Here is a 138478-nt window from a genome sequence, read left to right on the forward strand (position 1 = left end):
AACCTTTCATTTAAACATGCACCGGCAATGAGAGCCATGCTAGCCCCACCCAAGACCATGACTATTCGTAAATTGTATGGTATCTACTATCACAGTGCTGTGCATCATGCTTCTGTCATCTTCATGCTGGTGTGTCTTTCATCCATCAATGCTAAGTTATTGGAAAGGTTTTTTGACAGAATTGTAGCATAACAAGAAAGACATGGAGCAAAAATGCTGAAGATTTGGTGCCAAATGCATTTCTTCACATACTGGGAGAAGATATCACTGTAGAGGAAAATACAGTCAGCATTCAAGAATGGGAAATTACAAAGTTGGCAAAGAGGTTACCTGACAGAGCCATCACAACAGTAAGTAAAGACCTTTTTAACGAAGAAGGCAAGATTATGGCAGGCTCAGCTGGAGGTAATAGGTGATTTCCTGCTTCCAGGACCAGGGGTTTGGTGGCACTGGAAAGATGATGGTTCCGTAGAGTTCCATGATGGTCCTAGTGAAGCCACACATCACCCAGAGGGTCCTCACATCTTTCATTTCAGATCTAGTTTGGTCAAAGCCATTCAAACCAGTTTGGAGACTCCTTGGAAACAATATTCTGAGAAACCCGAAGAACTGCCTCTACACCAGCTGAGAAGTAAGAGTGGGGAACTAGTTTACAACAAGTTACATCTCAATGATGACAGACCCTCAGCTGCTGAAGAATGTCAGATAGAAGAAACTGATCTCCGTACCAAACCACAATGTATTTTGCATTCAAGTTATTATAGTAGTCAGTGATAAAATGTCAGTGAAATGAAACATGTAAAAATGTACATGTACAGAAAATGTGAGGGAAAATTGTATTTTTTTTAGAGAAGAATCACAACTTGAAAACTTACATAACCACATACAGAGTGACATAAAACAAGGAAAGGAACAACAACCTCAAGAAAATAGCAAAGAGCCTCTAGAGCAAAACCAACTTCCACAGCTTTCAGAGCATGAGATTTGTACTAGGTCAGATGAAAGTAACCAGCCCCTCACTTCAAAAACAACAAAAGCAACAGAGGTTGTACTAGGTAAAACATCCTAAGTGATACAGCTTGAAAATTGTGCAACAACCTCAACCACAACTCCAACTCCAGATATTGTGCCAACAGGTATGAAAACCACCTGGCAAAAATACAAATTCTTGTCCTGAAGGCTACTAAGCAACTACAGTCTGATATAAAATTATGGGATGCAACCTTTTTGATGTAGAATAACCGGCTTCCCAATGCCAATGACAATGAGTTATCAGATGAGGTAACAAGTACTCTTCATGACAAAAAAAGTTGCTCTGAAACTGCTACAATCCTGGAGGATTACAGTACATTTATAAAGTATTTTGATCACGCATTCTTACCTAATTTTATTCCCTTAAATGATTTAGTCTGGCCATTTAAAAAAAGGTAATAAGTTGCTTGAAAGTGATTGATGTCCATCATTTTTACCACTGAAAGCTTCGGATTAAGAGCAAATTTGTTACTGGTAATTAACACTTAGTTACTAATCGCTCACCTTCATCATAAGCAAGTTAAAGATTATGTTTGACTGCAACATAGCTGTGCTGTTGAGCTATCTTGTCCCTATGGATTGAAAAAAATACACTGTGAACATAAAATTAGAAAAGAAGTCTCATGCAACAGTTTTTACTTAATTTACATTACTTGACTTAAAATACTAGCATAACTTAGATGGCTTTAATTTCTCAGGTTGTACAACATGCCCTGACGAATGTGGAAGTTGTATAAGGATGTCAATAAAAATCATCGTTAAGAAAAGGTAATGTTCAGATTCCTATTTACCATGTTCATGTATGATTGAGAATGTTTGTGTTATTCGTCACAGGCGGGCAAATCGAAGTCATTGTTAACTAAGGTTAAAGACGACATCCTAATTTAGTTTGTCACCTCTCTTGAGATCGATTCAATCTAAAACATATAAATATGTACTTTTAATTTCGCTGCACACGTATAAGAACACATCTGTTGACGTGTAGTTTTTTGCTCTATCTCATTAATTCGAAATTTACATGCCTTGTAGACTGAGTAATAAATTCTCTTTGTTGAAGCTCATTTAGATACATTTACCCACAATAGAGTTGTACTGTAAATCGCCGTTAAATTTCGGACTCGGGATTGAGCCAAGGCATTTAAATTTGATAAACAAACGAAATTTACGCTACGAGTAAGTTTTCACTCCGCAGTTTATCAATTTCCACCTCATCCTACGCTGACGAGAATGGAAAATTTCCGAAACATACCAAAACTTATTTTAATCCATAATTTAGTAAACGAAAAAATGCACTTTCTTTGAATGAAACGTTCGTTATTTGAATTTACGCCTCAGAGCATTATGGTAGCTACGGCAAATTAGAGCTAATTTGTCGAATTAAACACAAAACTACCACTCACCTCAGCTTTAGACCCCACATCTGCACGAAAAAAACGTATTCTAAAAAAAATTTTCGGTAGATATCCATCTTCGCCTCCTCAAAAGCGTAAACGCTCTCTGATCTTAACTTCGAATACACCATGCGATACAAGCGACTAAATACAGGAATGGTTCCGATCTGTAATTGGATGATAAAAATAGTAAAAGTTAATAAGTTACATCTTAACTCTTTGCTCGTGAGTATTGTTAACCGCGTGTCTCGAAACGGAACAATGAAATATCAATGCGAGTGAAAACACCGATGTGTCAAACAAGAAATGGTTACTTACGTAGCGAAGGGCCGGAAGGCAGCCTTTCTTGTTCAGCGAGGTCGTTCAGCGATATCCCGGCGACGAAAAAGTCATCTGCTGACTAGCTCTGCTGACTAAACTCGTTTAGTCAGTTCAGGCGGACGACCAGAGACTAAAGTAATTCCTGTATTTCACGCATAGTTCCGAATCAAACCTTTATTAATTATTTTTTTCAATAATTTTTTTAACAAATTTTTTTAACAATTTTTTTAAAAAATTTTAAAAAATTAAAACTAAACTAGTGAGCAGCGCTGTGCGAACAGTAGTTGTAAAACTTCTCTATTCTCTGACACGTTTCTTCTAACTGTCGTAAACTTCTTCAGGTAGTTTTACAAGTTAACACTAAACGCCTACATTTATAAGCCATTGTTAGTGGATACTGCGGGGGCCAATGACCATAAGGGCTTGGCTGGACCTACGAGCAGGAATAGGCAAAGTTTTGAAAAATTTGAAAATTTCTTTTGAAAATTTTTTAGGCAAGGTGAGAAATATTTTTGGGAGCCACGGTCTTAGCTAAAAGTTTTGAAATTTGAAAAATTGAAGCGGTTTTTTTACAGATGATGCCTGGAAAGCAGTTGGCAAATTAGGTTAGGATGGCTCGTGTAATTTACAGAAAATATGGTTTATGTTCTACTAATTCTATCTTAAATTTAAGTAGTATAAATACCTTGCCTAAAACAGTAGTGTGATACAATAGCAAACGAGATATACTCGCTCCAATACAGCGTCATGTGATGAACAGCCTTCATTAATTTCAGAAGAGTTCTATAAAATCATTTTACTCTTTCTCGTTATAGCCGAAAACTGTTCGAAGATCGGTTGTACCATCACTGCAAACAGTCAAGGTACTTCGACATGATTCAGTGCCAGAGCTACTACCACTGGTTTGACTGGTAAGACGTTTTTTTGGTTTCTTTTTTTTTTTTTTTTTCCTTTTTTAGGTCTAATGGAGTTGTTAGAAATTACCACGCAAAATTAATCCGCGACTTTCTTCCTTTAGGTGTTATGCAAAAACAGATGAAGAGCGCGTTAGTGGATTTGTCCTTCACGTGAACAATAACCTAGAAAATCAGTTTTCCGCGAAAAAAAAATCCCTCGATTGCGGCCAAGCCATATTTCTTCAGCAGAGCATACAGTAAATTAAAAACGTCGGTAGCAGCGTCACGCAACATTGCGTGATTTTCCAAACGTGACATGCAGTTGCTCAACTTAGAGACTCTATGGCCCTGTAGTAATAAAAGAGGGCTTCATTTGCAAGCACTCTAGACTTCAACATAAGCAGAACCTAATAAATCGCTCTTTCAGCTTTTATCTCAGCGTATATATTATTTAGCCGGAACTAAAAAAAATTAATATACACGTGAGTTGGAGCCATTTCTGTCTGCGGTGAAATACACGAATGGCTCCAGTCTCTGGTCGTCCGCCTAAACTCACTAAATGAGTTTTGTCAGCGGAGCTTGTCAGCAGGTGACTTTCTCATCGCCGGAATATCGCTGAACGACCTCACTGAACAAGATCGACTCTTCCCTCTCTTCGTTATGTAAGTAGCCATTTCTTGTTTGACTCATCGGTGTTGTCACATTGATATTTCATTGTTCCGCTTCGAAACACGCGGTTAACAATACTCACGAGCAAGGAGTTAAGATATAACTTATTAAATTTTATTATTTTTATCATCCAATCACAGGTGGGAGCCATTCCTGTATTTAGTCGCTAGTCCATGCGATAACGGCCGCCATTTTTTTAAATCTTGAAACTCTGCTGGGAGTCTCGCGTTACTCTTCGCTAGATATTTTCCTTTTTACTTACATCTTTCTTGTTCTCTTTCGCGTTCTTTTCACCGTATTAAACCATATTGGTGTCCTCTTCCAACTTTCTTGCGCGTTTCTCTCGACTCACTTACTTCTTGTTTTTTTTTGGTCGCTCAGTCTCTCTCTTTTCATCCTATTTTCACTCAAAACCCTCTCTCCACGAACTTGAATCATAACAATTTCCTCCTGTGACAAAGCCTTGATTCTGCCTGTATTGTTGCTCTGCGAGTTGATTAGAATTTACGGAATACTAAGAATTACTATTCAACTACAACCTCACCAAGTTGATTTCGCGCTCAAAACGCGGGTTGCAGATTATTTGCTTACGCGGCTTCACATCCACTAACCCACGTAAAGCCCTCGTGCAATGCCTAGCCGTGTGCCCGCGGTACGCTGAATTATCTCTCTGAAGGTGTAAAAGATGTTATGAACACTCGATGCTAAAATTCGCATCCACGCACGGTTATCCAATACCTCATATATGCATGAGCATTAGTAAACAATTGTGAGCTTAAGAAGGCTGTACATCGGCCAATTTCCCTCACTGCATTTTAAAGACCAAGACGAAGGCTTCGTTAGCAAAGGATCAAAGGATATATTACATGATAACAAAATATTTTCCTGCACCATGGAATGACCAAATGAATCTGTTAGTCTCGTTGTGATTTTTGCTTTGTTTTGTTTTCATTTGGGACGAATCTGTGACCTCTGTTTTAGCCAAAATTGTTAGAAAAGCTTTTATTCACATGACAAAAAAAACTGTTTAGATACGAAATTATACAGGCTACAAGCATTTCTTTTTTTTTTTAATTTTGTGGGGAATCAAAGTGGGAATCGAAAGAAAATACATTTTTCACTCTTGGGTAGCCGATCAGAACACAGGTTTCCGGCTCGCTCGCGGGTCCTACCTTAACGTATAAATAGCCAAATTGGGTAAGTGTGTCAACAAAAATGAAAATTTCAACCCCAGAACCACGATGCATACGGTTTATCGATCATGTATGAAAACGAAACCTCGCCAACCACATCATTAATTATTCTGGTTTTTTGAAGAATTTGGAACGTCCTTCAACCTCCTCGCGAAACTTGACACGGTAGTCGTCGACGGTGAATAAATTTTTGTCTTCAAATGTTCGAACTACGTATCTACAAGGTGGTTAGTAGTATCATTTCTAACGGGTTATCTGTCAGAGTTCAGTTTTAGTAGATATACCTTTTCGCGCGATGACGGACAAAATGGGCACGATGTTTGAGTGTTTACATCGTGCGTCGGAAGATAAAAATGTGGGCTCAGTAAAGACTGATATTGGAGCAGAATTCTGTTGTGTAGGGCTTGAACCCTCGACCTCCCGCACAACAGCCCGGCGCCCCACAACCTAAGCAGCAAGCACTGGTTTAACGACTATCACATCAACAAAAAAAATTTAAAAAGTAGGATGTTTATGTCATCGTGCTATACTCCAAATTAAAGAAAATGAAAATCTAAAAGATCTTGTATGAGGCCCAGTCTCAACTTGGCGTATAAATAGTGAAACAGCATAGCTACAAAATAGAATCATGGATCACGAAATAAACAGTGATACACGATTTTTTGTTTCGAGTTTGATGAGCTCATATTCAGCTTCTTCAATACTGCTGGTGTTACCAAGTGCACCGTTTTGTTACACATTTGTGGGGCAAATATAACATTTTCACAGGAGTTAAGGTGAGGACAGAATAAGTTAATAGCGATGGGTATTGACTTAAGATACAAATAGAAATAATTTGAAACATGAGACAAAAGAATGAAAGAAATATCGATCTTATTTACTTGTCACGAACGCAGGATCGAATCTTAGACCATCGGATATTACGATCAGAAGTTCTCACTTCTCGTTAATGAGCCATGACATACAGTGGATACATAAAGGATCATCCTGTATACTGCTTAGATCATCAATGTCGAAAGTTTCATGTCTTCAAATACATAATGATAGAAAAGAAATTTCAAACTTTTCCGTGACAAAGGAAAAAATCATTTTTAACCGACGACCGAAAAAAAAAAACCCTATCCGCCAGATAAGGTTAAACGACAAATATCAATGCTGACATGTAGATAAACATACTAGACCTTGAGGTAGCTTATTTATCTTCCCACGAGGGATCTACGAGATACGGGATACGGGATCTATGATACGATCTATCACTTGTCTGTACGAACTGTTATACAATTATTTATGGTATCGCTTACTGCATCCAAACTCAGCAAAGAATTCCGGAGCTCAAAGAGACAGAGAGCTAGGGCCTAAGATTTCTCCTCCGACTTAAAGACAACTGGTTCAGTAAAAATTTATTCATAAAATTCCTGTAGGATACACTGACGGTTTCTGTACACAAAGATGCATGGAGTACACAGATTTAACAAATTTTGAATATCTTCCTTGGATATTTCTTTAAGAACAGTATTTATGGTATTCGCTTTAATTCCTTCCAAGACGTGAAACGATTTAAATGTGCTTTTCTTTAGATACAACGAGAAGTCAAGTATTTTTCTTGGAAAAGAACTTTATTGGAGCTAAATTTATTGCAAGTAATCTTCAGGTGAGGAAAGATAATGTAGAAATATGTAGCATATTGTAATCGAAAGACGAGAAAAGTGGCAAAAAAAATCTACATAAAGAATACATATTATTTATGTGATTTCTTTAGCTTTGTACCTCCCTCTGGTGATTACACCGGACACCTACGCTTTTGACTGCAAAAAATATTTAGTGCAGAATTGGCGGGAGTTATTTACAAGAAAAAAGCTTACCGTTATTATTTTTAGAAACTTTATGAAGTCGTCTCGGTGAGAGTAGAAAACGAAAATTTGAGAGAATTGTAACGCTAATGGGAAGATGACCAAAAACAAATGTGTATCATATTGAACGAGGGATATATCAAGTTGATCACTTGAAGAGAAATTGCATTGGTACAATATAACTCACGTTGTGAATTCACCCTTATCGATTCAGTTACGGCAGAGTGTAACATGTCCTGCTCTGAGAAGAAAAGGGGTTTTGCGGATTGCGAGTGTTTTGCACTAAAAGGGAAAAAGCTGAATTTAAATTACAGAATTAATTAATCGCCATCAAGAAACATGTAAACAAGTAATAATCATAAAAAGAATAAAAAAACAAACAAACAAAAAAACAAGCGCAATAACTTTCTTAAAGAAGAACAGTAATTTTGATCACGAAACTGGGCATTAGACGAGGTTAGATCTTTCAAACTCGTCAATATGTCACCATTGTTTCATCGAAATTGTTGTAAAGCAAAACGTTATTCTCAATATTTTGAGGCATGTGGATTTAACAAATGACATCGTTTGGAGAATAGAGGGATTCAGAGGATCAATTTTCATTCTGCAACTGATTAGAGCTGTAGAGCTAATGTTGTCTTTCATGAAAGATCGCAATCTTATTTTTCTTGCGGCTGAAAACAATCTACTTTAATTCAGTCGAATTTACTCAGTTTATTGTTGTCAGATGCTGAGATGTTTCATTGGTTTCTCTCATTTGACTCGTGGTTCAATAGTTTGCACGCGATGCAATTTCCTAAATCCTTAAATTCCTGGAAGTGATATAACTTGTAGAGATTTAAATGTACGTGATCGTTATGTGGCAGAAGCGCGTGATGAGTATGTGACAGAGCTAGATAACGTGCTGTATATGATTATAGCTCTTGTCAAAGTCAAAACCAGCAAATATCTCTCCAAAACAAACGAAGTTTGAAACAAAGCTCGAGGTTGAAAAGAAAAATACACAATTCCTACGTTTCTTTTGATATCGTAACATTCGCGATATATGGTAAGACTAACGGTAATATGGTTGTCGGTAAATACCAGAATTTTTTCAGTTTCCAAGACGTGACATATGCACATCCACCGCACGCTGTAAATGTACCAATTTTTCTTCACATATTAAAGTATCAAGGTCGTCATTAGAACCGAATTTATCAACATGACAGTTTTACTTTCCATGTAGGCTTTTTTTTATGTTTTTTTTTTTACCTGAAGCTGAATTCAATTCTTTTTTAAGGAAATATTTCTTGTAATAAGAAATTTTTGTATTACAATGTTCGAAATTGAATTGGTTTTCCGACGAGCTGAGCGTCGATGCAGCGGATCTCTATTTTCGATGCTGCTATTAAAAAAATTGTATTTGATGCAAATTTTCAATCAATATCTTTTAAATAAAAAAGGATTATACATGTCCACTTTTGGATACGAATATATTTGCTTGAATTGAATTATTTCTTTAAAGGTGTAAGAGATGTCATGAAAACTCGATGGTAAAATTCGTATCCACGCGCGATTATCTGATACCTCCTATATGCGTTTGCATTCCTGAACGAGTGTGAGCCTAAGAAGGCTGTACAGCGGCCAATTTCTCTCACTGCATTTTAAGCACCGAGACGAAGACTTCCTCAGCAAAGGATTAAAGGATATGTTACATGATAAAAAAATATTTTCATGCATCATGGAATTACCAAATGAATCTGCTAGTCTCGTTGGGATTTTGTTTTGTTTTGTTGTTATTTGGGACGAATCTGTGACCTCATATTTTCACCAAAAATACCGGAAAAGCTTTTATTCATACGACAAAAATAGACTGTTTAATTACGACATTACACGAGGTATTCAACAGACTACAAGCATTTTTTCTTATTTTATTTAACTTTTTGGGAATCAACGAGGGAATCAAAAGAAAACACATTTTGCGCTCTTTGGTAGCCGATCAAAGCACAGGTTTCCTTGCTCGCTCGCGGGTCCCACCACAACGTATAAATAACAGAGAAATTGGGAAAACGTGTCACCAGTAGTGAAAAATTCAACACCAGAATCACGATGACTACGATTTCTTGATCACGTTTAAAAGGGAACCTCCTCAACGACACGGTTAGTTATCCTGGTTTTTTTAAACGCTTTGGAACATCAATCAACCTCCTTGTGAAACTTGACACGGTAATCGTCGACGGTGGATAAATTTTAGCCTTCAAATATTCGAACTACGTATCTACAAGGTGGTTAGTAATATCATTTCTAACTGGTTATCTATCAGAGTTCAGTTTTAGTAGATATACTTTTTCGCGCGATAACAGAAAACTTGGGCACGGTGTTTGAGTGTTTACATCGTGCGCTGGAAGATAAAAATGTTGGCTCAGGTAGTGCTGATATTGGAGCAGAATTCTGTTCTGTAGGGCTTGAACCCTCGACCTTCCGCACGGTAGTCCAGCGCCCTAAAACCTAAGCAGGTGGTGGTTTAACAACTATCACATCAGCAAAATAAATTTAAAAGTAGGATGTTTTTGTCATTGTACTATACTCAGGATTAATGAAAATGAAAACCTAAAGATCTTGTATCAGGTCCAGTCTCAACTTGGCGTATAAATAGAACAACAGCATAGCTTCAAAATAGAATCATGGATCACGAAATAAACAATGATACATCACTTTCTGTTTCGAGTTCGATGAGCTCATATTCAGCTTCTTCAATACTGCTAGTGATACTAAGTGCACCGTTTTGTTACACATTTGTGGGGCAAATCACATTTTCACTGGAGTTAAGGTGAGGACAGAATAAGTTAATAGCGACCTAATGCAGTGAATGAGATAAACAGGTATTGACTAAAGATACAAATAGAAATAATTTGAAACAGGAGACAAAAGAATGAAAAAAATGTCAATCTTGTTTACTTGTCATGAACGCAGGATCGAATCTTAGACCATCAGATTTTACAATCAGAAGTTCTCACATATAGCTATAGATTTCTCGTTAATGAGGCATGACATACAATGGATACATAAAGGATCATCCTGCATACTGCTTAGATCATCAATGTCGAAAGTTTCATGTCTTCAAATACATAATGATAGAAAGGAAATTTCAAGCTCTTTCGTGACAAAGGAAAAAATCGTTTTTAACCGACGACCGTAAAAAAAACATATCCATCAGATCAGTTTAAACAACAGGTTAAATATCAATGCTGACATGTAGATAAATATACCAGACCTTGAAGTAAATTATTTATCTTACCATGAGGGGTCTATGACGTTGTAGCATTTCTGTTTCCAGTATCATGTGCGTCACTTGTCTGTCACTTGTCACGAACTCTTCTAAAATTATTTATGGTCTCGCTTTCTGCATCCAAACTCAGCAAAGCATATTATAATCGGAAGACGAGAAAATTGGAAAAAAAAGTATACGTAAAGAATACATATTATTGATGTGATTTCTTTAGCTTTGTATCTCCCTCTGGTGATTTCACTGGACAGCTACGCTTTTGACTGCAAAAATATTAAGTGCAGAATTGGCGGGAGTTATTTACAAGAAAAAAGCTTACCGTTATTATTTTTAGAAACTTTATGAAGTTGTCACGGTGAGGGCGGAAAATGAAAATTTGAGAGAACTGTAACGCTAATGGGAAGATGACCAAAAACAAACGTGTATCATATTGAACGAGGGATATATTGAGTTGATCACTTGAAGAGAAATTGCATTGGTACAATATAACTCATGGTGTGAATTCACCCTTATCGATTTAATTCGGGAAGAGTGTAACATGTCCTGCTCTGAGAAGAAAAGGGGTTTTGCGGATTGCAAGTGTTTTGCACAAAAGAAATTGAGCTAAATTTAGATTACAGAATTAATTAATCGCCATGGAGAAAAAAGTAAACAAGTAATAATCATCAAAAGAATAAAAAACAAAGAAACAAGCACAATAACTTTTTTCAAGAAGAACAGCAATTTTGATCACGAAACTGGGCATTAGATGAGGCCAGATCTTTCAAACTCGTGAATATGTTACCTTCATTTTTTCATCGAAATTGTTGTAAAGCAAAACGCTATTCTTAATATTTTGAGGCATGTAGAATTAACAAATGACATCGTTTGGAGAATAGAAGGATTCAGACTTTAACAGTTTAAAGGTACAAATTAATTTTTATTCTGCAACTGATTAGAGCTGTAGAGCTCATGTTATTTATAAAGAAAGATCGCAATCTTAATTTTCTTGCAGCTGACGACTTTTAACTTTCATTTACTCAAAATTTCTCGGTTTACTGTCGCCAGATGCGGAAATGTTTCATTGATTTCTCTCATTTGACTCGTGGTTCAGCAAACAGGCAATGAGAATACTCAAAGCTTTATCAGGTAGAATTCGTTATCTTTGAACTAAAACTAAATTTCCGTATCTACTTTGAAAGGAAACATGTAGCAGCTAGAGGGGAGAATGAACAATTAGATCACGGGAGTTAAAGGTTTAACTGTACGTGATGATTATGCGGCAGAAGCGCGTGATGAGCATGTGACAAAGCTAGATGACGTGCTGTATATAATTATAGCTCTTGTCAAAGTCAAAACCAGCAGATATCTATAATAATAATAATAAGAATAAGGACTTTATTTATAGAGGGGGACACGTAACAGCTGAAAAGCTGACAAACCTGTGGCCCTCTAGCTAGATTATACAGCATTACAAAATAATACTAATAAATAGATAAATATACAAATAATTACAAAATTCTATGATAGAAATAGCAGGATATATTAAAAATATTCAGAAAGATAAAATTAATTTATAAAAAATTAAAATTAGATAATGTGCTATTGCTTAATATTGTTTCAAAGTTGTCCAGGTTTCTATATGAGCTTATAAAATACTTTTTCACAGCTGTTTTGAATAGTTTTATACTAGGCTTATTTTTGATATTATGGGGAAGGCTGTTCCATAACTTAACTGCGTCAACACTGAATGCCTTGCCACCATCGTTATTTCTTAGGTATTTGGGACACACTAAATTTAAATTGCCATGTCTAGTAGACCTATTGTGTACAGAACTGTTCGTCTTGAGCAAGTCTCTGATGTAAATCGGAACATCGCCTTTAAGGCTCTTAAAAATCATTGTACACTTATTTAGTTTGATTTCATCAAAAAAAGGCAACCAGCCTAGTTTACTAAAGTTTATAACACTTCTAGAATAAGAGTCAACTCCAAGAATTACTCGGGCAGCCCTTTTCTGTAACCTTAGGAGACAGTGGAGTTCTTTAGCGTCGCAGATATTCCAAACCATGCTCCCATACATAAGGACGGGTTTAATCAAGGCGTTATAGTATAAGAGTCTTTCTTTTATTGGAAGGTATCTCTTTATCTTCTTCAATAAACCAATACGCTGAGAAAGCTTGGCCTTTAGACTAGAAATGTGGTCGCTAAATGTAAGATCTTGATCGAGTGTTACACCAAGCAATTTATAAGAAGTTACTTGTTCTATTTCGGCCCCATCAAGGGTTATTGACAGGTGATTGCCATCCGCTAATGATGAATGTAGCCTCTTTCCGGTAATTTTTTCAGTTTCCAAGAAGTGGCATATGCATATCCACCGCACGCTGAAAATGTACCATTTATATCTTCACATATAAAAGTATCAAGGTCGTCATTAGAACCGAATTTATCAACATGACAGTTTTACTTTCCATGTAGGCTTTTTTTAAGGGTTTTTTTTTTACCTGAAGCTGAATTAAATTCTTTTTTAAGGAAATATTTCTTGTAACAAGAAATTTTTGTATTACAATGTTCAAAGTTGAATTGGTATTCCGACGAGCTGAGCGTCCGTGCAGCGGATCGCTATTTTCGATGCTGCTATTAAAAAAATTGTATTTGATGCAAATTTTTAATCAATATCTTTAGATAAAAAGGATGATACATGTCCACTTTTGGATGCAAATATATCCGCATGAATTGACCTATCTCTTTGAAGGTGGAAAAGATGTCATGAACACTCGATGGTAAATTTCGTATCCACGCACGATTATCTAATACTCCCTATATCCGTTTCCATTCCTAAACAAACGTGAGCCTAAGAAGGCTGTACATTGGCCAATTTCTCTCAATACATTTTTAGAACCGAGACGAAGACTTCCTCTGCAAAGGATCAAAGGATACATTACATGATAACAAAATATTTTCATGCACCATGGAATTACCAAATGAATCTGTTAGTCTCGTTGTGATTTTTGTTTTGTTTTATTTTTTTTTCATTTGGGACGAATCTGTGACCTCATGCTTTCACTAAAAATACCGGAAAAGCTTTTATTCATATGACAAAAATAAACTGTCTAGTTACGACAGTATACGAGGTATTCAACGGGCTACAAGCATTCCTTTTTTTTTCCTTTTTTGGAAATCAACGAGGGAATCAAAAGAAAACACATTTTGCACTCTTTGGTAGCCTATCAGAGCGCAGGTTTTCTTGCTCGCTCGCGGGTCCCACCACAACGCATAAATAACAGAGAAATTGGGAGAACGTGTCAACAAAAGTGAAAAATTCAACACCAGAATCAAGATGACTACGATTTCTTGATCACGTATCAAAACGAAACCTCGTCAACGACACGATTAATTATTCTAGTTTTTTTAAACGCTTTGGAACATCAATCCACCTCCTTGCGAAACTTGACACGGTAATCGTCGACGGTGAATAAATTTTAGCTTTCAAATGTTCGAACTACGTATCTACAAGGTGGTTAGTAATATCATTTCTCACTGCTTATCTATCATAGTTCAGTTTTAGTAGATATACTTTTTCGCGCGCTGACAGAAAACATGGGCACGATGTTTGAGTGTTTACATCGTGCGCTGGAAGATAAAAACGTGGGCCCAGTAAGTGCTGATATTGGAGCAGAATTCTGTTCTGTAGGGCTTGAACCCTCGACCTCCCGCACGGCAGTCCAGCGCCCTACAACTTAAGCCGGCGGTGGTTTAGCAAAAAAAATTAAAAGGTAGGATGTTTACGTCATTGCGCTATACTCCTGATTAATGAAAATGAAAACCTAAAAGATCTTGTATGAGGCCCAGTCTTTACTTGGCGTATAAATAATGAAACAGCATAGCTACAAAATAGAATCATGAATCACGAAATAAATAATGATACACGATCTTCTGTTTCGAGCTCGATGAGCTCATATTCCGCTTCTTCAATACTGCTGTTGTTACCAAGTGCACCGTTTAGTTACACACTTGTGGGGCAAATCACATTTTCACAGGAGTTGAGGTGAGGACAGAATAAGTTAAGAGCGACCTAATGCAGTGAATGAGATAAACGAGTATTGACTAAAGATACAAATAGAAATAATTTGAAACATGAGACAAAGAATGAAAGAAATATCAATCTTATTCACTCGTCACGAACGCGTGAAAAACGTGAGGAAAACCCTTCACTTTCCTCTCAAGGACCATCGGATTTTACAATCTGAAGTTTACCCACAAAGCTATAGATTTCTTTTTAATGAGCCATGACATACAATGGATACATAAAGGATCATCCTGCATACTGCTAAGATCATCAATGTCGAAAGTTTCATGTCTTAAAATACATAATGAAAGATAGGACATTTCAAGCTTCTTCGTGACAAAGGGAAAAATCACGGGAGTTAAAGGTTTAACTGTATGTGATGAATATGCGGCAGAAGCACGTTATGAGCATGTGACAAAGCTAGATAACGTGCTGTATATAATTACAGCCCTCGTCAATATCAGAACCAGCTATTATCTCTCGGAAACAAACGAAGATTGAAACAAAACTCGAGGTTGAAAAATCGCTTTTGAAATCGGCCTTCATACTAAAAATGTGCATTTTTTCATCATTTTCAAAGGCTCAGGAATAGTCTTTATACTTTCTCAAACTTCCCCTTTTTAAGTTTAAATTAAAGAATAACCCTTCCTCTTCAAAATCCCGCTCTTGGGTTTCCCACTTATGGCTTCTGGCAATTGAAAAACCGAATTCTATGAACGCTACTAAGCTAGTTTCCGCCCTTTCTTCTCTTATTATGGGCTTTTCAAGGCGCGAGTGCATTCAGTCTCCAGCTTCAGTACTGATGAATAATTAATGATCTCCAGGCATTCCGCGCGATGCGATGATATAAATGGTACATTCACAGCGTGCGGTGGAAATGTTACGTTTTGGAAACTGAACCATCTTACCGTGATTATTACTAGATATCGCGAGTGATGCGGTATCAAAAGAAACTTAGGGATTGTGGTTTTTTTTTTTTTTGCATCTTTTTATTTTAACCTCGGGTTTTGTTTCAATCTTCGTTCGTTTCCGAGAGATATTTGCTGGTTTTGATACTGACGAGAGCTATAATTATATACAGCACGTTATCTGGCTTTGTCACATGCTCATCACACGCTTCTGCAGCATAATCATCACGTACAGCTAAACCTTTAACTCCTGTGATCTAATTGTTAATTCTCCCCTCTAGCTGCTACATGTTTCCTTTCAAAGTAGATACGGAAATTTGGTGTTAGTTCAAAGAGAACGAATTCTACCAAATAAAACTTTGAGTATTCTCATTGCCTGTTTGCTGGATAATATATTGATATTACAGGGATAAGTAACAAGTTATATCACCTCCAGGAGTTTAAGGCTTAAGAATTTGCATCGCTGTATGTTTATCTACATGTATGTTTACATACATTTCAGAATTGATATCAAATCTGTCGTTTCACCTGATCTGAAGGGGAGGTTTTTTTTCGGTTGTCGGTTAAAAATGGTTTTTTCCCTTTGTCATGAAGAAGCTTGAAATGTCCTATCTTTCATTATGTATTCTAAGACATGAAAGTTTCGACATTGATGATCTTAGAAGTATGCAGGATGATCCTTTATGTATCCATTGTATTTCATGGCTCATTAACAAGAAAGCTATAGCTATGTGGGTGAACTTCAGATCGTGAAATCCGATGGTGTAAGATTCGAGTCCTTGAGAGGAAGTTTAAGATTTTCCTTCCCTCCACTCCCATCCCGCATTCGTGGCGAGTGAATAAGATCGATATTTCTTTCATTATTTTGTCTCATGTCTCAAATTACTTCTATTCGTATCTTTAGTCAACACTCGTTTATCTCATTCACTGCATTAGGTCGCTATTAACTTATTCTGTCCTCACCTTAACTCCTGTGAAAATGTGATTTGCCCCACAAGTGTGTAACAAAACGGTGCACTTGGTAACACCAGCAGTATTGAAGAAGCTGAATATGAGCTCATCGAACTCGAAACAGAAAATGGTGTATCATTGTTTATTTCGTGATCCATGATTCTATTTTGGAGCTTTGCTGTTTCACTATTTATACGCCAAGTTGAGACTGGGCCTCATACAAGATCTTTTAGGTTTTCATTTTCTTTAATCCCGAGTATAGCACAATGACATAAACATCCTACTTTTTATTTTTTTCGCTGATTTGATCGTCGTTAAACCACTGCCTCTTTAGGTAATAAGGCGCCGGACTGTCATGCGGGAGGTTGAGGGTTCAGGCCTATAGAATAGAATTCTGCTCCAATATCAGTATTTACTGAGCCCACATTTTTATCTTTCAACGCACGATGTAAGCATTCAAACATCGTGCCCATTATGTCCGTCATCGCACGAATAGGTATATCTACTAAAACTGAACTCTGACAGATAACCAGTTAGAAATGATACTACCAAGTACCTTGTAGATACGTAGTTCGAACATTTGAAGACAAAAATTTATCCACCGTCGACGATTACCCTGTCAAGTTTTGCGAGGAGGTGGAAGGACGTTCCAAAGCGTTTAAAAAAGCAGAATAATTAGTCGTGTCGTTGACGAGGTTTCGTTTTCATAAGTGATCAAGAAATCGTAGTCATCGTGGGTCTGGGGTTAAAATGTTCACTTTTGTTGACACGTTTACCTAATTTCTCTGCTATTTATACTTTAAGGTGAGACCCGTGAGCGAGCAAGAAAACCTGTGTTCTGATTGGCTACCCAAGAGAGCAAAATTTGTTTTCTTTCAATTCCCTCGTTGACTGTCCAAAAAAAGGAAAAAAGGCTACAAATAGAATCATGGATCGCGAAATAAACAATGATACACCATTTTATGTTTCGATTTCGATGAACTCATGTTCGGCTTCTTCAACACTGCTGGTGTTGCCAAGTGCACCGTTTTGTTACACACTTGTGGGGCAAAGCACATTTTCAAAGGAGTTTAGGTGAGGACAGAATAAGTTAATAGCGACTTAATTCAGTGAATGAGATAAAAGGGTATTGACTAAAGATACAAATAGAAATAATTTGAGACATGCGACAAAAGAATGAAAGAAATACCGAGCTTATTTACTCGTCACGAACGCAGGATCGAATCTTACACCAGCGGATTTTACGATCTGAAGTTCTCAGATCTAGCTATAGATTTCTCGTTAATGAGCCATGACATACAGTGTATACATAAAGGATCATCCTGCATACTGCTAAGATCATCAATGTCGAAAGTTTCATGTCCTCAAATACATAATTTGACACTCTCGACCATCAAATCTTGTTTGCCAAATTGGAGCACTATGGTATCCGTGACGTGGCTCTGCAGTGGTTTAAAAGCCACTTTTCTTGTCGCCAGCATTTTGTCCAATTCAATCAAGCTTACTCTCCAATGCAAACCATCAAGTGTGGTGTCCCTCAAGGTTCGATTTTAGGCCCTCTATTGTTCATTCTACACATAAATGACCTCTCTAATGCCTCTGAATTAACAGACCCTCTGCTTTCGCTGAGGACACCAATATCTTTTATTCTCCCTCAAACCAAAATTGCTTAGAATCCGTACTTAATGATGAACTCCAAAACATTGATGTTTGGCTAAAATGCAATAAGCTCTCAGTTAATAAAAAGAAAACTAGCTACGTAATTTTTAAACCCAGGCAAAAGAAATTTACCTCCGGCATTTCTCTCTCCTTTGGAGGTAAACCCCTAGTTTAACATAACTAAATTCCTTAGGGTTGATATTTATAATCATCTCGCCTGGAAACACCATATCACCTATGTATGTAAACAAATCGCTAAATCAATAGGTATTATATTCAGGTCTTACTTTTTCCTATCCTCTACAACCAAACTCACTTCGTACTACACCTTAATTTATCCTTATATCGTCTATTGTAGCTGCGCCTGGTCGTCCACATACATATCTAACTTTTAAGTTAGATATGTATGTGGACGTTAAATAGAATTTATTACTTACAAAAGCGAGCTGTGCGGGCCATCACCGACTCAGACTATCGAGCCCATTCCGCTCCTTTATTCTCCAAACTAGGAATTTTAGATATTTTCCAAGTCAATACGTTTGAAATCGCCAAATTCATGTTTTATTATAGAAATAACTTATTGCCTCCATTGCTTCTCAATCTTTTTGTAACGAATAGCCAAATTCACAACTATGGTACCAGAACACCCAGTAATTATCGAACGCATTTGTGCCGTACAAATCTCAAGCAATTTACAATTCTCTACCAAGGTCCAAAAATTTGGAACTCTCTTCACTTTTCAGGCACTCGTTCGTCAAACCTTTTTAGTTTTAAGACGAAAATGCAAGATTTTTTATTTAAATAATCACTGAATTGGCCTAGCCGCACATTCACAGCACTTTTTCTTTACGTTATTTATTAAGCTAAGTGACGTGGCTCTCCCATAAGCCCAGTGGCTTCCAAGGTCTCCTCGCCTTCTAGCTATAACCGTTGTAAATAAATTTTTTCTATTGTGTAAATAAGGCAAATAAAAGATGATGATGATGATAATGATAGAAAGGAAATTTTAGGCTCTTTCGTGACAAAGGAAAAAATCATTTTTAACAGACGACCGAAAAAAAAAACCCCTATCCGTCAGTTCAGGTTAAACGACAGATTAAATATCAATCCTGACATGTAGATAAACATACCAGACCTTGAGGTGGCTTATTTATCTTCCCATGAGGAGTCTTTGAAGCTGCGGCATATCTGATTCCAGTATCAAGTGCGTCACTTGTCTGTATGAACTATGATACAATTATTTATGGTCTCGCTTACTCATCCAAACTCAGCAGACAATTCTGGAGCTCAAAGAGACAGAGCAAGGGCTTCAGATTTCTCTTCCAACTTTAAGACAACTGGTTCAGTAACAATTTATTCATAAAACTCCTGTAAGATACACTGAGGGTTTCTGTACACAAATTTTGAATACCTTCCTCGGATATTTCTTTAAGAACAGTTCTTATGGTATTCGCTTTAATTCTTTTCAAGACGTGAAACGATTTAAATATGCTTTTCTCTAGATACAAGGAGAAGTCAAGTGTTTTTCTTGAAAAAGAACGTGATTGGAGTTAAATTTATTGCAAGTAATCTTCAGGTGAGGAAAGATAAGGAAGAAATATGTAGCATATTATAATCGAAAGACGAGAAAATTGGAAAAAAAATTTACATAAAGAATACGTATTATTGATGTGATTTCTTTAGCTTTGTATCTCCCTCTGGTGATTTCACCGGACACCTACGCTTTTGACTGCAAAATATTTAGTGCAGAATTGGCGGGAGTTATTTACAAGAAAAAAGCTTACCGTTTTTATTTTTAGAAACTTTATGAAATTGTCACGGTGAGAGCGGAAAATGAAAATTTGAGAGAATTGTAACGCTACTGGGAAGATGACCAAAAACACATGTGTATCATATTGAACGAGGGATATATCGTGTTGATCACTTGAAGAGAAATTGCATTGGTACAATATAACTCACGGTGTGAATTCATCCTTATCAATTCAGTTATGGCAGGGTGTAACATGTACTGCTCAGAGAAGAAAAGGGTTTTGCGGATGCGAGTGTTTTGCTCTGAAAGAGAAAGAGCTGAATTTAAATCACAGAAATAATTAATTGCCATGGAGAAACATGTAAACAAGTAATAATCATAAAAAGAAAAAAACAAACAGACAGACAAAAATACAAGCACAATACTGGGCATTAGACGAGGTTACATCTTTCAAACTCGTGAATATGTTACCTTCATTTTTTCATCGAATTGTTGTAAAGCAAAATATTATTTTTGATATTTTCAGGCATGTAGAATTAACAAATGACATCGTCTGGAGAATAGAAGGATTCAGAGGATAACAGTTTAACAGGTACAATTCAATTTTCATTCTGCAGCTGATTAGAGCTGTAGAGCTCATGTTATTTATAATGGAAGATCGCAATCTTATTTTTCTTGCGGCTGACAAAAATCAAGTTTAATTTCAGTCGAATTTCCCGGTTTATTGTTATCAGATGTGAAGATATTTCAATGGTTTCTCTCATTTGACCGGTTTAATAGTCTGCACGCGATGCAATTTCCTGAAGCCTTAAACTCCTGGAAGTGATATAACTTGTAACTTATTCTTGTAATATCAATACATTATCCAGCAAACAGGCAATGAGAATACTCAGAGTTTTATCAGGTAGAATTCGTTATCTTTGAACTAACACCAAATTTCTTTATCTACTTTGAAATGAAACATGTAGCAGCTAGAGGGGAGAATTAGAATTAGAGAATTAGATCACGGGAGTTAAAGGTTTAACTGTGCGTGATGATTATGCGGCAAAAGCGCGTGATGAGCATGTGACAAAGCTAGATAACGTGACGTAAACAATTAGAGCTCTCGTCAATATCAAAATCAGCAAATATCTCTTTGTAAGTTTGTAACAAAGCTCGAGGTTGAAAAAAAATTACGCAATCCCTACGTTTCTTTTGATATGGTAACATTCGCGATATATAGTAATAATAACGGTAATATGGTTGTCGGTGAAATACCAGAATTTTTTCAGTTTCCAAAACGTGACATCTCCACCGCACGCTGTAAATGTACCATTTATATCTTCACATATCTAGGTACCAATGTCGTCATTACAATCGGATTTATCAACATGAAAGTTTTACCTTCCATGTGGGCTGTTTTTTTTTCCAATTGTATTTTTTTACCTGAAGCTGAATTCAATTCTTTCTTAAAGGAAATAGTTCTTGTAAGGAGAAATTGTTGTATTACAATATCCGGAATTGAATTGATTTTTCGGCGAGCTGAGTTTCGGTGCAGCGGATCTCTGTAATCGATGCTCCTATTTAAAAAATTGTATGTGATTCAAATTTTCAACCAATATCTTTTGAATAAAATGGATGATACATGTCGGCCTATCGATACGAATTTATCTGCTTAAATTGAATTATCTGTTTGAAGGAGTTAATAGATTTCATGAACACTCGATGGTAAAATTGGTATCCACGCGCGGTTATCTAATACCTCATACATGCGTTTGTAAAATAATTCAAACAGTACGCGGGCTTTGATTGGCAATAAAACCATTTTACATGAGCGTATGTAAACATGGTTTTCGTTCCTCTTTCATTAGTTATTTTATAAAAGAAATGTAAAATGGTTTCCGTGTTTACATAGCCTGCCGCGTCGCGTCGTGGTTTCCTACGCTTATCTCGTGTTGTCCCAACCTCCCGCGTGTTTACATCAGGCTATGTAAACACAGAAACCATTTTATATTTCTTCATTGTATTACTAGATAAGTGTGAGCTTAAAAAAGGCTGTACATCGGCCAATTTCCATCACTACATTTTTAGCCGGGACCGAGACCAAGGCTTCGTCAGCAACGTATCAAAGGATGTATCACACGATAACTAAATATATTCATGCACCATGGAATTGCCAAATGAATCTGGGAGTTTCGTTGTGATTTTTATTTTGTTAAGGTCGAGTCTGTGACCTCTGTTTTAGACAAAAATGCTGCAAAAGCTTTTATTCATAGGACAAAAATATACTGTGTAGTTACGAAATTATACGAGGTATTCAACAGACTACAAGCATTTCTTTATTTCCTTCTGTGGGGAATCAAAGTGGGAATCGAAAGAAAACACATTTCACATTCTTGAGTAGCCGATCAGAGCACAGCTTTCCTGCTCGCTCACGGGTCCCACCTTAACGTATAAATAACAGAGGAATTGGGAAGACGTGTCAATAAAAGTGAAAATTTTAACCTCAGAACCACGATGACTAAGATTTCTTGATCACGTATGAAAACTAAACCCCCTCAACGACACGATTAATTATTCTGGTCTTTTAAACGCTTTGGAACATCAATCCACCTCCTCGCAAAACTTGACACGGTAATCGTCGACGATGAATAAATTTTTGTCTTCAAATGTTCGAACTACGTATCTACAAGGGAGTTAGTAGTATCATTTCTGAGTGGTTATCTGTCAGAGTTCGGTTTTAGTAGATATACCTTTGCGCGCGATGACGGACTAAATGGACACATTGTTTGCTTGTTTACATAGTGCGCTGGAAGATAAAACTGTGAGCTCAGTAAATGCTGATAGTGGAGCAGAAGCTTGTTCTGTATGGCAAGACCACCTCAGCAGCTTTAGGGAAATGTTCCAGATTTCACAGCCGCTATAATATCGCAAAAGATTCTCTTTTGATCAACAATTCGTTCACAAATAATTTTTCAGTCTCATTTCGTTTTCAGTCTACTTCCTCCGCCAAATGCTCATGGCCTGGCAGTGAATTCACTCGATGGCCTACAAGATTAAACTATGCAGGAGTCTTTGTGTTGAGCTTGGCTTTCAATTTGTTGTGGATGAAGTTTCTTGATAACAAGAGTTTTGTTGAAAAGGACACTTTCCAGTGCCATCTTCTCCAGTCCCTCAAAATAACCTCGTATTCAGCACCTTTTCTGAATTCGAAATGAAAAAATCGAGTACTTCCCCAACATAATTTGGAGAGGGACCAGCTCTTCCAGTTATTCTAAATTTCCTGGTTCCTTCAAAAAATTATTAATGAAGGAGTTTATTGACCAGAACTTATAATTCTGTTAATAAAAAAAAAAAGGCTTTGTCTAGCAAATTTTTCCATAGCTTTGAGGGACATTTTACACATGCACTTTGTAGAAGAACAGGGTCGATAAACGTGTTTCTTCACGCAATGGGCTCGCGGGCTGTTGGTAGAATTCGTGACGGTAACGCAAACCCTCATAGTTGTTTCGGTTTCGTTTGTTGCATAATTTTTGATCCATGCTTATCCATGCCTACCGGGTACAACTAGATTGTTTATTGCAACTCACGCTTTTTGATAAGGGACAGCCTTGAACGACGTTTCAACAAATGAGACTACGAAAACAAACTAACAAACAGACAATTGAAAAAACAAACATGACACAACCCGCAGAACTTGACTGTCACGCAATCACAATAGCGTGACGGAGGAAACTTTGAGATTCTCATTCATCCTCTATGATTAAGTATAAAATATTTTCTCTAGGTTACTTTCATCTGAGTCTCCTCTTTTGATTTTAAACAATGTAGCGCAGTACAATCGATTCAATTTTATTTCTAGCTATGGCAGAAAGCAACCTCCCAACAACTGGAGAAGAACTGGAGGTGAAAAATAAGTTTCCAGCCACAGGTGAGAAAAAGCAACAGGGAAAGACTTCGTTGTGGTGATTTTGTACTGTTTGTTAATTAAGTATATCTTAATTCTGGTGCACAATTTTTTGGATCAATTCGACTCGAAGGTTTTAAGGAATCCACTAAATACGCCAGTATTAGAACGCTAGTTGTAATTGCACATAGTTGTGATCACTAGCAAAGTTGAAATATCTTCTCGGTAATTTCAGCAACAGAAGAAAGTCAAGTTACGTCAAGTGACGCTGAACTGGATGTATATAATGACCCTTTAAGAGGTGAGAAAACCATGTGAAATAAGATTGTTTAAAAGACGCCCCAGTAAATTTTTTGTCACATTTACATCAAAATTTGCGTATGTTCTGTGAATAAGTTTTTGAAACAGCAAAGGATTGTTTCTTCAAATTCTAACTCTTTTACCAGTAAAATGAAAAACCAAAGGAAAAAAAACAATTTACTGCTCGATCCGATCAGGTAAAATGGATAGACATCATTAATTATTCTAAGCAATAAAGCGACAAATTTGAAGGCGACTTAGCTTTGAAGAGCCCTAAGTTAAAGAATGGGCCAAAATTGGCCTACTAGGCTTCGTAAAACTCAGAATTCTGAGTTTTAGAAGTGCTTATTTGTAAATCAACGCACAATGTTTTGGAGATTAACTATTTATCTAAAATTTACACCTAAAATGAACGATGTTTGCGCGGAAAAAGTATTATCCTTTTTGCACTTGAAATTATTCTAAATTTTGTCTTTTTTTGTATAAAAGTCATTTTCGGTAAGAGGGAGCTGTTGGTACCCGTAGACCTGTCAAAGTCGAGTTTTGAAAAATTTGCTAACGGGTAACTTTTTGAGGCCGCCGAAAGGAAAGTATTTGCGCTAACACATTCCTGTCCTTTACTGTTCAATACATGTTTGGCAGAAATTTTACGCAATTTGAGAATTCTACAGAGAAGAGGAGGCATTTTGTCTCGGCCGTATGGCCTGTTTTGGTCTTCTAAATATTTCACGCCTCTTTAAACAGTTATGTCAATACCAAGCCCACGCTGTAAACCACCAGCCAACAAAATGTAGAACCGCTGACTTTTATAACAGGCAAAATGGCACTTCGTGGGAAGTGATACTTTCCCAATCAAAAAAACAGCAAAAACAAAAGACATGTTTTCCGGCGCTCTTTTCTGAAGGATGGGCAAACCACGAACTCTTGTCACTCTCAGCACAATGTTTCTTTTGTTATCAGAACATTAAAAAATTTCAACCTTTTCCGATCCTGGCTTTGCTTTGCTTTATGCATTTTTTCTCAGTAACTCATGGGATTTTATATTCTAACTTGATATTTTGGAACGTGTAACGCAGATGTAAAAGGAACTTTGGAAACCCTCTCGACTTAAGTGTAAACCGAACAGACTTGATCCGGTTATAACCGAAGCTCTCCTGAAGGACGATTGTAAAAGAAATTGAGTTGAAATAGGATCTCCTGGTGAAACTTGTGATAGTTTGGAAAACGTAAGCCAGGTGCAAAAGGGGTTTGTGAAAGCCTTTCGACCTAAATGTAAACCGATAAACTTGAAATGGTAAAAGCCAAGCTTCAGCCCAGACTCTCGACAGCTTGCACACAAACAAAATTTACAGATATTAAACTATTCTGATCTTTCGTTTTTCGTAGCTCTACGCTCCTTTAACCTAAAAGTTCGTTTGGAAGTATAAAGTTGTAGTATGAAGTCGTATCACTCATTACTATATCATTAACACCAAAACTGTGTGCTCTCAGGGATAGCGAAAGTATGTCTCGAGGAAGGTAACAAAGAATACAGACAAGGAGAAGCTAATAACGCGATAAACTCCTATACGGAAGGACTTCAAGTGAACTGCAAAGATATACGGCTGAACGCCAAGCTTTATAGCAACAGGGCAACAGCTCATTTCCGTTTGGGTAAGAATTTCACATGAAAACATATAAATCTGTCGTGCAGCGTTACAAGATAACGGAATACACAATCTGCATCAAGAAAAGAAAAAAATTGAGCAACTGCAGAAAAGTAGCGTATAACACAAATCGCCCTGTAGCGGATGAAAATTAAGCAAAGAAATGATCCTCGTTGCATTTTAATCAATTGTAATTTTTAAGGCTTCTTTGTTGCAATTGCGTGTGATTACCACTTTTTTAAACCTTCTTTTCGGAATCTCATAGCAAACTATGTGGAATGTCTCGATGATGCAACAGTTGCCGTTCAATTGGAACCCACTTTAATCAAGGCTATTAAGAAAGGTGGGTTTTTCAGACATAAGCCATCAACATTGTTTGATTTCGTCAAAAGAGGACTGTGTGGTTTGTGGCAGGTAGCTGCACTCCAAGTGTCATTTGTATCTGGTGTGTCAACGTCTGTGATGTGGGTAAAAAGCATAAGAAAACGTCAATAAACTCTCAAATGCCGCTGCCTGGTTAGTTCACGTTGTAGAGCGCCAAGGGTCGAGGGTTCAAGCCCTAGACTGGACCATCACCCTGAGTCTTAAAACATCTGAGGACAATGTGCTGCTGCCTAAGCTGTGACATCTGCAAATGGTTTAATATTCTTGTCCCGGATATGGGTGGAAACCCGTAAGCCCCGTTTCCTGCATCTTCTCAGTCACTCTTAGCAGGGGACGAGCCCGGGCAGGAGGCACCTGAAAAATTCACTTTCAAAAGTTAACTGCTCAATGCAGTCTGCCCGAAAACTCCCGAAAAGTGCTGAAAAGCGCTAAAGTGCATATTGAAGTGAAGAATGCGCGAGATAAATTCATCGTTATCATCATCAATTGAAGCTTAATTGGTAGCCGCTTTACATCAGCTTCTTATTGTTCATTTTCAGTTCTTCTAAAAGTTCAAATTTCCTTCATTATCACAATTTTTGTTCCCAGCTAACTGGGCAATTAAATCCATTTTATCAATACGTTTATACCTTAACAGTGATAAATTAACTTGCACCACCAATTATTCTCACCTTTTCAGGAGCCAGAGCTTGTGTCGAACTTTGCTGGTATAAAGAAGCAAGGAGCTGGTCGCATATGGGATTGGCAGTATCCTTTAACGAATGTTTCAAACGTGATACGAGATGCAATGCGAATAATATTTCAAGAAAAATCAATACGTTCCAGGCAGATTCTTCTACACATAATGCAACCGATGTTCTCTTATACTGCACTGAGCAGTTTAAAGAAGCTGAAATATTATTAACGAGTTCTTTCGATTATTCCACGAAACTTTACTTAAAAGAAGAGGCCATATTAACTAATCCAGAGTTTCTGTGAAATGCCCCTCATTTTTGTCTTGAGACGAGCATCACCATGACGACCGAACTTAAAGTAATAAATGCGCTTCAGAGCTAATTAAAAGTCTCGAATAACTTGAAATCAAATCTCTTCAAGAAATCCACGCTCGAAGTTTCATTCCAATTTAACAGTTTATCCAATACCCTCATTATTATTAAAACACACATTTCCATTGCATTTTCGCAAATCCACCCATGATTTAGCTACCCTTGACACGTTTTAAGATTGAAAACAGTCACGAACTTCTGCTTCAATTAATAAGGAAATCGAATGCTGAACTAAAAGTCAAAGCAAACACTTATGCCAGTCTCGGATGTACTTACCATAATGTTGGGCAGTTCAACACAGCAATAGAGTACCATCAACAATGTTTAGAAATTGCTCAAGAAATAGGAGACAAGGCCGGAGAGGGAAGAAGTGATGCCAATCTCGGCAACGCTTATCAAGGTCTAGGAGAGTTCAAAACAGCCATCAAGTACCATCAACAATGTCTAGATATTGCTCAAGAGGTGGGAGACAAGGCAAGAGAGGGAGCAAGTTATGGCAATCTCGGCAACGCTTATGACAGTCTAGGAGAGTTCAAAACAGCCATCAAGTACCATCAACTTCATCTAGAAATTGCTAGAGAAGTGGGAGACAAGGCCGGAGAGGGAGCAAGTTATGGCAATCTCGGCAACGCTTATGACAGTCTAGGAGAGTTCAAAACAGCCATCAAGTACCATCAACTTCATCTAGAAATTACTAAAGAAGTGGGAGACAAGGCTGGAGAGGAAAGAAGTAATGGCAGACTCGGCAACGCTCATCGATGTCTAGGAGAGTTCACAACAGCCATCAAGTACCATCAACGTCATCTAGAGATTGCTAAAGAAGTGGGAGACAAGGCCGGAGAGGGAGCAAGTTATGCCAATCTCGGCAACGCTTATGACAGTCTAGGAGAGTTCAAAACAGCCATCAAGTACCATCAACGTCATCTAGAAATTGCTAAAGAAGTGGGAGACAAGGCCAAAGAGGGAGCAAGTTATGGCAATCTCGGCAACGCTTATGACAGTCTAGGAGAGTTCAAAACAGCCATCAAGTACCATCAACGTCATCTAGAGATTGCTAAAGAAGTGGGAGACAAGGCTGGAGAGGGAGCAAGTCATGGCAATCTCGGCAACGCTTATCACAGTCTACAAGAGTTCAAAACAGCCATCAAGTACCATCAACGTCATCTAGAGATTGCTAAAGAAGTGGGAGACAAGGCCGGAGAGGGAGCAAGTTATGGCAGTCTCGGCAACGCTTATCACAGTCTACAAGAGTTCAAAACAGCCATCAAGTACCACCAACAATGTCTAGAAATTGCTAAAGAAGTGGGAGACAAGGCCGGAGAGGGAACAAGTTATGGCAGTCTCGGCAACGCTTATCGACGTCTAGGAGAGTTCAAAACAGCCATCAAGTACCACGAACAATGTCTAGAAATTGCTAAAGAAGTGGGAGACAAGGCTAGAGAGGGAGCAAGTTATGGCAATCTCGGCAACGCTTATCACAGTCTAGGAGAGTTCAAAACAGCCATCAAGTACCATCAACGTCATCTAGAGATTGCTAAAGAAGTGGGAGACAAGGCCGGAGAGGGAACAAGTCATGGCAATCTCGGCAACGCTTATCACAGTCTACGAGAGTTCAAAACAGCCATCAAGTACCATCAACGTCATCTAGAGATTGCTAAAGAAGTGGGAGACAAGGCCGGAGAGGGAAGAAGTTATGGCAATCTCGGCAACGCTTATCGACGTCTAGGAGAGTTCAAAACAGCCATCAAGTACCACCAACAATGTCTAGAAATTGCTAAGGAAGTGGGAGACAAGGCCGGAGAGGGAAGAAGTTATGGCAATCTCGGCAACGCTTATGACAGTATAGGAGAGTTCAAAACAGCCATCAAGTACCATCAACGTCATCTAGAAATTGCTAAAGAAGTGGGAGACAAGGCCGGAGAGGGAGCAACTTATGCCAATCTCGGCAACGCTTATCACAGTCTTGGAGAGTTCAAAACAGCCATCAAGTACCATCAACGTGATCTAGAGATTGCTAAAGAAGTGGGAGACAAGGCCGGAGAGGGAGCAAGTTATGGCAATCTCGGCAACGCTTATCGCAGTCTAGGAGAGTTCAAAACAGCCATCAAGTACCATCAACGTAATCAAGAAATTGCTAAAGAAGTGGGAGACAAGGCCGGAGAGGGAAGAAGTTATGGCAATCTCGGCAACGCTTATCACAATCTAGGGGAGTTCAAAACAGCCATCAAGTACCATCAACGTCATCTAGAGATTGCTAAGGAAGTGGGAGACAAGGCCGGAGAGGGAAGAAGTTATGGCAATCTGGGCAACGCTTTTCACAATCTAGGGGAGTTCAAAACAGCCATCAAGTACCATCAACGTCATATAGAGATTGCTAAGGAAGTGGGAGACAAGGCCGGAGAGGGAAGAAGTTATGGCAATCTCGGCAACGCTTATCGACGTCTAGGAGAGTTCAAAACAGCCATCAAGTACCACCAACGTGATTTAGAAATTGCTAAAGAAGTGGGAGACAAGGCCGGAGAGGGAAGAAGTTATGGCAATCTCGGCAACGCTTATAACAATCTAGGGGAGTTCAAAACAGCCATCAAGTACCATCAACGTCATCTAGAAATTGCTAAAGAAGTGGGAGACAAGGCCGGAGAGGGAAGAAGTTATGGCAATCTCGGCAACGCTTATCGACGTCTAGGAGAGTTCAAAAAAGCTATCAAGTACCATCAACAATGTCTAGAAATTGCTAAAGAAGTGGGAGACAAGGCCGGAGAGGGAATCAGTTATAGCAATCTCGGCAACGCTTATCACAGTCTAGGAGAGTTCAAAACAGCCATGAAGTACCATCAACGTCATCTAGAAATTGCTAAAGAAGTGGGAGACAGGGCCGGAGAGGGAGCAGGTTATGGCAATCTTGGCAACACTTATGACAGCCTAGGAGAGTTCAAAACAGCCATCAAGTACCATCAACAATGTCTAGAAATTGCTAAAGAAGTGGGAGACAAGGCCGGAGAGGGAGCAAGTTATGCCAATCTCGGCCACGCTTATGACAGTCTAGGAGAGTTCAAAACAGCCATCAAGTACCATCAACGTCATCTAGAAATTGCTAAAGAAGTGGGAGACAAGGCCGGAGAGGGAAGAAGTTATGGCAATCTCGGCAACGCTTATCACAGTCTAGGAGAGTTCAAAACAGCCATCAAGTACCATCAACGTGATTTAGAAATTGCTAAAGAAGTGGGAGACAAGGCCGGAGAGGGAAGAAGTTATGGCAATCTCGGCAGCGCTTATCACAGTCTAGGAGAGTTCAAAACAGCCATCAAGTACCATCAACGTGATTTAGAAATTGCTAAAGAAGTGGGAGACAAGGCCGGAGAGGGAACAAGTTATGGCAATCTCGGCAACGCTTATCACAGTCTAGGAGAGTTCAAAACAGCCATCAAGTACCATCAACGTAATCAAGAAATTGCTAAAGAAGTGGGAAACAAGGCTGGGGAGGGAACAAGTTATGCCAATCTCGGCAACGCTTATCACAGTCTAGGAGAGTTCAAAACAGCCATCAAGTACCATCAACGTCATCTAGAAATTGCTAAAGAAGTGGGAGACAAGGCCGGAGAGGGAAAAAGTTATGGCAATCTCGGCAACGCTCATCACAGTCTAGGAGAGTTCAAAACAGCCATCAAGTACCATCAACGTCATCTAGAAATTGCTAAAGAAGTGGGAGACAAGGCCGGAGAGGGAACAAGCTATAGCAATCTCGGCAACGCTTATCGACGTCTAGGAGAGTTCAAAACAGCCATCAAGTACCACCAACAATGTCTAGAAATTGCTAAAGAAGTGGGAGACAAGGCCGGAGAGGGAAGAAGTTATGGCAATCTCGGCAACGCTTATAACAATCTAGGGGAGTTCAAAACAGCCATCAAGTACCATCAACGTCATCTAGAAATTGCTAAAGAAGTGGGAGACAAGGCCGGAGAGGGAGCAAGTTATGCCAATCTCGGCAACGCTTATCGCAGTCTAGGAGAGTTCAAAACAGCCATCAAGTACCATGAACGTCATCTAGAAATTGCTCAAGAAGTGGGAGACAAGGCCGGAGAGGGAGGAAGTTATGGCAATCTCGGCAACGCTTATCACAGTCTAGGTGAGTTCAAAACAGCCATCAAGTACCATCAACTTGATCTAGAAATTGCTAAGGAAGTGGGAGACAAGGCCGGAGAGGGAGCAAGTTATGGCAACATCGGCAACGATTATCACAGTCTAGGTGAGTTCAAAACAGCCATCGAGTACCATCAACGTCATCTAGAAATTGCTAAAGAAGTAGGAGATAGGGCTGGAGAGGGAATGAGTTATGGCAACCTCGGCAACGATTATCACAGTCTAAGAAAGTTTAAAACAGCCATCGAGTACCATCAACGTCATCTAGAAATTGCTAAAGAAGTAGGAGATAGGGCTGGAGAGGGAATGAGTTATGGCAACCTCGGCAACGCTTATCAATGTCTACGACAGTTCAAAACAGGAATGGAGTACCATCAACGTGGTCTAGAAATTGCTAAAGAAGTGGGAGACAAGGCTGGAGAGGGAAGAAGTTATGGCAATCTCGGCAACGCTTATCATAGTCGAGGAGATTTCAAAACGGCCATCAGGTATCATCAACGTACTCTAGAAATTGCTAAAGAAGTGGGAGAGAAGACTGTAGAGGCGTGGTCACTCTATTCCCTTGGGAGCAGTTTTGAGTGCCAAGGAAATCTTATGAGAGCCTTTGACTGTTATTATTCGAGTGTAGAATTGTATGATGATATCAGGGCCAGTCTTCAACTCAACGATCAGTGGAAGATTTGTTATCGTAATCAGCACCAAGTAGCATACAAAGGTTTGTGGCGTATAAATGTCAGTCGAGGTCAAGTTGTGAAGGCTCTACTTGCCACAGAGAAAGGACGTGCTCAAGCTCTGAGAGATCTGATGGTCGCAAAATATCAGCCTGGAGATTCTTCAACGCCCAGCGCATCCCGCATTTCTCTGAGGTGGGTTCCACTGAGCACAGTTTTCATAGCTATTAATGGACCATGCGTTTACTTCTGGGTTTGCCTCAGTGAAAATAATATCCAGATGAGAGAAGTACACGTAAACAAATACATGTATGAGAATGAGTTGAAATTTTTCATCCAGCTACTGAACGGAACTGCTCTTAAGGAGATCGGCGCAAGAGATACTGTTACCATCGAAAATCCTCCGCTAGACTCGCCGACAGAAGAGGAAATGGCCAATGATGTGATCCGAGTTGATGTGAGGCACTCCCAATCAAGTGCTTTAAATAAGCTGCATGACATCATCGTTTCTCCTATTGCTGACCTGATCAAAGGCAACGACGAGATCACATTCGTTCCTGATGGGCCATTTTGCTTTGTACCTTATGCAGCATTGCAGGAGTCGAACTCATCATATTTAAGTGATTCTTTCAGAATTCGTGTGCTTCCCTCTCTGACGACCTTGCAACTAATTCATGATTGTCCAGCTGACTTTCACATGAAGACTGGTGCATTGCTTGTCGGCGACCCATGTTTCAAACATCTCATCTATGAGGGAACACTTTTGGTGCAACTTCCAGGAGCAAGGAAGGAAGTGGAGATGATCGGACGTATCCTCAATGTCTCCCCTCTCACTGGAGAAATGGCAACAAAAGATGCAGTGTTAAAACGAATATCATCAGTGGCCTTAGTTCACATAGCAGCGCACGGCAAAATGGAAACTGGAGAAGTTATCCTGGCACCAAACGCCACAAGAGAAAACCCTCAGCCGAAAGAGAAAGACTATCTGCTGATGATGAAAGATGTGATAGAAGCTGGGTTGCGAGCACGTCTGGTTGTACTTAGCTGCTGTCACACTGCTCGTGGGGAGGTCATGGCCGAGGGTGTGGTCGGTATGGCGCGTGCACTTTTGGGTGCCGGTGCCAGATCTGTTGTGGTTACCTTGTGGGCGATTGGCGACGAGGGAACCCTGGAGTTCATGAGTTTCTTCTACGATGCACTTGCTAAAGGCAAGAAGGCCAGTGAAGCTCTCAATCAGGCCATGAAGTGTATGAGAGAAATTGAAAAGTTTAAGGAGGTCTGGCACTGGGCACCATTTGTACTTATTGGTGACGACGTCAACCTGGATTTCAAGGAGATTTAAAAGGTGGAACAAGCAATGATTCTGTTGATACATTCTATTCAATACAAAGTTACATTAAATCATAATCTTTGCTCATATACGAGCAGTGAGACTTGCGTGTTAGTTTCCTTTCAGTTGGGTTACGAATTTATTTTTCTCTCTGCAAACTGAGATGCAGTACAATCAAGTGGACACGTTTACTATGATAACATTATTTTTTGGAAACATGATATGAGTAAAATAGCAAATTTCTTTTAAACCAATCCTGTTGTGCAATGTATCGTTTCTTGTGCTGAGAAGTATTTCATGGCAACTCAACTATCCTCCCTAAACTGAGATTCTTTTATGTTTCAGTAAAGGCAGTGAGCATTGGAATCCCAGGGAGTTTTCGGATACCTACAAATGCTGATATTTGAACCAGAAACCTGTAAGCTACCGATGAGACCTTTGTCAAGAGTCTCCTTTTCACCAAAGCAGGACGAACCAAAAGACGTCCAAAGTCAAGTTTAACAAGAGAACAGATTTTCATTGATTCAAAAGTTGCCTTTTTGCTTGTCTGAACTGCTTTTATGAGCTTAATCTTTGATATCCTTCTCAAACTACTGTTTGTTTTTTTTTCATATGATGTCTTAAAATTATCATGACTAGGTATGTGATAAGTTATTTTTAATGTAAGTATTTTCTACTGAGAGGATTTGGGCGTTACATTTACGTCGAAGTTGAAACGTCTTGAAAACGTTTTCCAGAGTTTTTACAGACTTTTTCTCAATCAGTTTAGTCTCATGAGTGGTATGAAGCTATTACAGCTATGTGCATGTGTAGAGAATTTCCATAGGAATTGGAGAATAATCAGTTGTTCGTTTGCTCGATTATCTTTGTCTATGTCAGATGGAAGTTGTGATGAACTTTTCGAGGATTTATACTCAGTCATTGGTACTTAAAGTTAGTTTCTGCCGATCAGAATTTGGTTTATCTGGACTTAAAATGAAAGATTTTGGCCGTAATGGCAAGGATTTAGTCTTGGTATTAGTTAATTTTTTGAGATTTCTCCTTTAATTTTGAATGAGATAAATTGTGTTATTTTTTACAAGCAGAACGATGCATTTTAAGTATATTGTTTAATCTAATCGCTCAAAGGCAAAACGAGAACTTTTATTTTATCATTTTAGTTATGGTTTACAAAGCATTGAAGGAAGCTCAGAATGAGCTGGAAAGTTGGAACCAAATGATTTTATTTAGTTTCTCCTATTAGATTGTTTACTTATTATCTAAGTACAACAAACTAACATTTAAATGTCAAACAATGAAACAAGTCGCTTGATATTTTGTTAGAATGGAAGAGGATATCAATAACAAAGGAAGGAAAATTTCTTCATCGATTTGCATAAGCCATTTCTTGTCGTTTGAAGTAGTATTCGCTTAATAACTTTTGCCCATTTCTTTTAATAAGTTTACTGAATGAGAGATAAACTTCGATATTTTCTGACTCTATAACTGCTAATATCGATTATTGGCAACCGTTTCTTAGGATGTCACGCGACGCACTTTAGCACGTTATGTGACAGGTATGATGTTTTGTCACATCTTTTCGTTTGGAGTAGAGAGCGCAACTATGTCTTATTCGCTCAACCTCTTCCCATTTCCCTGGATAGAGTTATTAAATGAGATATAAACTTCGATATTTTCAGATTTCATATCTGCCAGTTTCATTGGCAGCCGTTCCTCAGGATGTCACGCGACGCGTTTTTTTAGCATGTAAAGCGACATGATGTTTACTCATATATCGTTGAAGAGGCAAGAAAAAAGAAATTACCTTTCACTTTGGAAAAGGTGCTTTATTCTGCTTATAGAAAGCGTCCTCATCATGGGAGGTACCCTCGGTGTGGTTCCTCGAGTGTAGAAAATATTGATGATTTTTTTTCCACGATTGAAAACTTAACTAAAACAGCCTGTTACAAAAAACCGAAACTTTCTTCAAACTGAGGAGGGCCGACCGGGAAGAACTTTTCACGGCTAACGGCTAAAGTTGTGGCCATTTTTCTGCTACGGTTAACCCAGACTAACACAAAATAACAAATTGTAGGAGGGAAATATTTTTAAGGTCAATTTTTTTTCTACAACTAAGGGTTCAAATTTTTCAATATTTACACCTAACAGCTAGTTTTTTGACCGATATACGGCTACCGGTTAACCCCATGGAGACCCTCGACTGGGTGACATGCATGATGTGAAATAAAAACGGTTTTAGAAGGTGGCAACTCGAATATAGAGTGCTGGTTTTTGAGGAGTAAGGAAAACCGGGAAAAACAAGCCATGGAAAAATCTTGGAGGTAAGGATCAACCTGGTAGAGACGGTCATAGGAAGAGCGTTGTCGCTACGCATTCCTCTTAAGTTCCAACTGAGATGCTTGATGAAGTTAACGCGAGATATTCACCGATGTGAAGGCGAGCAAGGATAAATTTCCTCCCCCCTTTAAAGACCTTGTACCGGATCCGAAAAGTCAGTAAGCCCTGATATTTTGACTTCACCCCAGATCTAAAAAACTGCGACAACTTAGATGTTTTAGTAGGAGTTCGATGCTGACGATAGCATATATTACAATCGTTTACGAAAAAGAGCCATGGGGAGGGGGGAGGGGTGGGTCAAGGTTCCCTTTATCCACCCGGGCTGGGAGTGTGAATAGCTACGTGTTTTCAAGGGTAACATCACAGGTGGGTTCTCAAGAATCTTAGAGCTATGATTTTAGAAGGTAAAGATAAGAATTTTCCTGAAGAATTGCTGGACTTAATAGGCTTCTTTCGTCTGCTTAGACTTTCTCTTCGTGCTCCAGAGCCCTACTCCATCTAACCATCTTACATCTTACATCTGAGTGCTTTTTGCTTGGGCTGTTGGTTTGGTGTTTATCGCCTGCGCGTGTATTAACCCGGGAATCAGCTTTCCAACTCTAGCTTGAAAAGAAACATTTACACACGTAGCGGTTTTTAGTATATACCACATTGGTGAATAGAGCTCTTCACGTCGGCTGGTCGGCTAATTCGGAATGAATAGTCGAACCTGTATTAAGCGGTTGACTGTTAAATTCGCGAATTTTTTTTTCCTGTTAAGCACTGTCACTTTCACCGCTTTTCAGCGGTGGTCTCTATTAAGCGGTTGTGGTCATCCTTGACTCAGTCCCATCGGCCTGTTCGGGTTGTACGGAACGGTCACTTAGGGCGGAACCACTCGAATAAAACGACGAATTGTCTCTGAAGTAAAATTTATTCCATGTTTGTCTCCTAAAATAAGTGTTAGTATTTAGAGTTCAAATGTCCTCAACGCATTGCAGATTATCTTTCTTCTTAGGACCATTGTATCTTGTATATATTATGCAAGAAAATTACGCAAATCATTTGCTGGGTAATTGCCAAGAGGTCTAACTGTTAGAATTCTAAGCTATTGTTCTGTTTTTACGCTGCATCATCATTTTGTTGAAGTTATTCGATACATTTTTGAGCGATTTTTTAAAATAAACTTAACATTAAAATGATAAATTATGGTTTAAAAAGTTGTTTTCTTGTCTTTTGTTGTTAACCTGTATTAAATGGTGATAACACTCAGTTACGGGTTAAAAACGGTTGCTCGATTGTACCGTCTTCGTAAATTTGCGAAAGAATGAAATGGTTAGTAAAAGACAAATCGATATCTTCATGAAAGCGCTTCATTAGAGAATTAAAAAGTTAATGCATGATAATACAGACAAAGGCAGGAACAAGCTGTCTGGCACAGACACCCCAACTTTCAACCCACATTCCCCTCACTTTCAGTCATAAATTCAAGTGTGAAGTGAAAAAGACAACTGTACTTTATTTCCAGAAAATAAAAAAATTAACAATTAAAAGAATTCCTCGTACAATTTCAGAAGAAATAACTAAGCCAGGCCTACTCTTATTTAAGACACGGAATAGAACGAAAAGGAAGATCTGTAATTTTAGAAAGAGAGATTTTCAATTTGCAAAACAAGAATCCGTTAGAGGGTCTATTAGAAACCTCAGAAAAAAATCATCCACCACCGCAAAACCGCAAAACAAACAAACAAACAAACAAAACAGCAACAATAAAAACAAAATTGCGTTAAAAACCGAAAACCGCATGCAAAACCATCAAAACATATAAATGTTCACATCCCAGTTCTCAAAACCTTAATCGATCCGATACAGTGTTGACAGGTGAAGCACACAGAGGTTTCGCGGCTATTCGAGATCAGTGCAGGCGCATAATGACCGCTTGGATCGAAGAGAAACCGGAATGCAAGTAGGAAAATCCGAAAACCACATCAGAGATCAAATCCGAAGCCCATTGGATAAGTATTTTTGACGAAAACCGAAAACCAAATGCCAAAGAACAGAAAATCCGTTAACCACAATGAACACACAATCCGAACTGAACGAAATTCTTTGGCAAAAAAACCGATCTTGAAAAAATATCGAAAATTGTAATGCCCCCCTTAAGGATGAAACAGTCAGTTCAGTCCACAAATCACACAAATGATGACACAACAACCATTATTATCGCTGAAACCTCCACGAAAACTTTTTTATTATTACTAGTTTTGAATCAGAAACATGCTGCAAAACAACTTTAATCACGCGATATTTTTTCAGGGAAGGTGTCATGTCACGCAATCGAATTATTCATCGACTACGAACATCGATGCTTGACACCTTGTAAATTGCACAGCTGCAGCCTCACGGAATTTTATGTTGAATTATAGATTTGCATGTTATGGCTAAATGGCACAGTCCTTCCTTTAAACACAGAAGAGGATTGGTATCTTTGCGAACGTAGTGAAGATTCAGCAAAGAATACTACAGAGATGTTCATATTTTTTCTATAGAGTAATTTTATATTACACAGCAGAGTACGTACCCCTGAGAAGTAATCTTCGCGGATCTATTTGCCATTTTCAAAGCAATCTAGCGGGGCAACTACAAGCGGTTCAACCTCCCTCGTCTGACAGCTCTTTTCATTTGGTTCCGTGAATTTGAATTAAATTGTGGTTATCTTATGACCTATTGTCTTTTTCGGAAAATTAGCGGAAGAGAAATAGCAGGAGTCTGGAAGCTAAGTTGGTGAACGCTGACTGAAGTACAGGACATTTTCAAAGATGGCGCGAAATGTCGCAGAGTGATGTGAACACGTCGCCATACTGAAATGGTTTGTTAGTCGTTTTAGTTCTCAGCGGCAGTGTTTAACCGGTGTTTCAGTTATAATTACATATTTTTGTACAGGATATTCGATCGTTCTTCAGCCCTACTGGAAAGCAAGGCGCTTCGAAATTAGAAAATAAGCGCGGGAAAGATTCTACAGTGAAGTCTTTATCGAAACAAGATGTAGGAAAGAGTCGAACGAAGGTAAGTAATGGTTTATGTAGCATTTGAGAGAGAAAGATATTTGTGTTATCAGGGAATTCGACTTCAGAGGTGACGGAGTAAAGATCTGCCCATATCACAGCCCCTGTCTGACTGAATCGATCATCACGTGTATCTATATACACGGGAGCAATTCACATTCCCATCTATCTTCTCCGGGGGAGGGGGGGGGGACACCATATTTCGCCAAAATTGGTATTTATTGCCATACATGATAAAATTTCCTTTGTCATGAATCTTTTATTTAGCACATGGTAAGTAATTTTACAACATGTTTTTTAACTAGGAGTTTCATTCCACTACATATATATCTAACCCAACGTATCTTTCTGGACTGGAATATGAGAAATGGTGTGGTAAATTGTGTGTTAACTAACTTTGTAGATGTAATTTTCAATAGTCTGTCGGAGTATGTCAGGGTAGCTGAGTGAGGCTGATGTTTTGCCTTTTTCTTTTTTATCCTAAACAGGGTTGTAAAATGATGCAATTTTGTATTCATCCTTTAACTCCTAAGATCTGTTTGCTAATTCTCTCCTCTAGTTGCTACACATTTCCTGGTACATTTGTTATAGGAATTTGTTCTTAGATCAAGATAAAAACTTTTTTCATAACCCTTTTGTTGGACATGGTATGGATAGTCTAGGGAGAAGTTACATGTTAATCACATCTGGGAGTTTAAGGGTTAAACAGCATGATGTGATACACTGCCACCTAAATTTCACTCAAGTTAGAAATATCTTGGACATTAGCATTCCCTACAAATTTGTTTAAACTGCAGCTTCCTAAGTCTGCAGAGCAGTTGCAGTATGCAATACTTATGAGTATTTAATGATTTTGACAAGTACTACATGTAGTTAAGACAGACTGAAGGGAAAATAAAATTGTTGATTAACTTGAAAGGTGATTGATAAAGAAACCTGGAGACTTCACCTAACCCAGACTATTAAATTTTTTTCACAAGCCTGGTGTCTTCTCTTAATTTTTTGAGCCGGTAGAAAAAAGATGTCTTGTAAGAAAGTTGTGCTCCAAGGAACAACACCCCCTCCCCCCCCCCCCCCACCTTGATGTTATCCAGTTGTTATTGTTTGGTCCAAAGAAGTGAATTTATGTCTTTATGTCATGTTGTGCAAATAAAAATATATAATTGTTAATTTGCAGGGCAAAGTTTATCAAGCAGTGAAGATGATGACATTGCCCAGAAGCATAAACCAAAAGAAAATCAGAAGAGGAAGAAGAAAATAAAAAACATTATTGACTCAGGTAATGTTTTGTGAAGAACATGAAGAGATTTTGAGGCTCTACACATACTGTTACACCTCTGTATTTGTCTGAATGGTTTTAACGTAAGTTCAGCAGTTGTACATACTGTAATTATATGTATGACATCACAATTATATCCTGACCTCATTTCTGAATTAATCTTACATCTCTGTTAGATTCTGATGAAGATCCTCTTCCTCCAAAACTGAGGTATGTGAATTTTTTCTTGAGTTTGGTTCCATTTTATACAGTTGTAGTTAAACTCTTTGACCCTAATTTCAAGTGTCAAGGAATTGATCACCAACTATGGAAGCTCTTGATTATTAAACAAATTCTCCTTGTCAGCAGCTTAGAAAATGCATACAGAACAGTATAGAGAATATGGATACCGGTATATATTTTTAAGGGAACTGAGTTCTACAAAAGAGTTTAGGAGACTCTCCTTATTTATGAAGTGAGAGGGCTGGATAGGAAAATATTCAGTGTGAGGTGAGCTTGGGGTAAGATGCGGTTTTTTTTTGTTTTTGTTTTTTGTTTTTACGTCAGGTGACCTTTAACCTTGCTTATGTACATGTATTAGCTTGCCAAAGAAAACAAAGCCATTCTCTTTATCCAGGCTTGAGCACACTTACCATTAGACCAGTCTGCCCTAAATAGGATCTGAATATTACAGCACTTAAGTTATACTTTGATGTTGTTCCTACAGATGAGGAAGAAGTTGTGCCCAGGAAATTAAAAAAGTTTGCCTAACAGACAGACAATGTAGCTTCTAAAGAGGTCCAGCATGTTAAAGAGAGGTATCTTTCATCATTCTCTTTCATTATATTTGACATTTCAGCACCAAACCATGGTGTTCATTTACAACATAAGATATTGGTCTGGAGAAGCATCTGGCTTCTTCTAAAATTATCCAGCTAAATTTTATTTTTTGTCTGGGCCCGGTTGTTCAAAACTGCGATTAGCGCTAATCCACGATTAAATAGGCTAATCGCCGATTAAATTTAAGTCGCCGATTAGTTTCTGTTGTTCAAAGCCCGATTATTCCTAACCTTCGATCAAACCAAGGGTTAAATCTAACCCTGCTCGCTAGGTGGATTAAATCCTTAATCGGCAGATTAAAAAATAAAAATCACAACATGGCTGACTTGTTGTATGGTTGTGTTGGTGTTGATGGGCGAAGAAAAAGGAAGCAAAGAGAGTTAAGGAGCATCGGTTTCACGATAGATGGATATACAGACGAAGAATTAAGAGCAAGGCAGACTTTTCGGGCGCCATTTGTTTTTTTGTTTACGTGGGAGTACATGTAAAAGAAAATAAGAAAGAAACAAAAGTCTAAAGTCCGTTAATTTTCACTTTGCTTTGTGTTTGTTAGTCTGAAGTATGCATTTTATGCAAGGTATGGACATTGAGAGGTATTACAATAATGTTTCCATTTATAAACTTACCTGTTTCAAACCCCTGTAACCCAGTAAATGACGGAGTGTCACTGAATATGTTTATTATTTTTAAACTGGCTTCTGATGGGTTCGGGGGAGCAGGGCCACCACCTGTCTTCTTCTATTCACTTTTAAAGGAACTGAATTCTCTTTTTGCGTGACTCTGGAGGTTTTTCCACTTGTCTCGTACTTCCTGCGTTGATCTTGCTGTCACACCGACGGCGTTTACCGCCTCCGAGATTTCTTCCCAAATCTTGTTTTTTTTTTGCATTTGTTATACTGTTGGTAAATTTACTTTGAAGAATGTCCATATTTTCTTCAAATTTTTCCGTTAAAACGGAAATTTCAGCGGGTGAAAAGTTTGCTTTCCGCACTTTCTTCGCCGGAGAAGCCATATTGACAAAAATAAATTTCCGGCAATTTTATGACGTAAACTGGCACAAAATAAATTATAATTAATTAATATAATTCATTTTATGCTTAATCGCGGATTAGTAAATCGACCGAGTAATCTCCCTTTGAACAACCGTTTTTTAACCGACGACTAACTAACCCACGATTGAGAAATTTAATCGCCGATTAGGCCTAATCGGTGATTAGTTTAATCGCGGTTTTGAACAACCGGGCCCTGTTTGTTTGTTTTTCCTTTCTTCCATCAGGCATTGAGAATGTTAGATCTGTCATAGGACATTGCTCTTATGCTAATACATTTAACCTTTTGACTGTGAAGAGTGACCAGAATCTTATTCTCTTTACAATATTCCCCCTGAATCAAACATTAATATGCACCGCTTTTTTTGTTGAAAGTAAGTTATTTAAATGGTCTTCTTTCTCTGGAGCTTCTTTTTGGTGAAAGATGATTCATAAAAATTTACTGCACATTGTGTTTGCTTTTCCAGTTTCTCCAAAATTTTAACTTTTGGATAGGCACATGTTACACACAGGTGTCAAGGTTAAGGGCACAAGAATAAAGGAAATGATCACCAACTAAGCTCTTGTTTGTTAAATAACTTCTCCCTGTCAGTACCTTAGGAAATGTACATGTATATCAGTCAAACCTAAAGGGAAAAAAAACAACTTCTGCACCTGATTTCTTTGGTCCTACTCCAGTTGAAAGGGAATCCAGGAAAACATTTGCCAATAAGAGAAAACAGGTGAATAACTAACTACACTTTTTTCACCCACAATTTTTTTTGTAAAGAAAAATTCAGGCATCCTGCATATTTTAAACAGTACTTCATGCATCATGCATTTAACAAGGAAAACTTTAAACCTCACCATACCTTGCCTTTCTATAAAATTCATGCATCACATGTTAATTTTGGGCTTCATCATGCATTCCTTGTAAACCCTCTGCCAATCTGTTGTACAGTAGTTATATCAGAATGGACCATGGTTCACACATACCATGCCACAAAATTAATGGGTATAATGACCAATGTTTGAGTCATGCATTATGTAATCATATTCAAGATACTTTGTGGATGGGGAGAGGAGATGTTGGAGAATAGTTTTGGCAAAAACAACACCATGGGGTCCCTGAAAGGGATAAGTTCTTTTGCTCTTAAGATATCTAAATCAACTCTCTTTACTGTCTGTCACACAAGTGTTATGAAAATATCTTTGAGAATATGTTGTTCAATCAATAAATATCCTCTTGTCTGAGGATTTTCCTTCCTATATTACATTGCTGTTTGACTGTGAATTGGTATTGTTATGAGAAATTAGAAAATTGATCACTTTTGAGAGTGCAAATTTTAAGCTTGATCCAGAGCTCAAACCACTTAATAATCATCCCTTAATTCCTTGTAGAGCAAGTCAATAATTTTTTATCCTTTTTCATTTCCCACAAAGATCTGACAAGTCTGAAGAAAATGAAGACTACAGAGTGAATAGAAAAGAAGAGTATAAAATTGGGAGAGAAAAAGAAGGAAGAGAAAATGGGAATGTCAACCGTCACACAACAGAGCAACCATCAAAGAAAAGAAAGGAAGACTTCTCAGAATCAAAGTCTGTGGTTAGAAAGTCTTCCCCTGAGAAGGAAAAGGTTTGTAAGCCTTTTGATTACCATACTTTATTGTTGCAAAATTAATCATTACTATCAATGCATTAAGCTGCTACCCCGGTACTAGAATGGATTGGATCTGATATGATTGCATGTGTTTGATAAGTGTTATCAAGCACAGTAACAGAACCAGTAACATTTTATGACTAAATTTGTTTTTGTATGAGATCCAAAAGCTTACTCAAACATGTGAACTGGTGGTACATTTGCATGTTGTATATACATTAACCTGTCCTACTATGACAGTAGATGGTTTTAACTCAGATGCACATTACTAACAATAATTGCAACAAAACATTACTTACAATACTAACACTTCTCAAATACTACAATTACTGTACCTAGAATTTATACTGAAAACAGTAACTATAGTCACAAAACTTTCAGTTACATTCTTGGTGACCTTAAATTTGACATTCTGGGAAGATGCTGCCTCTTTGTCTCCACTATTATTTTAAAGCAGCAGTGTCTTTCACCATCAACATTCCTATTTGGGACAACTCTTGCCTGAACTAGACAACTCTCAGTTGTTAGAATGTTTGATATACATGCAACTTTTGTTCACTTCAAATTTTATCCATGGACATTTTAGGAAGTACCAAAGACAACTCCTGAAAGCAAACTGGCTACCAAAGCTGCCACAGTTCCAGAGACTCTAGTAAGAGACTCAAAACCAAGTCCAAAGAAAACTGTTACTCCAAAAAAGGATGAAAAAAGATGTTTGTGAGGAAACTCCAATCAAAGGAACACTAAAGCTGTCAAAATCAGAGGAAGTGGTTGAAGTTCCACCCGCATTGGAAAAGAAAAAAAATCAGGCTACCATAGTTTTATGGCGAGAGATGGTCCTAGGACACTTGGTTCAAAGGAAATCCCTCAGGTAGGTTTTGAAGTCCAAGATCTGATTGTTAATTCTCCCCTCTAGCTGCTAGATGTTTTCCTGTAAATTAATAATGAGAATTTCTTATTACATCATTATTAAAAGGTTTATTTTCAGGCTTCCTTTCTACCTATTCCCTCACATGTAAAATGTATGCTTTGGTTGAGCCTTTTACTCCCAAGATCTCTATAGTAATTCTCCTAACTGTCTGCTGTACAATTCTTGTGACATTGGTTGAGAGAATTTGGTCTTAGATCAACTAATAATCCCAAGATTGATATTTGTATTTATGCTCATTCTTGTCTGCATGATATTGTATCTATATTGTAAGGAGAAGTTCTGTCTTGGTCACTCATGGGAGTTAAAGGGTTATATGAATTATATTTTATCCTTTTACTCTCAGTTGTTTTACAAATGTTGGATCAATATCAGTATCTAAGAAACTGCACACCTATCCCTCCCTTAATCCAACATTAACTGTTATCAGTTGACTGTTGTTGGGTTAGGGGAGGGGTAGGTGAGCAGATGTTTAGATACTGACATTGATCCAAATGTTTATGTTGTATCCTCAGAGGTTTTTTACTTTTTCGCTATTTATAACTTTTCAGTTTGGACGGTATTAACAGGTTTTCAAGGGAAGAATTAATTATTTGTCTGCACCTTCTAATCATGCTTGCACTTATTTGGATGGACTGACAGTTGTTATTAAGGGAATCTTGGAAAGTATTGAGAGAGTGGAGGCTGCTGATTTGATTCAAAGATGTGGTGAAAAAGTTACCCAATCAGTGAACAAGAAAACAAGTTATGTCGTGGTGGGATGGGATCCTGGAGAGAGCAAACTATCTAAGGTACATTGTAATGCACAGCTCAAAAGAGTAAAAGAAAAAAAAAAGCACCATAAACACCAATATATAAGCTGCACCTTTTTCCCTAAATTTTTGTAACAAATCAGGGGTACAGCTTACTCTGAAGTCACTAGGGAAACTTGCCACAAATTTGTATTAATTAACACAATTCATTGATGTCAACAATGAAATTTCATAGGAGCCACAGGCTAGTGTGCAACTGATAACATAATTTGTTCATCCTCATTTCCCTTCTTCCATCTACTTTTATCTTTCTATGGGTTTGTCCATTGTTCCTTGCTGTCATCTTTCTAGCAGTCTGTCTGTCTGTCTGTCTAGCAGTCTGTCTGTCTGTCTGTCTAAAGGGGGTAAGTTTTTGAATAAACTGTGGTGCTGCATCGGTGGGGAGATTAACAACAAGATAATGTGGTTTTATCAACTGAGTTGATAATTTAGATTGGCCTTCGTAAAATACTTTCTAAAGCTAATGTTTCAAGCATTAGCCATCCACTCTGAGGAAGGGCTTAAGCTTGAAACATCAGCATTAGAAACTCTTTTTGGTGGCAAATTTACAGTATCACTCAGTTTGTCTGTCTGTCTGCTCTTTTGTGTGTGTACATTCATCCAATTACTGTCTTTCTATCTGTCACTCACTCTGCTCTTTCCCTCTGTCCATTCACCCACACCTCAGTTTTACCCTAAAGTCCACCTTGGAGTTCATCTGTTGGTTCATGTATCTGTTCCTCCACCTGTAGACTTGTTTGTGTCACTTAAACTGAGTTACAAGACAGTATAGTTTTTGTTTAATCCTTTACACCCTAACATCAGTATGCATATTCTCCATACTGTTCTTTATGCATTTCCTAATGTGCTGGTAAGGAGAATTTGTTGAACAATCAAGAGGTTCTTCAGTTGATGATCATTTGCTGTATTCTCATGACCTTAATGTTTGATTCAGGGCTGATATTGAAAGGAGAAATTAGATGCTGGTCACTGTTAGGTTAAAGGTTCATCTACATAAGATTTTGACAGTAAAGGTCATTTTGTTTTTGTGCAGGAGAACCAAGAGTGTTATGGGTAGACAAATATCGGCCTTTTGCAGTGAAGCAAATTATTGGTCAGCTGGGTGATAAGAGCAACATGAGAAAGCTGAAGAACTGGCTGAGAGACTGGGAAAAAAATAGAAAGACACCAGCTTTTAAAATGTGAGTACAAGTGTATTCGATTCTCATGATGCTTTTTCCTCACGAGTGATCTAAAAAAACTGACGACCGCGAAGCGGGAGTCCGATTTGTTAATCATGAGTTAATCTACTCTTAATCAAAACTATAACAAAATTCTCGAACGTGATTGGTTATCACCAGCCCGATTTGAGCACTAATGGGACAGTGTATGCGTCATGCTTGTAATTGGACAGTGTAATAGGACACTTAAAGGGACAGTTAACACGTCATGCCAATGTAAGTGGTCATGAGCGCGCGCTCTTGTCTCGCATTTCGCCGAGTTAACTGCTGATATTTTTATTAAAACGTATAACCGATGTCTAGTTTCTTTCTCAAATTTTGAGAAAGCTCATAGCTCATAGCTCATAGCTTCTTTCTCATAGTTTTGATTAATTGGTAACAGGACCTCGTGTCGTCAAATTGTCTGTAATCATGCTGGGGATTAACAAATCGGACTCCCGCTTCGCGCTCGTCCAATTTTGTTAATCATTCGTGTGATTATAGACCGAATTAGACTCCACTCGGTCGTATTAACTTTTATTAATCAGACAGAATTGGACTACACGAAGTCCTTTTACCAATTGTAAAACAACAATTAAATGAGAGACAACAGCGCGCGCACATGACGCGTTCTGTCCACTAACAAAGGCGTGACGTGTTAACTGTCCCTTTAACTGTCCTATTACACTGTCCAATTACAAACATGACACGTACACTGTCCTATTAGTGCTCAAATCGGGCTGGTGATAACCAATCACGTTCAAGAAATTTACTATTGTTTAGATTAGGGTTGTAATCGGATAAGGGAGAGGGAAACTTTGTCTAGAGGGGAGTAAGCAATTCTCCTAGTCACCTGATGCTACTGAAATTAACATAAGCATAGGCAAGGTTAGACCTGTGGCTCTTGTGCTGACTTTACCTCTAACCCTTTATCTCACATGAGTGACCAAGACAGGATTTCTCCTTACAATATCAATACAATATCAACCAGACAAGTTGTGAGAATATTTGTTTGGGATATTTTTTCGATTGGGCAAACCAAAAAATTCACTACTATTTGTATTCCAACAGACTGAAATTTCCCAATTTTCGAGAATTCCACGTTAATCAGTCGAACAAAGAGAAAGGAGAGGCAGGACGCGCTCAAGCTCTGAAAGATCTCATGGCCCCAAATTATCAGCTTGGAGATTCTTCAACGCACAACGTGCGTTGAAGAAAGTTGTGTTCCATTGAGCACAGTTTTCTTAGTTATTAATGAACCATGCGTTTACTTCTGGGTTTGCCTCAGTGAAGATAATATCCGTATGAGAGAGGTACACGTCGACAATTACAAGTATGAGGATGAATTGGAATTTTTCATGCAGCTACTGAACAAAATTGCTCTTCAGGAGATCGGTGCAAGAGATACTGTCACAATCGGAAATCCTCCGCTTTGTCTGCGTCTCACAAGCTTTTAGTTCGCCTTTTTCCTCAGTTGCAGAGAAAACGACTGCTACACAGGGTTGCAAAAAAATATTGTCTTGCGCTAGACATTACCTACTTCTGTTCACGGGCTTTATATGCCTTTGTATTCTTTTTCCTTTACTAGACAAAGATAAAGTGTTCTTTGTTTGCTCACGGGGGAGGCCTTAAGGCCTCCCCACAATGTCGCAGGATGCTCGCTTGGAGTGAATCCAATACTCTACGAGGCAGCCAGTAAAACAATGAATAAAGGGGGTAAGTTTCTAAAGAAACTGTGGTGCTGCGTCGGTGGGAGAGTATAGCAGGTAATTTAGTGTTAACAACTAAGTTGAAAACGGAAATTAGCCACCGTAAAGGGTAAAAAAGCTGACGTTTCGAGCGTTAGCCCTTCGTCAGAGCGATTGACACGTCAGCTTTTTCACCCTTTACGGTGGCTAATTTACGTTTTCAACTTAGTTGTTAACACTAAATTAGCCAGTAAAATACTCTCCGTTTCCAGGCTGCTTCACCGCTCATTTCAATTATGTATTCTGGGTTGCTCTCCTCAAGAAAAGGGTGGAACTACTTGTATGAGATGAAGGTAGATCGGGGGTTCTATGAGCTCTGAAACGAGCTCCAGATCACGATCGTTTTTTCGTTGATCATTCATCATCGCGTGGTTTAGTTGCATAAAGCAGCTGATGCGCTAAGATCATCTTTAAAACTCGCGGTTAATCGTCTATTTCACAAATGAGTAGTTTTCTTGAAGAGGCCATTGTTTAGTTTTGGTACCATTGTTATTGAAGCGTGGGGTAAAAACAATGTCGAACTCGAAACGCGCCATTTTCGAAAGGAATTTCGACTAAAAATTTTAAAACTGTGAGGAATGGTGGTTGTCGTTCACCAGTTTTCCAAGTTAAAACGGATTCTGTTTCAGGAGAGATCCATCTTCTATTTCCCGTTCTTGGGTTTTTGGAAGCCGGTTTGAATTTTGAAAAATCGCTTTTGAAATCGGCCTTTCGTCATTTCAAAGGCTCAGGAATAGTCTTTATACTTTCTCAAACTTCCTCTTTTTAAGCTTAAATTAAAGATTAACACTTCCTCTTCAAAAACCCGCTCTTGGGTTTCCCACTTATGGCTTCTGGCAATTGAAAGACCGACTTTTATGAACGCTGCTGCGCTAGTCTTGGCCCTTTCTTTTCCAATTATGGGCTTTTCAAGGCGCGAGTGCATTCAAATCTCCCGCTTCAGTAATAATTAATGTTGTCCAGGCATTCTGCGCGATGCGGTACTTGAAGTTAGTTTCTGCGGATCAGAATTTTTTTTTTATCTGGACTTAAAATGACAGATTTGGCCGTAATGGCTAGGATTTCGTCTTGGTATTTGTTAATATTCTGAGATTTCTTCTTTAATTCTGAATGCGATAAATTATGTTATTTTTTACATGCTGAATGATTCATTTTAAGTATATTGTTTAAACTAATCATCAGGCAAAACGAGCCGTTTGATTTTAAATTTAGTTACTGGCCTACAGAGCACTGAAAGAAGCTCAGAACGAGCTGGAAAGTTGGAGCTAAATGATTTTATTTAGTCACTCCATTTAGACTACTTACTTATTATCTAAGTACAATAAAGTAACATTTGAATGTCAAACTGCGATATTTTCTGACTCTATAACTGCTGGTACCGATCATTGGCAGCCGTTCTTCAGGATCTCACGCGACGCACTTCTTTAGCACGTTATGTGACAGATAGGATGTTTTGTCGCATCTTGTCGTTTGAAGCAGGAGCGCACCTATGTCTCATTCGCTCAACTTTTGCCCATTTCCTTGGAGAGAGTTATTAAATGAGATATAAACCTCGACATTTTCAGATTTTTTAACTGCTAGTTTAGTTGGTAGCCGTGTCTTTGGATGCCACGCGACGCGCTCCTTTTGCATGTAACGCGACAGTTATGATGTTTTAGCAAAAATCGTCGGAAGCAAGAAAAAAGAAATTATCTTTCCCTTTGGGAGATGGTGCTTTCATCTGTTTATCGAAAGCATCCTCATCATGGGAGGTACCCTAAGTCATTGTGGTTCCTCGAGTGTAGAAAATATTGATTTTTTTTTCACGATTGCACACTTAACTAAAAAGCCTGTTAAAAAATCTAAACTTTCTTAAAACTGAGGAGGGCCGACCAAGGAGAACTTTTTACGGCTTACGGTTAAAATTGGGGCCATTTCTCTGCTTCAGATAACCCAGAATAACAGAAAATAACGCAGTGTAGGAAGGAAAGATTTTCAAGGTTAATTTTTCTACAACTAAGGGTTCAGCTTTTTTTTTGGAAGTAAGGATCAACCTGGGAGAGACGGGCATGAGGAGAGCGTTGTCGCTACGCATTCATGTTCTGTTCAATTTGAGATGTTTAATGAAGCCAACGCAAAAAAGTATATCTTGCGAGATATTCACCGACGCCAAGGTGAGCAGGGATAAATTTCCTTCCCTCTTTAGTACCTTGTACCGGATCCGAAAAGTCAGTAAGCCCTGATATTTTGACTTTTCTCAAAAATAGCGATCACGTAAATGTTTCAGCAGAACATCTCTGCTAACGATAGCGTATATTACAATCATTTTAGAAAAAGATACATGGGAAGGGGGAAGGGGGGAAGGGTGCGTCGAGGTTCCGTTTATCCCCCCGGTTTGTGAGTGTAAAGAGCTACGTGGTTTCATGGGTAGCATCACAGGACGGATTCTCAAGAATCCTAAAGCTACGATTTCAAAAGGTAATTGCTGGACTTAGACTTCTTTCGTCTTCTTAGATTTTCTCTTCGTGCTTCATAACTCTACTCCATCTACCCACGGCTGAGAGGGAAAACACTGACCGCATTCCATTTACTCTTACATTTCACCCTCACAACCACGCAGTTAAATCTATCATTCTTAAAAATTTTAAATTCTTCCAAAACGATTCGGAAACTGGCGCTATCTTTTCGCACCCCCACTTATTTCATTCAAACGTGACAAAAACATAGGCAACTTTTTAGTCAGTAGTTCATTTCAAACCAATGACCAATCTGGAACTTTCAAATGCGCTCGCTCACATTGCAAAACTTGTTCTTTCATTAAGATCACTGATCACTTTACATGTACCTCCGCCAATGTGATTTACTGCGTAACTTGCACTTATTGCAATAAGTTATACATCGGCGATACAGGAAGACGACTAGGTGACCGATTTCGGGAACACCTTCGCGACGTGGAAAGAAATGTCAAGGACGCATTCAAACCAGTCGCTAGACACTTTAATCTTCCTAATCATTCTTAACAGCATATGGCAGTCTGCGGCCTTTCCTTATATCTAGGCAGTTCGGAAAGCCGTAAAACACTAGAACAAAAAATTTCTCTTCCAAATCGGCACCCTTAATCCCCACGGAATCAACGAGCGCTTCTCATTCAACTAGTTTATTCCTGTTTTCTCGTCACCATATCCCACTAATGGCGTAGCTCCACTTTCTGCATATAAACACACACACAACCCACAATTCCTCCAATCGCTGTGACGAAGGGCTAACGATCGAAACGTCCGCTTTTTTTACCCTTTACGGTGGCTAATTTACGTTTTCAACTCAGTTGTTTAAATTACCTGCTATACCCTCCCACCGACGCAGCACCACAGTTTCTTTAGAAACTTGCCCCTTTATGGATATGAATAATGTTGATTTTTCTCTCTGTCTAAGAAACGGCATTTGGCATCTCTTTGGTCTCGTCACGCAACGCCCTCTACTCCCAGTGAGTGAGAGACCAAACAACAGCTGCGAAGGAGACAACAGTAGGCGTGGCACCTATGAATTTTGTTTTTGCTTAGAGATTTTTAGACAATAGAGACGATAGACCACAAATAGTGTGAGTTCAGATAAATTAGATTTTTTTCCTTTCTCTTAAGGTTAAGTAGTGCGACATTTTCGTTACTTTAAAAGTTATGCTCCTTTTCTGTTACAAAACTGAAAGCGTTAGGAACACGAAGTGTCCCATCTCAAGTCTCCTAACCAAAGTAATAACTCTTGGATGCTACGCATGGCTATGTTTATCTTTTCTGTGAGCAGAACATCAATTAGATTCCAACACAGTAATGACTATTTTGTAAACAAGAAAATGTTTCCACGCCCTCCGGTGACATATGAGAACTGAGGTAACCCTTACTAAACTCGCTATAGAGTAGTGCTTGCTATTATGTTCACTGCATTGCATTGAAATAGGCCCCCCTACAACTTTACAATTCAAACGATCGGATATTATAATAGAATACAATAAACATAAAATTGATTCCCCTCTGCGAAGAACAATTGAGTCTGCGGGTCTTTTGTATTTGTTTTATAAAACGATTATTGACATGCATCTTAACCGACGTGAGTCACAAACTCTTCACAAAAGATAACGCACTTCACATCATCACGCGTTATTATCTAACAAAGCAATGGACTGATGATTCTTTGCAGTTGATATTCACCATCATTTTGTTCAATCGATAAATTAACTACATGAAAATAGCTGATAACTGAAAGTTTTATAACTGTTGTTATTCGTAATACTGATAGTAACGGTGTGATGTTATTTATGAAGTAGTGGCCAATACCGCTGATATATAATATTGCGTTTTCAGAAAAAACGTCGCGTTGACGTTCTTGTCAGTTGGTTGAGGTTGATCTGTTTACTTGATTAAAAACTGTTTGGTTGAGTTTCTTGTTTGTGCTCATTCGGAGTTAAGGACCAACACAAACAGAACCATCTGCACCTTTCCTGTGCTTACAAGGTTTAAAACTAGACATGTTTGTCGTGAAAACGTTCTCTGAGATTGTTTCAAACATATTTCATTCACAAATGTAAGGGTAAACTTGATCCTGGCTGTCCGAAGGTTTATATAAATTCTCTCATGAGTATCACAAACGTTCGCAAAGAATGTTTTTAGTACACCTAAGCGTTTCTGATGCCTTTTAGGTTACTCAAAATAATATTAAACTTATTCTCCCTTTGATTCCCATTTTTATAACAGCTGCAGTTTATGTTTGATCGGTGTCAATTAATACCATAGATCTTTCTTCACTACGGCGTCCGCAATCTCTGACCTGCTTTTTTGAATTAGATAACTTCATATCAGCTAAGATTATCCGTAAATTCATGTAATTTTGGTAGTTGAATTTCCGAGTAATAAATTAGTTCCTCATTGAACTGACACCTTCATATATTTACAGTCATGTAATGATGCTGATGATGGATTCGAGAAAGTATTTTTTTACATTTAATTTTAATAACAAACGATAAGCAACAAAACCCTTTACGTCACTGAAGCAAAAATTAGAATTAGGCAAGGTTTTAAAAGTGGAAATCAGGGAAATCATAATAATGGCACCGTTATCCTTTGACTTTTTTGTTTTGCTATCCAACTCATGTTTTAGATCACGAAGTCTGTGACTGGATATTAGCGAAATCAGTCAGATATTGTCTTTTTTTCCGTTCATTTTAAGGTACATGAATGTTATAATTGGAATTAAACTGCCCTACTTGTTCCTTGCAAATCCATCAACAAAGGAAGGATGAATGTAGAAGAGGAAATGAGCAAATAAATTGATTGTTATCTCAAGAACAACATTTGAAACGATGAAAAAGTTTATTAGATTTCGAGTTAGACTAGTACTAATGCTTTAATTGCTATATGCCCTGTAACATCTACCCATGATTTTTATTTCCTTCCTCAGGGAGCAGACGGAGAAATTTAAATAAAGTACAGCATCTGTGCAATTTACCAACCAGCTGAACAAAACTTGTTACACGAGGGAAACATTTTTAAGGATACAGTGGACCCTCGCGAACGTCCTTCGGACAGAATTTTTAAACGGGCCATTTTAAGTGGACCCTGATAATTAATCCGATCTTTCGTCTAAGCACGTCGAACTTTCAGCACCTATCTGAAGAGGAGACGTATCCCCCTTTTGACATCTTATCGTAGTGGTGGCATAAAACGATAGCAACTAAGCTATTGTGTTCCTGTCATCCTAAATATGGCTGCCAAAGCTGTTGTGCAGACAACCATGACGCAAATAACATGACCACCGCATGGATATCTCGCCTGTGTTATTTGATCTTTGATTACTTTGCACTATATGGAATCTAATAGGCTTTAGGAATCCAGTTTATAAGAGATCCTACTCTGATTAAGAATTAAGAGTTTAATGCAGACATCTTTAGAGTCTGTTTTGTTTTGTTTTGTTTTGTTTTAATTAACAGTGCCAAATAACCGCCGCCTCTCTGTTTCGTTTGGCTGAATTTCACAAATGGAAAGTCAAGATATAATTAAGGTGGTACTTACCTAGCGCACAACTTATTAAAAAAGGTTTCGCACACTTTGCCGGATTTAGTTGTACTCATCACACAATTCAATCATTTGGCATTATGCGGAAGGCGATTAATATCGAGAAACTAATAATAATGATAATAATGATAATACAAAGATTCCAAACTTTTGCTTTAATGATTAACAAATAGTTTAGAAAGGACATGTGTAGAGTTTGGTATCTTTTGTTATCAGAGTTCCGTAGGTTTAAAATGGAAATAAATATTTCATAAATTGGAAAGTCAGTTTCGACAGTTTCGTAGCTACAGCAGAACAAAGGGGAATAACTAGTGTCGTACTTACCCAGCACAGAACATATTAAAAGGGTTTTGAAAATTTTGCCGAATTCAGCTCCATTTATCATCTACTTCATCATGCCCAAGATAAGCAAAGGTTGCTCTTAGGATCTATCGCTGCACTTAAATTTGATTCACCCCGCTTGAGAGTTTTGAGTTTGCGACGTCCTCATAAAACGCTTTGGTGCGAGTTTGAATTTGATGCAAATCATGATCTGTGATTGCATATTCATGGCGTTAGTCTCCATTTTTATTTTTCTGTCAAAGACGGACCAATAGACAAAAAGCAACTTGCACCAGATGCGGAGCATTGTTTTCTTAATACAATCGAAAAACCTCACGGCATTAAGACACTTTTTGTAGTTGAAGTTTTGTAAAGAAGCAGCTTTCTGTTTGAGCTCTGCTAAATGAAAGTTTTCTCGAATAAACTTCTTTTTATCGACTGGTAGCTAAAGCTATTACGCCATCTGTTCGTATGCATAAAATAATGGAAATGATGATTATTTATTCATCTCGCCTATGACATGCCATACGTTTCAGTTGGTGGGTCTATTTAATTCGTACGCCTTTAACTTTGATGGACGAACTCGCTCATGTGTCAATTAACACGCATTATTATCATGCAAACCATCACTTTTGTGTCAAAATGTTCGAATTACAACATTTTAGAAGGAGCGGTGAGGTCAAAAGCTCTTTGTGCGAGACGTTCTTGGGTCATAATGATGTGCTCTGTAGGCGAGACATTCTACTCTCCCAGTATCTCTCCACGCTCATGGAATAATTGATTTTCTATTCTCGAATATTCCCGAGTTAGCTGCGATCTATTTAGTCAATCGAAGCTTGAAGCGTTTTGACCTATCGCATTTGAGCGGTGTCGAGAGAAATTTTCTTGTATAGTCCAGAAAAATTCTTATTTTTACTTCTTCCGTCTTAATCGTACGCTTCGTCATTCATGTTTGTTTATAAATGGGTTTGACGTAACCTAGACTGTTGCAAACTGTCACACACATCTACATAATCGACTCCTTCTCTTGCTTGTCGAAATTCCTCTTCAGTGTTACGTCTCCGCTGTCTCCAAGCCCATGGAAATATTCCACATTTCTGTCGCTGAGCTTTTTCCTTTAAATAGTCTACGCCGCATAAATGTTCTTTAATCGTTCTTTAATAATGTATGCCGAATAGTTTATAATCTCTTGGTTTATGCCATTTCCGCCTAACATTGCCCCAATTTAATTCCAAATTAATCGTTGTATTTTTGATTCACAACGATACTCCTTATTTTAGGAATGTGAAAAAAAATGGTTAAATGTAACTGACCCACAAAAGATCCAGCCATAGGGGTTTTTTCTGTTCTTTCTAAATTAGTTGTTTGTTTATTTATTGAAACATTTTCGTATTCATCTACATATTCATTAAGCAACAAATTTGAATGTCAGCCAGTAATACTATTAGTATTAGTTGTTACAGTACAATTTAACCGACAGAAAGAGCATTATTTATCAACAAACCTAACTACTTTATTAAACAACTTGTAATATTCCTATCAATGAGCGACTCTTAAAGGAAGTAGAGTAAATATCCTTAAATAAACTTAAAGAAGCCCACTACAAACTATATCTTAGCTCAGTATTGACACAATCTCACAGTTGTCTCCAAAGTTCACCTAAATTAACAATCTTCCACAGTAGCTCTCTTTCGGTACAGCGTTCTGAAAAATCAGTCACTCCCGACAACAATAAGTACTACTGCTACACGACTCAGTCGTTAAGTACAAAGTATTCCAGAAAATTCTAGAAGCTTACAACATAACTATATTGGTAGTGTTACATCATAACTACGAAACCTAGTAAAATGCTCTAGAAAGTTCCTTGGAATACATAGCCATTCTCGAAATTTCTAGAAACTTATATTTTCAGTTATTATCCATAGCTTATTGTTAATAGTAATAATAATGTTTGATGAAAAATTTGTTAACTCAATAAGTAAAACGCCGAATATGAAATAATCATGCAGCAAGCGCAGAGAGTTAGCGTGCAAGAATCAAAAAATAAATACACACAGCTTTTTTTTTTTTAAAGAAAAACGAGCCATGATTTCCTGGCATAAATTCCCGCCTTGTCTGTAACAGACTGTAACCTTATTCGAAGGACAGTCGTCAGCATACTGAGCCATTAGAAATTTAAATTGATAGATTGGTTTATATATGTCGTCGAATCTTGCCCGCATCTATCCGATTGCCGAGAGAATAACCTTATAATCATGAAGAAGTTAGGTTACGTTTACAACTAGTTGGGTGCTTAAACAAAGATGAACAGGATGACCTCTTTTAGCTGCAGATCGTAACTCAGACCGATCGCAACCGACTAATCGCTGTTAACTAAGTGTTTGTACCAAGAAATTGACTGTCTTTTCCGGTTGGCTATATCCACTTATTTAAGTTAAGTGCGATTTCGATTCAAATTTAGCAAAAGACTGCAATTCGACTGCTCATATATCCCCAACCTCACTTGGATTGACCCATGAGCTTTTCCTTGAACAGTTGTTCTTTATAGAAGATGGAAAAACGATATTCATTTTTCTTTTGAATCGCTCTTTGATCTGCAGATAGACAAGCAATATGAAATACGGTTCTTAGTACTAGTACTCGGATATCTATCGAAATACTAAAAGTTAATAATCAGTTTGATGTTTTTTCTTACCTGAGTGTTTCGCATACAGTATAGAGCGAAAATCAGGAAACCCTGCAGCATAAATATGATTTCAAGATCATTAATTTTTACAATATGCAAATAAATTAGTCAGATATCTATTAAGATTTCCAAGAAGGAAGGAAAATTGCATATCTTATAATGGAAAAAGAAGTCTGTCTTCTCTTGCATAGTTAACAGCTTTTTGTTTTCAAAATTCCAAAAAATATCATATGACCATTGTAACGGTGTCTCACTTGGTTAGAAAGTAACATAATAGATATTGAACGATTTTGAGAGATATCATCGAACACTGACCTGAGCAGAGTTAAGTATGGTGAAGATGTAAGCGAAAGCTTTATGTACAGGCGAGAGGAGACCAAATAGCCACGTGACACCCAGCAAGGGAATCATCACCACGCTTGCTTTGATGCCAATTCTAGGAATTAAGAAAAAATATTCCATAACTTTCGTTGACAATGGATTTTCATTGTTAGATATAGTAAGGCCTGACTGATTAATGAAAGAGGAATTTTGAGGAATATAGCCTCACAGGAGGCTATATTGTTTTAGTTTTATGTTGTAAATCCTACCTTATTTGCTGAAGATGGTTGTCTTCCCCTGTTGGCTGCAACAAATTGGTCATCTCCCTTAAGACTCGTATGAGTATCAAGATGTTGAGCTGAAGAATACAATAGAAATAAATTGATTATCTAGATATGGTTATCGAGTAGCCAAAGCAGGAGAGGATCCTTGACAGAGACGTTACTAGTTTGGTAACAAGCTTGGGATAAAAGAGTCATTGACAGGAAATAGAACTCTCAACCGGGGGACCTAGATTATGAGCTTCGATTATCTGACAATGAGCTAAAGAAATAGCGAACTAAAGTGTCTAAACTGAATGAACTATGTCAAGTGAATCCTAGCGTTAAATTATATCAATTTACTATCTTCTACTCTTCCTGTTCAATGTATTTTTTTTAGTTATTCTTGCGCGAAAAAAATCTTTATATATCAATGTGAAACAGTGAGAAACCATCAACAGGGGGGAAGGAATTTTTTTTACTATGTACTAAAAGTTGGATAATTTATGAAGCTATCCTATGCTTGTAAATACACTGTCTCAACAGGTTTTTCTCGCTGTTAAAGGCCATCAATAGGTTAAAATCGACAAGCATCCTTGCAAACAGCAGCTACGTCCAAAGTTTGTTGTGAGTAAATAGGAAAAGAAAAATGGTTAACATTGTGTGGGGTCATATCATAAATATTTAAATCGTTTTTTAAAGAGCAGAGAAAAAAATCTTTAGCAGCAAGTAGTCCTGCTAAACCAATCACAATCACCAACACGTATCATAAACTCACAATTTCAATGAAAGCTACAAAGGCGACGAATATCCAGATCAGGTTGTTAGTCGAGGAAAGCCAGCAACTAAACTCGAAGAAGTGAAACACAGGAAAGAAACACAAATTTTTAGCGAATGAAATGATGCCAATTTCAAAATATGTGCAAAAACAAAACAAACAATTAAATGCAACAAATTAAAAGGAGAAGAGTAAGAGGAAACCCTTGACTTTTTTTCTTACTATTTATCACTCGTGTAGCTTTGTAACCCTTCTTTCCCAGCAGCGATGCCAAGTGACATGGCCACCATGATCACTGGAAGACCTACCCATAGAGAAAGGAAGGAAATCGTAAAACTTCGCTGGATGACAACATCATATTTGGTGATCCGAAAGCATGGTTACAGTCACTAGTGTATGTTGTGAAATAATGGACTTACCCCATGAGATGACGTGATACATGTACATCTTGCTGTTGATGTTGTAAACTTTCACAACGAAAAGGTAGAGAAATATTCCCTCTATCAAAATCCAACAGAAAGCGGCCATCAAGAAATACTGCATCAGAGCTGCTATTGTAACACAGGCAGCCTATGGAAAGAAAGAGTTTTCGTATACTTATAACGCTCCTTTCGACAAGATATTTACGGTGCAACGGGGAAATTCGTTCCATGGATAGAAAAAAGGGTCACTAACTTTGTTTTCTGTGGCGTTTATTCCGGCGAGGAAGATGATCTGTCCAGCTCCAAGGGACATAGAAACACTCATTCGAATTTGAGAGAGAGGTTGACCAACATCTCTGATGAAATAGTAAAAAAAAAATAGTAATATTAGTAAAAATAAAAATAGTGAATTAGAGAAAAGCAACAACAACAATAACAACAACACACTAAAGACACTAAGCACAAGAAAGAAGAGAATTGAATTAATTATAATGTACAGTAAAATATGGCCAAAGAAATCAAGTAAAATTCTGACAGCAAATGAAAGAAAAAAACTCAGTAAATAGCTCCAGAAAGTACAAAAAAAGAAAGTATCACAGGGGAAATGACTAAACCCTAAGCAATTCATAAACAATGAAACTATGAGTTGTTCAAGCGTTCTTTATGGGGCATGGAATGTAATTTGAATTTTTGAGTTACCCGACATGCGTGTTTTTATTGGCATGGAGATTTGCATTGAGATCTCTTTTCTCTCTAGGATAGTTGAGGGAAGTCAAGAATCACCTTACTGATATTCAGATACATTACTTACGTGAGGCAAGAATAAAGTATTAATGTTAAAAGGATCCCGACGATGGAAAGGCTTAGTCCGACGTGGGTGATAATTTTCAGAGCTGTTTCGTCCTCTTCGGCGAGCTGTGTCAAAAAGAAAAAATTTAAATAAGAACATTGAGTTAGTTAAATGTTAGTTAAATTATTTTGGCTTTTGATTACCTTTGTGTTACCGTCGTAGTTCATTAAGACGGCAAAATGCGTCAAATGATTGCAGCTGCAAACTGTTTCTTCTGAGTTGCTTTTTAATGAAACTACATGGCATCCTTCCTCTGAAAAGCCTTCTGACCTATAAAAAAAGTAAAGTTAACAAAGCGCACAAAATTAAACACTGTTTGGGGAAGAGGTGATGTTCGGTAATTTTACGTTATAGTTGTAGTGTCTTAGTTGGGAGAACATTTTAGTCGGACTTTACGAAAAAAGACAACATCTTAGCTACCAGGAAATTGTTAACCTGAACAATGAATAAATACTATACAATAATATATTGCAGTTTTTTACCTTGTGTTAAAGTCACTCCAAAACATACAGCGCTTCTCTGCTGTCGAAACCTGAAAATAGATTTTATCATGTCAAAATAAATCAAAACAATGCATAACAACTTATTTTAATTTTACCTTCAGATTTTCGAACTTTAGGATGACATTTACTCGCAACTTGTTTGGCTTGGGGTCCATAGCTATGGCCATTATCTTGGAGTTGATATAACTATGAAGGAAATTTATTTAAAAATAAATCAGAACCAAAGAAGTAACATCGTGTACCTTTGACATATTGAAGCGAATTTTTCATGAAGGTGGAATGGTCTGAGACAGGCAGGGAAACTTCCAACCCCAGTGAAGGTTTTGGAAAGTGTCTAAGTTCAGGTTAGTTGAACGTAGATCTTATGTGTTTCCGTGTTACGTATTTCCATGGAAAGCAACATACAATAATAGAAAAAAAGCATCACCTTTTGTTGTCTGTTTCACTCCTGATAGCTTGATCTGTCAGAAGTAGGTCATGCAGATCCTTGTACACGAACGCAACTACCAATGATCCTTAACCCCCCAAAAACAACAAAAAAGGAATCAAGCAGCAAAAAGTACGCAATATTCAAATTTTCTTTAGGCTCTGAGGATGTGACATCAGAAGGAAGGCGGATGATGAAAGAAAATAGACTATGTAAACTAAGGAAGCTCATTCTTAAGGTTTTATCTCGATATATAAAATTTCACTAGAGAAATTAAGGGAACTAAAAGCTGTATAGGTAACACCTTATTTAATACGAACCATTTTCCTCAAAGTTTGAAGAGGCAATATTGATTCTCGTATGCCATTGTTGTACCTCAAAGCTGAAGTCACTCGCGTTCAAGTGATAGGCTTTTTGAATTACCAAAACTGTCGGAAAAACAATGCTTATAGACAACATACGTTTTGCGGTGTACTTTATAATCATATTGGATGGAAGTGTATTGTTTGTATTGTATTTACCCTTTCATGACTCTCCAACGAATACAACCGATTTAAAAACGCTTTTTTAAAGGAAAACTGAATAAAAATGTGAGTAGTTCTACACGGACTAAAATTGTGAAAAATCATTTCTGAAATGTCGTTCCCCGTTTCAGCAGAGAAAGTTAGCGTTCATTAGTTTTTTTTTTTGAGTTTTTACGAGTGCGCTTAAAAAGCAGGGATTTATATACATCGCAGACGATATGCCAATTTTGAGCTCAGTGCATAGTATGAAGTAAAGGGAAATATTTGCAAGATTTAATTATTCCAGTAGTAATTTCTGCTCGCAAATATACTTTATTATTAAGGAGAAATTGCAAAAAACAGAGCGAGAAGAAGGGTTTTAAAATTTTGAAGGATTCTTTTTTTTCTCTTCTTGATTGTTCAAGAATACCTCTAATTTTCCTCTCCACTGCAAAAAATTAAAGCGTCAAAGAAATTTAAAAAAACAAATGAATCGATGACATACAAAAACATTTCTAAAAGTTTAGGTTTACAGTGAGTTCTTACATCGTCTAGGAACTAACACAACTCAGTCCGTTGGTCAGCAAGTCAGTAAGTAACAGAGGAATACACTTTAAAACTAAACAGAATTGTAGGCCGTAACCTCACCTATTTTTGGGAAAACCAACCTCTCGAAAGGTCTCATTCCGCTCAGGTGTTGCTTGCTATAATTAAGGGCAAATTTCTCGAAGGCTTTTGCCACTTTAAAGATGGATATTCTTAGCGTTTTAACCTCTTCCATGCCAGCCTTGTCTTTTGTGACGTTCTTGATTTTTATGATGAAATCTTCAAACACAGTTACAGCCTCCTACAATTACATAAAATATTTCCAGATCTTAATTAGCCAGTCTCGTATAGACAATTCGTACTAAGAATGTAGATAGAGCCTAGCCTGAGGCCCCAAATGATGTTTAGGGTTTCAATTGCTAGAAAACTCTTTTAGGAACCTGAATTTTTATTATGAAAATTGTATACCTCTATGGAACTCCTTCTGGTAATGATTATTTCGCCAAATTTTAAAACATACCCATTTGCCTGGAATAAATAAATAAAAAAAGTGTCCGTCAAATTTATAAACCGTGCAGGTCCTGAAAAGAAACATGCAGAGACATATTTGGAACACATACCAGCGTCTTAAGTGCCCTTAACAACGGCCACGGCGAAGACGACAATGGCGTTGGCGACGTGGATGGCGACGGCGAATGCAATGGCAATGACGAGAGCGAGGACAAGGCTGAGGGCAATGGCGATGGCAATGTCAATGTCGATGGCGATGGCGATGGCGATGGCGATGGCGATGGCGATGGCGATGGCGACGGCGACGGCGACGGCGACGGCGACGGCGACGGCGACGGCGACGGCGACGGCGACGGCGACGGCGACGGCGACGGCGATGGCAATGGTGATGGAGCTGGCGAGGGCGAGGGCGAGGGCGAGGGCGAGGGCGAGGGCGAGGGCGAGGGCGAGGGCGAGGGCGAGGGCGAGGGCGAGGGCGAGGGCGAGGGCGAGGGCGAGGGCGAGGGCGAGGGCGAGGGCGAGGGCGAGGGCGAGGGCGAGGGCGAGGGCGAGGGCGAGGGCAGTGTGGATGGCAATGTCGGTGGCGATGGCAAAGGCGATGGCGATGGCGATGGCGAGAGCGAGGGCGATGGCGAGAACGAGAGCGATGGCGATGGTGAGGGCGATGGTGATGACAATGGTGATGGTGATGGCGATAGCGACGTGGATGGCGACAACGAATACAATTGCAATGGAGAGAGCCAGAACGAGAACGAGAACGAGGCAGAGGGCAATGGCGATGGCGGTGGCCATGGCGTTGGCGAGGGCGATGGCGAGAACGAGAGCGATGGTGATGGTGAGGGCGATGGTGATGACAATGGTGATGGCGATAGCGACGTGGATGGCGACAACAAATACAATTGCAATGGAGAGAGCCAGAACGAGAACGAGAACGAGGCAGAGGGCAATGGCGATGGTGGTGGCCATGGCGTTGGCGAGGGCGATGGCAATGGTGATGGCGAGGGCGATGGCGATGGCGATGGCGATGGCGATGGCGATGGCGATGGCGATGGCGATGGCGATGGCGATGGCGATGGCGATGGCGATGGCGATGGCGATGGCGATGGCGATGGCGATGGCGATGGCGATGGCGACGGCGACGGCGATGGCGACGGCGATGGCGACGGCGACGGCGACGGCGACGGCGACGGCGACGGCGACGGCGACGGCGACGGCGACGGCGACGGCGACGGCGACGGCGACGGCGACGGCGATGGCGATGGCAATGGTGATGGAGCTGGCGAGGGCGAGGGCGAGGGCGAGGGCGAGGGCGAGGGCGAGGGCGAGGGCGAGGGCGAGGGCGAGGGCGAGGGCGAGGGCGAGGGCGAGGGCGAGGGCGAGGGCGAGGGCGAGGGCGAGGGCGAGGGCGAGGGCGAGGGCGAGGGCGAGGGCGAGGGCGAGGGCGAGGGCGAGGGCGAGGGCGAGGGCGAGGGCGAGGGCGAGGGCGAGGGCGAGGGCGAGGGCGAGGGCGAGGGCGAGGGCGAGGGCGAGGGCGAGGGCGAGGGCAGTGTGGATGGCAATGTCGGTGGCGATGGCGAAGGCGATGGCGATGGCGATGGCGAGAGCGAGGGCGATGGCGATGGCGATGGCGATGGCGATGGCGATGGCGATGGCGATGGCGATGGCGATGGCGATGGCGATGGCGATGGCGATGGCGATGGCGATGGCGATGGCGATGGCGATGGCGATGGCGATGGCGATGGCGATGGCCATGGCGACGGCGACGGCGATGGCGACGGCGATGGCGATGGCGACGGCGACGGCGATGGCGACGGCGACGGCGATGGCGACGGCGACGGCGACGGCGACGGCGACGGCGACGGCGACGGCGATGGCAATGGTGATGGAGCTGGCGAGGGCGAGGGCGAGGGCGAGGGCGAGGGCGAGGGCGAGGGCGAGGGCGAGGGCGAGGGCAGTGTGGATGGCAATGTCGGTGGCGATGGCGAAGGCGATGAAGAAGAAGAAGAAAGACTTTATTTATTGAGGATAGCACGTGATAGTGCACAAACACTAATAAACTTGTGGTCCTCCTAATTACAATAAATATATAAATACAATAGAATCATTAATAGAATGAAATATAAATAGAAAATTAGCTAAAACAAGTAAGAATATATAAAACTACTATCAATAAAATTTACGGATTAAAATGAGCTAAGCATGATTGGTCCTTATAGTAATATTTAAATACGTTGTCTTTAAAGGCCTTAAGTGTATTAGACTTTTTTAATTCAGGCTTTAACTGATTCCATAATTTTATGGCAGAAACTAGAAAAGTTTTCCCTCCTTCTCTAGCCCTTTTAAACTTAGGTAATAAAAAGTTGTATTTACAAAATCTAGTGTTGCGTGAATGTACTGAACTTAATAATCTTAAGCTATCATTAAGATAATTAGGTACACAATAATTAATCCTTTTAAATAGTATTGAACATTTAGCCATCTTAGTAGAGCCATAAAATGGTATCCACTTTAAACGATTGAATAGCATAACTGATGAACTACGTGGTTCAGCATCTAATAAAACCCTAGCAGCTCTCTTTTGTAGCCTAAGTATTCTTAAAAGAGATTCATTAGAGCAAAGTGACTGCCATGCAACATTGGCATAATCAAATAATGGCTTAATTAAACTATTATAAAATAAAAGTCTTTGGTTAAATGGTAAACAAAGTTTGATCTTATTCAAAATTCCAATTCTTTGTGAAATTTTTTTACACAGTCTGTCAACATAAGTGTTCATTGATAAATCGTGGTCAATGTCTATACCAAGAAGTTTAGCTGAGGGTACTTGTTCCAATGATACACCATTCATAGTTTTAAGAGATAAATTATAACCATCTGGTAGTTTCTTCCCAAGGCGTTTGCCTGTGACCAGTAGTGTTTTAGTCTTTTTTTCATTGAGAGGAAGTTTATTGGTGTGCGTCCAGCATTCAATTTCCTTCAAAGAAGCAGCTAGTGAATCTTGTAGAGAATCAACCGCTGAGATATCTGCCGATAATGTCAGTGTGGTGTCATCAGCATAGAGATCCAGGTCAGCACCATTAACATGTAGAGGCAAATCATTGATATAAATGACAAAAAGTAAAGGGCCAAGGATACTACCCTGTGGAACACCATGCCTCACAAGAGTAGAGTCAGATGTCACATTATCAATAGCAATAAATTGATGTCTATCAGTCAAGTATGAACTGAACCATTTACTTGCAACTGGAGTTAAACCATAGGCATTCAGCTTTTGCAAAAGAATTTCACGGTCAACCATATCAAAAGCTTTCCTGTAATCAACTAAAAGAAGACCGCTGACTTGATCATTGTCTAGATTAAATAACAAATTGTCTATGACTCGTATAAGAGCAGTGTCTGTTCCATGGTGTTTCCGAAAACCTGACTGTAAAGGGTACAATAGATTGTTTTCACATAAGTAATTATAGAGATGATCGTGTATATGACGTTCCAGAATCTTTGACAAAACAGGTAATATCGAAATGGGTCGATAATTGTCAGGATCCTCACGGTCCCCATATTTAAACAACGGAATGACTTTCGCTATCTTCCAACAATCAGGGAATACACCAGAATTAATTGAAATATTCAAGATTTGAGTAATTGAATAAGCAATAGCTGTAGCAATAGCAATAGATGGCGATGGCGATGGCGAGAGCGAGGGCGATGGCGATGGCGAGAACGAGAGCGATGGCGATGGTGAGGGCGATGGTGATGACAATGGTGATGGTGATGGCGATAGCGACGTGGATGGCGACAACGAATACAATTGCAATGGAGAGAGCCAGAACGAGAACGAGAACGAGGCAGAGGGCAATGGCGATGGCGGTGGCCATGGCGTTGGCGAGGGCGATGGCGAGAACGAGAGCGATGGCGATGGTGAGGGCGATGGTGATGACAATGGTGATGGCGATAGCGACGTGGATGGCGACAACGAATACAATTGCAATGGAGAGAGCCAGAACGAGAACGAGAACGAGGCAGAGGGCAATGGCGATGGTGGTGGCCATGGCGTTGGCGAGGGCGATGGCAATGGTGATGGCGAGGGCGATGGCGATGGCGATGGCGATGGCGATGGCGATGGCGATGGCGATGGCGATGGCGATGGCGATGGCCATGGCGATGGCGATGGCGATGGCGATGGCGATGGCGATGGCGATGGCGATGGCGATGGCGATGGCGATGGCGATGGCGATGGCGATGGCGATGGCGATGGCGATGGCGATGGCGATGGCGATGGCGATGGCGATGGCGATGGCGATGGCGATGGCGATGGCGATGGCGATGGCGATGGCGATGGCGATGGCGATGGCGATGGCGATGGCGATGGCGATGGCGATGGCGATGGCGATGGCGATGGCGATGGCGATGGCGATGGCGATGGCGATGGCGATGGCGATGGCGATGGCGATGGCGATGGCGATGGCGATGGCGATGGCGATGGCGATGGCGATGGCGATGGCGATGGCGATGGCGATGGCGATGGCGATGGCGATGGCGATGGCGATGGCGATGGCGATGGCGATGGCGATGGCGATGGCGATGGCGATGGCGATGGCGATGGCGATGGCGATGGCGAGGGCGAGGGCGATGGCGATGGCGAGGGTGATGGCGAGGGCGATGGCGAGGGCGATGGCGAGGGCGATGGCGAGAGTGATTGCGATGGCGAGGGGGATGGCGAGTGTGATGGTGATAGCGATGGCGTTGGCGAGGGCGATGGCATGAGCGATGGTGACAGCGATTGCAATGGCGTAGGTGATGGTAACGGCAATAGCGATGGCGACAGTGATGGTGAGGGCGACGGTGACGACGATGGTAAGGGTGATGTAGATATTGATGAATCTTTAAAGAAAAATAAAGCTTAAGACCATATCATGAGACAAAATTGCCTTAATTTTACACTGTGAGAGCAAAAATGCAGGCAGAAAGCATACCATCAAAATGGCTGCTCAGAACGATGAAATCTCTCAAATGCACTCGATGTTTTGTTGGTTAAACAGAGCACTTTTCTTGTTTCCTTTGTATTATTCAAGTCGTTCGCACACGTCTTCTGTGATTGATGTTCCGATAAAGTTTGGGGATTTTTTTGGAAACTAGACGCCAAATGAGTAGAGAATGAAATATCTTCTGAAGAGTTTTCCCTAGTAGCTGAAAGACAATATTTTAACAGCTTGTTCTGTATTCTGTTGTTTGAATTGTATTCCACCGATCAAATTCCATTATGCCTCATTAGACCTTTCTCCATCACGAGTTATTTCCTCGTAAAAAACTTGCATTTTATCACTTATTCGAACCGCATTATCCAATACCAAAAAATTCACAAGGAACTGAATGCTACTGATAGTGAATTATGTACGTAATTCTCCCGCGTTATGGCTTTTCGTGAGAATAAAAGTCGCTTTTAGCTACTTTGGGCTTAATCTCATCGCATTTTAATTCAGGTGGCAAAGTCCAGATAGGCATCAACGAACCAAGGAGCCGTCTTTAAAATACTTTCCTCATCTCTTATTCAATATATCTTCACTTATTCGAGATCGCAATCTATCTTTGGTTAGGGTCTATTGGAAATACTACAGAGTTTCGTTTCGCTTTTGGTGGTAAAACGAGGATTTTTTTTGAGGTAACTAACTGTAGACGAATAATGTTGATCTTCTTGCTGTCTTAGGAACAGCAGTAAACGTTGTCTCTTTCTCGACGGTTATTTGTGTGACGAGACCAAACAACAACGATAAGCGTGGCACCGATGCATTTTATTTTTCCTTAGAGGGTTTTTAGACAATAGAGACAATAGACCACAAATAGTTTAAGTTCAGATAATTTAGGTTTTGTTTTCTATCTTTTTAGGTGAAGTAATGCGATATTTTCGCTACTTTAAAAGTTATGCTTTTTTCCGTTTTAAAACTGAAAGCGTTAGGAACACCAAGTGTCCCATCTCAACCCTCCTAACCAAAATAATAGTTCTTGCATGCTTCGCATGTCTATGTTTATCTTTTCGGTGAGCAGAATATCAATTAAACTCCAACTCAGTTTTGACTATTTTTAAAACAAAAGAATGTATCTACGCCCCGTGGTAACATAATTATGAGAACTGAGGCAACCCTTACTAACCTCGGTGCAGAATAGTGGTTGCTAGGTCGATCGAAGTGCTCGCAATATTCGAATTAGATGCAGGATGGTCAGTTTATTATGTTCACCGCACATTTTGCGCTGCATTGAAATTAGCCCCTACAACTTTACAGTTCAAACGATTGGATATTAAAATAGTATGCAATAAACGTAAAAGTGATTCCCCATTGCGAAGAACAAATAAGTCTGCAAGTCTTCTGTATTTGTTTTATAAAACGATAATCGGCATGTATCTTAACTGACATGAGTCACTAGCACACAAAAGATATCGCACTTCACATTATCACGCGTTATCAACTAGCAAAGCAATTGGACTGATGATTCTTTGCAATTGGAATTCACTATCAGTTTCGTAACTGCTGTTACTCGTAATAGTGATAGTCACAGAACCGTCTGTAACTTTCCTCCGCTCACAATGTTAAAAGTTAGACATCTATATCGTTAAAACGTTCATTGAGATTGTTTAAAACATATTTTCATTTAAGTAAAGGTAAGTGTAAACTTGATCCTGACTTTCAGAGTATATATATATATTCTGTCGTGAGTATCACAAATGTTAGGAAAGAATGTTTTTTGTTACGCCTCAGCGCCTCTAGAGCCTTTTAGTTTACTCAAAAGAACATTCAAGAAAAAAAAGAAACAACGACAAGTTAACTCACCATTGGAAATCTCACAAATATAAGCATGCTGGTTTGTCCAAATTTCCCTATTAACACTACCAAACACGCCCCGTTCGTCATTACTGAACCGCTTGTACATGAAACCAACGTCGTGTTCACTACTTGGCTCCCCTCGTATCAATTTGGAAGCATTCAGCGGTCTCCCACTCACCCAGGTCCAATTACCGTCCTCTTTCATTAAACCAATACTCCATTTATTTTTACAGCTGGAAGTATTCCGCCTTTGAATCTCGTTATTGATGAAATTCCATTCTTCTTCGGTTTCAATGGAAACTAGGTCCCCTCCTTGACTCTGGCAGATATCTCTGTTCAGGTGCCAGTACCATCCATCCACCGAAATTATGTACCGAGAGTTTTTAAAAGTTATATTTGGGCATTCTACAACATGATAAAGATGAAGACAAAGATACTAATTATCACGATGACGATAAACAAAATGATAATTATAATAATGATGATAACATAATAATATTATGATCACAATCACAATAAAGGAGAAAAATGAATGAGATAAAAAACGTGACTTATTCTTTCATTGATTCCTTTTTTCTAACATTATGTTTTTTTAGTGTAAATTAATACAATACATCTTTCTTCGCTCCGGCATCTGCAATCTCTGACCTGCTTTTCTGAATTGGTTAACTTCACATCAGCTAAGATTATCTATGAATTCATGTAATTTTGGTAGTTGAGTTTTTGTATAATAAATTAGTTCCTCGCTGAGCTGAGCGCCGTTGCTGTTGTTGTTGATGTCGTTTTAAGGCGTGGATGCGCTTTTGTCTTACGTAATCTCTAATTGACAGGTGTCAGATTGTCACAGATGCTTGTTAAAATAAAATGTTTCAAAAGTTCTATGGAAGCCTTTTAAATCATCTTGTTCCCTACACTAAAAATATTTCGGTCAAGCTCTCTTCAATTTGCATTACCTCAGTCTGTTTCAACTACCATTCACTCACTCAAAATTTGTTCAGTTCATGGAGGATCTTGCCTTAATTATAACCCTAAATCATTAGGGTTGTTTTTAAAAACATTTCGTTGAGTTTAAGAGAAAAAAAAACTGTTATTCACCAGCCTAGGTCGGTCCGTATTGGGAAAAGCTGTGCACTCTGTCCTAAGTGCCGGTTCTCAAGACCCTGGGCACGGTATTACCCAATACGGACCTCTCGGCTGTGAATAACATTTATCACTGACTCGTAAAAGAAACACACACAGACACACCCACGCACGCACACACAAAAAATAAAAATTCTTCGATATGTTATGCTCAAAACAGCATGCATACACTCACCGACCTCAGTGAACACTTCTAATTTGTGGCACGGAAAAATTCCGTTGGCTAGATTATTTCAACCGTAGCACGCTCGACAAAAGTTGAGAAATGTACAATTTCGGTCGCTCTTTTTCTTGCTGCAGGCGATGCAAAAAAGGACAGTTCTAGAGTGATCAAATTGCTTCTTGAAACATGTGTCCCGGAAATTTTTATGGGTATTATGTTCAAACACTATTAGGCGCATGAAAGTTCATTTATCGCTTACACGTACAAGTTAGGTGAGCTGAGCATATTCTGTGAACAATATTTTTACTTTTAAGAATCAAGAGAAATTTTCACGACACAAGTGCAAGACTCTAATATTTCAGCACATAATATACTTTATGGTTGGAATGTGATCTTACCTACGGGCATCTCGCAAATGCAGGCATTTTCATCATTCCAAGAGATACCCCTAAAGAGGCTTCCATTCTCGGATATTTCCGCGCAATTGTCGTTACCCTCGGGCTCAGAATCACGCCATTTCGAAATATTCAGATTTTGTCCACTCTCCCAAGTCCAATTCCCGTCTCTCTTCCTTAAACCAATATGCCATGCACTAGTATTCCCAGTACCACGCTTTTTAATCTCATTACTGATAAACTTCCATTCTTCTTCAGTTTCGATGGAGACTAAGTAACCTCCCTGGTACCAGCAGACATACCAGTTGAAATTCCATCTTGCTGCACTTTTCGAAAATACGTAAGAGGAGTTTTTGAAACAGGTTGCTTGGCACTCTATGAGAAAAAATAAAGGAATGAATAAATAAACGAAAAAATGTATACTGATGATAACAATTGTGATAATGATAATGATAATGATTGAGACGAGAAAGTATTTTTTTGACACTATTAATTTTAATAACAAACAATGGGCATCAAAACCCTCTACATCACTGAAGCGAAAGATTTTAAAACTGGAAATAAGGGAGATCAGGGTAATAGCACCGTTATTCTACGACTTTTTTGTTTTGTTTTTCAACTTACGTTTTGAGTCACAATCCAATGTAATCCCAACAGGAAGTCTGTAAGTCTATGGCTAATTATTATGATAATCAATCAGATATTTTTTTTTTCATCTTCAGTTCATTTTAAGGTGCATAGATGTTAAAATCGGAATTACACTTCCTCACCTGTTCCTGGCAAATCCATCAACAAATGAAAGATGACTGTATAAGAGAAAACGAGCAAAAAAATTGATCATTATCTCAAGAATAACATTTGAAACAATGAAAGAGTTTATTAGATCCCGAGTTAGACTATTGCTAATGGAGATTATTTGCTACATACCCTTTGGCATCTACCCATGACTTTTATTACCTTCCCTAGGGTTCAGACGGATAAATTTTAAAAAATGCAGCATCTCCACAATTTACCAACCAGCTGAACAAAACTTTTCACATGTAGAAAACATTTTTAAGGATACGGTAGACCTTCGCGAATGTCCTTCGAAAAACTTTTTTACACGGGCTATTCGGAGTGCAACCAAACTATATAACATTGAAAAGGTGCGCTATTCAAAAAAAAATGTCTCGTTTTAGCTCGCAACAATTCGAAACGGACGATGCTTTATTAAGCGAATTAATCAGGTATCGATTCTGACCGCTCAAATAAAAATTCTGCTCAATTTCAATGTTGAGGGGTTGGTCTCCAAAATTTAGTGAGGATTTTCCATATTCTTGGGAGTTACTAAACTATGGATCAGCAGACCACGGAACCTCCACCATAGATTTTTTTATAAAAGAAGAGCAATGAGATAAATAGAAAGTTTGCTTTCGGGTACAAAGGAGAATAATTTAAAAGAGAAGTATGTTTTAATTGTCCATGACGTCCAACTTGGCGAGCATTCGGCAATCATCTACTCCGAGTGTTAATGACTGAACAACAATTTGAAAGCTCTAACAGTTTGGGTATCTGAATAGTGCCTCATCCGAAAGCTCTCAGAAAAGCTTTAGGTTGGAATTCATTGAACATGACCCTGGAATGAGGAACACCATCGTATCATTTCGGGGTGATCCATTAAACATGACTAATAATTTATTTATTATTTGAACTATACTTAAATTAAAAAAGAATCTCCATGTGGCTGTAAGGAGTTCAATTGCTGAATTTTAATTCGTAAAAATAATCAATTTCAAGGGTTGTTTGAATTATTTGACTGTGAGTGCACGCCACTTTAACCCCTCAGCTCATTCAGAAAAGCAGCTATCGAAATTCATGGATATTACTGGTGTTTTAATTTGCGATAAGAAAGGAAAAAGTAAACCAATTGAACAATTTTTTTTCCAAACACCGGATCGAATGTTAAACTTTGCATCTAACGCCAGTTTAAGTGGACCCTGATGATTAAGTTCGATCTCTTGTCTAAGCACGTTTTTCCCTTTTCACATCTTGTCATAGTGGTATAAAACGATAGCAACTAAGTTATCGTGTTCCTGTTACCCTAAATATGGCTGCCAAAGCTGTTGTGCAGACAACTATGACGCAAACAACATGACCACAGCATGAATGTCTCGCCTGTGCTTTTTGATCTTAAATTGCTTTGCACTATATGAAATCTAAAAGGCTTCAGGAATCCAATTTGTAAGAGATCCTTCTCCGATTACGAACTAAGAGTTTAATGCAGACACCTTTAGAATCTGTTTTTTTTTGTTTTAATCAACAGTGCCAATATCCGCCAACTGACATTTTCTTTCGGCCAAACTTCACAGGACGTTCAAAAATCGATATAAATGTTTTGCAAAAGGAAAATCAAGATATAATTAGGTGGCTACTATACTAGCGCACAACTTTTAAAAAAGGTTTTGCTCTCTTTGTGGGATTCAGTTGTACTCATCGCGCAATTTTATAGCTACCGCACAACAAACAGGAATAACTAGCGTCGTACTTACCCACCACACAACATGTTAATAGAGTTTTGAAAATTTTTCCGGATTCAGTTCCATTCATCATCCACTTCATCATGGCCAAGATATGCAAAGGTTGCTGTTAAAAGGTATCGTTACACTAATATTTGATTCTCCCAGCTTGAGAGTTGCGGATATACGGCATCTTATAAAACCCTTTTGCACGAGACAGAGTTTAATGCAAATTATGATCTCTGATAGCTTGTTCCCGACGTTTGTCTCCATTTTTTTTCCCGTCAAAGAGGCAACAATAGATAAAAGGCAGCTTGCACCAGATGTGAAGCATTGTTTTTCTTAATATAATCGGAAAACTTCACGGAATTAAAATACTCTTTATAATTCCAATTTTATAAAGAAGCAGCTCAAAAATAATTGATGTTAAGAATGATTATTTCTTTATCAGCTCCGCTAAATGAAAGTTTTCTTAAATCAACTTCTGTTTTATCAAACGGCAGCTAAAGCTAGCACGCCATCTGTTCGTATGCATAAACGGAATTGATTATTGTTTATGCTGTCGTTTCAGTTGGTGGGTGGTGGTAATTATTTCGCTGGCCTTCAACTTTGGTGGATTAATTCACTCATGTGTTAATAACATGTATTAATATTTTTACAGCACGGCAAACTCCGAGTCAAAGGATTCCTTCTCGATTTTCTTAGACCGTGAACTCGATGTGAGTTTACGTAAAGTTGATCGTTAATTGATCAAAAAACCAACGGAGGCCAACGGCCATAGTTTAGCGTTCAGCCTACAAAACAACTCTCCCATGCAAAAGCGTCATGCAGACCATTACTTTTGTGTCCAGATGTTTGAATTCCAACATTTTAGAAGGAGCGGTGGGGTCAAAATTTGAAGTAGCCTTAGCTGCAATAAAGTTAGCCAATCGAAGCTTGAAACGTTTTGAGATATCACTTCTTCCGCCTAAATCGCACGCTTCTTCATCCATGCTGATTTATAAAGAGGTGCAATGTAGTTTAGGTTGTTGTAAACCGAGTTAGACACATCTACATGTTCAACTCCTTCTTTCGCTGGTTGAAATTCCTCTTCAATGCTAGCCTCTCCGTTGTAGTGATATTTGAAAGCCAGGCCCTCGGAAATTTTCCGCATTTCTATCGCTGAGCTTTTTCCCGTTAAATTGTCTACTCTGTGTAAAAGTTCTTTAATCGCTGTTTAATGAAGTTTGCGCAGGAGAATATAATCTCTTGGTTAATGCTATTTACGGCTAGCGTCGCCCCAATTGAATTCCAGACTATTCGATGTATTTTCGATTCAAAATGCTACTTCTTATCTTAGGGATGCGAAAAAAAAGAAAAAAGAATAAAACTGGCAAATATAACTGATCAAAAACGATCCAATCATGCGGGTTTTTCTGTCCTTTTAATTAGCTGTTTATTTATTCAACCATTTACGTATTCATCTACTTGTTCATTAAGCAACAACTTTGAATGTCAACTTAATTTTTTTTATTTTTTTTTTAATTTAATAAACATTTATTGAAGAAACATTTGTACAAAACTAAACTTACATTACATTACTCTACTTACATCACTCAACATCACTCTACTTATTACATTACTGTACTTATTGGATAAGTCACTTTTACTTATTTCTTATTTATACCAACAGTCACTTAGTAACAGTCACTTACAGCGTCATGTTACTTACATAACGTTACTAAAAAGAACATGACTTACAATACATTACAATACAAAACTCGCAATTCGCTAATTAAGCTCACTTGCCTACCTATAATTACTTAAGTACTTTACGAAACGGCACCTTAATTACCTTCTACGAACACTACAAAGTAAATTTAGAGACAGTGTTGGTAGAAAGGAAAGATAAGATTTTGGGCTTTGATTTAGTGTGTCTGTTTAAATTGGCTGGTTAAATCAGGAAAAAAAGGCTTGGCGGGAAAATCTGTGAATTAGGGATGAGCTTCTTTAAATTCCTGCATGTTTGGTTTCTTGTCGAAACATTTTCAAGGGTAAATGAATAATTAGATTAATTAGATTAAATAGATGTGATTAGAATAATTAGAATAATAATGAAAAGGTGTAGTCTGTGTCTTGGGAAATCAGTTTGGTGAGTTAAACGGGGGATGTCGTTAAAAGTTATTTGTTTATTTGAAAGTGTAATGTCGGTATCATTTTCCTGGTTGAACCTTTATATGGCTTTGAACGTCAACTTTAGCTGCTACTATTATGGGTATTTTTTTGTTACGGTACAATTTAACCAACAGAAAGAACACTATTAAACAACTTTAATATTCTTACTAAGGAGCGACTCTTAAAGGAAGTACACTTTTATGCTAAATAAACTTATTTAAGCCCACTACAAATTACATCTTAGCTCACCACTGACACAATCTCACAGTTGTCTCCCAAGTTCCTCGAAATTAACAATCTTCCACAGTAGCTCTCTTTCGTTATAACTCTCTGAAAAATCAGTCACTCCCGACAACAACAACTACTACTGCTGCACGATTGAGTCCTTTGTACAAAGTGTTCCAGATAATTCCAGAAGCTTACAACAACCACTTTGGTGGTGTTACACCATAGCTACGCAACCTAATAAAATATTGCAGAAAGTTCCTTTGTGTGCATGTCAGCATGACTACGTATTCTAGAAATTTCTAGAAACTGATAATTTCAGTGACTATCCAAAGCCTATAGTTAAAACTAATAACAGTGTTTGATACGAAGTTTATAAACTAAGTAAGTGAAACAAAGCAGTCATCAGCATACAGAGCCATTAGGAATTTAAATTTATAGATTGGTTTATTTCGATGATTCTTGCCGGCAAATATACGATCGCCTAGAAAATAAACTTATTATCATAAAAATGATAGGTTACAAAGACATCAAGTTGAATGCTTAAACAATAATGCAGACACAGACCTCTTTTTACCTGCAGATCGTAACTCAGACCGATCGTAAGCGACTTATTGCTGTTAACTAAGTGATTGTTCTAAGTATTTGGTTGTTATTTCCGATTGGCTGAATCAAGTTATTTAACTTAAGTACAATTTCGATTCAAATTCAGCACATGACTGCAATTAAATTGCCCATACATTCCCAACCTCGTTTAGATTGACCTGTGGGCTCTTCCTTGTGGAGTTGTCCTTTATAGAAGATGGAAAAACGATGTTCATCTTTCTTTTGAATCGCTCTTTGATCTGCAGATAGACGAGCAACACGAAATATGGTTCTTAGCACTCGAATATTTATTGAAACACTAAAACTTGATGATATAAAGTTAATAATCAGTTCAATGTTTTTTCTTACCTGAGTGTTTCGCATACAGTGTAGAGCGAAAATCAGGAAACCCTGCAGCATAAAAATGATTTTTAGATCATTAATTTTTACAATTTGCAAACAAATTAGTCAACTATCTATTAAGATTTCCAAGAAGGAAGGAAAATTGCACATCTTATAATTGAAAAAGAAGTCTGCCTTCTCTTGCATAGTTGACACCTTTTTGTTTTAAAAATTCCAAAGAAATGTAATCTGACCATCCTAATGGTGTCTCACTTGGTCAGAAAGTAAAATAAGTAATAGCGATTAATGTCTTTTAACAGTTACCATTGAATACTGACCTGAGTAGAGTTAAGTATGGTGAAGATGTAAGCGAAAGCTTTATTTACAGGCGAGAGGAGACCGAATAGCCACATGACACCCAGCTGGGGAATCATCACCACGCATGTTTTGATGCCAAGACTAGGAGTTAGAAAAAAACATTCTTTTACTTTCCTTTGACAATGAATTTTTATGTTGATGCCTTACTGATTAAGGAATGAGAAAGCTAGGCAAATATAGCCCCACAGGAGGGCATGGCAATGTCTTCCACTATTTTTATGCTGTGATTCTCACCGTATTTGCTGAAAATGGTGGTCTCCCCCTGTTGGCTGCAACAGATTGGTCATCTCCCTTATTACACGTAGGAGTATCAAAATGTTGAGCTAAAATATACCAAAAAAAAGCGATTATTTAGATATGGATGTCGAATAGCCAAGGTATGGGAGGATCTTTGCCAAGGAAGTTACTAATTCGGTAACAAGCGTGGGATGAAGAGTAATTTACAGGGAATAGAGCTCCCAACAGGGGGACCAAGATTAGGAGCTTCGATCTCTGCCAATGAGCAAAAGAAATCGCGCAAAAAAGTGTCTAAACTGAAAGAACCACGCCAAGTAAAGCCTTATGTTAAATTATATAAATTATATAAATATATCCTACTCTCCCTGCTCCTTTCACATTTTTCATTTTTTTTTTTGTTTTGTTTTTTTTTTCACGAGTTATTTTTGCGTTGAAGGAAGGGGCAGAAGTTTTTTGTTCATACTGTGTAGTAAAAGTTGGAGAATTTATGAAGCTATCTTATGCCTGTGAGGACATTGTCTCCACAGGTTTTTCTCGCTATTGAAGACCATCAGTAGGTTAAAATTGACCAGCATCCCCGCAAACAGCGGCTACGTCCAAAGCTTTTTGTGAGTAAATAGGAAAAAGAAAATGGTAAATATTGTCTTGGGTCATATCATAAATACTTAATTCGTTTTAAAGAGCAGAGGAAAAAATCTTTCGCAGCAATTAGTCCAGGGAATACCAATCACAATCACCAACACTAATCATTAACTCACAACTTCAATAAACGCCACAAAGGCGACAAATATCCAGATCAGGTTGTTAGTCGAGGAAAGCCAGCAACTAAACTCGAGGAAGTGAAACACAAGAAAGATATACACATTGTCAGAAAATAAAATGATACCTATTTCAAACTATATCCAAAAACAAAACAAAGAGTTCAATGCAACAAATTAAAAGGAGAAGAGCAAGAAGAAACCCTTGAATTTTTTTCTTACTATTTATCACTCGTATAGCTTTGTAACCCTTCTTTTCCAGCAGCGATGCCAAGTGAAATGGCCACCATGATCACTGGAAGACCTACCCATAAACAAAGGAAGGATATCAAAACATTTTACCGCATGACAACACCAGATTTAGCGATCCGAAAGTATGGGTACAGTTACCAGTGCATGTTTTAAAATAATAAACTTACCCCATGACATGACGTGATACATGTACATCTTGGTGTTAATGTTGTAAACTTTCACAACGAAGAAGTAGAAATAAATTCCTTCGATCAGCATCCAACAGAAAGCGGCCATCAAGAAATACTGCATCAGAGCTGCTATTGTAATACAGGCAGCCTGTAAAAAGAAAGAGTTTTTTGGTATAATTCTAAATGTGCTTCTTTCGACAAGATATTTAGAGTGTAAAGAGGAAATTGCTTCTATGGATAGAAGGAGAGGCTACTTACTTTGTTTTCAGTGGCGTTTATTCCGGCTAGGAAGATAATCTGTCCAGCTCCAAGGGAAATAGAAACACTCAGTCGAATTTGAGAGAGAGGTTTACGAACATCTCTGGTAAAATAATATTAAAAACAAGAAGAATGAATGAGACAAAAGCAACAACACACAGGAAAAAATTAACTAAATCTTGACAGCGAAGGAAAGAAGAAAGTCAGTAAATAGCTCCAGAGAGGACAAAAAAAGAAAATATTACGAAGAAAATGTCTAAAGCCTAAAAAATTCATAAAAAGTGAAACCATTAGTTGTTCAAAAGTTCGTGATGGGGCATGAAATGTAGCTTGAGTTTGTGAATTATCCGACATGACTGTTCTTGTTTGCATGGAGACTGGCATTGAGATCTCTTTTATCACCAGCCTTGTTGAGGGGAGTTAAGAATCTACCTCATTATTAATCAAGTGCATTGCTTACGTGAGGCAAGAATAAAGTATTAATGTTAAAAGTATCCCGATTATGGAAAGGCTCAGTCCCACGTAGGTGATAATTTTCAGAATTCTTTCGTCCTCCTCAGTGAGCTGTGTCAAGAAAAGAAAAATTAAAGGACAACATTGAGTTAGTTCATTGAGCCCATAAAACTATTAAGTAAGGCAAAAATAACTTTATTACCTTTGTGCTACCGTCGTAGTCCAGTAAGACGGCAAAATGCGTCAAATGATTGCAACTGCAAACTGTTTCTTCTGAGTTACTTTTTGATGTAACTACATGACAACCTTCCTCTGAAAAGCTGTGACACATGAAAAAAGAGTAAAGTTAAAAAATTATTCATCGTTTGAGTAAAAGGTGATGTTTGAGAATTTTGCGCTAAGATTTTCTTCCATTGTAGTCATAGTTGCGAGAACATTTCAATGAGACTTCCCTTCTTTAAAAACGACAACATGTTGGCTTCCAGGAAAGTGTTAATCTGCGCAAAAACATCTGAGAAAGTTCATTCATTCTCCTACATACTCAATATAATTTAAGAAGGAATAAATACTATGCAATAATATATTGTAGTTTTTTTACCTTTTGCTGCGGCTACTCCAAAACATACAGCGCTTCTCTACTGTCAAGACCTGAAAATAGATTTTATCTCGTCAGAATAAATCAAAACAACGCATAGCAGCTAGTTTTCATGTTACCTTTAGGTTTTTGAACTTTAGGATGACATTTTCTCGCAATTTCTCTGGCTTGGGGTCCATAGTTACGGCCATTATCCTGGAGTTGATATACCTATGAAGAAATTGTATTTGAAAATGGATCAGAACCAAGGAAGCAATATTACAGTTTTTTTGGTAGATTCAATTAGCTAATTTTTCATGAAGGTGGAATGGTCAGAGACAAGCATTTAGTATTCCAACCATAGTAAGGGTTTTTGGAAAGTTTCTCAGTTTAGTTTAGTTAAACTTAGATCTTATGTGTTTCCGTGTTATGTGTTTTTGGAGGTAAACGACATGGAGTAATATGAAAATAATGGCACCTTTGGTTGTCTGTTTCACTCCTAATGGCTTGATCTGCCAGAAGTAGGTCATGCAGATCCTTGTACACACATACAACCACCATTGATCCTTTAAACGCCCCAAGGATCAACAAAACATGTTATCAAACAACAACAAAAAAAACACAAAATTGAAATTTTTATCAGGCTCTGAGGTATGTGACATTTTAGGGAAGGCGAATGATTAAAGAAGATAGACTATGTAAAATAAGGAAGTGCCCTTACATGAGGCTTTATTTAAATACAGAAATTGCTATTGGAGAAACCAAGGTAATACTAAAAGTTGTAAAGTTACCACACTAGTTCATACGAACCATTTTTCTCAAAATTTGAAGAAGCGATACCGACTCTTGCTCGCCATCGTTGTTCCTCAAAGTTGAAGCCACTTACATTCTGGCGATAGGCTTTTTGAATGACCAAAACTTTCGGAAAGAAAAAATGACAAATGAAAGCACCTACGGTGAAATTTACAATAGTACACTTACACAAACCTCCATTTTGCGGTGCACACAAATATTTCATAATCTTATTGGTTGGAAGTGTATTGTATGTATCCTATTTGCCCTTCAACGACTATTGGACACATTCAACCATTTACAAAATTTTTCAATGTAAAACTGATGAAAAAGTGCGTAGTACTGCACGGACTAAAATTGTGAAAACTCAATTCGTTCCTCGAACCGTTTCGTTGGAGAACTATAGAGTTCATTAGGGAATTTTGAAGCGTACGGTTAAAAATCTGCATTAATGTGCGTCGCAGACGACAGGCCAATTTTTAGCTCAGTGTACGGTATGAAGTAGGCGTAAAGCATTTCTAAGATTTGATTTTAGTTAGTAAAGTGTTACTCACCAATCTATTATTTAAGAAGAGTTTCAATATACAGATGAAGAAGAAGGGTTTCAAAATTTTAAGGATTCCTATTCTCTCCTATTGATTGTTTAAGAAAACGTTCAATTTCCTTCTCCACCACGAAAAATCAAAGTATCAAACAAATTGAAAAAAAAAACACAGATGAATCGATGACATCCAACAATAACAGTTCTGATAAGTTGGGCTAATAGCTGAGTCTTACATCATTTAGCCATAGGAAATTAGACAACTCAGTGAAACAGTCAGCAAGTTAGTAAGTAACAGAGGAATAGACTTTGAAACTAAACAGGATTAAAGGCCGCAAACTCACCAATTTTGGGGGAAACGATCCTTTCTGAATGCCTCATTCCTCTCAGGTGTCGGTTGCCGTAATTAAGAGCAAATTTCTCGACGGCCTCTGCCACCTCAAAGATGGATTTTTTCAGTGTTTTAACCTCTTCTATGCCGGCCTTGTCTTTTGTGACGTTCTTGATTTTTAAGGTGAAATCTTCATACGCAGTAACAGCCTCCTACAATTACGTAAAATATTTCCAGGTCATTAAACAGGCAGTCTCATACTGTATTTACAATTCATACTAAAGCTCCAAAGGGTGTCCAAGGTATTCATTGGCCAGAGAACTCTTTTGGGAGCCTGGATTATTTTTTAAGCTTCACCATTTTTACCTCATATGGCTTAATGGTGGTTTATCCTTAAAGGTCAGATATTTACTTTTTTTATCGTTTAAAAACATACACCAAAGTTAAAAAGCCTTTAAGTCATATAGAATTAGATACCTGTAGGGAAGTCCTTCTGGTAATATTTATTCCGCCAAATTTTGAAACATACTCCTCTGCCTAAAATTAAAAATATTGTCTCTCACGTTTGTAAACAGAAGAGATCTTGAAAAACGACATGCATAAAAACGGTAATTGACTATTTAGAGAACATACTAGCTGCTCAACTGGTGATGGCGATGGCGATGGCGATGGCGATGGCGACGGCGACGGCGACGGCGACGGCGACGGCGACGGCGACGGCGACGGCGACGGCGACGGCGACGGCGATGGCGATTGTGACGGCGACGGCGAGGGGCATGGCGATGGCGATGGCGACGGCGACGGCGACGGCGACGGCGACGGCGACGGCGACGGCGACGGCGATGGCGATTGTGACGGCGACGGCGAGGGGAATGGCGATGGCGATGGCGACGGCGACGGCGACGGCGACGGCGACGGCGACGGCGACGGCGACGGCGACGGCGACGGCGACGGCGACGGCGACGGCGACGGCGACGGCGATGGCGATGGCGATGGCGATGGCGATGGCGATGGCGATGGCGACGGCGACGGCGACGGCGATGGCGATTGTGACGGCGACGGCGACGGCGAGGGGAATGGCGATGGCGATGGCGATGGCGACGGCGACGGCGACGGCGACGGCGACGGCGACGGCGACGGCGACGGCGATGGCGATTGTGACGGCGACGGCGAGGGGAATGGCGATGACGAGGGCGATGGTCGTGGCGACGGCGACGGCGACGGCGACGGCGACGGGGACGACGATGGCGATGCCGATGGTGATGGTGAGGTTGCAAGGTCTATTCCGGGTGATAGTAAAGGCGACGAAGTTGCTGAAGATATTGAGGAATCTTTAAAGAAAAATGTTAATCAAGACCACATCATACAAAAAAGTTGCCTTACTATTACACTGCGAGGGCAAAACTGCGGACGGAAAGGGGAGTAACAAAATGGCCGCTAATAGCGTTCAAAACTCTTAAACGCAGTCGATTTTTTATTAGTTATACAGAAAGCTGTTATTGTTTCTTTAGTATTTTATTTGTCTTTGGCACACGTCTTGTGTGATTGTTGCTTAGATAGGGCTGTAGGATGTTTTTCGAAAACTAGACGCCAAAATACTAGAGAATGAAAAATATTCTGTAGACTTTTCCCTAATAGCTGAAAAAGCTGTAACACAATATTTCAACATCCTGTTCCGCGTTTTCTTGAATAATATTCCACTGATCAAATTCCATTTTGCCTCTTTAGACTTCACTTTACTATGTGTCGTTCCCTTGGAAACAACCTGTATTTTATCACGTATTGGATCATTATTCACGCATTACCCAACACGACTGAAAAAATATTACATGGGACTAGATGCTACTGATAATGAATTCTCTACACAATTTTGGTAACTTGAAAAGTTATACTCTTTTCCTGTTTCAATACTGAAAGCGTTAAGAACCCAAAGTGTCCCATTTCAACTCTTCTAGCCAAAATAATAACTCTTGCATGCTACGCATGCCTATGTTTATCTTTTCGGTGAGCAGAACACCAATTATATTCCAAATCAGTATTGACTATCTTTTAGACAAGAAAATATATCACCCTCTGGTGATATACGAGACCTGAGGTAATCCTTACTAACCTCGTTATAGAGTAGTGGTTGCTAAGTCGATCGAAATGCCCGCCATATTCGGATTAGATGTACGGTGGTCAGTTTATTATACTCACAGCACAATTTGCATGCATTTTGCATTGCATTGAAATTAGCCCCTACAACTTTACAGTTCAAACGATCAGACATTAAAATAGAATACAGTAAACTTAAAATTGATTCTCCTATGCGAATTACAAATAAGTCTGCAAGTCTGTCGTATTTGTTTTAGAAAATGATAATTGACATGTATCTTAACCGACATGAGTCACAAACTCTTCACAAAAAGATAACGCTCTTCACATCATCACGCGTTGTCATCTAACAAAGCAATTGGACTGATAATTCTTTGCAATTGGTATTCGCCATCAGTTTCATAACTGTTGTTATTCGTAAAAGTGATTGTAACAGAATCATCTGTAACTTTCCCCTGTTCACAAGGTTAAAGTTAGACATGTATATCGTGAAAACGTTCATTGAGATTGTTTCAAAAATATTTCAATTTACGCAAAGGTAAGTGTAAACTTGATTTTGACTGTGTGAGGGTTTTTATAATTTCTCTCGAGAATACCACAAACGTTAGCAAATAATGTTTTATATTGCCCTTAAGCGCTTCTAGTGCCTTTGAGTTTACTCAAAATAACATAAAAAAATAAAAATAAAAACAACAACAACAACAACATATCAACTCACCCTTGGGGATCTCACAAATATAAGCGTGCGGTTTTTTCCAATTATTTTCATTATTATGGCTTCCAAACACGCCCCGTTCACCATTACGGAACCTCTTGTACATGAAAGCGGCGTCGTGTTCACCACTTGGCTCCCCTTGTCCCCATTTGGAAATAGTCAGCGGTCTTCCACTCACCCAGGTCCAATTCCTGGCCCTTTTTCTTAAACCAATTCTCCATTTATTTTCATTGTTCGTAGTATTTCGCCTTTGAATTTCGTCATTAATTAAACTCCATTCTTCTTGGGTTTCAAAGGAAACTAGGTCCCCTCCTAGACTTGAGCAAGTGTGCCTGCCCCAGTACCAGGGCTCTCCATCCACCGAAATTATGTACCAAGAGTTTTTGAAAGTTATATTTGGGCATTCTACATGATGATGAGGATGAAAACAAAAATACCAATTATCCTAATGATGATACACAAAGTGATGATTATTATAGCATTGATAACATGAAAAGATTATAATCACAATCACAACAAAGGAAAAAATGAATGAGACAGAAAATGGGACTCATTCCCCAATTAATTCCTTTTTTTTCTTTTTTACATCATATGTATTTGTTTGATCAGTGTCAATCAATACTATACATCTTTCTTCACTACGGCGTCTGCCACCCTGGCCTGCTTTTGTGGATTAGTTAACTTCACTTCAGCTAAGATTATGATTATAAGGTTATTTGTGAATTCATGTAATTTTGGTAGTCGAGCTTTTGAACATTAACTAGTTCCTCGTTGAGCTGACACCTCTCCCACTCCGCCCCCTACTCTTCCTCCTCTATCTAATCAGACTTAAAAAACGTAAAAATTAAATGTGAATGCAGGTTCCCATAAATGTGCAACTGGAGATACGCATTCAACCGTATACAGTTGTTACGGGCAAAGAGCAAAACTTTAAAGTGCACGCGACAATCTCAAAAGATTATCTGGGGAACGATAATCAATAGGGACATAAAAATTAAAGATAAATTAATTAGGGTTAGAGCAGTTTAGAATTTAAAGTCAGTCTTGCAATTAAAATAGGTTGTTCAAACCCGTGATGCCTCCTCCTTAAAGTGACATTTCCTAGATTTGCCTGAATTCCTGAGGTCAAGTCTAAGCATGACTTAAAAGCTACCAGCAATACCTTTCAGGTTATCGCTTACAATTCTGACACGCTTTTTCCGATAACCTTTCTCGAAAGAACTGCATTTATTATTTGTTTTTCTTAGAGGGCACGGTAACGGATCCTGGAATCTTATTGGTAATTCGGTGCGGGTTTTCCTATCTCTGCCCACGGGCACGGTATCGCTTGAGTGAGCCGCCGATTACATCTCAAGCTTTGTTGCCGTTTTTCATAAATTTATTTCGTTTTGCCGGCTGGACAGTATATTTAAGCAAATCGTTGTGGAGCAAATCAAGCCGATTGATAACATTAATTCTCTCTTTCTATCTCTTAGATCACTTTGTTTGGCTGTAAAAAGAATTGGCTTTGAGATAAATATTGGTAGCAAATATGTCATTAGATGGGTTAACGCGCGGCCTAAAAGCCGCTTGTAATTAACCTAAACCTTACTAGAAGTAACCCAGAAAGCTAAAACGTGAGGTATTTCTTTGTAATTGAATTCATTAATGGTAATTTTATTCATTATGTATCTGAATTCTCTAAAATAATTTGTTCCTCGGAGAACAGTGAGCGAGGTCTTCTATACTTCAAATACGCTTTTGGTAAGTCTTTGCGAGTCCGTTCAAACTGGACATTGGTACCGGAAATTTTGCAACAGTAAACAAAAGAATTCAACGAGAAAAAGCTACTTTAAAATTCCCCTTTTCATGAAAGACCAGTTCCATGAGAAAACTCCTCCAAATTCAAAACATAGATTTAAATTTACTTAAAATTATTATCCAGTTCAGTTTATTTGCCAAACCAGCGCCGTTGTGGTTGTTGATTCGTTTTAAAGGGTGCATGCGCTTTTTTCTTACGCGCTCTCTAATTGATAGGTGTCAAATTGTGACAGATACTTGTTAAAAAAGGTTTCAAAGTTTGTTTGGAGGCCTCTTAAATTATCTTTTTCGTTACCCAAATAAAAATATTTCGGTGAGGCCTCTTTTTAATTTACATTACCTCAATCTGTTTCAACCACCATTTATACTCGCTCAAAATTTGTTCAGATCAAGGAAGGTCTTGCCGCACTTACAGCCCTAACTCATTAGGGCTCTTAAGGAAAATTTAATTTCAAGGGAAAAAAAACTGTTATTCACCAGCCTAGGTCGGTCCGTATTGGGAAAAACTGTGCCATTTATCTGAACTACCGGTGCTCAAGACCTTGGGCACAGTGTTACCCAATACAGACCTTCCAGCCGGTGAATAACATATTGATCACTGACTTGTACAAGAAACACACACCCGGACACACAAGAATAAAAGTACTTCGATGTGTTATGTTCAAAACAACAACCATACACCGAAAATTTCATGGGCAGCGTGTTCAACTACTTATGCGCGCCTAAAAGTTCATTCATCGCTCACACGTACAAGTTAGGTGGGCTGAGTATATTCTGTGAACAATGTTTTTTTTACTTTTAAGAAGCAAGAGCAATTTTCATGACATACGTGCAAGACTGCTAATGTTTCAGCACATTATATGCTTTATGGTTGAAATGTGATCTTACCTCCGGGCATCTCGCAAATGTAGGAATCTCCTTTATAATTCCGAGAGATACCATTAAAGAGGCTTCCATTCATGGATATTTCCGCCCTTTCGTCGTTCACACTTGGCTCAGAATCTCGCCATTTCGAAATATTCAGCTGTTCTCCACTCTTCCATATCCAAACACCGCCTTTCTTCTCCAAACCAATGAGCCACGCATTAGTAGTCGAAGTATTCCAAGTACCACGCTTTTGAATCTCATGATTGATAAACTGCCATTCTTCCTCAGTCTCGATGGAGACTAAATAACCTCCCAAGATTGAGCAGACTTCATTGTTATGAAACCTGTAAATTTTGCCTTTCGAAAATATGTAAGAGGAGTTTTTGAAACAGGTTGGTTGGCACTCTACAAGAAGAAAATAAATGAATACATAAATAAACGTAAAAATGTATACTGAAGATAACAACAGTGAAAGCGATAATGATAAAGACGAGAAGGTCTTTTTTATATTATTAATTTTAATAACAAACGATGGGCATCAAAACCCTCTACATCAATGAAGCAAATATTAGAATTAGGCTAGGTTTTAAAAGTGGATCTTGGGGAGATCAGGGTAATAGCACCGTTATTCTTTGACTTTTTGTTTTGCTTTCCAACTCACGTTTTGAATCGCAATCCAATGTAATTTTAACAGGAAGTTCATAACTAATTAATATGATAATTAGTCAGGTATTATCTTTTGTTCCCATCCATTTTAAGGAACATAAATATATTACATCGGAATGAAGCTGCCTCACCTGTCCCTGGCAATTTCATCAACAAACGAAGGATGTCTGTAGAAGAGAAAATGGACAAATAAATTGATTGTTATCTCAAGATTAACATTTGAAACAATGAAAAAGTTTATTAGATTTCGAGTAAGACGAGTACTAATGCATCTATTCATGAATTTTATTACCTTCCAAGGGAGCTGACGGAGAAATTATAAAAAAAATCTTTAAAGTCTGTTTTGTTTTGTTTTAATTAACAGTGCCAAATATCCGCCAGCTGACATTTTTTCTCTGTTTGGTTTGGCTGAATTTCACAGGACGTTCCAAAATGGACATAAATGTGTCACAAATGGAAAGTCAAGATATAATTAAGGTGGTACTAACCTAGCGTACAACTTATACGAATGTGTCATTACGGGTGATTATTATTCAATTATTTTTCATTGTAAGGAAAGAGAAAAATATCGAGAAACTAATAATAACGATAATGATGATAATTAGCTTTAATAATTAGACAACAACTAGAGAGGACATGTTAAGAGTTTGGTATGTTTAGTTATTAGAGTTCCGTAAGGTAAATATCGAAATAAATATTTTACAAATAAAAGTCAATTTTGACGGTTTCATAGCTACCGCAGAACAAACAGGAATAACTAGGGTCGTACTCACCCAGCATACAACATATCACCGGTGTTTTGAACATTTTTCAGGATTCACTTATATTTGATTCACATCGCGTGAGAGTTGCGGATTTGCGGCATCCTCACAAAAAGCCTTTCGTACGAGTTAGACTTTAATGCAAATCATGATCTCTGAACACATGTTCATGGCATTTTTTTCTGTCATAAACGGACCAATGGACAAAAAGCCACTTGCACCTGGTGTGGAGCATTGTTTTTCTAATACAATCGGAAAACTTCACAGCATTAAAATACTTTTTGTAGTTCAAGTGATGTAAAAGAAGCAGCTAAAAAATATTTGATGGTAAAAACGGTAATTTCTTTATGGGCTCTGTTAAATGAAAGTTGGCTTAAACAAAATTCTGTTTTATCAGCGAGCAGCTTAAGCTAGTATGCCATCTGTTCGTTATGTATAAATAGAAATTATTGTTATTTATTCATCTCGCCTATGACATGCTAATTACTTCGTATGCCTTTAAAACGATTGTGGCTAACGGCCAAAGTTTAGTGTTCAGCCTACAAAACAACTCTCTCCTAGAAAAGCGTCATGCAGACCATCACTTTTCTGTCCAAATGTTTGAATTCCAACAATTTAGAGCCAACGGTGGGTGAAAAGCTCGTAGTGCGAGACGTTCTTGGATCATAGTGATGTGCTCTGTGGGCGAGACATTCTACTGTCCCAGTATCTCTCCACGCTCATGGAATAATTTATTATTTATTCTGAAATATTCCTTCGTCTTAGCTGCGATATATTAGGTCAATCGAAGCTTGAAGCATTTTGACCAATCGCATTTGAGCAGTGTAGAGAGGAAAGTGCTTATTTACTTCAGAATAATTCTTATTTTAACTTCTTCCGTCATAATCGCAAGCTTCGTCATCCATGTTTATTTATAAATGGGTATGACGTAAATTAGATTATTATAAACTGTTAAGCACATCTACATAATGGACTCCTTCTCTCCCTCATTGAAATTCCTCTGCAATGCTAAGTTTCACTGTAATGATATTTGAAAACCAGGCCCATCGAAATATTCTGCATTTCTATCGCTAAGCTTTTTCCTTTAAATCGTATACCCTGTGTAAAAGTTCTTTAATCGTTGTTTAATAATGTGTGCCGAATAGTTTATAATCTCTTGGTATATGCCATTTAAGGCTAACATTGCGCCAATTCAATTCCAAATTAATCGATGTGTTTTCGATTTAAAACGACACTCCTTATTTCAGGAATGCGAAAAAAAAATGGGTACATGTAACTGATCCAAAAAAAGATCCAGTCATAAGGGGCTTTTTCCTGTTCTTTCTAAAGAAGTTGTTTACTTATTCAAACATTTACGTATCGATCCATTCATTTTTTAAGCAACAGCTTTGAATGTCAGCGTTAGCTGCTAAGACTATTAGTATTATTTTTTAACAGTACAATTTAAAAGACAAAAAGAGCATCATTAATCAACAGACCCAATTAATTTATTAAACAACTTGTAATATTCTTGCCAAGGAGCGACTCTTAAAGAAGTAGAATAATTATCCTTAAAGAGACAACCACAAACTATTTCTTTGCTCACCACTGACACAATCTCGAAGTTGTCTCCAAAGTAACTCGAGATTAACAATCTTCCACGGTTGCTCTCTCTCGGTATAGCTTTCTGAAAAGTCAGTCCCTCCCGACAACAATTACTACTGCTGCACGACTGTGTCCTTATGTACAAAGTATTCTCGCAAATTCCGGACGCTTACAACACAACGATATTGGTAGTGTTACATCATAACTATTTAACCTAGTAAAATACTCCAGAAAGTCCCTTGGTATGCATTTTTGCATGACTGGGCATTCTCGAAATTTCTAGAAACCAATAGTTTCAGTCATTATTCATAGCTTATTATTTAAAGTAATAACAGTGTTTGGTGAGAAGTTTGTAAACTCAATGAGTGAAACATCGAATATGAAATAATCATGCAGTAAGCGCAGAAATTTAGCGCGCAAGAATCGAAAGATTAATACATTCGATTAAAGCTGCGGCTAGAGTGCTTCTTAAAGAAAGAAAATTCGTGATATCTTGGCTTAAAATTCCCGCCTTGTCTGTAGTGGACTGTGGTCTTACTCGAAGGAAAGTCATCAAGATACTGAGCTATTAGAAATTTGAATTTATAGATTTGTTTATTTCGATGAATCTTGCCTTCAAGTATACTATCGCCCAGAAAATAAACTTGTTATCGTAAAGAAGATAGATTACAATTACAGTTAGTTGAGTGCTTAAACAATTATGAAAAGAAAAACCTCTTTTTAGCTGCAGATCGCAAGTCAGATCGATCGTAACCGACTTTATGCTGTTAACTAAGTGATTGCAATAAGTAATTGACTGTCATTTCCGGTTGGCTGGATCCAGTTATTTAAGTTAGGTGCGATTTCGATTAAAACTGAGCACAAGACTGCAATTTAACTGCCCATATATCCCCAACCTCACTTAGATTGACCTGTGAGCTCTTCCTTGTGGAGTTGCTCTTTATAGAAGATCGAAAAACGATGTTCATCTTTCTTTTGAAACGCTCTCTGATCTGCAGTTAGACGAGCGACGCGAAACACATTCCTAGCCGTACTCGGATATCTCTCGAAAAACTAAAACTTGATGATATGGAGTTAACAATTAGTTTGTTTATTTTCCTTACCTGAGTGTTTCGCATGCAGTGTAGAGAGAAAATCAGGAAACCCTGCAGCATAAACATGATTTCAAGATCATTAATTTTTACAATATGCAAACAAATTAGACAAAATACCTATTAAGATTTCCAAGAGGAAAGAGAATTGCATGTCTTATAATTAAAAAAGAAGTCTGTCTTCTCTTGCATAGTTAACAAAATTGTTGTTTTTAAACTTCCAAAAAAAATCATGTGACCATCGTAATGGTGTTTCACTTGGTTAGAAAGTAAAATAATGATAGAAATTGAATGATTTTGGCAGTTACCATCGAACACTGACCTGAGCAGAGTTGAGTATGGTGAAGATGTGAACGAAAGTTTTATGTACAGGCGAGAGGAGACCGAATAGCCACGTGACAACCAGGAGGGAATCATCACCACGCATGTTTCGATACCCATTCTCGGAGTTAAAAGAAAACATTCATTCATTTTCCTTTGACAATTAATTTTCATTTTTAGATATCGTAAGGCCTTACTGATTAAGGAATAAGGAGTTTAGGCGAATAGAGCCTCACAGGAGGACATGGCTGCCTCTTCCACTATTTTGTTTTAGTTTTATGTTGTGAATCTTACCGTATTTGCTGAAAATGGTTGTCTTCCCCAGTTGGCTGCAACAAATTGGTCATCTCCTTTATGACTCGTACGAGTATCAAGGTGTTGAGCTGAAGAATACAATTGGAATAAATTGATTATTTAGATATGATTATCGAATAGCCAAAGCTGGAGAGGATCCTTGCCAGAGACGTTACTAGGTTAATAACAAGCGTGGGATGAAGAGTAATTTACAGGGAATAGAGATCCCAACAGGGGAGCTTTGATTATCTGACAAAGTGCGAAAGAAATCGCAAACTTAAGTGTCTAAACTGAATGAAAAATTTCAATCTACTTCTCTTACTGCCCCTTTCATCTTGTTCAATGTTTTTTTTTAGGAGTTATTTGTGCGCGAAAAACATGTCTTGGTAAATCAATGTGAAACAGTAAGAAAACATTAACAAGGAAGGGGACGAATCTTTTTGCTCATACTATGTAGTTAAAGTTCGAGAATTTATGTAATTTTGGTAATTGAGTTTTTGAATGTAAAATGGTTTCCGTGTTTACATAGCCTGATATAAACACGCGGGAGGTTGAGAGAACACGAGATAAGCGTAAGAAACCACGACGCGAAGCGGAGTGGTTTCCAGCTTATCGAGTGCTCTCCCAACCTCCCAAGTGTTTACATCAGGCTATGTAAACACGGAAACCATTTTACATTTCTTTTATAAAATAACTAATGAAAGAGGAACGAAAACCGTGTTTACGTACGCTTATGTAAAACGGTTTTATGGCCAATCAGAGCGCACCTACTATTTGAATTATTTTATAATAATATTAGTTCCTCGTTGAGCTGCACCCCCCCCGCCCCCTACACTTCCTTCTTCCTCTCCCACCTGAACAGACTTAGAAAAAACGTAAATGAAATGTGAATGCAAGTTATCATAAATGTCCAACTGGAGATACACAGTTAACCTTATAAAGTTGTTACCGGAAAGTTTGTCGGAAAAAAAGAGCAAAAATTTAAAGTGCACGCGACAATCTCAAAAGATTATCTGGGTAACGGTAATTAATACGGACATAAAAAGTAAGGATAAATTAATTAGTGTTAGTTTGTTCTTTTTTTCGTTTTCATACAGTTTAGAATTTAAATTCAGTGTTTTAAATAAAATAGGTAAATCAAACCCATGATGCCTCGTCCTTAAATTAACATTTTCTTAACTTTCCCTGAAATCCTGAGGTCAAGTCTAACCATGACATAAAAGCTACCCGGGGTTATCCCTTGCACTTCCGACATGCTCTCTTCCGACAGCCTTTCTCGAAAGAACTGTATTTATTTTTTGTCTTTCTCAGAGGGCGCAGTAACGAATCCTGTAATCTTACTGGCCATTAGTGCGATCCGGATTTTCCTATCTCTGCCCGGCCACTGGCACGGTATCGCTTGCGCAAGCCCCGCACTACATGCCTAACTTTGTTGTTATTTTTCGTAAATACATTTCGTTTTGCCAGCTGGGCAGTATCTTTAAGCAAATTATTTGACAGAAAATCAAGCCGATTAACAACTTGTTGATCCTCAATTTCTCTCTCTCAAATCACTTTGGTTGCCAGCCAAAAATTTGGTTTTTAAATGAATTTTGGTAGCAAGTATGTCATTAAATGGGTTGACGCGCGGCCTAAAAACCATTTGTGACTAACCTAAACCTTCAGTAGAGGAAGCTCAGAAAGTTAAAAGGTGAGGTATTTCTTTACAATTGAAATTATTAGTGGAAATTTCATTTATCATATATCTGAATTTCTCAAACAAGTTGTTCATTAAAAACCAGTGAGCGAAGTCTTCTATACTTTAAATACGCTTTCGGTAAGTCGTTGCAAGTGCGTTCAAATCGGACAGTCGCTTCCGTAATTTCACAACAGAATAGGAAGGAATTCAGCAATAAAAAGCTGCATTAAAATTCCCCTTTTGATGAAAGACCAGAGTTACTCGCGTGATTGCACTAAACAAACGAGCAAACTCCCATAACTTCCAAATATACTTTTAAATTTAATTACAATTACTTTCACGTAAGTTTATTTGCCAAACCAGCGACGTTGTTGTTGTCCTTTTTTCTTACGCGCCCTGTAATTGACAGGTGTCAGATTGTGACAGATACTTGTGAAACAAATGTTTCAAAGTTTTTTTTATAGAAGCCTTTTAAATCACTTTTTTCAATACACAAATAAAAATATTTCGGTGAAGCCTCTCTTTAATTTGCATTACCTCAGTCTGTTTCGACTACCATTTACTCGCTCAAAATTTGTTCAGTTCACGGAGGATCTTGCCGTAATTACAGCACTAACTCATTAGGGTTCTTTTGGAAAATATTTCGTTTAGTGTGGAGAAATTCTGTACAGTAAATGGTGTTAATCCGGGGGTAACATGTAATAGTGTAGCGTGATCATTCAGGTGAGTGTAGTCCTAAGAAGGACTGTTGTCGGTAGTGGTGACTGACGTTTCGACAACCTGAGGTAAGCCCTGACGACAACTCACTACGGAGAGCAGTTTACAGGAAACCGACACATACCTACAGATTACTGGACGAGTCATTCTACAACCCGACATCACACAAAGCCACAACTATCAGGACTCTCACGCGACGAGCGCAACTATTATGCAACACGACAGACAGCTTCTGCACTAACCTAGTCTATAGAACGACATACAGCACAACAGAAATTCATGGAGAATATTGGATTATGGCCTGAGTGTAATGCCATAACGCCACTTTATTAAAGCAGATAATAACATCTACAAAAAGAGAGACTGAAAATTTAAACTAGAGAAAGCCGTGCCAGGGGGGGCAAACCCTGTGGGAAAAACGGATAGGAAATCTGAGGAGGGCCAGGCACGACTTAGTCCCCCGCCGAGACTACTAATTAAATAATTTATCGTAAGCAAACGAAATCCGAAACTAAAGAGCAATAGATCGAGCAACTTTTAAGCGATCATTAACAGTGTGCTTAATGTGCCTGTTCTTTGAAATGGCACATTTCCAGCCGGTGTGCGTGTCCAGCAGATCAGCAGAAATACTCCTACACGCAGGATTTCAAGCGGCGCCAGACTTGATACTTTGCGTGCCATAACTAGTGATGTCATCTACAGATGGCTTAACGTATTTCCTAAATTCCTCTCTAAGCGTCGTGTACGAAACGCCTTTAGTAGCATGAAAATACTCCTTAGACTTAGATTAAACAATTCGTCCAACGAGGGGGGAGGATGACTCAGTAGATGAAGGAAGAAGCTTGAGTAACCTCTCGGTAATAAAAACCGGGCGAGTAACCTTATGAGACCTTGCTAGGAGGGATGTATGGCCCTCCCGCCAATCTTAGGAGCTGCCCATTTACGCCACTTCAGCCAGCCAGATCTGTATTTCTGCTCGGTGGAAGGAGCCCTGGACCCCAACTGTAAATGGAGAAGGTTGGAACAAGCCTACGCAAAGATAGATCGACCAGAGAATTTGCGTCACGCCAAATCCCCGATTGCAGAACGTCTACAAGAAATAAAATAAAATAAAATAAAAGTAAGCAAAAAACAAAAGGTAGAATAACATAAAAAAGAGATACATAATACAAACAGAAAATGGGATGCCACAAAAACCATCAAAACGGCCCAAGAGATACTGCCAAATCAGGCAAAACACAATAAAATAGCAAACGCGACGTAAAAACAATTTAGCCCAGAACACGTACCGTCAAAACGACGATGCCAAATCAGGCAAAAGGTTCAAAACAAACGGAGGTCAAACTACTGACCAAAATGACACTGCCAAATCAGAAAAAACACAACGAGGTTAGACTAAAAGATCAGCAACGACAAGGTGAGGAGCAGAGCTGAAAGAAAAGAGACATGTATGGTAAACAAGGATGACAAAAGCTCACCTAAAAAATACCCGTAATGCTAACATTCTGAATCTCGGGCAACCACTGAAAACCGAGGGACGCGCCTCGTAAATTTGCCTCTGGCCGGGAACTTCCAACAAGAGGTCTTCTATACAAAGAAGCTCAAACACTACCTTAACAAAAGACTTGAACGGAGAAGAGCTGTCATGCAAAAGGGCCAAAAATAGGCCGAAGGCCACTGTGGAACGATCAGAGTGCCGTAACCAGAGCACGACGAGAGAACTCTAACGGAAGGGACGATGGCACTCACAGGAGGGCAGACCCAATTGTTCTCGTCTCGCCAATCCTAGGCAAAGGCGTCAACGCCGCTGCAGCCGGGGGAGGAAAATTTATAATTGAACCTAGGAACCTGGGCGTTGTAATGCGACGCAAACCGATCGATTGTGTGAGGGCCCCATTTGGCGTCAATCACACGAAATACAGAAGGGTTGACGGACAAGTCATCTTTGTCAACAAATCTGCTAAGAAAATCTGCGCTTTCATTAAGTGACCTTGGGATCCATTGCGCTTCCAGAATGATGCTGTTAACAAGACAGAGATTAAAAATGTCCATGGCCAGAGCCTGGAGATTAATTTTGGAGCTTCCGATAGCAACAATTCTGGCGGCGCCCTGATTATCAGTAAAGATTTGAACTCTCTTGTGTTTCAATTAAGCAACGTAGGAAAGCAATAAGAAATAAATAGCTTTCAGTTCGCGGAACGTAGAACTGTGGCCGATATCCTCGGGTTCCCACATGCCGCTGAAAACCGTGCTGTCTAGAGAAGCTGAAAAAGCAGGCAGTACTAAGGCCGAAAGGAAGAACTGCAAAGGTAAAATATCCAACAACGCCGGAAAAAGGCCAAGCAAAACCGAGATACTTTTGGTGATCAAGACAAATATCAACATGATGTAGTCGGACTTAAGATCCCATGTGAAAAACCAGTGTTCTTCATCCAGAACTTGGGATAGCGAGCGCAAGTCTTCATATTTGAATCTGGGTTTAACTAAACAATTGTTGACGCGCCTAAGATCAATAAGGAGACGCAACTTCTTTCCTTCCGCGACTGTTAAAGGATTCATGCAGAAAGGAGGAACGACATGCTCAACAATACAACCATTACTAGGTAGCTCGGTAATTGCTTCGGCCACAAATTCTGGATGCTGAAGCGCAGATCTGTCGTTCTTTACAAAGCACTGTGAAGGATACTGGGCAAAAGGTAACCTGTAACCACGCCTAATCATGTCAAGCACAAAATCTTAAGCATCTAATGCTTCAACCCAGAAATTAAGCGAGGACTTCAAGCGACCTTTGACGCCATTGCTACCGCCTTTCACACTAAACTCGTCGCTAAAAAATCACACTCAACCTGCTGGGCATTAGTATCATCAGTGGTCAACAAACCGCGATCTAGTCAATCACGGCGAGCTTTGAAGTGTCCGCAAGTTTCGTGCATGTCAAGCTCAAATGACCAAAACCTCCACACTGAAAAAAGGGGACACACAACAGCATGAAAATAAAATCCACAGTATAAAAATAAAAGAACAGTGGAGTAGCGTGTGGCGTTAGCAGACCAGAAGGAAGATCACTAACTGACAACAGCTCTGTATACGACACGCAATTAACGCGTATTGCGTAACTGAAGCACCTAATTGTCTAACACAATAAGACTGCCAAACACAGAACGTGCAGAAAACAAATATCTGCTAAACTACTTACTGCAGATATTTCGATATTCTGCACTAACCTAGTCTATAGAACGACATACAGCAGAACAGCAATTCATGGAGAATATTGGATTATGGCCTGAGTGTAACGCCATAATCGACAAAGTAAAAACAAAGCCAGTATAACGAGAAAGAGTAGGCTACTTATCTTAAAACAAGGCCCCAAACGACGAGCTGGTCTAGCTTCCGAACGAGAAGCCAAATCCTTAGACGAGAATCTCGACGAAGAAGCCGCGCAGTGTACAGAGGAGGAACCGCTTCCTTTCTCGTCAGAACGGACACGGCGACGCTTCTCTTTATTGATTTTTCTCTCGGCCCGGTAAATTCTCTTCTCGTCGTCGGAGTCAGAGGCGAGTTCGTCAGACAAATATTCGTTAACGGTCGCCCATCCAAATTCGCTCTTGTCAACTAACTTAATCAGTGGCTTTAACACGCTTGGAAACTAATTCAGTACCTGATTCCTGGGCAACTTTAACTTTCTCGTACAATTTCTGCTTGAGAGCGTCGGATGCTTCGTCTAGTTTATCCACCACCGGCGGGAATGATCCAACTGCTGCTGGTTTCCTTTCCTTTTGCAGGTATATTGTTCGCGCCGAGCTCTCTTGACTGCTTGTTCAACGGACGAGCTGTTCTCCGCGGAAAATCGCTTCGCGAAATCGCTAAGCCGAGATTCAATAACCTATAGTGAGGTTATCGGTTAAAGAACCCATCGATTCAGAAACGGCAGACCGTATAACAGCACCGACAGAAGGATCTCAAACTCTATAGTTCCGATTAGAACGTGCCCTAGCTTCCTCAAAGTTGCTCATGCTAAAGAACGGTAGAGTGAGCGTGTGGCGTTAGCAGACCCGAAGAAAGATCACGAACTGACAACAGCTATATATACGACATGCATTTAACGCGTATTACGTAACTGAAACACCTAATTGTATAACACACTAAGAATACCAAATACAGAACGTGCAGAAAACAAATATCTGCTAAACTATGTACCGCAGATATTTTGATATTATCTGACGAGAACAAGTACCTTGACCGTGTTTTTTCTAAGAACAACTATAACGAAGACTTCATCCGACGAAACACTCACCGACCTTAACCACTACTACTACCGAAGCTAACGACAACGCATCTCCTACGACTACAGCAACTATACCGCACATAAAGGGCTTATCTGAGAACATCTCGCGCATCCTACAACCATTCAATATCCGCGTCGCTCACAAACCCATTACCACACTACGTCAGTTACTGACTAACGTCAAAGACCCAGACGAACCAAGGAACAGACCGGGAGCAGTTTATAAGATCAACTGCTCCGACGGCACGCCTCCTACATCGGTGAGACTGGCAGAAACCTCACAACCAGACTGACTGAACACAAACGAGCGACGAGGAAAGGCGATGTCAACAATCACATTGCTGAACAACACCGACTAACGAACCACACCATTGACTGGGACTCTGCGCAATGCCTAACCCACAACTCCAACTACTTTCAACGACTGACTCTGGAAAGCTAGTTTACTAACTTGGAACAGACTCCCCTCAACAGGTGTCAACCACTATCGGCACCATAGAAACGACTCATCCATGACATTAACATTACAAACGAACCGAACAGTACGACCTAACTTTACTAACAGATCGAGACTGACCAATCACGACCGACCTACGCCACTTGAGTCTTACAGCCAATAACATCGCGGCAAAACTGATCAATCAGTTATACAAACCGGACTAAGAATATTCGACTGACAACAACTATTCACTTGACTCTGAAGATGACTTCCACTCAGGTTGTCGAAACGTCAGTCATCACTACCGACAACAGTCCTTCTCAGGACTACACTCACCCGGACGATCAAACTACACTATTACGAGAAATTCTCCCTTGGTCACTCATGGGAGTTAGAGGGTTAACATCAATATCCATATTCTCTAGACTCTTAACTATAAATTTTCATTGGTACTGATGAGGAGAATTCATATTGTAATCAGAGCATCTTGAGTTAGGAATCTTTTTGTTATTCTCATGTTCTTAATGAATGATTCAGCAATATTACTGGAGGGAGAACTTACATGCTGACTACCCTTGGGGCTGATAGGGTTAATTAAGCAGAGAGAACCAAATTAGTTTATTGTTTCACATGTAAGCCATGCTGTGTTCCCTATTTACCAGGACATGTGTACAAAACATGGTCCAAAATTAACGCAAACATCACTTATTTCAAAGCCAAGAGTAGTATTCCACATTAGAGTAATATTTGAATTGGTAATTGTAGAGTTCTGAGAACTGTATTTGCTAATTAGAAAACAAAATCACAGACTGATTAAATTGGTATTCATAAACAAAGTAATACATGTAGCAGCTCACCTGATTGTAACATAAAGAAAACCCAGCAAGGACCCAACCAGTCTGTTGTCAGTTGTCAGACAGGCAAAAAATGGGTAGAACAGGATGCTGTAGACAAGAACAGTAACAATATTCTGAAAAACTAATTAAAACAGAGGAATTAATTTTTTTTTCTGCTAGCTCATGTTGAGTGTTGGACTGCTGTGCAGGTAAAGGGGGTAAGTTTGTATAGAAACTGTGGTGCTGTGTCAGTAGGAGAGTATAGCAGGGTATTACTTAGTATTATTGACTGAGTTGATAATGGAAATTAGCCACTTTATAGAGTTTAAAAGCTGACGTTTCGCGTGCAATAGCCCTTCATCAGAGCAGTTGGAGGAGCTGTGGGTTGTGTGTGTATTTATAGGCAGAAAATGGAGCTATGCTATTGGTGGGAATATGGTGATGAGAAAACAAGAATAAATTAGTTAAATGAAAAGCATTCGTTGATACCGTGGGGCTTAATTTGAGAGATAATTTTTGTTCTGAAGTTTTTTGCGACCCTTCAAACTACCTAGATGTAGGGAAAGGCCACAAAGTGCCATATGCCACCCAGAATGATTAGGGAGATTAAAGTATCTGGCGATCAGTTTGGATGTGTCCTTGTCATTTCTTTTTATATAGTGAAGGTGTTAAGGCTGTGTTGGTAGTTGAGGGTTCAAGCCCCAAACCACAACAACACTCAGGGTCTTAAAATAACTGAGGGGAGTGTGCTGCCTTTGATACAACATCTGCAAATGGTTAGACATTCTAGTCTTCTTGGCTAAGGATGATAAACCACAGGCCCCATACTCTCCAACATCTTCTCTGTACTGGTTATAAGCAGGGGACATTAACCCTTTAACTCCCAGAAATGATTAACAGGTAACTTCTCCCAATAATATCCACACATTATCCTGCAAACAGGTGATGAGAATACCCAGACTTCTCAGGTAGAAGACGTTTTCTTGATCTAACAGAAAAGTTCTCATAACTGATGAATATGCAATTGTGCAGCAGCTAGAGGGGAGAATTAATTAATAATCAGATCTTGAGAGTTAAAGAGTAAAAGAACTTACAGACTTCAACAAAGAGTAATGAATGTGCCTCCCAGTGTGGTCATCTGGCCTTGTTATCATTTATAGAGGCCCACATTTAAACCTGCTTTTAAAAGCCAAACTGAGCCAGCCTGTCTAAATATTCCAAATAAATAACTTAATATCAAGTTCACACCCTCATCACAAATGGAGGCTAGGTGCCCAAGGGGCCCAGGAGCTGCAACTACAATCACACCCCAAGGTGCTAGAACACCAACTGGCCTATCCAACGCTAAACTGGCAGCTTGCTGAAATAGACCCCGCAAAAGAAACCCTACAATTAGGGTTGAGGAGGGGAAACACCAAGAACCACTATCCTCAAGGACAAGAATCCCATTCTATAGAACAGCAAACACAACACAGGCACATGGTGGAACAACACATGCACTGATAAGGTATACTGCTGGATGAGGACGGCCCCAGGGCCTTAACATCCAAAGGAGTACGCTGCAAACTCTGGAGAATGCAATAAATACTGCAAGGATGCTAACAGCTGGCTTAGACACAAACCAAATGCCTGAAAACCCTGACAATGTATGTATTTCCTCTTAGTCATTTAAACTGTATGTTAAATTCTATAGAACTATATTAAAATTTGTTCATAAACTAATACTGACCCACAGCAACTGAGTTAACCTAGAGCTACTATAGTCTTTAAAATGATTTTAACAGTGAGAGAAAAAACAAAGCAAAACAAACAAACACTCTATTTGTTCAAAATCAGGTTGCCATGGTATGACCACTTACCCTGCACCCATCCAGCTGGGTCAGGCATCCGAAAAATTCCATTGTTTGGTTGTAAAAACATATTCAGGCATGTGCTGGAAGTGGCTCCAAACATAACAGCAAAAGTGAATCTGTTGCCAAAATCACTTAAAAAATCAAATGGTCTGAAAGGAAACCACACAAACATTAGTAAAACAGTGGCACCCAAATAGCTCACTTAAAAATACACTTCCATTAAATCCATTCAATAAGGGAATGCCTCATATTATTGCACTGTGTTTATATTCTGACTGAAATGGCACAATTTCCTGATAGATCAGGGGTGGGGGAGTTTTTGGGTCAATTTTTGCTGCGTATTTACCATTGGCCTCTCAGAAAACCTGCCTCATTATAGTCTACCCTGTGGCCAATTATACACCTCATCTGCTAAGTGAGTCACTTTACGAGAAGTGTTATTTTTGTGATCCCATCTACCCATGTGCTGCTGGCCTCTTGGAATACCTGCCCTATTACAGTCTATTCTGTGGCCAACTATACACCCCATCTGCTAAGTTAGTCACTTTACCAGAAATATAATTTTTTTCAATCCCAACTTAGTCAATATTCTGTTTATAGATGCATCTATCTAGCTAAAACCAAGTCTTTTAAGTAGGTCATGATCGTAAAATGAAGCAACACATTTGTTTATGTGAATTTAGAACACTTTACTTTTCACCTTCAGTACATTAACATTCTGGTAAATTTCAATCTAGTTTGAACCTTCCTGTTTGTAAATCCTTACTTTGATGTATGAAAATTTTCCAAATCCTGAAAATGTTTGTCCCCACTCTAGTAACTCTATTGAAAATGTAACCCCATTATAGCTAAGTGAGTCATGAAAAGGCCACCCAAACCAGCAGCACATCCCCTTGCCTTTATTACAAGTAGCAACTTTTTTGAAAAAAAGTACATGTAGCTGGGTGTCACTTAGACTTAGGTACAACTACTCAAAAGTACACAATGATCAGACTATATGTTGCTGACCTTCAATATAAGCCTTGACCTTTTTGCTCTATTAATCAATTCTGTTCTCACATCAGCAAACCAGGAAATGCAATGCAGTTTTGAAGTCCAGATTTGACCCTTTGCTTGACAAAGGCCAGTATAAAAATAACGACAAGCTTAAAAATAATAATACATGTAATAATTATTATCAATTGTACAAGCATGAAATTACAGATGAAGTTTAGCAAAACATCATCACCTTTCAAACTTTCTGACTTAAAACAGGGCAGAGAGGGACACTTATTCCAGAGGGGGTGCTTTTTGGAAGGAGGGTGCTAAACCAAATCATTGCAACATGTAAACAATTTTGTCGTCATTATTTGATGAAAGTTACTTCAGTATTTCAGTTACAGCCGGAGGAAGACAGCAGAGATCAAACAGACTCTCCTAGATAACTGTGGGGCACCTAAATTGATAATTTTTGAGATTGAAAAACCTTCAACATGTCTCAAAAAAAAATTTACAAAGACATCTTTGGATTAAAATAAATTTGTTACATTTTTAGGATTGAAGAAGAAAAAAACAGGTGTTACAGAACACTAAAAATTCATGCTTGAATGGAAAATATAAAAGTTAAGACATGATAATAAAGACAAAGGCAGGATCAAGCTGTCTGACACAGACACCCCAACTTCCAGCCCACATTCCCCTCACTTTCAGTTCCAAATTCAAGTGTGAAGTGAGAAAGACAACAGTACTTATTTCAAGAAAGATAAAAGAAAAATTAAAAATAACAAATTAAAAGAATTCCTCGTACAATTTCAAAAGAAATAACTAAACAAGGCCTACTCTAATTTAAGACACAGAACAGAACGAAAAGGAAGATCTGTAATTTTAGAAAGAGAGATTTTCAATTTGCAAAGCAAGAATCCGTGTGGAACTCCACTGTACGGAAGGATGAGAGGGTCCATTAGAAACCTCAAAGCTGTCGAAAAAATCATCCACAACTGCAAACCCGCAAAACCGCCAAAAAAAAAAAATCGATCAGAAAACATGCTGCAAACCAACTTTGGTCACGCGATATTTTTCAGGGACGGTGTCTGATGTCACGCAATCGAATTATTCATCGACTACGAACATCGATGCTTGACACCTTGGAAATTGTACAGCTGCAGCCTCACGGAATTTTAATTTGAATTATAGATTTGCATTTTATAGCGAAACGGCGCAGTCCTTCCTATAAATATAAAAGATTGATCTCTTCGCGAACGTAGTGAAGATTCAGCCAAGAACACCACGGAGATGTTCATATTTTCAGTTCGTTTCGTTTCGTTTCGTTTGGCAAATTACAGTAAGCCCTAAAAAATTCCGGAGATATGGTCGATTCTAGTTTTACAATTGAGACTGAATGCATTGCAGACATCAGATCTTTGAAAGACAGGCGCAAGAACAGTGTTACAAACGTTAACTCTTTAACTCAGTTGTATGCAATTCTGCGTATAAACTCCATCATCTGCTACCAGTCAAGCAGATAAAATTTACAAACCAGTGTAATTTTAAGTTTAGGGAAACGCGCAATAATCGTAACACGACCACATTTGCTCCATCCAAGTCCAATCGGTAGAACTTTCATACGTATTCTTTTTGCTATAGAGTCTTTTCATATTACATGATATTGTTTTGAATGACAGCGTATAAAAGAACCAAATCGCAGAACGAGCGGGCGCGAATCTAGAGCGCATTCATTCATGAAAATATCGACATCCACAACAGAGTACGTACCCCTGAGAAGTGTTCTCCGTGGATCCATTTGCCGTTTTCAAAGTAATCTATTGGGGTAACTGCACGTGGTTCAACCTCCCTCGTCTGACAGCTCCTTTCATTTGGTTCCGTGAATTAAAATTAGATTATGGTTATCTTAGGACCTATTGTCTTTCTCGGAAGAGAAATAGCAGGAGTCTGGAAGCTAGCTAGGTAGGTTGACCGCTGACTAAAGTACAGGAGATTTTCAAAGAAATCAAGCGCGGCAAAGATTCTACTGCGAAGTCATTATCGAAACAAGATGTAGGAAAGAGCCGAACGAAAACCAAGGTAAGTAATGGATAATGTTGTAGCATTTGAGAGAGAAAGCTATTTGTGTTATCAGGGAATTCGACTTCAGAGGTGACGGAGGAAAGATCTGCCCATATCACAGCCCCTGTCTGACTGAATCGATCATAATGTACATGTGTGTCTATATACTCGGGTGCAATTCACATTCCCATCTATCTTCTCGGGGAGGGGGGCGGGAGAACGCCTTATTTCGCCAAAATTGGTATTTATTGCCATACATGGTAAAATTTCCTTTGTCTTGAATCTTTTATTCAGCACATGGTAGATAATTTTACAACATGTTTTAACCAAGAGTTTCATTCCACTACATATATCTAACCCAAGGTATCTTTCTGGACTGGAATGTGAGAAATGGGGTGGTACTGTGTGTTAACTAACTTTGTAGGTGTAACTTTCAATAGTTTGTCTGAGTATGTCAGGGTAGCTGAGTGAGGCTGATAAGTTACAGTGTTTTGCCTTTTTTTTTTTATCTTAAACAGGGTTGTAAAATGAAGAAATTTTGTCTTCGTCCTTAAATTCCCAAGATCTGTTTGCTAATTCTCCTCACTAGTTGTTGCACATTTCCTTGTACAGTTGTGATCCTGAAAGGCAGAACGGACTCTAACAGAAAACTGTTTGAATGGCAAACTGCACGGATGACGAACAGTTAACAAATGGTCCTTGAAACATTCATGGTTTGCCTGACCATTCAAATGGGTGAATAAATTATTTGAACATTCAAACAGATGTCACAATATTTCAAACAGATGCTAATGTTTTTCAGACATTGTATGCAAACCATTCAAATGGTTTGTCGAACACTTTGAACTGATTTTTTTAGTCATTCGAATGGATAACGAATGGTTTACCCATTTGAACAGATAACTGTTAGTGTCTGTTTTGCCTTTCATGGTCACATTTGTCTTAGGAATTTTTTGTTAGATCAAGATCACAACTTTTTCATTACTCTTTTGTTGGATATTGTATGGATATTCCAGGGAGAAGTTACATGTTAATTATGTCTGAGAGTTAAAGGGTTAAACAGTGTGTTGTGATACACTGCCACCTAAATTTCACTCAAGTTCAAAATATCTTGGATATTAGCATTCCCTACTAATTTATTCAAACTGCAGCTTACTAAGTCTGCAGAGCAGTTGCAGTATGTAATACTAATGCTTATTTCATGATTTTGACAAGTACTGGTTAATTTTCATTTATCCAGACTGAAGGGAAAATGAAATTGTTGATTAACTTGAAAGGTAATTGATAAAGAAACCTTGAGACTTCACCTTACCCAGACTATTTTTTCCACAAGCCTGGTATAACCAACACACCAGCAATAAGTTTTAGAGGAGTTTAATTTCCTGACAATTTGACTGAACTCTTCTATTTACATGCCATTGCCAGTGGTTTCAAAGTAAAGTATTACAAACATAATACATCAAGAATGGAATGACTAATTACAAGATTGGAAATAACAGGAAATACAAATAACAAGAAATAGTGTTATGTATAACATAGACAATATTAATAACATAGAAAACATGGGTCACACGATGAAAGAGCAATTAACCTGACAATTTTGGAATACAGCTGGCATAAGAACATACTTGCAATTACCTTTTAACTGGAGCTTACACCTTTTTCATTTGCATGATCTATGTGAAAGTTAAAATTATATGGATAGCTGTGCAGAGGGGGATTAGTTTCTACACCTGGGCCCAGTTGTTCAAAGGCCGATTAGCTCTAACCCAGGGTTAAATTTTAATCCAGCTTTCTTTATTTCTTTATTCAAAAGTCTTTTAGGAAAAATGTTCACTATTCTTTTTAGAACATCTAATGATCAAATTGCAAGCAAAAAGATTTGACCTGAATTTTCTCTTAAATTTTTCAGACCTGAAATCAAATTTCACACTAACCCTGGGTTACATTAACCCAGTTTTGAACAACCGGGGCCTGGTGTCTTCTCTTGATTTTCAGAGCTGAAAGAAAATGTCTGGTTGGAAAGTTGTGCTCCAAGGAACAACACCCCCCTTGATCTTATCCAATTTTGTTTGTTCGTTGTTGTCACTGAACCACATTGATCTGACATTTGTGTGAATGAAAATATGTAATTGTTAATTTACTGGGCAGGGTTTATCAAGCAGTGAAGATGATGATGCTGCCTGGAAAAAAAATCTAAAGAAAATCAGAAGAGGAAGAAGAAGGGAAAAACATTATTGACTCAGGTAATGTTTTAGGGTGAACATGAACAGATTTTGAGGCTCTACACAAACTGTTACACCAGTTGGTAGTTATGCTATGCAGTGTCCTTGTAAATTCCCAATGCAATTTGCATCATTATCAAAACATTGTGTTAAAAGATTCACATAATTATATGTATAACATCACAATTATAACCTGACCTTATATCTGAATTAATCTTACATCTCTGTTAGATTCTGATGGAGATCCGTTCCTCCAAAAATAAGGTATGTGATTTGTTTCTTGAATTTGGTTCCATTTTATACAGTTTCAGTTAAACTCTTTGGTCCTAATATCAGCCCTAAATCAAGGGTCAATTAAATGACCACCAACTTTCAAAGCTCTTGATTATTAAACAAATTTTCCTCGTCAGCAGCTTAGAGAACTAGCAGACTAGAGAACAGTACGGAGAATATGCATACTGATGTCAGGTTGTATTCAGTACCTTGTTCTCTTTCATTCCCTTTCAGAAAATCCACATCAGTAAAGAAGGAGGAGAGTTCAAAAGCTAAGAAAAATAGGAGACCAATCGGCTTGGACTCAGGTAAGGAAATTATGTGCACTTATTGAAGGTGCCCTATACTTTTTACGTGAAGGGTGATTGGGACATTTTATTTTCATGGGAATCATTATTTCAATTTTTTTTTGTTGTTTTTTTGTTTTTGTTTTGTGAGTTGTGATTAAAGATGATAAGATCTTTCCATGTCCTTGTGAACAATTTTTTCTTTATTTAAACATAATCTGTGAATGAAGAATTAAATGAATTACATGTGATTAGCAAACCATTTTATTTAATTGACTAATTTTGGGTTATTTGAAAGAGCGAAACTTGTAGGATTAACAGCTTTGTTAATGGGTAAGAAAGAGTGAAAATTTTAATTTGTGAATTTGGTTTAATTCTCTTTTTTTATTCGGTTTTATTTACATTCAAAACATGGTCATCTTGAATATCATGTGAACATGGAGGAATTATGAATATTTATCATGATGCATGAAAAGGTCTACTATTTTTATGCGACTGAGTTCTACAAAAGGGTTTGGGGGACTCTCATTATTGATGGAGTGTGAAGGATGGAGAGGGAAAATATTGGAGGTGAGCTTGAGGTAAAATGAGGTCAGTTTTTACATCACCTGACCTTTAACCTTACTTATGCATTTGCTTCCCAAAGAAAACAAATCCATCCACTTCATCCTGGGTTCGGCACACTTACCATTAGACCACTCTGCCTTGAATAGGTTTGAATATCATAGCCCTTGAGTAACATTGTGATGTGGTTTCTACAGATGAGGAAGAAGTTGTGCCCAGCAACTTAAAAAAGTCTGCCAAACAGACAGAAAACGTACATGTAGCTTCTAAAGGTCCAGCATGTTAAAAAGAGGTATCATCCATCATTCTCTTTCATTATATTTGACATTTCAGTACCAAACCATGGTGTTCATATAGAACATAAGATATTGCTGTGGAGAAGCATCTGACTTCTCCTAAACATATCCAGCTAAATTTTGTTTGCCTGTTTGTCTGTTTGTTTGTTTTTTCCTCTCTTCCATCAGGCATTGAGAATGTTAGATCTGTCATAGGACACTGCTCTTATGCTGATACATTTAACCTGTTGACCCCTAACAGTGACCAGTATCTAATTTCTCCTTACAATATCATCCCTGAATCAAACATTAAGGTCATGAGAGTAAAGGAAATGATCACCAACTAAGCTCTTGACTGTTAAACAAATTCTCCTTGTCAGCACCTTAGGAAATGTATAGAGAACAGTATGGAGAATGTGTATACTGAGTTTTAGTTGTTAAGGGTTGAAAACAAAAAACAAACAACCAACAGCAAAATAGTAAAGACAGTGTTACACAGCCATCAAGAGTGAATTTAACGTAACATTGTTGTAGAACTAAAATGTTTAACACATGGATTGTTATTCTTGCTTCAGTTCAGTCATTACCTAAAGAGAAAAAAGCAACTTCTGCACTTGATTTCTTTGGTTCTACTCCAGTTGAAAGGGAATCCAGGAAAACATTTGCCAAAAGAGAAAACAGGTGAATAACTAACTACTCTTGTTTTGTCCACAATTTTTTTTTTAAAGAAAAAATCAGGCATCCTGTGTATTGTAAACAGTACTTCATGCATCATGCATTGAACAGGGAAAACTTTAAACCTCACCATACCTTGCCTTTCTATAAAATTCATGCATCACATGTTAATTTTTAGGCTTAATCAAGCATTCCTTGTAGACCCTCTGCCAATCTGCTATAGTTATATCAGGATGAACTACAGTGAACACATACCATGTCACAAAATTAATGGGTAGTGACCAATTGAGGAATAGTTTTGGCAAAAACTACACCATGGGCCCCCTTAAAGGGAAAAGTCCTTTGGCCTCTAAGATATTTAATAACACAACTACATGTGCCTGATGAGTTTTAGTATTCTCATTACCTGTGTGCTGGATAATGTATGGATATTCTTGGAAGAATTTATATGTTAATTTCTTCTGGTAGTTATATTATTATTATCTCTCAAAGTTCTTTATGGTTTGTTTTCCATCCTTTCAAATTTTAATGAGAGATGCAAGACAAAGAAAGATAAAGATTATTATAATTAGGGCTGGAAAATCTGCAGATACAGTTTATTGAAAAAATGCTTTGATTAACCCTTTTAATCCCAAGATCTCAATTGTAATTCTCCTTACTGTCTGTCATACAATTCTTGTAATGTCAGTGTGGAGAATTTGGTCTTGGATCAACTAATAATCCCCTGGCCGATATTTGTCGTTATTCTCATCACTTGTCTGCATGATATTGTATTGATATTGTAAGGAGAAGTTCTGTCTTGGTCACTCATGGGAGTAAAAGGGTTAAACAAAAAAATGTATTTTATCCTTTTACTCTCAGTTGTTGTTCAAATGTTGGTTCAATGTCAGTATCTAAGAAACTGCCCACCTACCCCTCCCCTAATCCAACATTAACCCTTACTTGTTATCAGTTGATGGTTTCTTGGGTTGGGGGGGGGGGGTTTAGGTGCACAGATGCTGACATTGATCTGAAATGTTTATGGTGTATCTACAGAGTTTTTTTCATTTTTCACCATTTATAACTTTTCAGTTTGAACAGTGTTAAGAGGCCTTCAAGTGTAGAATTAATTATTTGTCTGAATATCTTGAATCATGCACGCACTCGATAATTTAATTTTTAGGGAGTGGAAAACTGTTTGGATGGACTGATATTTGTTATTACAGGAGTCTTGGAAAGTATTGAGAGAGAGGAGGCCACTGATTTGATTCAAAGATATGGTGGAAATTTTACCCAATCAGTCAGCAAGAAAACGAGTTATGTCGTTGTGGGACGGGATCCTGGAGAGCATAAATTTTTTAAGGTACATTGTAATACACAGATCAAAAAAGGAAAAAAAAAACAAAAACATGAACACCAACATATAGGTTGCACCTTTTCCCCTAAATTTTTGCAACAAATGTGGGGTGCAGCTTACTGCAAAAATACTAGGGAAACTTGCCACAAATTTGCATAAATTAACTCAATTAATTGACAATTCATAAGTCTGTATAGCAAACTGGCAAGAACTAAAAAATTTACAAGGAAAGAAATTAATTATTTCTTTTGCAAGTTTGTTGGCTTCTAAAAAAGCTGTTCTTTTTCATACGCATAGGCTTATATTTCTTGCTGAGGAGGTCATTAAACATTGCTTTGTTTAGAGACCCTTTAACTGATTTAAGGTTGTCTCTACTTCCTTGAACAGCTAAATATTACTGGACCTTGAACAGCTAAATATTACTGGACCTTGAACAGCTAAATATTACTGGACCTTGAACAGCTAAATATTACTGGACCTTGAACAGCTAAATATTACTGGACCTTGAACAGCTAAATATTACTGGACCTTGAACAGCTAAACATTACTGGACCTTGAACAGCTAAACATTACTGGACCTTGAACAGCTAAATATTACTGGACCTTGAACAGCTTAACATTACTGGACCTTGAACAGCTAAATATTACTGGACCTTGAACAGCTAAATATTACTGGAAAAGGAAACTATGCTTTCTTTGTTGTTGTTGCTCTTTTTTTTTCTTTTTCCGACTTTGATTCTTTTCTGTTAGGCTAAGGCAATGTGGAACATCACAAATAGATGAAGATGGTCTGTTTGAGCTTGTCAGAACAAAACCAGGCAATAACACCAGCTATGAACCACCAAGGGAAGAAGGAGAAAGCTGAACCAGTGGAGTCCCTCAGCCAGAGAAGAGATCAGTTTGAAGGTGATATGTCACAACTGAGTGAAAGATCTGTGTCGTATCCAACAACACAAACACTATCATCATCACCTACACTGAAAGGAGGGTGTTTCAAACCTTTCCAACAATTAGCACAAGAGCATGACTTCACAGTAAATTTAATTCACACTTCAGCTGAATGCCTTAAATTTCCTCACCAGTGAGCATCCTACATGCATCCTACTTGTGTGCATCCAAGTGCATTTGTACAACTTACTGATGACATAAGTACATGTTTCCTAATTCCCACATTCAGAGATACAATTTTTTAAACAGCTGTAACTTGTGAACTTTGATGAATTTATTTCACTCGACAGTCGCTTATACATGTAATTAGTATATTAGTAATGGAATCACAATTTTAAACATTTTTATTTTGCACAGCTTTCTTTTTCAACAAAGACCCAAGAGTTGGTAAAACAATAACAGCAACACTGGTTTGTGAAGAGCTTGGTTTTACGTACATTGAAATGAATGCCAGTGACACACGGAGCAAAAAGACTTTGGAAGAACACATTTCTCAGTCACTGAGCAATAAAACCATGGATGGCCTTCTGACAGGTTGTCAAATTTCTGTAACATTTGGAATGACTTTGATATTATTAAAGATGCTTCATTCATTCTCCTGTCTTACTAAACTGACTTTCAAGTTAATTTATTATTATCAACTGAGTTAGTAACGTAAATAACAGCTCTATTGGTCAACTTTTCCAACAAAACTTGTGAAGTTTCCAAGCCGACAAGTCGCCCTCATCATCAATAAGAAAATTTCCTTCCCTATGCTTTCGGTATGTGAGTGTTTCTCTTGCGGTGTAGAACACCTAAGTAACACATGAGGTCTCGTTAGTTTTGGTTATATAATAAGTGAATAACCCACATCTCTTACTCACCCGAGTTCCACGTGTGTACTGTAAGTTCAGGAGCGGTTTTTTTTTTTTTTTTTTTCCGCTTTGATTTGCGGCGCATGCGCAAAGCCTTCAGTTTGGTCATGGTTTCTAATATGTACTTATAGACAACGGAAGTATGCTCTTTCTCCCCAGTCCTTTCAGCGCCCTTTGATCAACCTAAGCAGGCGATGGTTTAACGACTATCACATCAGCAAAAAAAGACAAAATAAAAAAGTAGAATGTTTATGTCATTGTGCTACACTCCGGATCAATGGAAATAAAAAGTTCAAAAATGTAATATGAGGCCCAGTCTTCACTTGGCGTATAAATAGTGAAACAGCATAGCTACAAAATAGAATCATGGATCACGAAATAAACAATGATACACGATTTTCTGTTTCGAGTTCGATGAGCTCATATTCAGCTTCTTCGATACTGCTGGTGTTACCAAGTGCACCGTTTTGTTACACACTTGTGGGCCAAATCACATTTTCACAGGAGTTAAGGTGAGTACAGAATAAGTTAATAGCGACCTAATGCAGTGAATGAGATAAACGGGTATTGAGTAAAGATACAAATAGAAATAACTTAAAACATTAGACGAAAGAATGAAAGAAATATCGATCTTGTTTACTCGTCACGAACGCAGGATCGAATCTTAGACCATCGGATTTTACGATCTGAAGTTCACCCACATAGCTATATATTTCTCGTTACTGAGCCACGACATACAGTGGATACATGAAGGATCATCCTGCATACTTCTTAGATCATTAATTTCGAAAGTTTCATGTCTTCAAATACATAATGATAGAAAGGAAATTTTAAGCTCTTTAGTGACGAAAGAAAAAATCATTTGTAACCGACGACCGAAAAAAAACCCTACTCGTCAGATCAGGTTAAACGACAGATTAAATATCAATGCTAACATGTGGATAAACATACCAGACCTTGAAGTAGCTTATTTATCTTCCCATGAGGGGTCTATGACGCTGCAGCATTTCTGATTCCAGTATCATGTGCGTCACTTGTCTGTACGAACTGTTATACAATTATTTATGGTCTCGCTTACTGCATCCAAACTCAGCAAAGAATTCTGGAGCTCAAAGAGACAGAGCTAAGGCCTCAGATTTCTCTCACAAATTAAAGACAACTGTTTCAGTAACAGTTTATTCATAAAATTCTTGTAGGATACATTGAGGGTTTCTGTAAACAAAGATGCATGGAGCACATAGATTTAAAAATTTTTTAATATCTTCCTCAGATATTTCTTTAAGAAGAATACTTATGGTATTCGCTTTAATTCTTTCCAAGACGCGAAACGATTTAAATATGCTTTTTTCTAGATACAAAGAGAAGTCAAGTATTTTCCTTGGAAAAGAACTTTATTGGAGTTAAATTTATTACAAGCATTCTTGAGGTGAGGAAACATAATCAAGAAATATGTAGCATATTATAATCGAAAGACGAGAAAATTGGAAAAAAAATCTACATAAAGAATACATATTATTGATGTCATTTCTTTAGCTTTGTATCTCCCTCTGGTGATTACACCGGACACCTACGCTTTTGACTGCAAAAAATATTTAGTGCAGAATTGGCGGGAGTTATTTACAAGAAAAAAGCTTACAGTTATTATTTTTAGAAACTTTATGAAGTCGTCTCGGTGAGAGCGGAAAATGAAAATTTGAGAGAATTGTAACGCTAAGATGACAAAAAAACAAATTTGTATCATACTGAACGAGGGATATATCGAGTTGATCACTTGAAGAGAAATTGCATCGGTACAATATAATTCACGCTGTGGATTCATCCTTATCGATTCAGTTATGACAGAGTGTAACATGTCCTGCCCTAAGAAGAAAAGGGGTTTTACGGATTGCGAGTGTTTTGCACTAAAAGGGAAAGAGCTGAATTTAAATTACAGAATTACTCAATCCCCATGGAGAAACATGTAAACAAGAAATAATCATCAAAAGAACAAAAAAAAACAAACAAACAAAAAAACAAGCGCAATAACTTTCTTAAAGAAGAACAGCAATTTTGATCACGAAACTGAGTATTAGATGAGGTTAGATCTTTCAAACTCGTCAATATTTTACCATTATTTTTTAATCGAAATTGTTGTAAAGCAAAACGTTATTCTCAATATTTTGAGGCATGTAACAAATGACATCGTTTAGAGATCAGAGGGGTTCAGAGGATCAATTTTCATTGTGCAACTGATTAGAGCTGTAGAGCTCATGTTATTTATAATGAAAGATGGCAGTCTTATTTTTCTTGCGGCTGACAACAATCAACTTTAATACAGTCGAATTTTCTCGGTTTATTGTTGTCAGATGCGGAAATGTTTCATTGGTTTTTCTCATTTGACTCGTGGTTCAGTAGTTTGCACGCGATGCAATTTCCTAAATCCTTAAACTCCTGGAGGTGATATAACTTGTAACTTATTCTTCTAATATCAATACATTATCCAGCAAACAGGCAATGAGAATACTCAAAGTTTTATCAGGTAGAATTCGTTCTCTTTTAACTAACACTAAATTTCCGCATCTACTTTGAAAAGAAACATGTAGCAGCTAGAGGGGAGAATTAACAATTAGATCACGGGAGTTAAAGATTTAATTATTCGTGATGATCTTTATGCGGCAGAAGCGCGTGATGAGTATGTGACATAACGTGCTGTATATAATTGTAGATCTTGTCAAAGTCAAAACCAGCAAATATCTTTCGAAAACAAACGAAGTTTGAAACAAAGCTCGAGGTTGAAAAAAAAACATACACAATTCCTACGTTTCTTTTGATATGGTAACATTCGCGATATATGGTAAGAATAACGGTAATATGGTTGTCGGTGAAATACCAGAATTTTTTCAGTTTCCAAGACGTGACATATGCATATCCACCGCACGCTGTAAATGTACCATTTATATCTTCACATATAAAAGTATCAAAGTCGTTATAAGAACCGAATTTATCAACATGACAGTTTTACTTTCCATGTAGGCTTTTCTTTATGGTTTTATAAGAAGTTTTTGTATTACAATGTCCGAAATTGAATTGGTTTTCCGATGACCTGGGCGTCGGTTCAGCGGATCTCTATTTTCGATGCTCCTATTTAAAAAATTGTATTTGATGCAAGTTTTCAATCAATATCTTTAAATAAAAAGAATGATACATGTCCAATTTTGGATATGAAGACATCCGCTTGAATTGAATTACTATTTGAAGGTGTAAAAGATGTCATGAACATTCGATGATAAAATTCGTATCCACGCACGATTATCTAATACCCCCTAGATGCGTTTCCATTCCTGAACAAGCGTGAGCCTAAGAAGGCTGTACATCGGTCAATTTCTCTCACTGCATTTTAAGAAGACTTCCTCAGCAAAGGATTGAAGGATATATTAAATGACAACAAAATATTTTCCTGCACCATGGAATTACCAAATGAATCTACTAGTCTCGTTGTGATTTTGTTTTGTTTTGTTTTGTTTTCATTTGAGACGAATCCGTGACCTCATGTGTAAACCAAAAATACCGGAAAAGCTTTTATTCATATGACAAAAATAAGCTGTTTAGTTACGACAAAGTATCAAGGTCGTCATTAGTACCGAATTTATCAACATGACAGTTTTACTTTCCATGTAGACTTTTTTTTTTATCTTTTTTTGTTTGCTTTTTTTTTTAGGTGAAGCTGAATTAAATTTTTTTTTAAGGAAATACTTCTTGTAATAAGAAATTTTTGTATTGCAATGTCCAAAATTGAATGTGTTTTCCGACGAGCTGCAGCGGAACTCTATTTTCGATGCTCCTATATAAAAAATTGTACTGGATGCAAATTTTTAAAATAAACTGTTTAGTTACGACATTATACGAGGTATTCAACAGGCTACAAGCATTTTTTTTTCTCCTTTTTTGGGGAATCAACGAGGGAATCAAAAGAAAACACATGTTGCACTCTTGGGTGGGCGATCAGAATGAGGACACAGGTTTTCTTGTTCGCTCGTGGGTCCCACCACAACGTAGAAATGGCACAGAAATTAGGTAAACGTGTCAACAAAAGTGAAAATTTTAATCCCAGAACCACGATGACTACGATTTCTTGATCATGTATGAAAACGAAACCTCGTCAACGACACGATTAATTATTCTGGTTTTTTAAACGCTTTGGAACATCGAAGGTGAATAAATTTTTGTCTTCAAATATTCGAACTACGTATCTACAAGGTGGTTAATAATATAATTTCTAACTGGTTATATGTCAGAGTTCAGTTTCAGTAGATATACCTATTAACGCGATGACGGATAAAATGGGCACGATGTTTGAGTGTTTACATCGTGCGTTGGAAAATAAAAATTTGGGCTCAGTAAATACTGATACTGGAGCAAAATTCTGTTCGTTGGGGATTGCAAGGCAGTCCGGCGCCCTACAACCTAAGCAGGCAGAGGTGTAACGACTATCACATCAACAAAAAAATTAAAAAGTAGGATGTTTATATCATTGTGCTATATTCGGGATTAGAGAAAAAGAAAACCTAAAAGATCTTGTATGAGGCCCAGTCTTTACTTGGCGTATAAATAGTGAAAAAGCATAGCTACAAAATAGAATCATGGATCACGAAATAAACAATGATACACGATCTTCTGTTTCGAGTTTGATTAGCTCATATTCAGCTTCTCCAATACTGCTGGTGTTACCAAGTGCACCATTTTGTTAAACACTTTTGGGGCAAATCACATTTTCATAGGAGTTAAGGTGAGGACAGAATAAGTTAATAGCGACTTAATGCAGTGAATGAGATAAACGGATATTGACTAAAGATACAAATATAAATAATTTAAAACATGAGGCAAAAGAATGAAAGAAATACCGAGCTTGTTTACTCGCCACGAACGCAGGATCGAATCTTAGACCATCGGATTTTACGATCTGAAGCTCTCACATATATCTATAGATTTCTCGTTAATGAGCCATGACATGCAATGGATACATAAAGGATCATCCTGCATACTGCTTTGATCATCAATGTAGAAAGTTTCATGTCTTCAAATACATAAGGATAGAAAGGAAATTTCAAGCTCTTTCGTGACAAAGGAAAAAATCATTTTAACCGACGACCGAGAATAAAAAACCCTATCTGTCAGATCAGGTTAAACGACAGATTTAATATCAATGCTGAGCTTATTTATCTTCCCATGAGGGGTCTATGACGCTGCAGCATTATGATTCCAGTATCATGTAGGTCACTTGTCTGTACGAACTGTTATACAATTATTTATGGTCTCGCTTACTGCATCCAAACTCAGAATTCTGGAGCTCAAAGAGACAGAGAACTACGGCTCAGATTTCTCCTCCAACTTAAAGGCAACTGGTTCAGAAACAATTTATTCATAAAATTTCAGTAGGATACACTGAGGGTTTCTGTACACAAAGATGCATGGAGTACACAGATTTAACAAATTTTGAATATCCCCCTCGGATATTTCTTTAAGAAGAGTACTTATGGTATTACCTTTAATTCTTTCCAGGACGTGAAACGATTTAAATATGCTTTTCTCTAGATACAACGAGAAGTCAAGTATTTTTCTTGGAAAAGAACTTTATCGGAGTTAAATTTATTGAAAGTATTCTTGAGGTAAGGAAAGATAAATATATGTTATTTGCCGGCTGGGAGGTCCGTATGGTGAAAAACTGTGACCGAGGTCTTGAAAATACTGCCCGAGGCCGTAGGCCGAGGGCAGCATTTTCAAGACCGAGGTCACAGTTTTTCACCATACGGACCGACCCTTAGCCGGTAAATAACATATTTATTGTTTTTAAACTTGACGAAATTCTTTCCGAAAGAACCCGAATGATTTATGGCCGTAAATACAGCAAGATCTTCCATAAACTGAACAATTTTTGAGTGAGTAAATGGTAGTTAAAATAGAGGTGATGCAAATTTAAGAGAGATGCCTCAGTGAAACATTTTCATTTCCGTAACGATAAAGGTGATTTAAAAGGCTTCCAAACAAACTTTGAAACATTATTTTTACAAGTATCTGTCACAATCTGACACCTGTCAATTAGAGAGCGCACAAGAAAAAAAAAAGTGTAGGAACATTTGAAAACCAACAGAACTAGTTTGGCAAGGACTGTCACGACAATGTTTTCTTCAAAATTAGTTCATGATCTGACGGAAAGTATTATTCACTCTCATCGACCATTCATTCATGTACGCAGATTTACCTCTGTTCATTAAGTAAACGGCGAGGAAAGTAATTGTGAGTAAATTCAATTTTTTTATTTTGAAGTTGTGAGAGTTTGCTCCTTTGTTTGCTGTAATGGCGTGTTTAACTCTAATCTTTCCTTCACAAAAACTAAATTCGAACGGCACACTCCAACGAGACACAAGGGAATGTAATGCGGCCTTTTCTCAAAAAATTCCTTCAATTTCTGTTGTGCAATTTAAGGTACAAATGTCCAAATTGAACGGAATTGGAAAGACTCAACAGGAGCTTATATTTGTTGTAGAACTTAAATTAAAACTTCGCTCGCTCTTTCACTATGAACAAATTGCTCGAGAAAATTCAGATATTAAATGAATGAAAGTTCCATCGTTCAGTTTAACTGTAACCAAATACCTCACGTTTCAACTTTCTGGGTACTTTTTGTGAACGATTAAAATTAATTGCAGACGGTTTTTAGGCCGCTTGTCAACCAACGTAATGACACTATTGTTTATACAAATTCATTCTGAAACCAATATTTTTCTGTCAACCAAAGTGATTTGATAGAGAGAAAAGAGAGGATTCATAAGTTATTTATCGGCTTGAGGTAGTGACCGACGTGTTTGCTTAAAAATACTGCCCAGCCGGAAAACGAGGTATATTTATGAAAAAATGACAACGAAAGTTGGGATGTACTCGGCGATTCACGAAAGCGTTACCGTGGCCCGTGGGCAGAGATAGGAAAATACTGACCGGGTAAAGAACCAATCAGATTGCAAGATTCGTTACCGTGCCCTCTAAGAAAACAATAATGAAGAAATATGTTGCATATTATAATCGAAAGACGAGAAAATTGGAAAAAAGTTTACATAAAGAATACATATTATTGATGTGATTTCTTTAGCTTTGTATCTCCCTCTGGTGATTTCACTGGACACGTACGCTTTTGACTGCACAAATATTTAGTGCAGAATTGGAGGGAGTTATTTACAAGAAAAAGGCTAACCGTTATTATTTTTAGAAACTTTATGAAGTTGTTACGGTGAGAGCGGAAAAGGAAAATTTGAGAGAACTGTAACGCTAATGGGAAGATGACCAAAAACAAACGTGTATCATATTGAACGAGGGATATATTGAGTTGATCACTTGAAGAGAAATTGCATTGGTACAATATAACTCACGGTGTGAATTCATGCTTATCGATTCAGTTATGGCAGAGTGTAACATGTCCTGCTCTAAGAAGAAATGGGGTTTTGCGGATTGCAAGTGTTTTGCACTGAATGAAAAAGAGCTGAATTTAAATCACAGAATTAATTAATCGCCATCGAGAAACATGTAAACAAGTAAAAATCATAAAAAAAATAAAAAACGAAAAAACAAGCGCAATAACTTTCTTAAAGAAGAACAGCAAGTTTGATCACGAAACTGGGCATTAGACGAGGTTAGATCTTTCAAACTCGCGAATATGTTACCTTCATTTTTTCATCGAAATTATTGTAAAGCAAAACGTTATTCTCAATATTTTGAGGCATGTAAAATTAACAAATGACATCGTTTAGAGATCAGAGGGATTCAGAGGATAGCAATTTAACAGATACAAATCAATTTTCATTCTGCAACCGATTAGAGCGGTAGAGCTCATGTTATTTATAATGAAAGATCGCAATCTTATTTTTCTTGCGGCTGACAACAATCAAGTTTAATTTCAGTCGAATTTTCTCGGTTTACTGTTCTCAGATGCGGGAATGTTTCATTGATTTCTCTCATTTGACTCGTGGTTTAATAGCTTGCACGCGATACAATTTCCTAAATCCTAAAACTCCTGGAAGTGATATAATTTGTAACTTATCCCTGTAATATCAATACATTATCTAGCAAACAGGCAATGAGAATACACAAAGTTTTATCAGGTAGAATTCGTTGTCTTTTAACTAACAACAAATTTCCGTGTCTACTTTGAAAGGTAACATGAAGCAGCTAGGGGGGAGAATTAACAATTAGATCACGGGAGTTAAAGGTTTAACTGTACGTGGTGATTTTGCTGCGGAAGCGCGTGATGAGCATGTGACAAAGCTAGATAACGTGCTGTATATAATTATAGCTCTCGTCAATATCAAAACCAGCAAATATCTCTCGGAAACAAACGAAGTTTGAAACAAAGCTCGAGGTTGAAAAAAAAATACACCATTCGTACGTTTCTTTTGATATTGTAACATTTCCGGTAGATGATAAGAATAACGGTTATATGGTTGTCGGCGAAATACTAGAATTTTTTCACTTTCCAAAACGTGACATCTCCACCGCACGCTGTAAATGTACCATTTATATCTTCACATCTAAAAGTATCAAGGTCATCATTAGAACCGAATTTATCAACATGACAATGTCACTTTCCATGTAGGCTTTTTTTATGGTTTTTTTTTTACCTGAAGCTGAATACAATTCTTTTTTAAGGAAATACTTCTTGTAATAAGAAATTTTTGTATTGCACCGTCGGAAATTGAATTGGTTTTCCAACGAGCTGAGCGTCGGTGCAGCGGATCTCTATTTTCGATGTTCCTATTTAAAAAATTGTATTTGATCCAAGCTTTCAATCAATATCTTTTAAATAAAAAGGATGATACATGTCCACTTTTGGATACGAACATATATGCTTGAATTGAATTATCTATTTGAAGGAGGAAAAGATGTCATGTACACTCGATGGTAAAATTCGTATCCACGCGCGATTATCTAATACCTACTATATGCGTTTGCATTCCTGAACAAGTGTGACGCTAAGAAGACTGTACATCGGCCAATTTCTCTCACTACATTTTAAGGACCGAAACGAAGACTTCCTCAGCAAAGGATTGAAGGATATATTACATGATAACAAAATATTGTCATGCACCATGGAATTATCAAATGAATCTGCTAGTCTTGTTGTGATTTTTGTTTGTTTTGTTTTGTTTTCATTTGGAACGAATCTGTGACCTCATGTTTTAACCAAAAATACCAGAAAAGCTTTTATTCATATGACAAAAATTAACTGTTTAGTTACGACATTATACGAGGTATTCAACAAGCTAAAAGCATTTTTTTTTCCTTTTTTGGGAATCAACGAGGGAATCAAAAGAAAACACATTTTGCATGCTTTGGTTGCCGATCAGAGCACAGGTTTTCTTGCTCGCTCGCGGGTCCCACCACAACATATAAATAGCAGAGAAATCGGGAGAACGTGTCAACAAAAGTGAAAAATTCAACACCAGAATCACGATGACTACGATTTCTTGATCACGTATGAAAACGAAACCTCGTCAACGACACGACTAATTATTCTGGTTTTTTAAACGCTTTGGAACATCAATCCACCTCCTTGCGAAACTTGACACGGTTATCGTCGACGGTGAATAAATTGTAGCCTTCAAATGTTCGGACTACGTATCTACAAGGTGGTTAGTAATATCATTTCTAACTGCTTATCTATCAGAGCTTTAGTAGATATACTTTTTCGCGCGCTGACAGAAAACATTGGCACGATGTTTGAGTGTTTACATCGTGCGCTGGAAGATAAAAACGTGGGCTCAGTAAGTGCTGATATTGGAGCAGAATTCTGTTGTGTAGGGCTTGAACACTCGACCTCCCGCACGGCAGTCCAGCACCCTACAACCTAAGCAGGCGGTGGTTTAACGACCATCACATCAGCAAAAAAAATTAAAAAGTAGGATGTTTAGGTCATTGTGCTGTACTCCTGATTAATGAAAATGAAAACCTAAAAGATCTTGTATGAGGCCCAGTCTCAACTTGGAGTATAAATAGTGAAACAGCATAGCTACAAAATAGAATCATGGATCACGAAATAAACAATGATACACGATTTTCTGTTTCCAGTTCGATGAGCTCATATTAAGCTTCTTCAATACTGCTGGTGTTGCCAAGTGCATCGTTTTGTTAGACGCTTGTGGGGCAAATCACATTTTCAACAGAATAAGTTAATGGCGACCTAATTCAAGGGATGAGATAAACGAGTATTGACTAAAAATACAAATGGGAATAATTTAAGACATGAGACAAAAGAATGAAAGAAATATCGATCTTATTCACTCGTCACGAAAGCGGGATGGGAGGGGAGGGAAGGAAAACCTTAACTTTCCTCTCAAGGACTCGAATCTTAGACCATCGGATTTTACGATCTAAAGTTCACCCACATAGCTATAGATTTCTTGTTAATGAGCCATGACATTCAATGGATACATAGAGGATCATCCTGGATACTGTTTAGATCATCAACGTCGAAAGTTCCATGTCTTAAAATACATAATGAAAGATAGGACATTTCAAGCTTCTTCTTGACAAAGAGAAAAAAACATTTTTAACCGACAACCGAAAAAAAAACCTCCCTTTCAGATCTGCCGAAACGACAGATTTTTTATCAATTCTGAAATGTAGAGAAACATACAGCGATGGAATTTCCTAAATCCTTAAACTCCTAGAGGTGATATAATATCAGTACATTATCCAGCAAACAGGCAATGAGAATACTCAAAGTTTTATCAGGTAGAATTCGTTTTCTTTGAACTAACACCATATTTCCGTATCTACTCTGAAATAAAAGATGTAGCAGCTAGAGGGGAGAATTAACAATTAGATCACGGGAGTTAAAGGTTTAACTGTACGTGATGATTATGCGACACAAGCGCGTGATGAGCATGTGACAAAGCTAGATAACGAACTGTGTATAATTATAGCTCTCGTCCGTATCAAAACCAGCTATTATTTCTCGGAAACAAACGAAGATTGAAACAAAACTCGAGGTTAAAATAAAAAGATGCCAAAAAAAAAAAAAAAAACCACAATCCCTAAGTTTCTTTTGATACTGTATCAGTCGCGATATATAGTTATAATCGCGGTAATATGGTTGTCAATTCCAAAACGTGACATCTCCACCGCACGCTGTAAATGTACCATTTATATCATCGCATCGCGCAGAATGCCTGGACATCATTTATTATTCAACAGCACTGAAGCGAGAGTTTGATTGCACTCGCGCCTTGAAAAGCCCATAATTAGAGAAAAAAAGGGCCGAAACTAGCTTAGCAGCGTTCATAAAACTCGGTTTTTCAATTGCCAGAAGCTATAAGTGGGAAACCCAAGAGCGGGTTTTTGAAGAGGAAGGGTTAATCATTAATTTAAGCTTAAAAAGAGGAAGTTTGAGAGAGTATAAGGACTATTATTCATCAGTACTGAAGCGGGAGATTGAATGCACTCGCGCCTTGAAAAGCCCATAATTAGAGAAGAAAGAGCCGAAACTAGCTTAGCAGCGTTCATAAAACTCGGTTTTTCAATTGCCAGAAGCTATAAGTGGGAAACCCAAGAGCAGGTTTTTGAAAAGGAAGGGTGAATCATTAATTTAAGCTTAAAAAGAGGAAGTTTGAGAGAGTATAAGGACTATTCCTGAGCCTTTGAAAATGACGAAAAAACGGACATTTTTAGTATGAAGGCCGATTTCAAAAGCGATTTTTCAAAAACTCAAACCGGCTTCCAAAAACCCAGGAGCGGGAAGTAGAAAATGGATCTTTCCTGAAACAATGCGTTTTAACTCGGAAAATTGGTGAACGACAACCAATATTCTTTGCAGTTTTAAAATTTATAGTCGAAGTTCCTTTCGAAAAATGGATTAGTCGAGAAAGCTGAAAATCAGTGACCTCGTTCAACTCCTTAATGACCTCACAGGACATCAACCTAACCTTCCAAAAAAACCAAGGAAACCTGATCTTATTTCTAAGATAACTGCGACAGCTAATCTAAGGTCAAACTAACTTGCAACCCTGTAAAATTTTTGAAGAAAAAAATAATTATTATTGAACAGCAAAGATGTTTATGAAACAAGAAATTCTTATTGTTTGACCTCAGAATATAGCAAATATGTTTTTAAAATGTGAAATTATAATTGTTTGATCTCAGAATACTGGAAATATGTTTATAAAACAAGAAATTATTGGTTTTTTCCGAGAGATAAAAGCTAGTTTTGATACTGACGAGAGCTATAATTATATACGGCACGTTATCTAGCTTTGTCACATGCTCATCACGCGCTTGTACCGCATAATCATCACGTACAGTTAAACCTTTAACTCACGTGATCTAATTGTTAATTCTCCCCTCTAGCTGCTACATCTTTCATTTCAAAGTAGATACGGAAATTTGGTGTTAGTTCAAAGACAACGAATTCTACCTGATAAAACTTTGAGTATTCTCATTGCCTGTTTGCTGGATAATGTATTGATATTACAGGGATAAGTTACAAGTTATATCACCTCTAGGAGTTTAAGGCTTAAATTGCATCGCTGTATGTTTATCTACATGTATGTTTATCTACATTTCAGAATTTTTTCGGTTGTCGGTTAAAAATGGTGTTTTCCCTTTGTCACGAAGAAAGTTGAAATGTCCTATCTTTCATTATGTATTATAAGACATGAAACTTTCGACATTGATGATCTTAGAAGTATGCAGGATGATCCTTTGTGTATCCACTGTATGTCATGGCTCATTAACAAGAAATCTATAGCTATGTGAGTGAACTTCAGATCGTGAAATCCGATGGTCTAAGATTCGAGTCCTTGAGAGGAAAGTTAAGGTTTTCCTTCCCTCCCCTCCCATCCTGCGTTCGTGACGAATGAATAAGGTCGATATTTCTTTCATTCCTTTGTCTCATGTCTCAAATTATTTCTATTTGTATTTTTAGTCAATACCCGTTTATCTCATTCACTGCATTAGGTCGCTATTGACTTATTCTGTCCTCACCTTAACTCCAGTGAAAATGTGATTTGCCCCACAAGTGTGTAATAAAACGGTGCACTTGGTAACACTTTGTAGCTGAATATGAGCTCATCGAACTCGAAACAGATAATGGTGTATCATTGTTTATTTCGTGATCCATGATTCTATTTGTAGCCTTTTTGTTTTTTTGGGCAATCAACGAGGGAATCAAAAGAAAACACATTTTGCTCTCTTGGATAGCCGATCAGAGCACAGGTTTTCTTGCTCGCTCACGGGTCTAAAACTTATTTAAACGTATAACTGAATAGCCGAGAAATTAGGTAAACGTGTCAACAAAAGTGAAAATTTTAACCCCGGGCCCACGATGACTACGATTTATTGATCACGTATGAAAACGAAACCTTGTCAACGACACGACTAATTATTCTGCTTTTTTAAACGCTTTGGAACGTCCCTACACTTCCTCGCAAAACTTGACACGGTATTCGTCGACGGTGGATAAATTTTTGTCTTCAAATGTTCGAACTACGTATATACAAGGTACTTGGTAGTATTATTTCTAACTGGTTATCTGTCAGAGTTAAGTTTTAGTAGATATACCTATTCGCGCGATGACAGACATAATGGGCACGATGCCTCTGAATTAACAGACCCTCTGCTTTTCGCTGATGACACCAGTATCTTTTATTCTCACTCAAACCCAAATTGCTTAGAATCCGTACTTAATGATGAACTCCAAAATATTGATGTTTGGCTAAAATGCAATAAGCGCTCAGTTAATATCAAGAAAACTAATTACGTAACTTTTAAACCCAGACAGAAGAAATTTAACTCCGGCATTTCTCTCTCCTTTGGAGGTAAACTCCTACAACAATCTAACATAACTAAATTCCTTGGGGTCGATGTTTATGATAATCTCACCTGGAAACACCATATCACCTATGTGTGTAAACAAATCACTAAATCAATAGGTATTACATTCAGGTCTCGCTTTTTCCTATCCTCTACAACCAAACTCACTTCGTACTACACCTTAATTTATCCTTAGATCGTCTGTTGTAACTGCGCCTGGTCGTCCACATACATATCTAACTTAAATAGAATTTATTACTTACAAAAGGGAGCTGTGCGGGCTATCACCGACTCAGACTATCGAGCCCATTCCGCTCCTTTATTCTCCAAACTAGGAATTTTAGATATTTTCCAAGTCAATACGTTTGAAATCGCCAAATTCATGTTTTATTATAGAAATAACTTATTGCCTCCATTGCTTCTCAATCTTTTTGTAGCGAATAGCCAAATTCACAACTATGGTACCAGAACACCTAGTAATTATCGAACGCATTTGTGCCGTACAAATCTCAAGCAATTTACAATTCTCTACCGAGGTCCAAAAATTTGGAACTCTCTTCACGTTTCAGTCACTCGTTCGTCAAACCTTCTTAGTTTTAAGACGAAAATGCAAGATTTTGAAATTAAATAATCACTGAATTGGCTTAGCCGCACATTCACAGCACTTTTTCTTTACTTTATTTATTAAGCTAAGTGACGTGGCTCTCCAATAAGCCCATTGACTTCCTAGGTCTCCTCGCCTTCTAGCTATAACCGTTGTAAATAAATTTTTCCTATTGTGTAAATAAGGCAAATAAAAGATGATGATGATGATAATGATAGAAAGGAAATTTTAGGCTCTCTCGTGACAAAGGAAAAAAATCATTTTTAACAGACGACCGAAAAAAAAAACCATATCCTTCAGATCAGGTTAAACGACAGATTAAATATCAATCCTGACATGTAGATAAATATACCAGACCTTGAAATAGCTTATTTATCTTCCCATGAGGGATTTACGAAGCTGCGGCATTTCTGATTCCAGTATCAAGTGGGTCACTTGTCTGTATGAACTATTATACATTTATTTATGGTCTCGCTTACTGCTGTTTTGAGGAGAAAAGGGGTTTTGCGGATTGCGAGTATTTTACACTAAAAGAAAAAGAGCTGAATTTAAATCACAGAATTAACTAATCGCCATGGAAAAACGTGTAAACAAGTAATAATCATAAAAAGAATAAAAAAAAAACAAACAAACTAAAAAACAATCGATAACTTTCTTAAAGAAGAACAGCAATTTTGATCACGAAACTGGGCATTAGATACGGTTAGATCTTTCAAACTCGTGAATATGTTACCTTCATTTTTTCATCGAATTGTTATAAAGCAAAATATTATTTTTGATATTTTCAGGCATGTAGAATTAACAAATGACATCGTCTGGAGAATTGAAGGATTCAGAGGATAACAGTTTAACAGGTACAAATCAATTTTCATTCTGCAACTGATTAGAACTGTAGAGCTCATGTTATTTATAATGGAAGATCGCAATCTTATTTTTCTTGCGGCTGAAAACAATCAAGTTTAATTTCATGTCGAATTTCCCGGTTTATTGTTATCAGATGTGAAGATATTTCAATGGTTTCTCTCATTTGACTGGTTTAATAGTCTGCACGCGATGCAATTTCCTAAAGCCTTAAACTCCTAGAAGTGATAAAACTTGTAACTTATCCTTGTAATATCAATACATTATCCAGCAAACGGGCAATGAGAATACACAAAGTTTTATCAGGTAGAATTCGTTATCTTTGAACTAACACCAAATTTCTGTATCTACTTTGAAATGAAACATGTAGCAGCTAGAGGGGAGAATGAACAATTAGATCACGGGAGTTAAAGGTTTAACTGTACGTGATGATTATGCGGCAGAAGCGCGTGATGAGCATGTGACAAAGCTAGATAACGTGCTGTATATAATTATAGCTCTCGTCAATATCAAAACTAGCAAATATCTCTCGAAAACAAAAGAAGTTTGAAACAAAGCTCGAGGTTGAAAAAAAATTCACAACCCTCACGTTTCTTTTGGTATCGTAACATTCACGATATATAGTAATAATAACGGTAACATACCAGAATTTTTCAGTTTCCAAAACGTGACATCTCCACCGCACGCTGTAAATGTACCATTTATATCTTCACACATAAAGGTATCAATGTCGTCATTAGAATCGAATTTATTAACATGATAGTGTTACTTTCCATGTGGGCTGTTTTTTTATTTTTTTTTTTTTCAATCTTTTTTTTTTTACTTGAAGCTGAATTCAATTCTTTTTTAAAGGAAATAGTTCTTGTAATGAGAAATTGTTGTATTACAATGTCCGATATTGAATTGGTTTTCCGGCGAGCTGAGTTTCGGGGTAGCGGATCTCTGTATTCGGAAATGAGGTTGTTTATTGTAACTCACGCACTTTGATAAGGGACAGCCTAGAACGACGTTTCCATAGATGAGACTACGAAAACAAACAAACAAACAAACAAACACTTGAAAAAAAAAACATGACACAACCCGCAGAACTTGACTGCAGCTCTCACGCAATCACAATAGCGTGACGGAGAAAATTCTCATTCTTTTTCTATGATTAAGTATAAAATGTTTTCTTTAGGTTAATTTCATTTGAGTCTCCTCTTTTTGATTTTTCACAATGTAGCGCAGTACAATCGATTCAATTTTATTTCTAGCTATGGCAGAAAGCAACCTCCCAACAACGGGAGGTGAACTGGAGGTGAAAAATGAGTTTCCAGCTACAGGTGAGAAAAAGCAACAGGGAGAGACTTCTTTAAGGTGATTTTGTACTGTTTGGTAACTAAGTATACTTTAATTCTGGTGCTCAATTTTTTGGACCACTTCGACTTGAATGTTTTGAGGAATCCACTAAATACGCCAGTATTAGAACGCTAATTGTAATTGCACATAGTTGTGATCACTAACAAAGTTGAAATATCTTCTCGGCAATTTCAGCGACAGAGGAAATTCAAGCTACTTCAAGTGACGCTGAACTGGATGTATACAATGACCCTTTAAGAGGTAAGAACACCAGGTGAAACAAGATTTTTTGAAAGACGCCCCAGTGAAGTTTTTGTCACGTTTACATCAAAATTTGCGTATGTTCTGTGGATAAGTTTTGAAGCAGCAAAATATATTTTTTTAAAATTTTAAACTTTATCCCTAGAAAATTAAAAAAAAAACAAAGGGAAAAAGAATTAATTGCTCGATCCGATCGAGCAGAATGCGTAGGCATCATTAATTTTGCATTAGCAATAAAGCGGAAAATTTGAACGCGACTACGCTTTGAAGAGCCCTAAATTAACGAAGAATGAGCCAAAATTGGCCTACTAGGCTGGTAAAACTCAGTTTTCTGAGTTTTAGAAGTGCCTATCTGTATATCAACGCACAATGTTTTGGAGATAAAAGATGTATCTACAATTTGCACCTAAAATGAACGATATTTGTGCAGTAAAAAGTACTTATCTTTTGCACTTGAAAATATTGTTAATTTGGTCACTTTTAGTACGAAAGTCATTTTCGGTAAGAGAGAGTTGTTGGTACCCGTAGACCCGTCAAAGTCCAGTATGGAAAAATTTGCAAACGGGTAACTTTTTTTAGGCCGCCAAAAGGAAAGTATTTACGCGAACATCTTTTTGTCCCTAATTGTTCAATACCTGTTCCAAGGAACTTTCACGCAATTTGAGAATTCTACAGAGAAGAGGAGGCATTTTGTCTTGGCTGTATCGCCTGTTTTGGTCTTCTAAATATTTTACACCTTTTCGGACAGTTATGTTAACACCAGGCTCACGCTGTAAACCACCGGCCAACAAAATAGTAGAACCCCTGACTTTCACAACAGGCAAAATGGAAATTCGCGGGAAAGTAGTACTTTCCCAATAATATTTTTTTCCAGTGAGCCTCTACGAGAATGTTTTCAATAAACAATTACATGTATGTAATAAACCAAAAAGAAAAAAGGAAAAAAGCATGTTTTTCTGACGCACTTGTCACTCTCAGCACGACGTTTCTTTTCTTTATTAGAACATTCACAAGTTTTAATCTTTTTCGGTCCTGGCTTTGCTTTGCTTTGTACATTTTTCCTCAACAACTCATGGGGTTTTATATTCCAATTTGACATTTTGTAAAACGCAACTCAGGTGTAAAAAGAATTTTGGAAAGTCTTTCGACCTAAATGTAAACCAAACAAACTTGATCTGGTTATAGCCAAGCTACAGCTGAAACTCCAGATAGCTTGCATATTTTAAAGCAAACAAAATGCACAGATAAAGTCTCCTGAAGTGCAATTGTAAACAAAGTTCAGTTGAAATAGGATCTCCCGGTGAGATTTGGGATACTTTGAAAAACGTAACCCAGGTGTAAAAGGGTTTTTGGAGAGTCTCTTGACCCAAATGTAAACCGTAAAACTTGAACTGGTAATAGCCAATTAAGGTACAGCCCAGACCCCCAAAACCTTACACATTTTACTTGAACAAAATGTACAAATACTAAACTTTTCTAATTTTTTTTCATGGCTCTAAGCTTTTTTAACCTAACAGTTCGTTTGGAACTATAAAGTTGGCATCATCCGCCAAGGGTCGTGTAACTCATTACTAAATCATTAACACTAACATGGTGTGTTTTCAGGGATAGCGAAAGTATGTCTCGAGGAAGGTAACAAAGAATACACACGAGGAGAAGCTAATAACGCGATAAACTCCTACACGGAAGGACTTCAAGTGAACTGCAAAGATAAACGACTGAACGCCAAGCTTTACAGCAACAGGGCAACAGCTCATTTCCGTTTGGGTAACAATTTCATTTCTAAATATATAAATCTCTCATGCAGCGTTACAAGGTATCGGAATACACAATCTGCACCAAGAAAAGAAAGAAGTTGAGCAACAGCAGAAAAAAAAGCACAAATACATGAATCCCCTTTAGTGGATGAAAATTAAGAAAAGAAATGATTCTCGTTATTAGACTGCAATTTAAGCAATTGTAATTTTTCAGGCTTTTTTACTGCAATTTCATTGGATGACCACTTTTTTAGACCTCATTTCCTGAATCTCATAGCAAACTATATGGAATGTCTGGATGATGCAACAGTTGCTGTTCAATTGGAACCCACTTTAATCAAAGCTATTAAGAAAGGTGAGTTTTTCAGACATAAGCCATCAACATTCTGTTCTCTGATTTCATCAAAAGAGGATTGTGTGGTTTGTGGCAGGCGACTACACCCCAAGTGTCAATTGTATCTGGTGTGTTAATGTCTGTGATGTGGGTAAAAGCATAAGAAAATGTCAACAAGCTCTCAAATATCGCTGCCTGTTTAGTTCACGTTGTATAGCGCCGGAGGTCGAGGGTTCAAGCCCTAGACCGGACCAACACTCAGAGTCGTAAAATATCTGAGGAGAATGTGCTGCCGCTAAGCTGTGACATCTGCAAATGGTTTGATATTCTTGTCCCGGATAAGAACAGAAAACCGTAAGCCCCGTTTCTTGCATCTTTTCTGTAACTGAAGGAGGCACATGAAAAATTCCCTTTCAAAAGTTGTAAACTGTTCAATGCAGTCTGCCGGAAAATTTCCCCGAAAAGTGCTGAAAAGCGCATAAGAGCGCATTAAAAAGAAGAATTCGTGATATAAATTCATCGTTTCATCATCAATTGAAGCTTAATTGGTGGCCGCTTTGCATTAGCTTCTTATTGTTCATCTTCAGTTCTTCTATAAGTTCAAATTTCCTTCATTACCATAATTTTTGTTCCTAGCTAATTGGGAAATTAAGTCCATTTTATTAATACGTTTATACTTTAACAGTGATGAGTTACTTCGTACCACCAATTATGCTCTGTTTTTCAGGAGCCAGAGCTTGTGTTGAACTCTGCTTGTATAAAGAAGCAAGGAGCTGGTTGCATATGGGATTGGCCGTATCCTTTAACGAATGTTTCAAATGCGAGTAATATTTCAAGGAAAATCAATACGTTCCAGACAGATTCTGCAACATATAATGCAAACAATGTTCTCTTATACTGCACTGAGCAGTTTTAAAAAGCTAGAATATTCCTAAAGAGTTCTTTCGATTATTCCACGAAACTTTACTCAAAAGAAGAGGCCATTTTAATTAACCCTTTAACTCCCTTGAGTGACCAAGACAGAATTTCTCCTCACGACATCAATACAATATCTACCAGATAAGTGATGAGAATAAAAAAAAATGTCAATTCTAGGATAATGGATTGATCCAAAACCAAATTCTTTGAGCTTGTATAATAGAAATTGTATGGTTAACAGTGAGAAGAATTACAATGTTGATCTGAGAGTAAAAGAGTTAATTCCCAGAGTTTGAGCTGAATGCCCCTCATTTTTGTCTCCAGACGAGCATCACCATGACGACCGAACCTAAACCAATAAATGCGCTTCAGAGCTAAAAAAACTCTTCAATAACTTGAAATCAAATCTCTGAAAAAAACCCACCTTCGAATTATCATTCCAGTTTTAAGGTTCTATCTAATACTCTCACTGTTTTTTTAAAATACACATTTCCACTGCATTTTCGCAAATCTACTCATGATTTATCGATCCTTGACACGTTTTAAGATTGAAAAAAACAACAAACGTCTGCTTCAATTACTAAAGAAAACTAATGCTGAGCTAATAGTCACAGAAAACAGTTCCTCCAATCTCGGCAACGCTTATCAAGGACTAGGAAAGTTTCAAAGAGCTATCAAGCACCATCTGCGTCAACTAGAAATTGCTAAAGAAGTGAAAGATAAGGCCGGAGAGGGAAGAAACTATTGCAATCTCGGCATCGCTTATCGCAGTCTAGGACAGTTCAAAACAGCCATCCAGTACCATCAACGTGATCTAGAAATTGCTAAAGAAGTGGGAGACAAGGCCGGAGAGGGCGGCAGTTATTGCAATCTCGGCAACGCTTATCAAGGTCTAGGACAGTTCAAAACAGCCATCCAGTACCATCAACGTGATCTAGAAATTGCTAAAGAAGTGGGAGACAAGGCCGGAGAGGGCGGCAGTTATTGCAATCTCGGCAACGCTTATCAAGGTCTAGGACAGTTCAAAACAGCCATCCAGTACCATCAACGTCATCTAGAAATTGCTAAAGAAGTGGGAGACAAGGCCGGAGAGGGCAGAAGTTATGGCAATCTCGGCATTGCTTATCGCAGTCTAGGACAGTTCAAAACAGCCATCCAGTACCATCAACGTGATCTAGAAATTGCTAAAGAAGTGGGAGACAAGGCCGGAGAGGGCGGCAGTTATTGCAATCTCGGCACCGCTTATCAAGGTCTAGGACAGTTCAAAACAGCCATCCAGTACCATCAACGTCATCTAGAAATTGCTAAAGAAGTGGGAGACAAGGCCGGAGAGGGCGGCAGTTATTGCAATCTCGGCAACGCTTATCAAGGTCTAGGACAGTTCGAAACAGCCATCCAGTACCATCAACGTCATCTAGAAATTGCTAAAGAAGTGGGAGACAAGGCCGGAGAGGGCGGCAGTTATTGCAATCTCGGCAACGCTTATCAAGGTCTAGGACAGTTCAAAACAGCCATCCAGTACCATCAACGTCATCTAGAAATTGTTAAAGAAGTGGGAGACAAGGCCGGAGAGGGCAGAAGTTATGGCAATCTCGGCAACGCTTATCAAGGTCTAGGACAGTTCAAAACAGCCATCCAGTACCATCAACGTGATCTAGAAATTGTTAAAGAAGTGGGAGACAAGGCCGGAGAGGGCAGAAGTTATTGCAATCTCGGCAACGCTTATGGCAGTCTAGGACAGTTCAAAACAGCCATCCAGTACCATCAACGTGATCTAGAAATTGCTAAAGAAGTGGGAGACAAGGCCGGAGAGGCCGGCAGTTATTGCAATCTCGGCACCGCTTATCAAGGTCTAGGACAGTTCGAAACAGCCATCCAGTACCATCAACGTGATCTAGAAATTGCTAAAGAAGTGGGAGACAAGGCCGGAGAGGGCAAAAGTTATTGCAATCTCGGCAACGCTTATGGCAGTCTAGGACAGTTCAAAACAGCCATCCAGTACCATCAACGTCATCTAGAAATTGCTAAAGAAGTGGGAGACAAGGCCGGAGAGGGCAGAAGTTATGGCAATCTCGGCAACGCTTATCAAGGTCTAGGACAGTTCAAAACAGCCATCCAGTACCATCAACGTCATCTAGAAATTGTTAAAGAAGTGGGAGACAAGGCCGGAGAGGGCAAAAGTTATTGCAATCTCGGCAACGCTTATAAAGGTCTAGGACAGTTCAAAACAGCCATCCAGTACCATCAACGTCATCTAGAAATTGCTAAAGAAGTGGGAGACAAGGCCGGAGAGGGCAAAAGTTATTGCAATCTCGGCAACGCTTATCAAGGTCTAGGACAGTTCGAAACAGCCATCCAGTACCATCAACGTCATCTAGAAATTGCTAAAGAAGTGGGAGACAAGGCCGGAGAGGGCAAAAGTTATTGCAATCTCGGCAACGCTTATGACAGTCTAGGACAGTTCAAAACAGCCATCCAGTACCATCAACGTCATCTAGAAATTGCTAAAGAAGTGGGAGACAAGGCCGGAGAGGGCATAAGTTATGGCAATCTCGGCATTGCTTATCACAGTCTAGGACAGTTCAAAACAACCGTCCAGTACCATCAACGTCATCTAGAAATTGCTAAAGAAGTGGGAGACAAGGCCGGAGAGGGCAGAAGTTATTGCAATCTCGGCAACGCTTATGGCAGTCTAGGACAGTTCAAAACAGCCATCCAGTACCATCAACGTCATCTAGAAATTGCTAAAGAAGTGGGAGACAAGGCCGGAGAGGGAAAAAGTTATTGCAATCTCGGCAACGCTTATCGAGGTCTAAGACAGTTCAAAACAGCCATCCAGTACCATCAACGTCATCTAGAAATTGCTAAAGAAGTGGGAGACAAGGCTGGAGAGGGAATCAGTTATGGCTGTCTCGGCAACGCTTATGAAAGCCTAGGACAGCTCAAAACAGCCTTCCAGTACCATCAACGTCGTTTAGAAATTGCTAAAGAAGTGGGGGACAAGGCCGGAGAGGGAAGAAGTTATTGCCTTCTCGGTGGTGTTCATCTCCGTCAGAGAGAGTTGAAAACAGCAATCGAGTGTTATCAACGTCATCTAGTAATATCCAAAGAAGTGGGAGATAGGACTGGAGAGGCGTGCTCACTCTGTTCTCTTGGAATAAGTTTTGAGTGCCAAGGAAATCTTATGATGTCCTTTGACTTTTATCAGTCGAGTGTACAGTTGTATGATGATATCAGGGCCAGTCTTCAACTCAACGATCAGCTGAAGATTTCTTATCGTAATCAGCACCAAAGGGCATACAAAGGCTTGTGGTGTATAAATCTCAGTCAAGGTCAAGTTGTAAAGGCTCTTCTTGCCGCAGAGAAAGGACGTGCTCAAGCTCTGAGAGATCTCATGGCCACAAAATATCAGCCTGAAGATTCTTCAACGCACAGCGCATCATTTGATTCTCTGCGTTGGGTTCCATTGAGCACAGTTTTCATAGCTATTAATGGACCATGCGTTTACTTCTGGGTTTTCGTCAATGAAGATAACATCCAGTTGAGACAGGTACACGTCACGGATTTTAAGTTTGAGGCTGAATTGGAGTTTTTCATCCAACTGCTGAACAAAACTGCTCTGAAGGAGATCCGTGAAAGAGATACTGTTAAAATCGAAAATCTTCCTCCTGATTCGCCGACAAAAGAGCAAGTGGCCAATGATGTGATCCGAGTTGGTGTTAGGCACTCCCAGTCAAGTGCTTTAAAGAAGCTGCATGACATCATCATTGCTCCTATTGCTGACCTGATCGAAGGCAACGAGATAACATTCGTTCCTGAGGGGCAATTTTGCCTTGTACCTTTTGCAGCGTTGCAGGACTCCAACTCATCATATCTAAGTGATTCTTTCAGAATTCGTGTGCTTCCCTCTCTGACGACGTTGCAACTAATTCATGATTGTCCAGGTGACTTTCACATGAAGACTGGTGTATGTCTCGTCGGAGACCCATGTTTCAAACACATCATCTATGAGGGAGGACTTTTGGAGCAACTTCCAGGAGCAAGGAAAGAAGTGGAGATGATCGGACGTATCCTAAATGTTTCCCCCCTCACTGGAGAAATGGCAACAAAACATGAAGTGTTAAAACGAATATCATCAGTGGCGTTAGTTCATATTGCAGCGCACGGTAAAAAGGAAAGTGGAGAAGTTATCCTGGCACCAAACGCCACAAGAGAAAACCCTCAGCCGCAAGAGAAAGACTATCTACTGACGATGAAAGATGTCATAGAAGCTGGGTTGCGAGCACGTCTGGTTGTACTTAGCTGCTGTCACACTGCTCGTGGGGAGGTCATGGCCGAGGGTGTGGTCGGCATGGCGCGTGCACTTTTGGGTGCCGGTGCTAGATCTGTTGTGGCAACCTTGTGGGCGATTGGTGACGAGGGAACCCTGGAGTTCATGAGTTTCTTCTACGATGCACTTGCCAATGGCAAGAAGGCAAGTGAAGCTCTCTATCAGGCCATGAAGTGTATGAGAGAAATTGAAAAGTTCAAGGAGGTAATTTACTGGGCACCATTTGTACTTATTGGTGACGACGTCCAGCTGGATTTCAAGGATATTTCGAAGCTGAAGCAAGTAAATATTCTATTTACACATTCTATTCAATACAAAGTTACATGAAATCATAATTATTGCTTATATGTTTCAGTTGGGTAGCGAAATTTATGTTTTGCTCCGGCAAATTGAGATGCAGTACAATCAAGAGGATACATTTACAATGATAACATTCTTTTTAGGAAACCTGGTAGGAGTAAAAAAACTTTTAAAATTTTTCTTAAAATAAAATTTTTTTAAAAACAATCCTGTTGTGCAATGTATCGTTTCATGTGCTAAGAAATATTTCATGGCAACTCAACCATCCTCCCTAAACTTAGATTCTTTTATTTTTCAGTTAAGGCAGTGAGCATTGGAATCCCAGGGAGTTTTAGGATACCTGAAAACGCTGATTTTTGGACAATAAACCAGTAAGCGACCGATGAAATATTTGTCAAGAGTCTTCTTTTCAAAGCAGGAAGAACCAAAAGACGGCCAAAGTCAAGTTTAACAAGAGAATGGATTTCCATTGATTCAAAAGTTGACTTTTTGCTTGTCTGAACTGCTCTTACGAGCTTTATCTTTGGTATCCTGCCGGAACAACCTTTTTTTTATATGATGTCTTATAATTATCATGACAAGCTATGTTAAAGGTTTTTTTAAAATCTAAGTATTAGCTACGAAGAGGATTAAGGTTCGCGTTTACGTCGAAGTTAAAACGACTTGAAAACGTTTTCCACAGTTTTTTTTACAGATTTTTCTTAATCAGTTTTTTGTCTCATGAGTGATGTAAAGCTGTTGTAGCCATGTGCATGTGTGGAGAATTCCCATGGAAATTAGAGAATAATCAGTTGTCCGATCGTTCGATTATCTTAGTTTATGTCAGATGGAAATTGTGATTAACTTTTCGAGGATTTGTACCCAGTCATTGGTCCCTAAAGTTCGTTTCTGCCGATCAGAATTTGGTTTATCTGGACGTTAAATGACAGATTATGGTCGTAATGGCCAGGATTTAATCCTGTTATTAATCAATTTTCGGAAATTTTTCCTTTAATTTTGAACGCGATAAATTGTGTTATTTTTCACAAGCAGAGCGATGCATTTTAAGTATTTTGTTTAAACTAATGGTCCAAAGGCAAAGCGAGAAGTTTTATCTTAATTTTAGTTACTGGCGCACAAAGCATTAAAAGAAGCTCAGAACGAGCTAGAAAGTTGGAACCAAATGATTCCATTTAGTTTCTCCGGTTAGATTCTTTACCTATTATGTAAGAACAATAAACTAACATTTGAATGTCAAACAATGAAACAAGTCGCTGGCAGTTTGTTAGAATGGAAGAGGAAAATCAATGACAAAGGGGAGAAAATTTCTGCATCAACCTGCCTAAGCCATTTCTTGTCGTTTGAAGTAGTGAGCGCACCTAAGTCTTATTCCCTTAATAACTTTTGCCCACTCCTTTGAGTAGGTTTATTGAATGAGAGATGAATTTCGATATTTTCTAACTCTTTAACTACTAGTATCGATCAAAGGCAGCCGTTCCTGAGGATGTCACGCGACGCACTTCTTTTAGCGCGTTATGCGACAGATGAGGTGTTTTGTCACATCTTGTCGTTTGAAGTAGTGAGCGCACCGATATCTCATTCGTTCACATTTTGCCCATTTCCTTGGATAGAGTTATCAAATGAGGTATAAATCTCGATACTTTCAGATCTTAGAACTGCAAGTTTCATTGGTAGCCGTTCCTCAGGATGTCACGCAACGCGCCCCTTTTGCATGTAATGAGGCAGATATGATGTTTTGTCAAAAATCAATGGAGGCAAGAAAAGAGAAATTACCTTTCACTTTGGGAGATGGTGCTTCAATCTGTTTATCGAAAGTGTCCTTATTATACGAGGTACCCTAGGTCGGTACGGTTCCACGAGTGTAGAAAATATTGATAACTTTTTTTTCCGCGATCGCAGACTTAACTAAAACAGCCTGCACAAAAAAACCCAAAACTTTCTTAAAACTGAGGAGGGCCGACCGAGGAGAACTTTCCACGGCTAACGGTTAAAACTTTAGCCATTTTTCTGCTGCGGTTAACCCAGAATAACATAAAATAACACAT

At 38.3% G+C, this 138478-nt stretch overlaps 7 protein-coding genes and 3 long non-coding RNA genes across 13 annotated transcripts in view; 5 read left to right on the plus strand and 5 right to left on the minus strand.

Annotated features, from left to right (window-relative positions):
• The window catches only part of LOC136281089 (uncharacterized), a 5699-nt gene extending 3142 nt beyond the window's left edge, over positions 1-2557 (minus strand). The window contains exons 1-2 of the long non-coding RNA XR_010717561.1: positions 2433-2557; positions 1537-1604 (exon numbers count right to left, since the gene is read on the minus strand). This is a non-coding gene — a long non-coding RNA (uncharacterized lncRNA). The remainder of the gene's footprint in view (positions 1-1536; positions 1605-2432) is intronic.
• Positions 2558-23774: 21217 nt separating this feature from the next.
• On the plus strand, positions 23775-33346 carry LOC131776304 (tetratricopeptide repeat protein 28-like). The gene is made up of 10 exons (XM_066166545.1): positions 23775-23841; positions 24053-24118; positions 25609-25770; positions 26029-26106; positions 26827-26894; positions 27371-27667; positions 28463-29827; positions 30188-30787; positions 31028-31683; positions 31906-33346. The coding sequence occupies exons 1-10, from the start codon at positions 23775-23777 to the stop codon at positions 33344-33346; spliced, it is 4800 nt and encodes a 1599-aa protein (XP_066022642.1).
• Positions 33347-38315: 4969 nt separating this feature from the next.
• LOC131782772 (uncharacterized) lies at positions 38316-111674 on the plus strand. Of its 4 annotated transcripts, none has more exons than XR_010717675.1 (9): positions 38316-38519; positions 38594-38716; positions 39893-39994; positions 40171-40204; positions 40701-40791; positions 108660-108765; positions 109922-110101; positions 110846-111001; positions 111401-111674. It is a non-coding gene; the product is annotated as an uncharacterized lncRNA (long non-coding RNA). The 4 variants fall into 4 exon arrangements; XR_010717676.1 differs by having other exon boundaries at positions 38319-38519; positions 109965-110101; XR_010717677.1 differs by lacking the exons at positions 38316-38519; positions 38594-38716; positions 39893-39994; positions 40171-40204; positions 40701-40791 and adding exons at positions 104400-104478; positions 106612-106706; positions 106917-106949; positions 107193-107266; positions 108007-108101.
• On the plus strand, positions 45002-48201 carry LOC136281331 (uncharacterized). The gene is made up of 3 exons (XR_010717682.1): positions 45002-45220; positions 46275-46422; positions 47512-48201. It is a non-coding gene; the product is annotated as an uncharacterized lncRNA (long non-coding RNA).
• On the minus strand, positions 55991-64461 carry LOC131774781 (adhesion G protein-coupled receptor L4-like). Its single transcript, XM_066167322.1, has 18 exons — positions 64434-64461; positions 62467-63632; positions 62315-62374; positions 61949-62147; positions 61118-61225; positions 60798-60885; positions 60466-60556; positions 60350-60399; positions 60011-60137; positions 59829-59932; positions 59271-59373; positions 59015-59165; positions 58818-58899; positions 58596-58662; positions 57827-57915; positions 57552-57672; positions 57246-57287; positions 55991-57144 (listed from the first exon to the last, which is right to left on the minus strand). Exons 1-18 carry the CDS (start codon positions 64459-64461, stop codon positions 57034-57036), a joined length of 2787 nt encoding a protein of 928 aa, XP_066023419.1. The 3' UTR covers positions 55991-57033.
• On the minus strand, positions 66705-73583 carry LOC136281293 (uncharacterized; the record flags this gene model as incomplete). The annotated part of the gene is made up of 5 exons (XM_066167691.1): positions 73401-73583; positions 71643-71678; positions 70876-71247; positions 69181-69579; positions 66705-67237 (listed from the first exon to the last, which is right to left on the minus strand). Coding segments are annotated over exons 1-5 (1413 nt in total), but the record flags the coding sequence as incomplete, so codon positions are not given.
• On the minus strand, positions 74928-82146 carry LOC131780506 (adhesion G-protein coupled receptor D1-like). The gene is made up of 18 exons (XM_066167772.1): positions 82051-82146; positions 81895-81954; positions 81431-81629; positions 80564-80671; positions 80232-80319; positions 79894-79984; positions 79778-79827; positions 79382-79499; positions 79187-79290; positions 78727-78829; positions 78466-78616; positions 78269-78350; positions 78047-78113; positions 77286-77374; positions 77012-77132; positions 76701-76742; positions 76496-76591; positions 74928-76230 (listed from the first exon to the last, which is right to left on the minus strand). The coding sequence occupies exons 3-18, from the start codon at positions 81465-81467 to the stop codon at positions 76168-76170; spliced, it is 1410 nt and encodes a 469-aa protein (XP_066023869.1). The 5' UTR covers positions 81468-81629; positions 81895-81954; positions 82051-82146; the 3' UTR covers positions 74928-76167.
• LOC136281116 (uncharacterized) lies at positions 81596-88438 on the minus strand. The gene is made up of 6 exons (XM_066167323.1): positions 88333-88438; positions 87691-87726; positions 86915-87298; positions 84230-84631; positions 82388-82748; positions 81596-81629 (listed from the first exon to the last, which is right to left on the minus strand). The coding sequence occupies exons 1-6, from the start codon at positions 88364-88366 to the stop codon at positions 81596-81598; spliced, it is 1251 nt and encodes a 416-aa protein (XP_066023420.1). The 5' UTR covers positions 88367-88438.
• A 16776-nt stretch (positions 111675-128450) lies between the features above and the next one.
• Positions 128451-131713, plus strand: LOC136281117 (tetratricopeptide repeat protein 4-like). Its single transcript, XM_066167324.1, has 5 exons — positions 128451-128517; positions 128729-128794; positions 130400-130561; positions 130829-130906; positions 131613-131713. The coding sequence occupies exons 1-5, from the start codon at positions 128451-128453 to the stop codon at positions 131711-131713; spliced, it is 474 nt and encodes a 157-aa protein (XP_066023421.1).
• Positions 131714-132611: 898 nt separating this feature from the next.
• Positions 132612-136885, plus strand: LOC131800245 (tetratricopeptide repeat protein 28-like; the record flags this gene model as incomplete). The annotated part of the gene is made up of 3 exons (XM_066167614.1): positions 132612-134823; positions 134935-136415; positions 136732-136885. Coding segments are annotated over 3 exons (3705 nt in total), but the record flags the coding sequence as incomplete, so codon positions are not given.
• Positions 136886-138478: the final 1593 nt, after the last annotated feature.

The sequence above is a fragment of the Pocillopora verrucosa genome, chromosome 5 (genome assembly GCF_036669915.1).
Source record: "Pocillopora verrucosa isolate sample1 chromosome 5, ASM3666991v2, whole genome shotgun sequence".
NCBI lineage: Eukaryota > Metazoa > Cnidaria > Anthozoa > Scleractinia > Pocilloporidae > Pocillopora > Pocillopora verrucosa.

Coding starts and splice junctions, on each gene's coding strand:
- LOC131774781 (XM_066167322.1), bottom strand. CDS start 64,461: ATGATTCTATTGTATTTATATATTTATT. Junction 60,138..60,349: donor TGGAGTGACTTTAACACAAG/GTAAAAAACTGC, acceptor CTTTTTTTATAG/GTCAGAAGGCTTTTCAGAGG. Junction 58,900..59,014: donor GTATCACGTCATCTCATGGG/GTAAGTCCATTA, acceptor CTCTATGGGTAG/GTCTTCCAGTGATCATGGTG.
- LOC136281117 (XM_066167324.1), top strand. CDS start 128,451: ATGGCAGAAAGCAACCTCCCAACAACGGGAGGTGAACTGGAGGTGAAA. Junction 128,795..130,399: donor ATACAATGACCCTTTAAGAG/GTAAGAACACCA, acceptor GTGTGTTTTCAG/GGATAGCGAAAGTATGTCTC. Junction 130,562..130,828: donor AACAGCTCATTTCCGTTTGG/GTAACAATTTCA, acceptor TGAATCTCATAG/CAAACTATATGGAATGTCTG.
- LOC131780506 (XM_066167772.1), bottom strand. CDS start 81,467: ATGAGGCATTCAGAAAGGATCGTTTCCCCCAAAATTG. Junction 80,320..80,563: donor TTCAAATTTTGAGAAAAATG/GTTCGTATGAAC, acceptor GGGCGTTTAAAG/GATCAATGGTGGTTGTATGT. Junction 78,114..78,268: donor AGCTATACGAGTGATAAATA/GTAAGAAAAAAA, acceptor CCTCGAGTTTAG/TTGCTGGCTTTCCTCGACTA.
- LOC131776304 (XM_066166545.1), top strand. CDS start 23,775: ATGGCAGAAAGCAACCTCCCAACAACTGGAGAAGAACTGGAGGTGAAA. Junction 27,668..28,462: donor CTCAAGAGGTGGGAGACAAG/GCAAGAGAGGGA, acceptor ACAGCCATCAAG/TACCACCAACAATGTCTAGA. Junction 31,684..31,905: donor GCTTATCAATGTCTACGACA/GTTCAAAACAGG, acceptor CCTTGGGAGCAG/TTTTGAGTGCCAAGGAAATC.
- LOC136281116 (XM_066167323.1), bottom strand. CDS start 88,366: ATGTTCAAAACACCGGTGATATGTTGTATGCTGG. Junction 87,299..87,690: donor GATGAAATTGCCAGGGACAG/GTGAGGCAGCTT, acceptor TTCTTCTTGTAG/AGTGCCAACCAACCTGTTTC. Junction 82,749..84,229: donor TATTTGTGAGATCCCCAAGG/GTGAGTTGATAT, acceptor TTTTCTTTAAAG/ATTCCTCAATATCTTCAGCA.